Raw genomic sequence first — 144,179 nt, forward strand, 5'->3', positions numbered from 1 at the left:
GTCAATCTAAAGCTGTAGAACAATCGTATGACACAGAAGCAGCCATTTCAGCTCTCCATGTATCAGTGCAAGATTCGTGTGAATCGTTACCACAGACGTGCTTTGACGATAAAGTGGTTAGATTAAGTGCAGCTGTTCGTGTCTTACAAAAGCGTGTGAAGTGTCAGATTGTGCAGATCGAGCGAAACTATTACGAGACAAGGAAAGTGCCTACAGACACATTGTTTGAAAATTATTCAAATATTTGGTTTTTCGTGAAATGTAATGTAATCAGCTCATTATAATGTTTTCAGCATATTTCTGCAACTATTTGGCAGTTGCTTGACCCACTTAGAATAATATAAAGATTAAGGTCGTACTTGTGGCGACAATGACACACACAGTAGGCCTACAGAACGATAAACGAGCTGTCGATCGCTTTTGCATGTAGAGATACAGGTCTGTGCTTCTTACATGTGAATCTGTGTGTTTATATTCTTTTGACATCAACGTGGTAAGCTGCAACTCTGTCCAATGTCACAAGTGTTTCTTCACGAATGTGTTGTAGCTTGCCACTCTATTCATGGTTTTTGTCCATACTTGCGCTTATTTTAGAATCATTAATAGAAACATATATGCCTTCTGATGCTAAACAAACTCTTGGAGGCACGAAAATAACTCTAATAATTCGGTAATTACGTAGGAAATGGATGCAAACGAACATTATGCTTACTACGCGTCTGACGTTCACCTTACCTGCCGCTTGGAGCGCTAGTGTCGCTCCATCTGTCAAACGGCAACGACTTTTACAGCAGTAAGTGTCGCGACTGTTATATTAGACTGTGCTTATACAGGCACTAAAACAATGATCTATATCTTCTGTGTGAATCCTACATGTGCGAAGCCAGTTAATGATGTCACTGTATACAGCCTGAACATGTGGACGCCATCTACTTAGTCTCTCTATCGTACTAGTTACCACCATGTCTAGATTGAACAATTTATCAACAGTCGAGTGTTGCATGAAAATACTCTGACCGTCATCACTTTTAACTCTTAGTGTACCATCGTCATACATTGATAGAGTACTCACAGTTAGACTGCCGCAGTACATGTCCTGGTAGGAGTGGGATGGAGCATATTCGGTAATCATATGCTTCTTGATGTATGTTTGTACACGACGGAGCTCATCCCAATAATAGTCTGAAAACCGCACTTTAATATTTTTCGGCACATTTTCGAGCACTAACACATTTCACAGTCTACTGTCTTGTGAACTTCAAGTCCTACATGAAGACGTTTTGAACCACTAACTGTTAACACATAGCATGAGGCGAATAGTAAAGGTTGCGGTGCACTGGGGGTCAGTCTCTTCTCATTCACAACATTCACACCAGCGCAGTTAGCCACATGTTCTTGCACTGATGGTTGTAAGTCTCTTGTGTGATGATCAATGGACAGCACGTACGAAGGAGTCCAGTACTGTGAAGCCCCCTCAAGCGCAGTCTCTGGCACTGATATTAGTACCTCACTATCCTGCTCCAGCATGTTGAGAAGCTGCACTACAGGCTTCTGCATTGAAGAGTCTGAGGCCGCCGCGTGTGTGGACCCGGCAGGTTGGAGCCTGCTGATGTTGATGTCATGGGTGCAGGTCCTGACATGCTGGACCCCACTGCTGATGTCACGAGTGCAGCTACTAGACAAAGAAGAATATTCATAAGCATCATATGCTGCTGCTACAGAAATAGTAATAATAATATTGCGAAATAGATACTTACTTTCCTGCTGCTTCCTCCTCCTATTCTGCTGCTGCTGCTAAGGTGACTGACGCTTCATCTCGACTGACTGACTGGAACAGAGATCAAGCAGCTGCTGAGGCTTCCTTATATACCATCCACCTAAGTCATCATGATGCTGTGTTCCTATTGGCTGAATCACATGATCACGTTATCTATTGAAGTGCCCCCTAGCAGGGAGCCCATGAACTAGCTCAGTTCTTTGGTCTGCTGGATCGGAGGCAGTTGTCTCTTGTGGGCTGGGAGCTTATATGGCGGCTTTAGATAAGGCAGACGGATCCAAGAGTAGCAGATGTTTCCATGAGTTGGGTAATACAACTTTAAAGCATCTCGATGCAAAGCATTTATTTGCAGGACCACAAGGATGGGGGTAAGCAGCTGCTCTTCAACGGTATATATCGCGTATATGAATATGCTTACACGAAAGTGAATTGACATCAGCTGCACATCTCTTCCATTTTGGGAGAGTGAATGCTTCATGATGAATATCTTGGCAGTTTGTGCATGCACATGAGCATGTGCTGGTTACGAGATGCATCCTGGCTCTATCCCTCTGCTTTGTCACAATCTGCTGAACTGAATTTCGTGCTTATTCCTCCTACACTCCTCCATTACCATACTCTTCCATATCCCATGTAGCAAACTGTGGTTACAGTCCTCCTTCAAATGTGTAAATGTAATGCAGCTATTGAAAGCTGCTCTATCCTTAGCATTCATCTCGGTGATCGAACACATGACAATGGTTTCACAACGACAGCTCAGCAAAGACTGAATGTGCACCATCAATTCCAGTCATGTGAGTGGAGAAAAAAAAATTGCCGCTATGTTGAGTAACGGTACTTGCGTCATCAGCTGACATTATGGTAGCGCCCTCTTGTGGTGGTGCTGTGTACTAAGTCCAGACCTCGTGGTGAACACACTGTTTCCTGCCATCATAATGGATTACATCACAGATGAGAGCTCCCTCTGGAAGTGGTACTGTGTACTAAGTCAGTCGGAGTCCGGACCTCGTGATGAGCACACTGGATGGCTGTACTGCATGAAATTGTTTAAATAAAGACTTATGTCCAGCACTAGTTGAGTCCTTTTCCCACGAATCCTTAGGAGGAAGTGGTAGTCAGGTGTCTGAGGTTAGTGGAGGTGGCCCAAGTGACATATCTTTCGCGCCATTTTCTTAGGTTAGTAGAGATAGCCCAATTGACCTTTCTATACCACCAAAATTCAAACTTCCCGTCAGGGGGATATGGCAGGGGGTATGGCACTTGCGACATCAGCTGACGTCATGGCCACCATCTTGGATAACTGTACTTTGGGGCAGAACACACATAGCCCCAATACTCATGCTGCACTGTCAGTGACAGGCATATTTGTGTTCATTTGTGGTGGAGCGCATGGCAATTGCACTTGCTCTACAGGTACAGCTGCTGGCTAGTGTTACTCCATTCTGCAATCTTCGTCGCTATTTTCCTTCGATGGGGAATCCAATAATTGTGGGTAACCAGTGAAACTATCTAACTTCCCTAAAAGCGTGGGTTCGTTTTCTGTCAAATGTTGCTTTGGAATGTCATTAGTTTTAGCAATACTGCCTCGGAACTTTTCTTCTGTTTCCTTTAAACCTGAATCTATTTTAGCTAGAAATTGACTTTGTTTCTCTTTTAGAGCTTCATAAATTTTGATCTCTGACACTACCTTTTCACCAAGGGTGCTGCCCTTATCCAGCATCCCGTATCCAGCTTTTTAAGTTATTTCCTTTACATCTGCACATATCTTATCTCTCTGTTTTTGGAAAATTTTGACTTTAAACATAACTGGTCTACTCTTACACTTAACTTCTGTTCTTCTGTAGGTACGTTTTTGTACACTTTTTGCAGCTCGCTGACTGCATCCGTCACAATTTTTACCAACACATCGACCTGAGATTGTGTCTCCTGAATTTGAGAACATGTTTCAAGAATGGCTCTGAGCACTATGGGACTCAACTGCTGAGGTCATTAGTCCCCTAGAACTAAGAACTAGTTAAACCTAACTAACCTAAGGACATCACAAACACCGCGTCCGGCTATCCTGATTTAGGTTTTCCGTGATTTCCCTAAATCACTCCAGGTAAATGCCGGGATGGTTCCTCTGAAAGGGCACGGCCGACTTCCTTCCCCATCCTTCCCTAATCCGATGAGACCGATGACCTCGATGTCTGGTCTGCTTCCCCAAAAAACAACAACAACATCACAAACATCCATGCCCGAGGCAGGATTCGAACCTGCGACCGTAGCGGTCTTGCAGTTCCAGACTGCAGCGCCTTTAACCGCACGGCCACTTCGGCCGGCCTGAGAACATGTTTCACTAAGGTTTTGTAACTCACCTGCAAGTTGTTCCTGTTTTTCGTCTATAGAGGATACTTTTTCCGTTAATGTATTTATATTGCGGGATATGTCGGTAATTACTTGTTTTAGTTGTTTACCTAGCTCTGTCAACTTTCCAGATAGTTCATCAGTTAATTTAGTGCATATAGTTTTGCTCACCTCACTGAACTGTTAACTAATATTATTCTTGAAATCGTTAAATGCCTGATTTTGCTATGTAAACTGTTGTCAAATATTTTCCTGGTGTTTTGTGAACTACTGTGTCATACGCTTATGTTGTTGTGCTACACTTTCCTGACATTCCTGTTGTTTTGAAAACTGTTGTGTTATTTGTTGCATGAGTTGCATTAAATTGTGTGTCTCACACGTATTTACATTGTTTTTACGATATGTTTCCTGTTCTTGCGTTTGCGAGTCATGAGAGCAAGTAATCAAACGACTTTCCGCTGTCGCGCCCTTCAATTTCACTATTTGAAAAAATGTTTCCCAGTGAGAACTGAGAAACTGTCTCACTGAGCGTCATAAAAGTGACATCATGATTAGTTATATTACCAGTGTCATCATTTTTTGATAGTAGTTTTCGTTGCCATCGGCCAGTTTACAAGTTGGCGCGTTACCTTCAACTGTTGCCAAACTCGGATTTCCGACATCTTCGCATATTGCATTTTGTCATGAATTTTCAACAATGGCCAATTCGTTTGATTCCATTGTGAATAGTTTTTAACAAAATCATGAATAATATTTTTTCAAAAATGAAATTTTGTTTGTATCGTTACTTTTCAATTAAAGTAGACTTAGCTGCGTATTCACTAATGAACCTGCTTATTATCTGACACAGTCATAGAATTTGAATGACTTGTCTTGCACTTTAATGATAACTTTGTACAAATTTTTGTATTTTCTGTAGAAATGCACCTTCCGTAAAGGATATTAATTGGAAGGAAAAGGGATTATTTAGCCATGGAGACAGCGCCAAGCACAGCCATATAAGCTTATAGCGTAGCAACTTCCTACCTTTGCCACTCGTTTGTAGTCAGAATTTAATTTTAATTTGCTCCTTCAGTGTTTTCCTTATTTCCAATCTCACGGACATGTAACAAATACAACGCAAGTTTCATTAGTTTCTTGTAACAATAAAATGAAACATTTATGTCAAAAAAAATTTTTTTATCTGAACATCTGAAACGTCTGTGCATATTTCGGTCGGCGCCATCATTTAAAAGGTCGCTATTGAATAGTGGCATATATGGGCGGACAAATAATGGAAACTGATTAAAGAATAGTTGAAAGAAACGGGAAGGTAATTTATAAATTTGTTCAAATATCCTGGGTGAACATTTAAGAGCAATATTCATAATTTGAGTTAAGTACTGCTTACATCAATTCTATTGTGCGTAGTCGTGGTAATAACAATGCCGATGCAGGGTCGTTCCTATGCTGTTCGCACAACTTCCTCTTGTCCGAACCTCCTGATGCAGGATCTCGGCGGCGGACGAAATGGTGAACAGACAGGTGTGGTCGTCACGAATGTACGAATAAACTTTGCTTTCCTAATAACGTTTTGTAGTATCAGATAAGCTTGTGAAGGAAGAAAGACCTGTGCTCTGTTTAGATTATGTCTCAACTGAAATGACAAGAAACTTATAGGCATAGACCAGGGTGAATGTTTGAGTAATACAGGTCATTACCTGGTCAACTTTTATGTAGTAACATTAGGCTACATCAGCTAAGTAAAGATGCAAATAAAGCAATGCCAAAAGTAGAGTTTAAAACAGTCTTCTTCAAAATTCGGGGTATGGCAGGTAAAAATTTGATAGTTAAAGAATTTTCCAATGAAAACATGGATATTTTGTGCTTAAGTGAACGTTGGTGAAAAGAGGATGAGCTTGAGTACAAAGTATTGAATGATTACACATTACTTTAGTTGCTACAGTAGAGAACATCACTTACATGGACATGTAGCAATATATGCAAAAACAACTCTTGCACTGAACTGTGGTAGGGTAGATCTCAACACCATTTGTGCTGAACTGCATTTTGAAATATCAGGACTAGTATTTGAGGGTATTAAGCTAGTGGTAGTAGTAGTGTACAGGCAACCCAGTGGTGACCTGCATGTCTTCCTTGAGTAATTTAAGGACCTCTTAATGTACTTCAGTATGCCAAAATGGGAGAAATATAATACTGCCATTGGAGAGGATATCAATTCAAGCTTTGATGTTCTACAGGACAAATAAACTGTGACAAAGTTCATAAATTTGCTTTGACAATTTAAACTATACTGTGTTAACTGTAAACCTACGAGGGGCTCTGCCTGTCTAGACAATATATTTACAAATATGAAGAGAACTTGTATGTATACTGATGTAATAAGTTTCCCTTTCTCAGATCATGATGCAGTATTTATTATTATTAGTAATGTAACTTCAGACTGTACCAACCAAATAGCCAAATCTGTGACTGATAGACCAATGAGTAGAGAAAAGATGGGTAGGTTTAGACATGCCCTCACTTTTTTCTGTTGGGACTCCCTTTTTAGTAGGTTTTCAACATTGTTTCTCTTATATTGTTTTCACCGAGTTTTCTCAGTATTTTTAAATATGTTCAAAAACAACATCCCTCTGAAAAAATGTGCAGTTAATATTAGTAGCAATTACAAAAAAGGAAAAACAAGGAATGGTGCATTCCACAGTTGGGGCAACTGAAAAATACTATTACATTATATTCTGGCCTGCATGAAAATGGTGAATCAGAAGTGTGTAAAGGATTATATGCTAGAGATAAGCATATGTATAGGCAGACAATCAGTGAAGCAAAGAAACTACATAATATAGTAAACATTGGAAGATCCAAAAACAAATTCAAAAAAGCCTGGAGTGTAATTAATTCTATTGCTCACACTATACAAAAAGATGATAGTGCTATAACCCCAGAAGATTGTAATAAATTTTATATCCAATCCACTGAAGAAATTAGTAGTTCAATAAACAAACCTTTTGAAACTGCACTTAGTATCATGGAAAACTGTTTAGAAAACCCTTTCTCAAGCACTTTCACTTGCACAGATGTGTATTTTGAAAATAGTGAAACATTTAAGACCTTCAGCTAGTGTTGATTGCTATGATTTGTCATGTAATTCATTGAAAGTCGTTATTGAGTGTATAATATCCTTTAACTTATTGTGTTTGCTGAAAGTAAGTTCCTGATAAATTTAGATTTAGGAAAGGTAAATCCACAACTGACACAGTGGATTCCTTAGTAAAATTTGTCCTAGATGTGTTTCAGGCCAGGGACTGCACCCAGGCTACGTTTTGCGGCCTGAGCAGAGCTTTTGATGTATAGAGCATATTACTTTGTTGAATAAGCTACTCTATTATAGTTTTGATGGCAACAGTGTAAATATGTTCCAATCTTTCCTAGAGAACCGCCAACAATTTGTGTGCATTGGTAGAGAGAAATCAAATTTGATTTATGTTAGGTCTGGAGTGCCGCAAGGTGGGTTCTTGGACCTTTATATTGTTTCTGTTAATGATTAATGATTTGCCTTTGTTCATAAATTCCCACACAATATTGTATGCTGATGACACAACTTTTTAAATAAAAGCTCAGATGTAGCAACACTGAAAACATTGACCGAAAATACCCTTGCTCAGTCTTCATTATGGTTCAGAGCGAACGGTTTATTGCTAAATGAAAGTAAAACCCAGGGACTTTACTTCAGCTTGAAGGAGATCCATAACCGCCATGAATTAGAAACCATTGAACTTTTAGGTGTTACTATTGACAACAAATTGACCTCGGAACCACACATCAAAAATATATCGATTAGCCTTTCAAGAGTTATTTATGTAATTAGAAATTAAAAAAAGACATGTTCCATAATAACTGTGTAATACCATCATATTTTGCTTTCTTCCAAAGCATTATATCACATGGAATTTTATTGCGGGGTAGTAGTTGTCTCATAAATGACATTCTACTTTTACAGAAGAAAGTATTAAGACTAATTACCGATTCCAGTAAATCAGAAAACTGTAAACCTCTGTTCATTAAATTGCAATATAATGTTCTTAATTAGAAACAATGTTTCAAAATTTGTATTGAGAAGTGATATTTATTGCTATAATACTAGAAATAGAACATGTACTAGCACAGGTGAAGATACAGGAATTAATAAATTGAAAAGCATATTTCTTCTTCCTTTTTTTCATGCAGATGTATCAAAACATTATCCTTATCACAAAACAACTCAATAATTTGTCTTTGTTGAGGTCTATGTCATTCATTTTACATATAGTTTACATGTATAAAAAGAAAAGAATGAAAACAAAAAAGGAAGATTCAACATAATACCTCGATGCTACATAAAGCCTCAGTCCTGTTCATATAATGTAACACTTGTAACTGAACTCTACTAATCTGTGAGGGTGAGTGTTCACTCACTTCAGATATGTCGATCACCAAAGATAGTTCATCAATAGCAGCCTGAATCTTGAAGATGACTTCACTCACCTCTGCCAACCGCATGTGCAATGGTGTCACAGTTCAGTAGAGCACATCACAAAGATGCTGCACCATATCAGGTGCACTTCCACCAGTCTCTGCATCTCTGGTTTGCAATTCATACTGTCATTTGGCCTTGTGCAAACCCATCACTCTGGTCACCTCTGTTGCAGCCATTCTGAAACAGATCAGTAAACAAGCAATACTTGCCACAGCAAGGAATCCACACAAAAACACCAGCCATTTACCACTTGCAGCTCACCACACCTATACCCACACTCTGCTATCAAAATATGCCTCTAGAAGGAGTGGTAGGACTGGATTCAGCTGTGACTGGTCTTTGATCCTTGATAAAATAATTTTTATTTCATGTAAACAAACTTTAAACATTTATTTGCACAACATATAGTAAATTTAAGTAAATTTTGAGGAAGTTACACTTACCAGAAAGAGAACTAGTTCATCATTAAATAACAAGTCAATCTGTACCAGATTAATACAACTATCTACCAAAACAGCCAGATACCAGGGAAATAGTTTTAAACCTTTACAACAGGCAATACATGAAGTACCAATGGTGCTTAGCCATTAACATAAATTAAAATTAAGCACATGGTAAACAGTTATTCAGTAATTCATTTGAAGCTTGACAAAATAATTTCTAAAAGGCAGTACAAGAGCGACAACTGAATCTTTCTCTACAAGCAAAACACATGGACACAAATACTGGTAATATAATGTGCACTCATCAGGTTGAATTACACTCAGTACATGCAGCTGCTGACAACTGACTAATTACATCAGTAGACACTCGGCAAGTAGACTGCAGCCCCATCTTAAAACCCACTCACACAGGCAAATTCCTTGTCTCCAGGTTCTGTTTACGGAAAGGACCAGCTAGCCCTAAAGCAAACTGCGCCCAGCCTTGCCATATAGCAAGCACTCAGCCAACTTGTTCCTCCTTGTTGCAGCTGTCCCTGCACTGCAGCCATGACACGCATTCAACTCCAACGGCTGTTGTCTCCATTGGTGTCTCACTGCTGCTTGTTGCCTGTTTGCTCACCAGCATCAGCTTACTCATCCCTCTCAACTGTCCTTATGGTGGCATCTATGTTGCATCGCCTATGCCACAGTGCCGCCAAGGAGTTAAGTTAGTCATCACAGCCACTCCAGTAGCATGGATTTGAAATAACTGCAGCTATGTGACATCTTACAATGGCACAAACAGGTTGGATAGTTTTATGAGATGGCATTGACATGCCACTTTAGTTCCTGTAGGGCAAGAGATTCAGTATGAGAGATTGGATTCAAGAATTTGGGACTGCAGAGCTTTATAGATGGGCCTGATTTATATGGTTTTGTAGGACTAGGTTGCTGAGAGCTATGGACTAACAGAATTTGAAGAGATAAAGGTCATTATGGAAGGAGTTGCAACAGAGACGGGTAATTTGATGGTAAGGCCATTTGGAAGGATACCAGGAGCTAAGCAACAATGCAGGAACAGTATGTGGGATTGTATTATAGCTAGGGATAGGGAACTTTCCTGTATTGGAAGCAGTCTTTAGTGGAGGACAACAAACGCATAAAAATACGTGGAGAAAAATCGCAAAAAGATGAAATGAATTAAGTATGGGGGGCAAAAAGATGAAATTTGAGGGAGTAGGTCCAGTAGTGAAAGGCAAAATGAGTTAAAATCACATGAAAATACAATGAGATCAAAGAGAAAAATAATTAAACAGAGAATAATAGTGTGATGCATGTCAGCGGGTGGTATGTATGAAGAAAGGAAGCAACAGGTACAACTGATTTAGGTGATGTCAGTATGTTCAGGCTGGAACAGAAACAAGACAGAGGGTGAGGGGATGATGTAGGTGTGTGGTTGAACAAAGTACATGTGGCACAGGCACAGTTCACAGTAAGGCCCCAGCATTAAGAGACAGAGGCCATGTGTGTATGAGTTGTGCTTGTGTGAATGTGTGTGTTCTATTTTGGAAGAATGACTTTTTTGTTCGAAAGCTTAAATGTTTAGCAGTCTTTTTCATTGTGCCTGTCTGCATCTCTGTGTCTCATCTATGTGGTAAGTAGCACTTTACCTTTTTCATATTGTGTTTACTCCATCCTGGATTTTCCGCTGTTTGATTTTGCCTAATGGCTCTCCTTCTGCCCCGCAACCCACTGACATTTTCCTTTTTTTTTCCTAATTTGTAATGCCTGATTTACTGCCTTGTATCAAAGGTGACTACATGCAATGTTGGTGCAGCATTTCATGTCCCACATATTCCTGCACATATAATTAATCCAGACCTTCAAATTCTCTCTCTCTCTCTCTCTCTCTCTCTCTCTCTCTCCCTCCCCCCTCCCTCCCTTCCACTCCCCACCCCCACTCCCTCTTCCATCGACCTGCATCCCACTATCTTTTTATTTATTTTTCTCTTTAATATCATTGTGTTTTCATGTCGATTTTGGTTCATTTTTCACTGTTGGCCCTACACCCTCAGGTTTCACCTGTTTTGCCTCCTTACTTCATCCATTTTGTCCTTTCATGAATTTTTCGCATGAATTTATCCTCCATTATGGATCATTGCTTCTTACATCTCTGTCAATACAGAAAAGTCCCCCTGTCCCTAGTTAGAACACAGTCCCATATTCTGTTCACATGTTGTTGCCTGGCTCACGAAATCCCTGCAAATGGCCTGGCCATTAAATTACCCATCTCCAGCTGCAACCCGTCATTCCATAATGACATCTATCTGTTCAAATTCCGTTAGTCCATAGCACTCACCACCACAGTCTCGCAAAACCATGTAAATCAGACCCAAAGCTCTTTGCAGTACCTCCTCTCCATCTGAAAATTCCTCCTCCTCTGCAATCCCAAATTTCTTTGTCTCCATACTGAAACTCTTGCACTCCAGTAAATAGAGCAGCATGCACAGAGAATCATGCACAATGCCATCTCAAAAAACTTTCCAACCTGTTCACCTATCAATAACCACTAGTTCTACACAGGCCTCCATAAAACCTCCACCCCATCCCCTCACTGCTGAAAATCCTGTCTCACAGACCTGTTACATTCACCAAACCCTCAGAAACTCTCTCCCACCACCATACAGACTCCAGAATCTAAACAAATCTGAAATACAGTCGTGAACTTGTGCTCCAAAAGGCTCAAAAAAAAAAAAAAAAAAAAAAAAAAAGGCTCTGAGCACTATGGGACTCAACATCTTAGGTCATAAGTCCCCTAGAACTTAGAACTACTTAAACCTAACTAACCTAAGGACATCACACACACCCATGCCCGAGGCAGGATTCGAACCTGCGACCGTAGCAGTCCCGCGGTTCCGGACTGCAGCGCCAGAACCGCATGGCCACCGCGGCCGGACCCCCAAAAGGCACAGTCCCATACATGTATCAGTCCTTTCCACAGGCCTTACCTTTTGTCTCACTCCCAAAGTCAATCATGCTTGACTTTTTCAAGACCCTCTCTTCTTTTCTTGGTCCCTACAGTGGATCACTTTTTGCCAGCAAACCTAAAAACCAGACTCAATCCAAAACCAATATTCAGGCATTTCGCCCTCAGTTGACTCCTCCATTCAACTGTCACCCACCCTTACTGCCCCAAAATCACTCCATGTTAACTTTCCAGAATTTCCTAACCTCAAACCTTGCCTCACCATCATTCCCCCAAATCCGTCAGAATAGAAACCAACACTACATCCACAAAAGAACTGAACATGCCCACCTAGAAATTGATCCTGACCTTATATTCCTACCTGCTGGCCATAGTTGGGTGCAAGACTGTTAATCCATTAATCGTTAATTGATGAATTTAACTTTTTGAGTGATAGATTAGCTTTTCAGTTAATTTTAAAAAAAACTTTAATAGACACTTTAACTTCTGTTAGTTTTCTTTGAATCCATTAACTGTTAACTAGGTACCTACTATTTATGACGAAAATGATGCCATGCCACCCACAGAAATCATGTTCCGACAAGTTGGGTCATGTACGTGTGTCACTACAACAGGGTGCATGTGACTGATACAAACAAACAATTACAAGTGAGAATAAATAGGTATTTGCATACTATTGCTATTTACGGAGCTTGCATTAAGTACTACTTTTTGTTGCTGGACTTACTGTGGAAATTGAATCACGGAATCAGATTTTCTTTGGACAGAGACTTTTGTTCTTAAATGAGCCTGGCTCTCTGATGAACACTTAAATAACATGTTGGTGTACATGAAGGGAAATGCTCACCTTATTTCAGACACATTTTAATTCTCCTGTATTTTGGTTCTGATGTGATTTAACACTGTTAACTAACAAACTATAAAACTAAATGATAAAGTGATGTCCCCCCACAACCCACCTCCTGACACTGCACCTGACAGTCTCTAGTCCATGCATACCCTGCCAGACAGTGCTCTTCTCTCCTCCTACCTGTACCTTTCTGCCCCTCCGCCTTCCTTGCTTCACTCCAGAGTGCTATTCAAGTGTATGTGAGGTGCACTTGCCTGTGTGTATGTTTTCTTTACTGACGAAGGCTTTGGCCAATAGCTGCATGTGTAACAGACTTTACGTTATGCCTGTCTGTAACTCAATGGGTCATCTTTAGGTGTGAATATCAATCTATCCTATTCCTAATCTTGTTGTTATTTCAACCTCGAGTTTCCATTGTTTGATATTGCCTAACGGCTTTTCTTCCATCTCATAACTCTGTGTTAACTTCCTTTGTTACTATCTCTAAAGCATTATGCTTCTGTGTCCGTTCTTTCTCTTCCTTCGTGTGTGTTTTCATCACCTTCTGAGCCCCACTGTATCAACAATCTTGTCTGTGCGCAACACATGGCTACATGACCACACAGATTGTTGTTGCAAGCAAGTTATGCCCCGAGCTCTTCCCATCGTATTTCCTGCCTCATCCCTGCATGCTTTCGGCTTTTATTTTTCCAATTTATCGGTGCACACGAACTCTTATACCTCATCCATTCCTTTCTCCCCATGTTTTTGTGCTTTTTTCATGTATTTGTGCGTATCTTTAAATATTTTCACGTTATTTGTGCGCATTTTCACTTATCTATCTGTGGGCGTCTATGCGTACCTGTTTGTATTTTTATGTGTCTTTTTCTGTTATCCAGCTCCCTCCAACCGCCCATCACCCTCATTCACCCATTTCCTATGTCTTTCCCATTTCCCTAACGCTACCCCTGCCACAATGGACCCTTCTCTATCTTTCTGCACCAGTTAGGAAAAGTATCCCTTTTCTTGGCAAAAACCCAGTCCTGCATCCTGTTCCTTGAATGCTGCCTAAAGCATGGAATTGGCCCCAGTGATCTTACCATAAAAATTCCTTACTCTAGATCTTACCCCTCCTTTCACAATGATCTCCACCTTTTCAGATTCTGCCAGTCCGTATCCCTTACAAACCAGGTGCTACAAAAACACATTTCCATGGCACAGGCATCCAAGAAAAACCTCTGCTCCCTCCTCAAGATACTGCTACTGAGCAAACCTTTCTACAAACATCACATTCCTGAAACTGAATCCCTTTCTCTCCAGTACCTGTAAGAGCAATCTAGACACGCACCAGTATTCAACCTCTAACCTACCCACATTGCTCCTCTTCGTCAACCCTTCGAAGTGTCCAGATCCTGTCTAGCAGACCTTTTCAACCTGCCACATTCCCAGACCTCCCTATCAACACTCCAAACCCAGAGCCCAAACAATCCTGGAACACTGTTGCTAACCTTTCCAGCAAAATCCTCAGCCCCACAGAAGTTTCAGTGCTACCCAAAGGCTTCACTTTTACCCCTACACCCAAATTTAGCCATGTTGGACTTGTCAGAACTTGCTCTCCTTCTCCCAGCCCCTGCAATGGAAACACTTCTTTGCCACCAAACCATCCAGCCAAAGCCAATCTAGTTCCAACACTTAGCTTTGCCCCTCCCAGTTCATACACCATCCAGCTGTTATCCTCCCTCCTCCCAAATAACCACCCCCTGGTCACCTTCCAGGAATTCCTTACCTCCAACTTGACCTCACCATCCTTCCCCAGGTCCCTTCCTAAGAACGCCAACCTTTCAGCAGAGGAAACGACAGCCAAATGCAGTCTCAAAACAGGTCCTGACCTAATCATCCTTCCTGCTGACAAAGGCTCCACCACTGTACTGATGAGTCGCAGTGACTACTTGACAGAAGGCTACTACTAGTTTTCTGACTTGTCTATCTATAAACTCTGCCAGAGTGATCCCACCACAGAAATCCAACACAACCACCAATCCCTGCTTAAAGCCTTAGGCCCTTACTCGTCACCCCTCTGATACCCCCCACCAACCATCAGCATGTTCCCCAAAATTCACAAACCCAACAACACTGGACACCCCATTGCCGTTAGTTATAGTGTCCCTAAGGAAAGGAATTAAGTCGTCATTGACTAACACCTCCAACCTATTGCCCATAATCTAGCCTCCTGAATCAAAGATACCAACCACTTCCTTCACCAACTATCCACCATCTCCACCCTTTTACCTCCTGGTCCCCTATTGGTCACTAGTGACACCACCTCCTTATACACCAACATTCCTCAAGCTCATGATGTTGCTGCAATTGAACACTACCTCTCCCAACATCCTTCAGACTCCAAACCCAATATCTCACACACCTTACTAACTTTATCGTAACCCAAAACTACTTCTCCTTTGAAGAGAATATATAGGGTGGTCCATAGATAGTGACTGGGCCAAATATCTCACAAAATAAGCATCAAATGAAAAAACTACAAAGAACGGAACTCGTCTAGCTTTAAGGGGAAAACCAGATGGCACTATGGTTGGCCCGCTAGATGGCGCTGCCATAGCTCAAACGGATATAAACTGCATTTTTTAAATAGGAGCCCCCATTTTTTATTACATATTCGTGTAGTACGTAAAAAAATATGAATGTTTTAGATGAACCATTTTATTCACTTTGTGGTAGATTGGTGCTGTAATAGTCACAAACATATAAGTACGTGGTATCACATAACATTCTGCCAGTGCGGACGGTATTTGCTGCATTAAAATGGACCGTTTACCAATTGCAGAAAAGGTCAATAGTGTGTTAATGTATGGCTATTGTGATGAAAATGCCCAACGGGCATGTGCTATGTACGCTGCTCGGTATCCTGGATGACATTATCCAAGTGTCCGGACTGTTCACCGGATAGTTATGTTATTTAAGGAAACAGGAAGTAACCAGCCACATGTGAAACATCAGCCACGACCTGCAACAAATGATGATGCCCAAGTAGGTGTTTTAGCTGCTGTCGCGGCTAATCCACACATGAGTAGCAGACAAATTGTTCGAGAATTGGGATTCTCAAAAACGTCGGTGTTGAGAATGCTACATCAACATTGATTGCACCCGTACCATATTTCTGTGCTCCAGAAATTGCATGGCGATGACTTTGAACGTCGTGTACAGTTCTGCCACTGGGCACAAGAGAAATTACGGGACAATGACAGATTTTCTGCATGCATTCTATTTAGTGACGAAGCATCATTCACCACCAGCAGTAATGTAAACTGGCATAATATGCACTATTGGGCAATGGAAAATCCACGACGGCTGCGACAAGTGGAACATCAGTGACCTTGGCGGGTTAATGTATGGTGCAGCATTATGGGAGGAAGGATAATTGGCCCCCATTTTATCAATGGCAATTTAAATGGTGCAATGTATGCTGATTTCCTACGTAATGTTCTACCGATGTTACTACAAGATGTTTCACGTGCGGTTGAAGTGGTATTGAATAGCATATTTCATGACAGGTGGATTGGTCGTCGAAGCACCATACCATGGCCCACACATTCACTGTATCTGATGTCCCCGGATTTCTTTCGGTGGGGAAAGTTGAAGGATATTTGCTATCGTGATCCACCGACAACGCCTGACAACATGTGTCAGCGCATTATCAATGCATGTGCGAATATTGCGGAAGGCGAACTACTCGCTGTTGAGAGGAATGTCGTTAAATGTATGGCCAAATGCATTGGGGTTGATGGACATCATTTTGAGCATTTATTGCATTAATGTGGTATTTATAGGTAATCATGCTGTAACAGCATGCGTTCTCAGAAATGATAAGTTCACAAAGGTAGATGTATCACATTGGAACAACGAAAATAAAATGTTCAAACGTACCTACATTCCATATTTTAATTTGAAAAACCTACCTGTTACCAACCGTTTGTCTAAATTTGTGAGCCATATGTTTGTGACTATTACAGTGCCGTCTATCACAAAGTGAAAAAAGTGGTCCAACTAAAAAATTCATATTTCTATACATACTACATGAATATGTAATAAAAAATGGGGGTTCCTATTTAAAAAAACGCAGTTGATATCCGTTTGACCTATGGCAGCGCCATCTAGCGGGCCAACCATAGCGCCATCTGGTTTCCCCTGACAAGTTTCGTTCTTTGTAGTTTTTTTCATTTGATGCTTATTTCGTGAGATATTTGGCCCGGTCACAATCCATGGACCACCCTGTATACAACCAAATCTGCAGAACAGCCGTGGGCAACTACATGGCACCCACTTATGCCAATCTGTTTATGGGCCATCTGCAGGAAAGCCTCCCAAACCCCAGACATCTGGTCTGGTTCAGGCTTGTTGATGATATCTTCATGATCTGGACTCATGGCCAAGACACCCTGTCTTCATTCCTGCATAACCTCAATACCTCATCTCCCATCTACTTTACCTGGTCCTGACAGCCCAGTGTGGAGCTTCCTGAACATTGACCTCCTCTCTGATGGCTCCATCCACACCTCTGTCCACATTAAACCCACTAACGACCAACAGTACCTGCATTTTAACAGCTGTCATCCCTTTCACACTAAGAAACCCATGCCACACAGCCTTGCCAGCCACGGATTTACAGTGACAAGAACTGCCTTTCCCTGTATGCTGAAGGTCTCTCCAAGGTCTTCAAAGATGGGCACTACCCCTCGGACCTAAGCTACAAACAGATTTCCTGTGTGTTTCCCCACACACCCTCAAGCCTTCCATTACCCCCAAGAAACACCTACAAAAGAGTGCCCTGTTCATCACCCAGTACTGCCCTGGACTGGACAACTGAACCACATCCATCGTCAGGAATTTGATTATCTATTACCATCACCTGAAATGAGGGACGAGCTACGCAAGATCCTTTCCACCCCTCCTAAAGTGGTGTTCCATCACCCAACCTACCTCCACAGCATCCTACACCACTCCCAATACCAGCCCTTTGCCTCAGGGGCAGTCCCTATAAAAGTCCCAGGTGGAAGACCTATCCTATCCTCCCCTCCCCCCCCCCCCTCCCCCCAGTACTTCCTATTCTGGTCCTATCACAGGCTTATCTTACCCCTTCAAAGGCTGAGCCACCTGTGAAAGCAACCATATTGTCTACCACCTGTGCTGCTATCATTGCAGAGCTTTTTATATTGGTATGTCTGCCAACCAGCCGTTCATCAGGATGAATGCCCACTGCCAAATGTAAGCCAAAAGCAAAGTAGACCACCCTGTGGCATAATATTCTTGATTTCAATGACTGCTTCACAACCTGGTCCATCTGGATTCTCGCCTCCTTCACCACCAGCTTTTGTGAACTGCACAGATGGGGGTTATCCTTAGAACACATTCTCCGTTCCCGAAATTATCATGGTCTCAATGTTCGGTAACCTACCGCCCCCTATCTCCCACCCAACAGTTTCTGCCCCCTCATCCTATTGTCTCCTCCCCTCTCATATTCCCTCACCCTTTTGTGTTCCGTGCTCTGTCTATGCACCTGTCCATCCTTTTCCCTTCTCTGCCTCCTCCTTTTCCACTTCCCTCCTTTTCCGCTCCTCTCCCTTTCCACACCTCTCCTTTACCACTCTCCTCCTTTTTTTCCCTCTCCTTTTCCACTCTTTTCCTTTTTCAGTCCTTTTTATTCCCTCCCACCCCCACCCCACCTCCTGACACTGCACTTGGCAGTCTCTAGTCCTGCACGCCCTGCCAAACAGTGCTCTTCTCTGCCCCCAATAGTACCCAACTATCCCTCCCCCTTCCTCCTCCCACTCCCAATTGCTATTCACATGACAGTCACATTCTGGTCGAATCTGACGGTGATGGCGGCTAAGTGTGCATGACATGTGCTTTGCCCGCGTGAATGTGTATGTTTTCTTTGATGAGGAAGGCTTTGGCTGATAGCTACATGTGTAACAGCCTTTTTGTTGTGCCTGACTCTAACTCAGTGGGTCATCTTTATGGTGAGTAGGAATCTATCATGTTCCTAATACTGTTGTTATTCCAACCTGGAACTTCTATTGTTTTAAATGAGTAAGCTGTTTTTCATTTATCTTTAATGTCCTACCTAGACTTCCCCAACCTAAACGTTTTTATTTAAGCAACAATAAGTTTCATTCAGTTGCTCATTGCACTACATCCATAGCATAAAGTTTACAACTATGACTTAACAATTAAAGACTAACTTTAACTTCTCATAAATCTCCTATAAAGTAATGCTTTAACATTTCACAAAATTAACTGTTTAGTAATGGATTAATGTTGCCCATCTATGCTACTGACAAAGGCTCCACCACTGTAGTTATGAACACCAGGGAATACCACATGGAGGGCATCTGTAAGCTGTCAGATATGCCATCCTACAAATCTTGCCACAATGACCCCATTTCAGAGGTCCAGTAGGATGCACAGCCCTCCTCAAATCCTTAGGTCCATCCCAGAAACTTTCTCCTCACCCCCCCCCCCCCCCCTCCCAACCACCATTCTCTGCACTTCTCCCTCCTGCAAGCTTTCTAAATTCCTTATACCCAACCAACCAGGGTGCCCCACTGTGGTCCATTTCTGTGCCTCCGCTGAGAATATCTCTGTTCCCATGGACCAGTACCTTCAGACTATTATCCATAACCTACCCTTCTAAATAAAAGACATCAACAGTTCCCTCTAACGACTCTCCACAGTTCCTGTTCCTTAACCCCCAGCTCATCACTGTAAATGACAGCTCCCGTTAACACTGATATCCCCAGTGCCCGTCACCTTGCCACTATTGATCACTACATTTCTCAATTGATCACTACATTTCTCAATGTCCAACTGATGCCAAACCTTCCTGGTCACCATCATCAGTTACGTCCTTGCAAAATTTCCTCTCCTTTGAAGGCATCACCTACAAACAATTCCTTTGTACAACAATGGGCATCCATATGACACAATCCTATTCCAACCTATTCATGGGCCATCTAGAGGAATTCTTCCTGAACAACCAGAATTTCAAATCCTTCACCTGGTTCAGATTCATTGATGACACCTTTGTGATCTGAAGTGAGGGTGAGTACACACAATCCACATTCCTCCAGAACCTCAACACCTTTCCCCCTGTTCCCTTCACCTTGTCCTCCTCAACCCAACAAGCTGACTTCCTTGATGTTGACCTACATCTCGTGGATGGCTACATCAGTACATCTGTCCACATCAGACCTACCAACCATCAACGATACCTCCACTTCAACAACTGCCACACATTTCAAACAAAGAATTCACTTTCATACAGATTAGCCACATGTGGTCGTAGTATCTACAGTGGTGAGCAGTCCCTCTCCAAGTATGTCAAGAGTCTCACTGAGGCCTTCACAGACGGTCATTACCCACCAATTCTTGTCCAGAAATGGATCTCTTATGCCTTGGCCCTCTAGTCACCTGCCATCTCCCACAAACCACAGTCTGACTACAGAAAGAGCACTCCTTGTGATTCAGTACCACCCAGGACTGGAGCAACTGATTCACTTTCTCCATCTGGGTACCAACCACCTGTCACCATACTCTGAAATAAGGAGTTACCACTCTCACAGTGGTATCCTGCTGCCCATCAATCTATGCAATATCATTGTCTGTCACTACTCCATCTGTGTTCCCAACTCCTTGCCTTATTGCTCTATACAGGCTATAGACCTAGATGCAAGATCTGTCGTGTTGATCCTCCTACTATCACTTCCTCCAGTCCTGTTACAGACGTATACTACCCCATCAGAGGCAGGGTTACCTGTGAAAGCAGTCATGCGGTCTACAAATTAAGCTGCAACGACTGTGCTGCTTTCTATGAGAGCTTGACAACTAACAAGTTGTCTGACTACATGAATGGCCACCACCAAACCGTGGCCAAGAGACATATGGACCACCCAGTTCCTGAACATGCTGCTCAATACAATGTGCTTCACATCAATGACTGATTCACAGCCTGTGCCATCTGGTTCATTCCTGACAGCACCAACTTTTCAGAAATGCACAGGTGGGAACTCTCGCTACAACATATCCTATTTTCCCATGACTCAACTGGCCTCAACCTTTACTAGTTCCTGTCCTCCATCTAACTAGCCTCTCCCCAGCTCCCATTGCAGCACAATACATGCCTTCCATTCCACCAATGCACCTTCCCCTTCTCTACATTTCTCCTCTCCCTCCCACCGCAACCCCAGCACAACCACCCGATTCTTTACCTAACAGTCTATACTGTTGCCACCATATTGCTGAATGCTCCCACAGCCACAAGCTGCACAACATCTTTCTCCATCCCTAGCTTGCTATCCCTTCCTCTTCCCAACTCAAGCCTCATTCTTACCCACACCACCCACTTCAAATTGCTTCACAAATCAGATGTAGGTCAGTCTGCAGTCAGGTCCAGCAGCCTGAGACAGTAGCCGTGTGAGTGTGTGGGTGAGAGAGAGAGAGAGAGAGATTGTGGGTTTGTGTTCTAGTTTGAAAGAATAACTGTTTTGTCTGAAACCTTTAACATTTAGCAGTCTTCTGTTGGTGTGAGACCTGCAGCCTGTGAACACCCGTCATCCACTCCACCATTCCAGTACAGACATGGCAGCCAGTAAATCAACTATAGATCCTAGTTGTGACAGTTCGAGTGAATCTTCAGCACCATGGTCCTTGTGAGCAACCCCTTGCCACAAGGATCATATCCCTGTGGAAGACCCAGGTGCGAAACCTGCCCAATCCACCCACTAAGGACTTCGTAATCCAATCCTGTCACTGGTTTATCCTACACCATAAGGAGCTGGGCCACCTGTGAAGGCAGTCATGTCATTTATCAGCCCTGCTGCAATCATTGCACAGCTTTTTATATTGGTATGACTATCGGCCAAGATGAACAGCCACCGCCAGACTGTGACCAAGAGCAAAGTAGACCATCCTGTGTCACAACATGCAGCTGAACATAACACACTTGATTTCAATGACTGCTTCACTACCCAAGCCATCTGGATCCTTCCCTCCACCACCAGCTTTTCCGAATTCCGCAGATGTGAATTATCCTTACAACACACTCTCCACTCCTGCAGTTATTTCCGCCTCAATCTATGGTAATATACTGTCCCCACACGGCAGCTTCCACTCTCTCTGTCCTAACATCTCCTCCCCATTCTCCTCTCCCACATTGTTTGTTTGCAGCCCTCTGTCAACACACCTGCCCATCTTTCCTCACTCCTCTCCTGTTTTGCTCCTTTTTTTCCCTCGTCCCTGTCCCACAACCTCCTGACACTGCTCCTGTTGGCAATCTAGTGCCTGCAAACTCCACCAGACAGTGTTTGTCTCTCTCTCCACGTGCACACTACCATTCCTTTCCCTTCCCCACCTCCTCCATATTGTTACTTGCATCCATGTTAGTTGTGTTCTGGCCCAACACTGCCTCAACTTAACGTGTCTTTATTATGGTAAGTAGTATTGTTGACTATATGTTAAAAAGTATTAATGCATTGTGGACACTTGATGGTGTAATTCTTCATAGCATTTACACCTCTACAGCTGTTACTCGTAAGTTAATTGAACCTATCCTTTATTTTGTTTTGTGATTGTTCCTTTACCATTCTGTATAGGATAATAAATGACGACTTCTGTCATGAACATTAAAAATCTGCATTAAGTGTGTAAATTTTTCAGTAGCACAATAATTTTTCCCATGATTATTCTTCTGGAAATACCCTCAGACTTCAAGAAGAATATAATAATTCCAATCCCAAAGAAAGCAGGTGTTGACAGGTGTGAAAATTACCGAACTATCAGTTTAATAAGCCACGGCTGCAAAATACTAACACGAATTCTTTACAGACGAATAGAAAAACTGGTAGAAGCCGACCTCAGGGAAGATCATTTTGGATTCCATAGAAATGTTGGAACACGTGAGGCAATACTGACCCTACGACTTATCTTAGAAAATAGATTAAGGAAAGGCAAACCTACATTTCTAGCATTTGTAGACTTAGAGAAAGCTTTTGACAATGTTGACTGGAATACTCTCTTTCAAATTCTGAAGGTGGCAGGGGTAAAATACAGAGAGCGAAAGGCTATTTACAATTTGTACAGAAACCAGACGGCAGTTATGAGAGTCGAGGGACATGAAAGGGAAGCAGTGGTTGGGAAGGGAGTGAGAGAGGGTTGTAGCCTATCCCCTATATTATTCAATCTGTATATTGAGCAAGCAGTAAAGGAAACAAAAGGAAAATTTGGTGTAGGAATTAAAAGCCATGGAGAAGAAATAAAAACTTTGAGGTTCACCGATGACATTGTAATTCTGCCAGAGACAGCAAGGAACCTGGAAGAGCAGCTGAACAGAATGGACACTGTCTTGAAAGGAGGATATAAGATGAACATTAACAGAAGCAAAACGAGGATAATGGAATGTAGTCGAATTAAATCAGGTGATGCTGTGGGAATTAGATTAGGAAATGAGAGGCTTAAAGTAGTAAATGAGTTTTGCAATTTGGGGAGAAAAATAACTGATGATGGTTGAAGTAGAGAGGATATAAAATGTAGACTGGCAATGGCAAGGAAAGTGTTTCTGAAGAAGAGAAATTTGTTAACATTGAGAATAGATTTAAGTGTCAGGAAGTTGTTTCTGAAAGTATTTGTATGGAGTGTAGCCATGTATGGAAGTGAAACATGGATGATAAATAGTTTGGACAAGAAGAGAATAGAAGCTTTCGAAATGTGGTGCTGCAGAAGAATGCTGAAGATTAGATGGGTAGATCACATAACTTATGAGGAGGTATCGAATAGAATTGGAGAGAAGAGAAATTTGTGGCACAACTTGACTAGAAGAAGGGATCGGTTGGTAGGGCATATTCTGAGGCATCAAGGGATCACCAATTTAGTATTGGAGGGCAGCGTGGAGGATAAAAATCGTAGAGGGAGACCAAGAGATGAATACACTAAACAGATTCAGAAGGATGTAGGTTGCAGTAGGTACTGGGAGATGAAGAAGCTTGCACACGATAGAGTAGCATGGAGAGCTGCATCAAACCAGTCTCTGGACTGAAGACAACAATAACAATATTCTTCTGGTGCAAATTCTTCGCTGTAAAGGGGAGGATTGTAGTGGCATGTTCACTTGCTTCTGAAAACCACTGCCTTAAAAATCTTGTCAAGTTGTAACAGTCACCAGAATACTGCTTCAGCAGTCAGGACTCAGCACAATATTAACAACCACCACTTTGTGATTGACAGTCCCAACTAACAGTGCAGAACAGTCTGACACTGCTAGGCCTTTACTGGTCACTCATACAAGTTGCTGAGTACTTAACACTGGCTCCATTCGTGGCCTATTAAAATGGCTGTCAACCTGCCCATAAAAAGAAGCCACTAACACCTGCCTCATGTTGATTCAAAGTCTTGGTGTCACAAGTTCCAACACTGTTAGACTTGTTGTAGATTTGAATTCAATTCAATTTATTAGCGTCCTTGTAGTACATCATCAAAATGACATTACAATTTAAAATACATGTACATGAAAATTTATAATTGAATTTACTTGTCACTCAGACATTACAATTTTAATAGAACTATAAGAACATTAACAGTAGGATAACAACGTAAAAAAAAAGCTAGTGATTCTCACATCAAAGATTATTTCCATTCGTACATCAACACTGTTTCACACTTTCATAGAAACAGCAAGTATTTAAATGTGAGGAATTACACATATTTATTATGTCAGGGAAATATTAACTGTGCTTTTATTGTCAATGATTCATAAACTCTTCAATACCGTAAAAACTATTGCTCAATAACATGCTTTTTAATTCTCTTTTAAATATGTGCAGTTTTTGTATTATTTTTAGTTCTTTGGGGAGAGCACTGTAGAGGATTTTGGGTTGGTATAGTACACTTTTGTGATACATAGCTGTTTTATGAATCTCTCTGTGGAAATCATTCCTATTGCTTGTTTCGTAGTTGTGAAATTCTCTGTTTAATGTAGAAAATTCCTCGTGTTCTTTTAAGAAACACATGCTTTCATATATTTATAAGGATGGTAGTGTCATGGTTTTTAATTCTTTTAAAACATGCCTGTAAGAGTCTCTATATCCTATACCTTTTATTATTCTGACTGCCTTCTTTTGTAGTCTAAATGAATGTTTTGTTAGACTGTTGTTCCTCCAAAACTGTACACTGTATCTTAATAAACTGTGCATGAATGAGAAATAAACACATAACACTATTTTAATATTACATGAGCTTTTAAGCATTCTAAGTATATAACATATTTGACTTAATTTTTTGTTCAATGATATTACATGCTTTTCCCATCTTAAGTGTTCATTAAACCATACTCCCAAGAATTTAGTGTATGATGCTTGTTCAATCTTACACTTACCCAGTTCTGCTGTTGAGGTTAGTTTTTATTTTATTTGTAATATGTCTGAAGTTGATCCACGTTGTTTTTTTTTTGGCATTCACAATGAGTCTGTTTTCATTAAACCATCTGTCTGCTTCGTCTGTTGCTAATGTGACTTTTTCCTGTAAGTCAGCTTCACTCTTCACTATTTGCTTTAACAAACAAACTTGTATCGTCAGCAAACAGTACTGTCTCTGCTTCAGATAGTTGACTTGGTAGGTCATTGATAAATATTAAAAACAGTAATGGCCCTAATACAGATCCCTGGGGTACTCTGTACAAAACACTCTCGAATCTTGATGAATATGTCCTGTCTGCATGGCTTGTCTCCACTTTCTGATACCTGTCCGACAGATATGATTCAAGCCATTTGTGGGCAACTCCACGTATCCCATAGGCATATAACTTCCTAAGCAGTAACTTATGGCCGATGACATCAAAGGCCTTTGATAAGTCTAAAAACAATCCACAATTTAATTCCTTTCTATTTATGGAATTTAGAACAAGTTGCAAAAAAATTGAAGATAGCTGTTTCAGTTGATTTATTTTTATGGAATCCATTTTGCGCATTAACCAATATTCTATTCTTAATAAGAAATTTGTGTAGTCTATGATACATTATCCTTTCTATTATTTTTGAGAAACCTGACATTGATAAAGGCCTAAAGTTACTAACATCACATTTATCACCGTTCTTGTAAAGTGTATTTTGTTGGGAAGACTGTCACAATAAGTATATTGAAGTTATTTACTGGACTGAGTCCTCAAAGTTAGTACCCCAGTCAGCCGAGCTGCAGCTACAGATGACATCACTGCAGACACTGGACACTGTCATTGTTACCACTTTTCACAGCGTGCCATGTCTGCCTCTGTTCAGGAACCACCAATCTGCAGTCCCTGTAGCACCCATCTGATATGTTGTTGATCAGGCCATCCTGAAATTCTCTATTGTTTTACTCCAGCTTTGTTACAGTTATGTGGTACTGCTTACCTGGCTGTATGTAACTGTAGTTTCCATTATTTAATCTTATTGATAACTTGTTCTCTTCTAGAGGTATACTTATTATGTTGCAAGGTTCTCACACATTTTTGATATTGTAAATAATTTACCTTTACTGTACTGGGACAAAGATGACTGAGCACACTGTAGGAGTGGTGGATAAGATCCTTTACTCTGTGTTGAGTCTTACCTTTGGGTGACGTGTTAGTTAGTGCCGGCCGTTGTGGCCGAGCGGTTCTAGGCTCTTCAGTCTGGAACCGCGCGACCGCTACGGTCGCAGGTTCGAATCCTGCCTCGGGCATGGATGTGTGTGATGTCCTTAGGTTAATTAGATTTAAGTAGTTCTAAGTTCTAGGGGACTGATGACCTCAGATGTTAAGTCCCATAGTGCTCAGAGCCATTTGAACCATTGTTAGTTAGTTGTGCAGCGCTGAGTGTACTAGGATGCAGTTGATGTTTCGAAAGAATATCGGTTTCTTTGCGTATTTGGGAGAAGCTATCTAGAATACTTTATTATGCAGATAAAGAGACTGATGTATAATATTTTCTTCTTCTTATATTGATGAAGATTTTTGAGGAAATTTAAAGGTATGTTTGTGATTTTTGTTACGAGAGAATTTTGTAATTGTGTCTTCTTGTTTTGTGCTGCTTTTCCTCCATAATCAGAGTGTGGTTTCTCAAAAATGATTTTCTTTAAAGGAAAACCTACCTCCACAATTTTGAATTTTTATCATGTGTGCATTGCACCTTGCACCTCAAGAAGCATTTCTGAGAAGATTATTTATCTTTAGCTGCAGCATCTGCTGATTTGTATTTGCTTTCGATAGCGCCAGTACAAAAACAGCTTGCTGAGTAACAGGTAGGTCACTTTTACATCAGGACATATCTTACCTTGCATTCTTGTGCAAATGGTGTGTCATGTGTCATGCTAGCAAGTACATTAATTTTTAGTGGACAGTGTTGGTAATTTTAAACAGTTTTTTTCTTCTGTATAGACAATAATAATTTTTGTTGATATTCTGACATTGCACTTCACATTATGCATTGTTAATAATGTACTTTGATATTGAGTTTCAGTTATATTGTTTTCATTGTGCAGACGATTAGTTTCTTGGCATTTAATCGTAGTAGTTTTCTTTACTTCAAATTCTGCGCTTCATGAAATTTAAAGTTTTATTTCACAACACTCTTCACATGTTTGACACAAAGCCAACCAACAGTCAGTCTCGCTCAGCAACTGAATACGTTATCTAAAGTATACATTACATAAAGGAAAGTTTTTGAAATCGGTGTATTCAGTTTTCTCTTGTACAGACAATATTTCATAGAAAGTTTACAAAGTAACCTGTTACAAATAAATTTATATCAATGTTTCATAATAGCATATGTTCATGTGGTTCTGGTAGTGGTGTGGGGAACATTACATTTTATTATTTGTCCTGAATAATGTCTAAATAACTTACTTGTTCAAATGTATGTGAGGTCTTATGGGACTTAACTGCTAAGGTCACCAGTCCCTAAGCTTACCACTACTTAACCTAAATTATCCTAAGGACAAACACACACAGCCATGCCCAAGGGAGGACTCGAACCTCCGCCGGGACCAGCCACATAGGCCATGACTGCAGCGCCTTAGACCGCTTTGCTAATCCCAAGCGGCCAACTTACTATCTATACTAAGTTGATAATATGAAGAGCTAGAATTGCCTTTTTGAGCATGAACTGAGGGACTGATGAGCTGCTCACAACTATGGTCTAATTCATAAAAGGTGGCTGAACACTGTATGGCTTGTTCATTTGTTGTCATAACATCACCTATTAAGAAAAAAATTCTAGTCTTTGGTTTTCAAGGAATTTATCAGATTTCTATACGGACTATTCTGTTCTTCAGTAACTGTTCATGTTTTTGTTGTGTCTGTGTCCAATGTGTCCTTCAAACCAGCCAAGACAGAATTGTGTCACTTGCTAATTTTAATAACTTTTCTGGCATAGCCTGCATATTATTATATAAAATGAGGTGTGGTTCACCCACAGTGCCAAATAAAAATTTTACAGGTTCTCCTAAGTTACCTTGGGCCTTCAGTAATGTCTAGTAAGTTATGTGACCAAAATGGTCATGGTGTTACCTTTGTTTTGTACCTCTCAAATTGCTGTCAAGTATGTTAGTGTGTTGTGGCTGCATTTAAATTTTGTGATCATTGATGACACTACTGTGTGACCTAGTTTGTAATTATTTCTACCTTTGTAAGCTTATTCTTTAAATTCATTACATTGACACATACGGCAGTTAATCACATGCCCCTCATGATCTCTGCTTCCTGTCTGTTTCAATAATTTAGAAAATAATATCAATAATGTAGGAAAAGACAGATTGCTACTTACCGTAAAGAAAACATGTTAAGCTGCAGACAGGCGCAATTTAAAGACACTTACATAAACTTCCAGCCACAGCCTTCATCAGAGATGCACAGATGCACACCTTTCTTACACACAAGCAAGCACACCTCACGCATACATGACTGCCAACTCCAGCACCTCGGGCCTAGATACTGGAGGTGGCGGTCAAGTGTGCATGAAGTGTGGTTGCTTGTGTGTATCTCTCTTTTATTGATGAAGGCTGTGGCCGAAAGCTTTATGTAAGTGTCTTTTAATTGTGCCTGTCTGCAACTTACCATGTCTTCTTTACAGTAAGTAGCAATCTGTCTTTTCTTACATTGTCAGTAACAGACTGAAGAACCAAAGAAACTGGTACACCTGCCTAATATCATGTAGCACCTCCGCGAGCACGATAAGTGTCACAACATGACGTGTCGTGGGCTCAACTAATGTCCATAGTAGTGCTGGAGGGAACTGACACCATAAGTCCTGCAGGGCTGCCCATAAATCCATAACAGTATGAGGCAGTGGAGATGTGTTCTGAACAGCATGTTGCAAGGCATCCCCAATATGGTCAATAATGTTCATGTCTGGTAGCCAGTGGCAGTGTTTAAACTCAAAAGAGTGTTCCTGAAGCCAATCTGCAGCAATTCTGGATGTATGGCGTGTCACATTGTCCTGCTGGAATTACCCAAGTCCGTCAGAATGCACAATGGACATGAATGGATGCAGGTGATCAGACAGGATACTTAAATACGTCTCACCTGTCAGAGTTATATCTAGACACATCAGGTGTCCCATATCACTCCAACTGCACACGTCCCACACCACTACAGAGCATCCACCAGCTTGAACAATCCCCTGCTGACAGGCAGGGTCCACAGATTCATGATGTTGTCTCCATACTCCAAACCTGTACAAGTCCATCCGCTTGATACAATTTGAAACAAGTCTTGTCCGACCAGGCAACATGTTTCCAATCATGAGGAGTCCAGCAATGGTGCTGACAGGTCCAGGCGAGGCATAAAACTTTGTGTCGTGCAGTCATCAAGGGTACACGAGTGGGCCTTCGGCTCTGAAAGCCCATATCAATGATGTTTTGTTGAATGGTTCACACGCTGACACTTGTTGATGGCCCAGCACTGAAATGTGCAGCAATTTGCTGAAGGATTGCATTTCCGTTATGCTGAATAATTCTCTTCAGTCATCGTCTGTCCTGTTCTTGCAGGACCTTTTTCTGGTCACAGCAATGTCGAAGATCTGATGTTTTACCATATTCCTGATATACACAGTTAACTCATGAAATGGTCGTACAGGCAAATCTCCACTTCATTGCTACCTTGGAGATGCTGTGTCCCATCGCTCGTTTGCCAACTATAACAGCACGTTCAAACTCACTCACGTCTTGATAACTTGCCACTGCAGCAGCAGTAACTGATCTAACAACTGCAAGACACTTGTCTTTACAGCCATTGCCAACTGCAGCACTATATTGTGCCTGTTTACATCTCTGTATTTGAGATATACCAGTTTCTTTGGCACCTAAGTGTAATAAATCACAGACTCTGAATGAAAAAAACTCCTTAGTTTCAGTTTTTGTTGTTTTAAGGTTATTTTTTAAAATTTTTGTACACATACGATTACAAGACTTCAGAATAAATAACACTTTTAATTTTTAAGGGAAGCTGTGGGTGGTTTGAGAAGTTTGAGAGAAGAACCAGCATCTACAACGTTGTGAGGCATGGCAGAGCAGCAAGCTCTAACACAAAGTTAGCAGAGAACTTCATCAGCTACTTCAAGATGTTTGTAGATTCTGAGAGTTATCTGCTGCAGCAGGTTTTTAATTGTAACGAGACAGGTCTATTCTGGAAAAGAATGCCAAAGTGTACCTTTACAACAGCTGAGGAGAATTCATTGTCCAGTCACTAGCCAATGAAAAACCATCTCACACTGCTATTCTGTGCCAATGCAAGTAGTGATTCGAAAATTAAACTTCTACTTGTTTACTATTCAGAAACTCCATGAACCTTCAAGAAGTGTAAAGTCCAGAAGAGCAGGTGAAGAGCTTTGGAAAAATCATTTCAAACATCGTTGCCTACATCAAGATGATCGGTGTCGGAAGGGTTTACCAACAGAACTCTCACTTCTGCTTGGATGAAGCTTTGGTCAAAGTGCATTGTTGAATATGACTTTGAGGTAATTGAGTCAGTACCTGTGGAGCCGGAAATCAATGAAATTGTGTCTTTGGCCAAGAGCATAGGACTAGAAGTCTATACCAATGATATTAATGAGCTTGTGGAAGATCACAGCCAAGAAATGACCACTGAAGAGCCTATGGAGTTGCAGTGTGTTTCACAGCAGGAAGTTGTGGAGAGGAATTTCTTCTTCTTCTTCAGAGGAGGCGGAGGAGGAGGCAATGTTAAAGCAGTGATCTTGTGGTGCAATAAGATAAATGCTGTAAGCATGGGAATCGGTTGCATCATACATTGAAAATCATCACCCCAATAAAGCAGTGACTTTGAGTGCTACAAATTTATCTGAAGATAATGCTGTGTTGCATTTTCACCAAGTGTTGGAAACGTTGGCAAAAACAAATGACTATAGATAGCTTCCCAGTAAAAAAGAATTAGTTATGTATCATGAATAATAAAGTATATACCCTCTCCCTAAAAACCCACATCCTTTCGTCTTTCCTTCTCCTTCCCTCTTTCCTGATGAAGCAACCGTTGGTTGCGAAAGCTAGAATTTTGTGTGTATGTTTATGTTTGTTTGTGTGTCTATCGACCTGCCAGCACTTTCGTTTGGTAAGTCTCATTATCTTTGTTTTTAGATATAAAGTATATAATACTGTATGCATAATTTTCTTTGAATAAATGGCATGACTAAAACAAAACTTTTAGTACTTTTTCTGCATGGATCACATTATAATATTTTACAATAATTTATATAGGGTACATTGTTTCGCTTAATGACTGTTTTGCAGTACAAGTAAGATACTGCAAGGTTCCACTGTATTTTGGTTAGTGACATTTACATACAGAAAGCCAAAAACCAAGTTCTTGTCATGAACCTGTAACTGTATCAACTAAAACAAAAACTGGAGCTGTAAACTTGAACTGTCTGGAATACTGTCTTCATTGCAAGAACATTTTTCAGTGAGAAAACACAGTATTGCAGCCAGATTAGAATTTTAGCAGCAGAAAAAAGACCTCCATCAATAATATGTGGACTGGGCCAACAACTTACAAAAATTACATCAGATTTGTAGTTTTATTTGTTTGAGGTGGCAAAATTATGCAAACTCTCTAATTAGGGCATTGCGTGCATTTTACACAGACTTGGAAGTGAAAAACCATGCAATGACGAAATCAGATTCGTCTTTGATTGAAATAATGTCAACTGCTCAAGACTATGAAACTATCCATGAGGCCCAAAGTTTGTTTTTGATGGGAGAAGACGTCACAGAAGTCAGCTCTTCAGCACTGGTCACACAGTGTGTTGCACCATCTCCAGCAGGCCCCCCCACCTGCTCCACAGCTTAAACAACCTCGCAAACAATCGTATGGCAACGGGCCACATCAGCAACAGTGCCGTTGCGCCTCAGCAATAAACATTGTTTTCTTTGCAACACAGTGCATGCCACCATTGGTATGCAAAATGCCACAATTGTGGCAGAAAGGGGCACCTGAAAGAGGTATGTTGTAGCTGTTCTGACACATATGTCTCAACCTTTGGAAGTGTATCAAGTGAGTGATACATCTATGGAAGAGCAGACTTTGCAGGACACAGTCCAGCAAAGTGCACTTAAGATGCATTCATAGGCTAACACCCTGTGAAATTACTTCTGAACATTGGTGCTTCTGTGTCCTTGCTAAATCGGTTTACGTATGTAACTTGATGGTTGCACCCTTACAGGCAGCCGGCACAAATATTTGGGCCTATGGACATCATCAGTTCTCCTTGGTAGGGAATCTTTCAGTTTTATTCACTTACAGACACGTTACTTGCAAAGTAAATTTCCTAGTGGTATCTCACCCCCAAGTGGGTATGTTTTTGGGACAGATTCTTTCCACACTTTTGAATTTACAACTCGTGAAACAGTGCACCCTAGGCAGGGTGGTCCATTGATCGTGACCGGGCCAAATATCTCACGAAATAAGCATCAAATGAAAAAACTACAAAGAATGAAACTTGTCTAGCTTGAAGGGGGAAACCAGATGGCACTATGGTTGGCCCGCTAGAAGGCCAGACAGGTCAAACAGATATCAACTGCGTTTTTTAAATAGGAACCACAGCTTTTTATTACATACTCTTGTAATACGTAAAGAAATATGAATGTTTTAGTTGGACCACTTTTTTCGCTTTTTTATAGATGGCGCTGTAATAGTCACGAACATATGGCTCACAATTTTAGATGAACAGTTGCTAACAGGTAGGTTTCTAAAATTAAAATACAGAATGTAGCTACGTTTGGACATTTTATTTCGGTTGTTCCAATGTGATACATGTGCCTTTGTGAACTTATCATTTCTGAGAACGCATGCTGTTACTGCTGAGAACGCATGCTGTTACAGCGTGATTACCTGTAAATACCACATTAATGCAATAAATGCTTAAAATGATGTGCGTCAACCTCAATGCATTTGGCAATACGTATAAAAACATTCCTTTCAACAGCGAGTAGTTAGCCTTCCGTAATGTTCGCACATACATTGACAATGCATTGACACACATTGTCAGGCGTTGTTGGTGGATCACGATAGCAAATATCCTTCAACTTTCCCCACAGAAAGAAATCCAGGGGACATCAGATTCGGTGAACATGCGGGCCATGGTATGGTGCTTCGACGACCAATCCACCTGTCATGAAATATGCTATTCAATACCGCTTCAACAGCACGCGAGCTATTTGCTGGACATCCATCTTGTTGGAAGTACATCGCCATTCTGTCATGCAGTGAAACATCTTGTAGTAATTTTGGTAGAACATTACATACGAAATCAGCATACATTGCACCACTTAGATTGCCATCGATAAAATGGGGGCTAATTATCCTTCCTCCCATAATGCTGCACCATACATTAACACGCCTAGGTCGCTGATGTTCCACTTGTCACAGCCATCGTGGATTTTCCATTGCCCCATAGTGCATATTATGCCACTTTACATTACTGCTGCTGGTTAATGACGCTTCGTCACTAAATAGAATGCATGCAAAAAATCTGTCATTGTCCCGTAACTTCTCTTGTGCCCAGTGGCAGAACTGTACACGACGTTCAAAGTCGTCGCCATGCAAATCCTGGTGCATAGAAATATGGTACGGTTGCAATCGATGTTGATGTAGCATTCTCAACACTTGACGTTTTTGAGATTCCTGATTCTCGCGCAATTTGTCTGCTATTGATGTGCGGATTAGCCACGACAGCAGTTAAAACACCTACTTGGCCATCATCATTAGTTGTAGGTTGTGGTTGACATTTCACATGTGGCTGAATACTTCCTGTTTCCTTAAATAAAGTAACTATCTGGCGAACAGTCCGGACATTTGGATAGTCATCCAGGATACCGAGCAGCATACATAGCACTTGTCCGTTGGGCATTTTGATCACAATAGCCATACATCAACATGATATCGACCTTTTCCGCAATTGGTAAACGGTCCATTTTAACGTCGGTAACGTATCACGAAGCATATACCGTCCACACTGGCGTTATGTTACGTGATACCACGTACTTATATGTTTGTGACTATTACAGCGCCATCTATCACAAAGCGAAAAAAGTAGCCCATCTAAAACATCATATTTCTTTACGTACTACACGAATATGTAATAAAAAATGGGGGTTCCTATTTAAAAAACGCAGTTGATATCAGTTTGACCTATGGCGGCACCATCTAGCGGGCCAACCATAGCGCCATCTGGTTTCCTCTTTCAAGCTAGACGAGTTTCGTTCTTTGTAGTTTTTTCGTTTGATGCTTATTTCGTGGGATATTTGGCCCGGTCACTATCAATGGACCACCCTGTATATTCCAAAAGGCCTTGTGTCATCATAAAGACTCACTTTGTCAGATGTGCTCAAACTTCTCATCTAGATTAGGAAGACAACTGATTTTGAAGCTCACACCACTCTTCAAGCTATGTCTGTACCACAATTTTTTTTTTTTTTTTTTCTTTTCTTTCAAAGCTGATCTTCTGCCCTTGGCTCTAAAATTTGCTCTCCAAACTCAGCTTGACACTCATAAAGGCGTGTTCATGCCTATTCCCCATTGTCAACGCGTCGCTCTCCTGTAACAGCTTGAAAACTCAGTAGCACCCAGAGAATTTGAAGTGATTTCAAAGTAACAATCAACGTACAGGCAGAAATAGAAATTATCCCGTACCAACTCCACATGAACTCACTGGGAAATTAAACAATGACACTTCATTCAGTAAAATTTGCCTCCCACTGGTATATTTTCTAATCCCTCAGATGCAGCATCTCAGGTTTATTTCATGCTAAATGTGCCACAGGATCTTTACCATTATAATAAGTTACCTTTTGGAATTTCTTTAGTCCCTGCCACGTTTCAGCATGTTGTGGATCACTTCTTACAAGATATTCACAACAGTGCAGCAAATCGTGATGATATTTTCTTCCCAGGTGCTATTCCACCACAGAAAGACTATGTCACAGCCATCACCCATAGGGAAATGATGTCTAATCTCACTCCTAACATCCTCTGTGGTGTTATAATGAACTTAGTGCCATTCCAACTGAATGAAACAGCCCAGCAGAGCACTGTCTCGGCTGGCAATCACATGCTGCACCCACTGTCAGTGCATGTCGTTGCTAAGGCCACGCCCTTCCCCCATAGCATAGGACCAGAAATTCAGATATCACCAAATCTGGATCCGTAAGTGAACTTCGCCCATCATGAGTCCATTTTGTTTACAGTGGCATCCCCCCCTACTCACCAATGCTGCCAAAATCCACTTCGCTTTTGCCAGCCCGATCAGGAACAGCTGGTTTCTCCATCCCTGTGGAACTTGTTCAGCTTCTGTGGCACCTAGTCCTCCTCTGCACTTCCGCAGCAACACCTAAAGGTATCAATTTGTCGCCTTTCCTCTGGAGTGTGCACCACCTAAATTCTTCTCTGCCGTTTGTTGCTGCTGAGGGTAAGGGGATGTAGTGGCACCACCTGATGTCACTGTGGAAACCAAAAGATTATTAACGACCACGGTGGCCTCACTACCCAGAGGGCACTGGTTATCTGGAATACCCCTGAAGAGATCACACAATTTGGCTTGTAATATTAAAGAACAGAAAATTCTGTTCGAGAATTATGAATTATTTACAAATAGAGGAGATGACTCACAAAAAGGCAGACGCACTGCGTTGTCAATAGGCGCACAAACAAAAGGTACAGAGCTTTGCTAGCTTTTGGAATACACTTCCTTTTTCAAACTTGTAAGGAAAACACATACACACACAGGCCCTGATAGGTAATCAAAGCCCTAACGATGGACATGGTTGAGTCGTTCCAGTCCAGGGTGGTATTGGGTGACAAGAGAGACACTTCTTTGTGGTTTGTTCTTGGGATGGCTGTGAGGATCAGGTGTGTGTGAGAATATGCACGGGAAATCTGTTCGTGAATTAAGTCTGAAGGCTATTGCCTGTCTGCGAAGGCCTTTGTGAGGTCTCCAGCGTACTGGATGAGGGAGTTCTCATCACAGCCTGGCCACCTGTGGTAGGCACATCTGCATCTCACAGCCATCCCAAGAACCGACCACAAAGAAGCGACCCCCTTGTCACGAAATACCACCCCAGACTGGAACGACTCAACCACATCCTTCGTCAGGGCTTTGATTACCTATCATCATGTCTTAAATAAGTGACATCCTACCCCAAGATACTTCCAACCCCTCTTAAAGTGGTGTTCTGCCACTCACCCAACTACCCCAACATTTTATTCCATCCTTATGCCACTCTCACCCCCAATCCCCTGCCACAGGGATCATACCCTATAGAAAACCCAGATGCAAGATGTGCCAATCCACCCGCTCAGCACCACTTACTCCAGTCCTGTCACAGGCTTATGTTACCCTATCAGGACAGGGCCATCTGTGTAAGCAGCCATGTTACATACCAGCTCTGCTGCAACCACTGCACAGCATTTTACATTGGTATGACAACCAACAGTCAACTAGACTGAATGGCCACATCAAACTGTTGCCAAAAGCAAGGTGGACCACCCAGTGGCACAACATTCTGCAGAGCACATGAGAGTCTGCTGCATAGCCCGTGCCATCTGGATGCTCCACACCACTACCAGCATTTCTGAGCTGTGCAGATGGGAGCTATCCTTAAGCACATCCTTCACTATCATAACCTTACTGGCCTAATCCTAAGGTAACTCGGACCACCACCCAGTAGTGTGTGTGTGTGTGTGTGTGTGTGTGTGTGTGTGTGTGTGTGTGTACACTCGCAAGTTTGGGTGCGTGCACACCTTTCCCCTACAAGTTTGAAAAAGCAAGTACATTCTGAAAGCTCGCAAAGCTCTATGCCTTTTGTTTGTGTATCTATTGACGACCCAGTACTTCTGCCTTTCAGTGAGTTGTCACTTTTATTCCTAAATAATTTGGCATAAGTCAATTGTCATGCGATCTGTGGACTGAGCAACGAGCGTGCTGCTGGTTTGGTGTGTTGGAGCTAATACTTTGGACTCTCTCTCTCTCTCTCAATAACGAGTCACTGATTTCCGTACACAGTGATGGCACCCAATAACAAACCATGTGGGGGTTCCACAAGATTTACACCAGGCAAACTTGGTCACTGAGACATCAACGCGAGTGCACTATAATGCTCCTCAAACCACTGTAGAATGGTTCTGGCTCTGACACATACACACTTCTACTGCTGAAAGATGAAATCACCATCAGAGAAGACATCAAGCATGAAGTGATGTAGGTGAGTCGTGCTGTCAGTGTGTTTTTGATTACTACCACAGGTCCCAAGCAAGTGCAAGAGAATGTCTCCCATTGTATAATACTGCTCCCATCAGCCTGCACCTGTGGCGCTGAATGTTTTGAGCCGTCATTCACAACAGAGACTGTTTGTGGAGACGACCAATTACATCGAGGACAACCAATGACTTAGTGTAGCAAAAATGTGATTACCCGAAGAGTTGACACATTTCCACTGATCAACAATCGAACCCCCATGGTCTCATCTCCACTGCAACCCTAATTGACAATGTCGATGGGTCAACATGTGAACATGTAGGGGTGGTCTGCTGCGGAACTCCACGTTCAACATTTCCGAAACAATTGTGCATGTGCCAGCATTGTATTGTTTTGGTAGAGAGGCCATAGGTCACCATCTATCCTACTTCACAGAGCAGACAAGCCTCTGAACACCCCATTCTGTGAACAGTCGTGGATGTCCAACCATTTACCTCCTAGTGGTACTTTCATTGTCCTACCTCTTGCCATAGATGCTCACAGCAGCAGCACTTAAACATTCAATCAGCTTCACCGTTTTTTAGATACTCATCCATAGGCTCTGGCCCTTTGTCAAAGTCGCTTATCTCAATGGACTTCCCCGTCTGCAGTCACCCAGAACACCACCAGGTGGCACCCAACACTGTGCTGGCCAGTGGTCATAATGTTTTGGCATAAAGTACCTTGTTATACGTAAACCATGGTGAGTCTCTGTTAGCTCGTGTGCGACTTGCCTTCAGAACTTCTCAGTATATCATCTTTGGACTGAAACTTGAACAATGCTTATTAATGTACTACTTTTGACCTCTCTCTCTCTCATACCTTCTTCATTTTTATCTCCCTAGTACTCACAACGAGTGGGTACCTCCATCTAGTGCTGTGGGTGACCTCTCGTTTTTAACCTTCCTCATCATATCCATTCTCTCCATCCTATCAAACAAGATTTATTTTTTATCATCCCATCTTTCCTGTAATTTTTGTACATTTGTGTTCTCAGAATTATGTTTGACATTCTCCAACTTTAGTTATTTTTTTTTTAGCCAGAAGAGCCTCAGATCTGTCCTAGCTTCTGTTCAAATTTTCCTCCTGATGTTAAGCTTAAGATCAGACTTATCTGCACTTATACCTCCTCTTAAATAAAGTTGATCATCTTTCAGTAACCATATTTTTCTCTTCTGTCTACATCTGCATCTAAGTTCCCCACATCACCTTATGGTGTGTTATAGAAGATACTTTATGTACTACTGTCATTTCTCCCTTTCCAGTTCCAGTTGTCAATGGTTCACAGGAAGAACGAGTGTGACTTTTAATTTCTCTGATTTTACAGTCATGACCTTTTTGCAAGATATCTGTAGGAGGAAGCGCTATATTGGTTGACTCTTCTAAAAAATATATGCTCTCAGAATTTTAACAGTAAACCACACTGATGAACAATGCCTCCATTGCAACATCTGCCACTGAAGCTGGCTGAGCATTTACATGACATTTTTGTGATTACGAGATGAACAAAACGCATTGCTCTTCTTTGGATATTCTCTATTTCTTTTGTCAATCCTATCTGGTACAACATAATGATGTGCAATATTCAAGAATAAGATGAACAAAGGTTTTGTAAGATACCTCTTTTGTGGGTCAATTACACTTTATGACAATTCTTTCAGTGAATCTGTCTGGAATGTCTTACCTGCAATTAGGTTTATGTGGTTGTTCCACTTTAAATCACTCCATACATGTACTCTTAAGGTGGATTTACACCGAGTTCAAAACATGTTCTGCAACAGTGTTCGTGGCTCGTGGACTACCACAGTTCACAAACTGCAGAAACTGTCCGAGATGGGCTAAAGCTGAAGTAATTCCTTCACAGGAATTTCTTTTCTGAAATGTGTGTCTTTCTTTGAAACAACTGGCTCCATAATATTTATTGGAATTTCAAAATCCAAAGATACGAACACTAGAACTATCTTGCAATTCAGCTCACACAGCATGTCATTCCAACACGTCTTCTATAGTACCAGTAAATAACTTCCGATTACTTTACAAATACGTTGATGTGTTAAATACTTGACATAAAGCTTGTAAGTACAATTTTTTTTTTAAATTATGCTTATAGTTTCTTGGAAGTCACTACATGCTCTCTTCTACCAACACTAATTACATCTTTTTCTCACTATGAAATGCTAGATGAACATATGTTCATCTAGCATTTCATAGTGAGAAAAAGATGTAATTAGTGTTGGTAGAAGAGAGCATGTAGTGACTTCCAAGAAACTATAAGCATAATTTAAAAAAAAAATTGTACTTACAAGCTTTATGTCAAGTATTTAACACATCAACGTATTTGTAAAGTAATCGGAAGTTATTTACTGGTACTATAGAAGACGTGTTGGAATGACATGCTGTGTGAGCTGAATTGCAAGATAGTTCTAGTGTTCGTATCTTTGGATTTTGAAATTCCAATAAATATTATATATATATATATATATATATATATATATATATGTGTGTGTGTGTGTGTGTGTGTGTGTATATATATATATATATATATATATATATATATATATATATATATATATATATATATATATATATATATATATATGTCGTATCTCCTGCACTGTGTGTCACACACTGATAATTTTACTCACACATTCAATGTTATATGTAGATGCTATCAGCAAACCTGTGTTGTGAATCGGGTCTGTAGTAAAAAAGTGAGAAATTGTCATGTCTGATGCTGATGTTTTACTGCATGAACAGAAAAGATGTAGTAAGCCATAAACTTTCCTTTCTTCATTCTGTGGGGGGCGAGGGGTGTCAACAAGAAAAAGGTTTGGAATTACGTGCAGTGTGTTGGAAGCCACTAAATGCTTTCATCCACCAACAGCAACTATGTTTTATTTCCTTATTTCGTCAAGTATTATTAATGCATCACCACATATCTATCATTAGTTCTTCCTTTTTACTGTCATATGGTAGCTCTTGCTGTGACACCACAATGTGAAAGGTTCGCTGCCAGTTGAGCATAGCTGACTATGTGAATAGTTATGTAAAAAGGTTGGCACTAGTGTAGATGGAGACACGAACAATGAACCTTACTGCCAATATGTTGCTGATTTCAATGGAATAGTGTTGCAAACAACAATGTAAACCGAAATATGTTTTTAAATTTAGTGTACATGCAGCTACAGGTGCATCTGCTTCCAGTGACTGTTCTGCAAACATGTAACCCTACAATATTGGCTCTTTCTGCCTAATTGTGTGCAACACATTACATTCATTTATGTTGGGAGTCAACTGCCAATCCCTGCATCAAACAATTGTCTGCAGGTCTTCTTGCATTTTGCTACAATTTTCTAGCATTGTGACATGCTGTACACAACAGCATCATCTGCAGAAAGCTCATGGAACTTTCACCACTAGGTGACTTATACATGTTGTGAAAACACTCCCTTGGGGTACATCCGATGTCTAAGATTTCTCTTTGTTGAGAATAACATGTTGTGATCTGTAACAATATTGTGAAAATGAAAGTTGCTACTCTATAGCGGAGATGCTGAGTCGCAGACAGGCACAACAAAAAGACTGTCACAAATAATAGCTTTCAAAGCCTTCGTCAGAATTAGACAGCAAACACACACACACACACACACACACACGCACACACACACACACACACACACACACACACACATTCCATCAGAGGCCACACTCATTCCATCTTGGATTTTCCATTGACATGTTGTGATCTTTTAATAGACTCTCGTCATTCCAATCACACAGCTGGTCCAATATTCCATAGACTTTTATTTTGTTTATTAGGTGACAGTGTCTAACTGTATCTAGTAGCTTCCGGAAGTCAAGGACCACAGCATCAACCTAAGTGACGCTATCTACTGCTTTATGGGTCTCATTAACAAACAGAGTGAACTGGATTTCACCCATATTTATTCCTTTACAGGAGAACTTGTCTCCAGAGCCACTGTAATACACATGTTCCAAAATTTTAAAACAGACCAACATCAAATATAGAGGCCTATCATTTTGTGCACCTATTCAATGAACCTTTTAGAAAAAAATCGAAATGACCTGTGCTTTCTTCCAATCACTAGGAACATTTCCCTCCGTCAGAAAACTACATTACACAGCTGCTAGAAGAGGAGAGAGTTCGTTTGCATCATTATGTAGAATCATACAGGTATCCTGTAAGGATCAGTGGCCTTTCCTCTTTTGAGCAACATCAGTTGCTTTTCTATCCATGGCGACTTATTCCAACCACCCTCATTTTGACATATTTATAACGATTTAAAGGAGAAACCAGCATGGTCTTCCACAGTGAAACAGTTTTAGGAAAAGGTGCTTAGTATTGTGGCCTTCTCTGTATTAACCTCTATTTTGATGCCGTTGTGGTCACAAAGACTGGACAGATGGCTTCAATACATTTACTGATTTAACCTTAACATCAAAACTTCTTAGGATTTTCAGCTGAGTTGGTAGAATTTTACTTTTGAATCATTAATTTTGGTTTTCTTCAGTTTTTGTTTGCAAGGCTTTGGCTATGTTTAAATCTGCCCTCTTTGCTTTTGTAGCAACTTTCAAACATGGCTGTCGAACCATGGTTGGTCTTTCACACATCCCTCCACATTCCTTGGCACTTCGCTGACTAATGCATATTATACAACACACTCTTATTTGTCCATTGATGCAATGCATTGTCAGTGATGATGTTTGATGTTGACCATTCAGATAAACTGTTTTCTGTTGCTTTTGCTAAGCCAAAATATCTTCCTACCTTTCTTTATATTACTATTTACTGCCTTATTCTGGGATGCTATAATGGCCTTATGATCATAGTTTCCTGGCGATTGCTGAGTCGAAAAGTTCATGTCTGTCGATGACCAGGAAATTCAATATATCATTTTTTTTATAACTCAGTTCAACAGTTAACTGGTCAAGGCAATTTTTGGACAAGGCACTTAGAACAATATCACAGTATTCCCTGATCCTACTACCAGACCCGATTACTTGAGTCTCCCAGTCTGCAATTGGCGAGCTAAAATCCCCACCTAACACTGTAACATGACCAGAGAATTTATGTGACACTATCCTCAAACATTCACCTCAAATGTTTCACCACTACTGACCTTGAGGCTTGGGGTCTATAAAAGCATCCGATGACCATGTCTGATACAACTTTTACACATATCTTCACCCAAATTACTACACATTTGGAATCTATACTAAATTCATTACGTACATTTTGACTGCTATAAACATGGCTCCATCACTGGTGTTCAACCTATGTTTGTGATATAGTGTATTCTGATTGGAATTCAGACTTTAATTGCTATTAACATCTGCTATCAGACTTGTTTTGGGACCTTTCCATTGATGCTCCTGGACTTACTTACATAAACCAGTGAAATGTACTACACTATCCTTTTACCAACTTCCTGCGCGTAAAGCATGCCTGACCTATTAAGGGGAGGAGGGGGTCCTCCAATTCTCCAGCCGAATGTGGAGGTTGAGAAATCTATATCCAACATTGTTAAGGAATCATCTGGACCTTAGGTTTAAGTCTTTCACTCAACTCCAAACCAGGGGACTGCAATTGGTTCTGGGAACCATGCTGTGAAATGCTAGCTCTGCTTCCACCTCACAGGTAATGCTAGCTGTCTTCTTCACAGCGTCCACCTACCCTCTCAACCCAGGCATTCATACTGACAGGAGTCACAATTTACAGAGCCTCCTCCATATCTCAGATGTGACCCCTCTAACAAGCATACTGGACTCTGACCTTCCTACCCACCTAACCTTGGAGAGCACAATGACAAGCAATCCCACCATCACCCTTTCTGGAAGGAGAGGGTGGGGGGAGAGCGTGCTCCCCCCCCCCCCCCCCAACACACACACACACACACACACACACACACACACACACACACACACACACACAGAAAATTCAAACTCTACTGTAGTTTCTGATATTTGGTCTTGTGCACTCATTTCACATTATGTTGTTCAATATTCCAAATGTAATATCACTTTTAAGCAGTTGCTACTTGAAAATGACACACGACTGGATAGAATAATTTTTAAGGACTTCAGAAACATGCAGAAGAAAATAATGTGACAAAGGCATTTTAATAGCAATGAATATACATTTGTTTCCCAGTGTGATATCCTCACAGACAGCAGAAATCACTTGTCTTCTCAGTATCATATCAGTTGGCCAAGTCTCACGTGTTACACATATTTAGAAAAGGCAACCCTTACAAAATCAAAACAAAAACTTAAAAGTAACAGCATGAGAAATCAGGTCTAGCCCTGATCGCTATTTTTATCATCCCAGAGGAAACACTCAATGTATCGTTAAATAATGTAACAACTTCACACTAAAAAAATAGTTCAGGACAGACAGGTAGGGAAACAAAGAAATTTATTTAATCGATAAATATGATGCACCCCAAGCAGGTCTTCGTCGTGTTCACGCTTCACTGCTCTGTTCAGTTACTCCTGTTGAACAAGCTTCTTGTTCTGAAAGATTAAGTTCTATATTTTAACATATGCTGCATACTTGCATTAACTGCCAACTACAATCATCTGCCAAGGGTGATTCTACTGTCTATGCTCTGCATTATTAAAAATAGATATTGCTTTAAATTTTTAAGTTATAACAGTACTGTTGTGAAAGAGCTTTTAATGTTTGCATTCAACAGACACATTGCTAAAAATCGTGTACATTCACTCTTGTCAAGTGAAACACGAAATGCTACCAATAATAAAGGAGCAGTGGAGCTTTCTTTGGCAGGCAAAAAACAACAGCACTTCAAAAGTTCCACAGCAATATAAATGACAGTATTTTAACCAGAACATACAGGATGTGTCCCTGCTTCCTTTACATCTGCTTTTTGTAAGTATACACGTCAACAAAATCATGCATATTGTACAATGTGCCTACACACACTGTTTGCTAAGGTCAAAACACAACTTTAAACAAATTTGTCCATATGGTTTTATGCCATTAGACAGAACTGCCAGAAAATTAGGATTTGTTGAACAGGGCCTTGTGGATTGTTCCAATATCAGGAGCAACTGATGACTTCGTGCCTGTTGGCAATTTTATTGCTGCATCGGAAGTTGACCGTAAACCACTGAAACATAAAAATATACTGTTTTGTATCAATGGTGACTACATTTTATTTTAAGTATTTAAATGTGTTCAGAAAATTTTCAAATTATTGTACTACTACTACACAATGCAAGGTATGGGCAAACTCATTTTCACTTTATTTGAAAATAGCATACAAATGGTACCTAATACACAGTGCAGTTCATTAGCTTTAAGACTATGGCAATAAAAGAGACATTACATATTGACTGTTTGCTAAAAATATGATTTGAAATAACGTGTAGTTGCACAGGGTGTATATGCAGACAAGGAAAAACAAATTCCTCGATTTCCCGGCTAAAAATACACTTTTTCCCTGTTAAGTGACAGTATACTTTCTCTCGAAACTGTAAAACTTATCAATCCTTTGAAGTGTTAAGGTTTTATGCATCAGCTTAAAATTCCCAGTACATCAATAAACGACCGCAAGTGGAAAAAAAAGGAAATATATTTGATGTGCAGTAACAAGTACACTGCATATTTTCATATTACATGTTAGTTTCCAAAACTATGAACCCGAGATTGCGATGTGCTTTTTTAAGCCAATCATAGCTCACGTCACGTGATCTCACCAGCCAATAAAAGCAGATATTCAGAGCACAGAACTCTGTCATATAGTCAGTCAACAGCAACATCACGTAAGTAGCATGAATACGCAAGTAGGAAAATTTAAGGGTTTAAATTAATATAAAAGTGTGGCTACAAGAAAAGCTTCATTTTCACATATAATACCAGCCTCTAAGATCAATAAGCCACCAGAAAAGCTATGCTTTCATGGATAAATTTGTCTTTTTTTTTAAGTCTGTGTCACTTTAAGATACATCACACAAATGTGCCAGCAAAATTTTAAATAATGGCAAATGTCTGGTCTGTGTGTCTGCTCCTCAAAATGTTAAGTTTTAAATGAGAGTCAAACACACTGTGATTTAAGAAATTCATTGCAAGTTTTCATGCGCAACATAATTCATCTTGCGTAAAAGGAAATTTACGAGGTGAATTCAAGTTCTAAGGCCTCAGATTTTTTTTCTTATTAACTACTCACCCGAAATCGATGAAACTGGCGATACTTCTCGACGTAATCGCCCTGCAGACGTACACATTTTTCACAACGCTGACGCCATGATTCCATGGCAGCGGCAAAGGCTTCTTTAGGAGTCTGTTTTGACCACTGGAAAATCGCTGAGGCAATAGCAGCATGGCTGGTGAATGTGCAGCCACGGAGAGTGTCTTTCATTGTTGGAAAAAGCCAAAAGTCTCTAGGAGCCAGGTCAGGAGAGGAGGGAGCATGAGGAATCACTTCAAAGTTGTTATCACGAAGAAACTGTTGCGTAACGTTAGCTTGATGTGCGGGTGCATTGTCTTGGTGAAACAGCACACGCGCAGCCCTTCCCGGATGTTTTTGTTGCAGTGCAGGAAGGAATTTGTTCTTCAAAACATTTTCGTAGGATGCACCTGTTACCGTAGTGCCCTTTGGAACGCAATGGGTAAGGATTACGCCCTCGCTGTCCCAGGACATGGACACCATCATTTTTTCAGCACTGGCGGTTACCCGAAATTTTTTTGGTGGCGGTGAATCTGTGTGCTTCCATTGAGCTGACTGGCACTTTGTTTCTGGATTGAAAAATGGCATCCACGTCTCATCCACTGTCACAACCGACGAAAAGAAAGTCCCATTCATGCTGTCGTTGCGCATCAACATTGCTTGGCAACATGCCACACGGGCAGCCATGTGGTCGTCCGTCAGCATTCGTGGCACCCAACTGGATGACACTTTTCGCATTTTCAGGTCGGCGTGCAGGATTGTGTGCACAGAACCCACTGAAATGCCAACTCTGGAGGCGATCTGTTCAACAGTCATTCGGCAATCCCCAAAACAATTCTCTCCACTTTCTCGATCATGTCGTCAGACCGGCTTGTGCGAGCCCGAGGTTGTTTCGGTTTGTTGTCACACGATGTTCTGCCTTCATTAAACTGTCGCACCCACAAACACACTTTCGACACATCCATAACTCCATCACCACATGTCTCCAACTGACGATGAATTTCAATTGGTTTCACACCACGCAAATTCAAAAAACGAATGATTGCACGCTGTTCAAGTAAGGAAAACGTCGCCATTTTAAGTATTTAAAACAGTTCTCATTCTTGCCGCTGGCGGTAAAATTCCATCTGCCGTATGGTGCTGCCATCTCTGGGACGTATTGACAATGAACGCGGCCTCTTTTTTAAAACAATGCGCATGTTTCTATCTCTTTCCAGTCCGGAGAAAAAAAATCGGAGGCCTTAGAACTTGAATGCACCTCGTACATTGCAAGCGACGCTTTTCAAACTACGATTCGCAATATTTTCCCTTGAGCTATTAAAAACAGATTCATTTCAGCAGCTGCCATTGACCACCAGAAAACAGTCGTTACTGCGTGTACGGAGATACAATGACGTGGGCACCATGTATGTCCATACGTTTAAAGCATTAAGCGAGCTTACATTACGTCATAAAAGAAACAGGACACACATTCATAGTATCAGAATTTCGTAAACCATACTAACGTGCACTTGAAATGTAGGAAACAGTTTAAATTTGCAAATAGTCTAGAATGAAACACTTTGTTACAAACTGATGAAAATAACTTCATCATCCGCAAGATGATTAATGCTTGACTGTCAAAAATCTGGAAATTAAACAAAACAAGAAACTGAAACTAATAATTTGTTTTAGCCTTCTATAATTGTGAGGACGTATTTTAATTCAACTTATGGCTCCCGGCCCCAGAAATCCATTTTGTTTTCATTTGACGTGAGAGCTGCACACGAAGAGGAAACAGCAGAATCACTAAATGTAAACACTGCATGCCAGAAAAATTTTTGCAGGCAGCATTTGACTGCTTACTACAGTCAATACAACCAACAGCCACACTTGAAGCAGCCAGAAGTGGGAGAATGTACTGTTCACATGCGACTCAACTGCGCAAACGCATGAGCCCGCCGGCAACTGCTTTAACGGTGCTAATGTAAATATTTGTGACGTCACACTCATTGCAAACTGTTTGTTGTTATGAAGTGTTGCATGGTCTTTCGTCCTAATGTCTTTAACACATTTCGCTGTTGGCAGACACTTGCATGGGCAGAGTGTTTCACTGTACATGGCCCATTTCATTTGCAACTTATGTTCATTTTTTTCTCTTGTTTATGTTCTATTGCTGCACTATTGTTCTGCAGTAGTGGGATACAGTAATATTCTCTGTTAGACTATCAGTTCTTAGCAGACAAAAAATTACAAAAATTTAACTGAAAACTAAAACACTGAAAAATTCCTGAAATTCTAAAAAATTCCCATGTTTTTCCCAGTTTTCTCCCAGATGAAAAAATTCCCGGGGTTTTCCCAGATGTCCTGGGTCGTATACACCCTGTTGCTGTATCTTCACGGTCTCAAACAAGACGTCTTTCGGAATGTAAGTTTGTCAGCCACAGCTACAGAGATTTACATAGTGAAGTTGCATCTTCAACACTTCCCTCAAGTAATTTTTTTGTTTCTGGAAGCAGAACATGTCTGTAGGTGACAGAGGTGGTGGATAAGGTGAATGATGCAACAAAGAACTGCCCACTGTCTCTTGACATTGTCATACAAAGGGAGGGAGGTGGGGAAGTGGGGTTAACAGGTCTGGCTTTTTTCCTTTTGATATTCCCACAATCTACAGTTAATACTTTTATCACAAAGCTTTACTTACTGTTCTACTTAGAGGCATGAATGCTTAGTGAACTGTGCCACAGCCATCCAAGAAAGGGGATTTTTCCCAGAAGCACAAACCCTAACCACCTGGCCTTATCCCAAAAGTAGTTTAAAATATTGTTTCTAAGAACAACAACCACTTTCATGGAGAAAACTGCCCAACCAGTTCAACTGTCTGAGTCATCTGCCAATATTAGCGGCAAAGTATCCAAATGTCCATGCTTAGCATTGAGAGCTACGAGTGGGGCATTCCCTCAGGACATGAGCTACTGTCTGTAAGGCTTATTACATTAAATAAAACTAGGGGTTAATCTGGCATGACTAATGCAGAGATGACACCGGGTGGCAGATTCCTTCTGCGAAGAACTGAAGCTGCAGCACCATGCAAGCAGAGTTTATTAGAGGGGTCAGTAAGCCACAACATGCTCAATCTCTGATGAGAGATCTTATTTGCACCTGCAAATCTGCACCCGAGATCATCAAACCAAAAGCTGTGTGAGTAATAAAATAATTGCTTCTCTGACCGAACTGTCAAGAGTGTTGATTCCCTAACATACCCATATGGCTTGGGATCCACAGAAAAACACGTGCAGAGGCAATACAACTAAAGTCACAAATAGCAGGTATCACAGAGTGAGAAGATTATGACTGATCAAAGGCTTGGAGGTTGCTCAATGAGTCATTAAAAATTAAAATGTGGTTGAGGGGGGCCTGTTTAATAAAAGATAGGGCTCTGTTAATGGCTATCAGCTGCAAAAACACTACATGTTGTCCCTGGCAGGCAGGAGATGTAGATGACGAAGTACATTCCCTCCTATAAATGGTTTTAGAGCCATCAGTGAAAATGATTGCAGACCCTGATACTCCTGAAGAACATAGAGGAAAATGCCAAAAGTCATGGGGGGGGGGGGGGGGAGAGAGAGAGAGAGAGAGAGAGAGAGAGAGAGAGAGAGAGAGAGAGTAGCACCTGAGATGTGGTAGGATTTTCCGTCTTGAGATGGGACCGTTCAGTAAATTGCCACTTAAGAGTTCAATTGAATACTTTTCGATGTCACCTGCAAAGAACTTTGTTCTAACAGGGTAAAACGACTGTCCATCTGTTCAGGTGTTAACCAGGAACTAAGGGGAGTGTAAGTGTCTGCAAGTCATTTGATTTTGCTTTCGTTCCCTGGTGTGATGAAGGAGGGCTGTAAAGATTTGCACTGAATTGTCATCTGTCTGAAGACACTACCAATGTCTCATGGACAGTGACTGAAATTTGGTTTCATGAAGCCAAACATCTTGCCGCCCACTGCATACGAGGGCTCTCATCACGGGAGCCAACCAGCCAGACCAAAGGCCACCTGGTGCGGCGCCAGTGCCTTGGGTGGACAGGTTGACTCGTTACTGGTTATGTACTGTTATCCATCACCTGCCATGTGCAACTTTTAATTTTGTAGTATTCTATGAATCACTTATAGCTGTACAAATATTTTTTAAGGAAAGTTTAACCAAGGACAAAATTGATACTACAGCTCTGATATAAGAGTAGATGAAATCACCTTTGGCCTTGTGAACTGCAAACCAAAATAATATAGCAAGAATGGGACTAACATCTCAATGCAAGTTTATGAGCCACTCTCAAGGACAAATGATAAAAATAACACAAATTTTTGGAGAACAGCAATGTACAGATTTGGCAGAAATAAGTGCATCACAAACAGGTGAAAATTACTCACGTCGAAGAACTTCGACTGCCACTTTGTAAGACGGGAGGTCGTGAATTCACCAACATGCACTTCATTGGCTGCCCATCAAGTTGTCGATTATGATAAACGTCAACTGCACGTAATGCATCCTCAAGTCTAGCATACACAACTTCGGCAGTGCCTGGCCGCACCAAACGTGATACAACTAATGTTCCAATGTCTTCAAACAATTCCTGCAAAACAAGCAAGAGTTTTAAAAATCAAACTATTAAGTTTTGCTTAATTTAACTAAAAATAACTAACACCCACTCCAAACCAATACAGAAAGTTAGTAAAAATTTTACTTCATAGTAGCTATGAAGTAAATGTAGCTCATACAACAAGACACTGCAAAAGATCAAGAAAGGATGTTATGAGAAGTAAGTTTATTGTAGCAAAAGAACTCAAGAAGTCAACAATGAAGCGGAAAAACTATTGGTAGCTGCCAATTAAGGCAAGTTCACAATTTTAGGCAATAAATACCACATTTATCTGCAATTAAACATTTGACATTCGAGACCAAATTTAGAGAGCTGCAACATTTCTGTCAGGAAGAGTGAAGAGGCAAATGTTCCAATCGCAGCATATTTGACAATTAATAGTTTTCTTTCTTCCTTCTAAAATGTTTCACAATTCATTGATCTATCCTTTTACCCCTATCTGCAAACATCAGAGTCCATGATGCTATCCTTTAAGATCTGTAGATAATACAGTTCAGTTATTTTCATTTGTCCTTGCTATTCTAGAGGTGTAAGGATAAGGTGACATTGTTACTGGATATCAAGCAACTGGCTACTATTAAAAGGTGAAGGAAGACAGGTGTACGAATATCTCACATTTTCAAACTGCCGAATGGTCCAAGACTTTCTTGTGAGTCAATGTGCTAAGAGACCAACACACTAGCTACAACAAACTGAAGGTCTGAATGTGAACTATAAATTATAAAAAGCACGAGGAGTCTCCATTTACGAAAGAAAGGATACATCAGCTGAAAGGTTGCGGAAAGGCAATAGAGGTAGCAAGATGGAGACAGGATGATGAAAATGCAAGGAGAGATAAAGGTGCATGGCCGAGAGAACAACAATGGTAGAAAAAGAAAACGGTGGTAATTGGCTTCTAGTTTAATATTAGTATACTGGTAAGGTTGTTAAATTTATCATAAGTTTGGCTTGACATGAATGAGTGATTTCCAGGTAGGAAAAATACTAGCATTTTTATGTAGTAATTTACGGACATCACTGAACACTAAATTCACGAACCATGGGTCAACTTTTGATCCATGCTATGTCTGGGTACAAACCCACAGTTAACTACTGCACCTCCTCAATTTGTAGCAGCTGAATGGGTAAAAGAAGTAGCCAATGGGTTGTGAAATAGAGCGTGGAGAACAAAATGAAGGACATGAAACTGATTATCTTACAGGCCACAAATGGAAGAGGAAGACAGGTGGGAAGTTACATGCATTATGTAGAACAGACAATACGAGACATGTTTTTAACAGAACAGACATAATACGATGCATGATTTTAACTAAGTACAGTTTTGAGATCAGAATATAACAAGTAAATTTCTCTAAGCAATTTTATTTTTACATGAAAGTCTGTACTTTAATTTACTTTTCTACATAAGTCTCACTAATATTAAGACACTTATCATATTGTACAATCAACTTTGAATACCATCCTAGTAGGAATCTGCTGCCAGAGTATAGCTTTCAATAATTTAAACATTTTGTAACAACTGCATAAAGCACATTTTACATGAGGAAACACATCACATAACATTAAATCATGAAGTGTCTGTTCTCTCTCATCTTTTCATTAACTTTCTGCATCAAATTATCAGTAATGACTAAAGGTTGCCTACTTTGTTCTCCTTATGCACATTCGTAGTGCCATCTTTAAAAGCTCTCACCCATTTCTGTACCATCCCATAAATAATAAGTGTCAATAAGTGTGTTCTATGCAATTGTTACAGACCATTTAAATTATCTAAAGTTATGCTCAGGCAGCACATTTTTATGAGGATGGTATTCAAAGCTGGTTGTATGGTACTATAAGCGCCTTAAAATTGATTGGAATTATGCGAAAAGATGATTAAAGCCCAGGCTCTCATGTAAAAATAAAATTGCTAAAGAGGTTGACTGGTTTTATTTTTATTTCAAAATGGAACTTACTTAAAAAATAGGCCTCACACATAGGTGTTGACTGGCAGACAGGCACATTTAAAAATAATTGGGCCTCAGTGCCTAGAGGTGTTCCCGTCTGCTGATCAATGTCTCAACTGTGGTAATAATTTATCCTACTTTATATTGTTATTCCCTCCCAGATTTTTCACTCGGACATAACACACAAGTAAACACAGAAACAGCCAAAAATGAAAAACTGAAACTGAGCAATATGAAGACAACTGGGAAGACTATTAGAAATGACATAGCAAGTATTTCACAGAAGGGATGGACAGATGGACTAAATACTGTCCGAGTTTTGTTGTTACACAGTTTCAATCTGTACAGATGCACTTCAGTTTTACTCCACTGCAGCAGCGAAGTGTGCACAGGACAGCCCTGGACTCGTGACTACCAAAATAGTCAAGAAGATTAAAGGGTGTACCTCCCAACTCTTCACGCAGTCCATGTCAGACCCGCTCAACTGGACTAACATACGATGGTCACTCCAGAAGAAATGCACACTATTTTTTTAATCCATCTTTTATTCTATATGCTTGAAAGTTTTACAGTGTGTAGATAAATCCTTTAGGAACAATATTTTCATTTCTCCACCTAATTTCCATCCCTCTCAACTGCCTTACGCCACCTTGGAATCAGCGCCTGTATACCTGCACAGTAAAATTCTGAACCAACCTGTTGGAGCCACTGTTTGGCAACGTGCACAAGGGAGTCATCATCTTCAAACCTTGATCCACGAAGAGAGTCTTTCAGTTTCCCAAAGAGATGATAGTCACATGGAGCCAGGTCAGGACTGTACGGCGGGTTTTTCAGTGTTGTCCATCCAAGATTTGTGATCGCTTCCATGGTTTTTTTGACTGACATGTGGCCGTGCATTGTCGTGCAACAGCAAAACATCCTGATTTTGCCGATGTGGCCGAACACGACTCAGTCAAACTTGAAGTTTCTTCAGTGTCGTCACATATGCATCAGAATTTGTGGTGATTCCACTTGGCATGATGTCCACAAGCAAGAGTCATTCGGAATCGAAAAACACCATAGCCATAACTTTTCCAGTAGAAGGTGTGGTTTCGAATTTTTTTTTTTTCCTTTTTTTTTCTTGGTTGAATTTGCATGATGCCACTCCATTGATTGTCTCTTCATTTCTGGTGAAAAATGATGGAGCCATGTTTCATCACCTGTCAAGAAATTCATCTCCATTCTTGTACTGTTATAAAAGTTCGCTGTATACCGTTTTTCTTGTTTCTTTGTGAGCCACTGTCAACATCCTGGGAACCCACCTGGCACAAACCTTTTTTAACACCAACACTTTCAGAATTCTGCAAACACTTCCTTCCCCTATCCCAACGTAGCGTGACAATTCATTCACTGTGATGCGTCTGTCAGCAGTCACCAATTCGTTAACTCTCTGCACATTGTCTGGAGTGTATGCAGTACGAGGCCTGCCGCTGCGAGGACAATTCTCAATATTGTCATGCCCGCTTTCATCACGTAACCTGCTTGCCCACCGACTAACTGTACTGCGATCGACAGCAGCATTTCCATACACCTTTTTCAACCTCTTGTCGATGTTTCCCACTGTCTCGTTTTCACAGCACAGGGATTCTATGACAGCACGTTGCTTCTGACGAACGTCAAGTGTAGCAGCCATCTTGAAGACATGCTGTGATGGCGCCACTCACGGGAACAGGTTGAACTAAGTATAAAAACAAGTGGGAAGGATGTATCCACACTGTAGAACTTTCACACATGCAGAATGGAAACTGTATTTTTACAAAAACATTGTGCATTTCTTTTGGAGTGACCTCATGCAAACTATTATCACACTACTGGGTAACACGCCACACCAAGCCTGTAAAGCAAACATCAACACAATCTCTCAGATACTGTTTTGGAATGCCAACGGTGTTGTAAACAAAGGGAACTGAAATGGTTGCGTTCATGGAGCAAAAGGGTAACCGAATCGCTCGTGAATGAAACGCTGCCTACGCCTCACAAACAATTAAACATTCCAGGTTACTGCATCTATCATACCAACCAAGCGGACGGCAGGAATGGGTGTGACACAGCCATCATCATGTACAAAGACACAGAACACACAAACATTGGGCTCCCTGTACTTGAGAGACTAGAGCCTGTGGCCGTCAGGGTCAAGTACAACGGAACTAAACCCCACTCTGGTACCACTATACAACCCACCTAAAAACATAGGAACACATGATACCAGTACAGTTCTCAACAAGCACTGTGGGTAATCACTGCTGGAGATCTAAATGCAAAACACCTTGAGTGGAATTCACAAATATGTACCTCCAATGACAAGAAACTATATAAACATGCCCACACAGGCCAGACGTGTTAAACACAGACTTTATCAAGGGCATCACATGCACACGCAGTCTTACAGTTGGAAACTGATCTGGACTCAGACCACATGTCTATAATACTTCGCGTGACACAGAACCACACAGGATACTAAACTGCAAGAGCGCAAAGTGGACTCTGTTCACGGAAACACTTGATAGTCATATCCCAGACACTCCTGAAATTAACAACACACAACAAACTGATGAGACGATGGAGTTTCATACTGCCAGTGTCCAAGATGCAACGTCTGATGTAGTTCCACATACAACGCTCCAAGAACACTTGTCAGCCTTGTCCAGGTAATCCTGGGTCTTATCTTTATGAGGAACTGCCTTACGAGATACTGGCAGCGTACCAGGTACTAATAGGGAGAAAATACAAACATTTAGAAACGATCAATAGGGGCAGAAACCCTCAGGGCTAGATGCCATATGTCTTGGCATGTGGAAGTTCGCCAGACACTTCACCAGGGATAAACATTACATTCCTACTCTACAAGGCCCAGACTGCCCTGCATACTTTGCGAAGGAGAAGGCAAAGCTGATGGCAACAACACCTGCAGTGTCTTTCATGCCAAATCTGGCTCCTTCAGACCCAGTATTCACACTTTAAACAGACCAGGAGGTTACATGACTTCTAGCCCAGCCCACGTGTAACGAGATCTGACGTACTAGCATGAACGAAATCACTAGAGCTATCAAGTATTTCAATGCTAGGAAATCCCCTGGTCCTGAAGGCATTCAAAACCATGTCCTCCAGTAGCTCACAGACAGAGCTGCAGAATACCTTACATACTTAACGAATGCCACCTTGCAACGCCAATATGTCACTGACTTTTGGAAGGCAGCCAAGGTCCTGATGTTCAGAAAGCCAGGGAAAGACCACTCCCTCCCACAAAACTATCGACTCATCAGTCTGCTGTGGTCACTCAGCAAGATTGTTGAGAAGGTAATACTAAAACACACCACTAGGCACTGCATCGTCAGTGACGCCTTAAGATCTGAGCAATTTGGCTTTAGAAATTGCCACTCAACAGCACAACTCCTCTGCATATTTGAACCTATAACACATGGCTACAACACGAACAAAGACATGGGGATTGTGTTCCTTTCAATCGTCTCTGGCACAACTACCTCATATGCAACCTAAGTGATGTTGGTTTCCCCGATGGGCTTTTATGTCTCGTATATCTCACAAACAGATGTTTCAACATTGATGTGCAGGGCAAACAATTGACAACATGGTATTCAGGCTGGAGTACCTCGGGGAAGCATAATGGGGGTCATCTTGTCCAACCTCTACATTAATGATCTCCCAGCAACACAAAACACAATGTTGGCTGTCTATGCGGACAACGCAGCCATCCTTGCACAGACTGAAAACCGTCAAACATTAAATCATGATTACAGACAGCAGTCAGAACTTCCGAGCCTTTGTTGAACGGAACGTCAAAAACTGTGAAGAAGTTCTGTTCATACGCAGACCAAAACTACTGCGCAAACACCAACACTGTAGGCATGTAATAATACATGCATGCCCAACGTGTTTCCGAGAGAAAATCAGATACCTCAGTGTCTGGCTGGACTGGAAACTTGTGTGGCGGAACCACATGGAATACGTTCCCAACAGAGCGCATGTGAGGCTCAAACAAAATGTTGAACAGGGAGAGCATACTAAACAGGAAGGTATCACAATCCATGTACATGACAGTGACCAGACCTCTGATGTACACAGCTTGTGTCTGGGGATATGCAGCTCCTACACGCCTGCAATTCATATAGAACAAAGTGCTATGCATCATTAGCAACACTTCACACTGCATTCACACTGTGGACCTTCACAATGAATACTACCTTGAAACCCTCAAGAAAGTACTCAAAAAGTTCATCACACCACTACACAGAAACTCTTAGAGACACTAACGATCCTTTTATCCTTACACAGCTGACCAACAGGCAACAGCAGAGAAGCCGACAAACTTGCATACTAATGCACAAACAAACCACCAATACTACCCTACACTGTGAATCCAGTGTGTGACCTATTGGACACTAACCTATGAACCCAACTGTTACAGGTATGCTGATGTTGGTCGAGAAGTCAACATCGGTACCCAGCTGCGACAGCCCAGTAACAACGCCTCAAAGTAACAGGCACCCACCTGCATGATACCCACCACTAACTTACCTAACTCTTGCATGATCTGTCACAGATAGCAAGCAAACCACTACTGCTCTCACTACCCGACACAACTACGAGAGATGTTTTTTTTCCCCACTTAGTGCTTCTTATTCTCCTCTGCCCTTCAAACTGCTATGCTTCATTCAACACTCAACCTAATATATCTCCAGAGGAGCTTAATAGTGATTTATCATAACCAGACAAATGCAAACATCAAAGTATGTATATCCTGTGAAGAACTCACTTAGTGAAAACTAACCACTATGCAGATGGCAGTAGACCTACTGTGTTGGCCACCATGCCAGTGCGGGCATAGAGGGGCACTTTTTTTGACAGATTGAAGTTAGCAACCTAACTGGAGAGTACAGTTAGCATCTGTAAATCCAAGCATACAAATTCAATTTGCAGTCTAAATATATTATGTTACATGCAAGTCTGCCTATCAGTTTCCAAATTCTGAATCAGCACACGTCAGAGGGCTTCTATTAGTAGTTAATGTTGGCTGCAGCCAACATTATCTAGCTGATAGTAGGGATGGGAAAAACCCACTGGTTAAACCAATACCGGTATTTTAATTCTGAATAATGCATTTTTCAGTATTTATTTGATCCTGGTTATAGCAGGTGTATTTCATATTTTACTAATATCCAAAGTTGAGTAGTTTAGCCTATTCACAAATTTTCCATTGCTTTGAAACACTATATGAATAACAACATTCAGAAACTGATCAACACTATCTTAATAACAATGCCTACAAACATTTGGCATTTGCCGCAGTAGTAACACCAGCTCGTCATATCACAGAAGTTAAGCACTGTCAGGCTGGGCTAGCAGCTGGATGGTTGACCATCCGGTCTGCCGAGCATTGTTGGCAAGTGGGGTGCACTCAGCCCTTGGCAAGTGGGGTGCACTCAGCCCTTGGCAAGTGGGGTGCACTCAGCCCTTGTGAGGCAAACTGAGGAGCTACTTGATTGTGAAGCAGTGACTCTGGTCTTGTAAACTGACATTCGGCCAGGAGAGAGGTGTGCTGACCACACGCCCCTCCATATACGCTTCCAGTGACACCTGTGGGCTGCGGACAACACAGTGGCCTGTCGGTACTGTTGGGACTTCCAGGGCCTGTTCAGACGGAGTACAAACACATGGCATAAGAATCAGTAGACACACAATAATTTAATTGTTGCTGTGTGGCACGGCATACCGGACGCTATGTGTGTACGTGCACTGTGTAATACTTGGCCCCAACTGACCTACATCTGCGTAAATATCCGTAGGGACCAGAAAAATTTTCATTTTGTGATAAATGTGAAAAAGATGCAAATTACTTAATAGGCACTGTTTCATAACAAATTGTATCTAGATGAGCTACTTAGCAGAGATGTTTGAAATAGCTTTATTTTCTGCATACAATATCGAAAATTCAAGCAGTTACTGGCATTATATATCATCTGGTGAAGCCCAATTTGGCAAGAATGTGCTAAGAACGCAGCTGCAAAGTAAATTGTATGAAGGCGAAGATGTACTGATGCGCTCAATGACACGCTGCATGCCAACTGTGATGACTGACTGGTCTATTTAAGATACACATCGTACAATGCAATATAGTACTCAGCCATGGGACCTAGTATTTTACAAGGAAAAAATGTGTAGTTTGTTAGCTGAAGTTCAAGAGATAGTATAATACAGACAGATTTAACTTGGCAAATTACATGGCAGATGTTTTGAACTGTTGTCGCATCGACTATCCCCTAGAGGTCAGGCTGGAACTACATTGTTAACAATACTGTCAACTTCAATGAGCAACTGTGAAGTAGCCGACCCCCCAATGCTTTGTGTTGAGCGTTGCTCATTGTTTACTTTTTTTTATTTTGAAATAAGTAAAGTGACTAATCCCGGTCCACCACAGGTTTCTATTATGACCCTTATAACAAAGAAGAGATCGGTGACCCCTGTGGCAAAGTGTCAGTTCTGCTGTAGGCTGCTGCTCAGTGAAATAAGAGTCGAGGTTTGTTTCCCTGCAACGCTCCTTCCCTGTGGCGGTCAAAATTTTAGTCTGTTTATGCTCACGGCTATCTGCGACTATAGCCTATGGCACCCGCCCTCTGCGATATAGCGACTGGAAATGAAAATCTGTAATATTTTTCAATGGCATCGAAATTCTTCCCCTGATGCTAAAATCAAGTTGCCATACGTTTGGTTCTACTTCTACGGTAAGTGCCTTGTCGGTTTATCTGTAGTGTTGTCAAGCATGGGTGATAGGGCTATGAATGCCCATGAAAGGTTTAAATTAGTAGTGTGCAGATTTTTTAATCTTCAAATTGGTCGGGAAAAAAATAATGTTCAGAAACACCTAATATCAGAGACACACTCACTTAACTGGCAGGAAAATGCTGCTGCTTTCCAACAGAGCAATCATTTTTGAAAGCTTAAGTACAGCCAAACAAAGGTCATTTCGGAAGAAAAAGATGTTGAAGTTTTCACTCAAGTAAACATTTCAGTCAGAAAGTTCCCAGTCAGCACTTTTTTGTCAATTTCGAAGAACTAATAACATGTTTGTCATCACTCATGTAGCGTAACAATCTTAAATTTCTGCATCTCATTTACAAACTAAAACATAGTTGGGAAAAAAAGGAGGGGGGGGGGGGGGGGGAGAGAGAGAGAGAGAGAGAGAGAGAGAGAGAGAGAGAGAGAGAGAGAGAGAGAGATGTATTTTGCCGAAAAGTAGATGCTACATTTTCCGGTCCCTAAATATTCCGTAATTCACCATATAGTATGACGTACCACTACTAATTACTTCCATTTCTGTTCCACTTGCAAACAGAATGAGGAAAACTAACTGCCTATACATCTCCATACTAAAAATAATTTCTTTATCTTTGGTGCCCTTGCGTTGGTTGTAGTAGAATTATTCTGCAGTCGGCATAATTTGCCAGTTTTCTAAATTTTCTCAATCATGTTCCACAGAAAGAACATCGTCTTCCGTGCAGGGATTCCAATCTGGGCACACAAAGCAGCTGTGTAATACTTGTGTTTTGATCGATCATACCAGTTGCAAATCTAACAGCCTGTCTCTAAATTGCTTTAATGTCTGCCTTTAACCCGACATGGTGCAGGTCCCAATACTCTAGCAGTACTCAACAATGTACCGTTCACATTAAACTGGAGATGAAAAGAACAAATGTATCTGAGAACTAGTTGACTCAGCAATAACTGCTATCCCTAGTAGACAGTAATTTCTGAGGTAGCCACTGTTGTCTGCTGTATTGTACTTCAGTAATTCACAGTTTCTCTTCCTTGTAGTAAGTGTATGCAATCACCGCAGCTACAAATTTTATCACAGGGTAATACACAAGGCCAGTGTTGAGCTTGGTGGGTGTGCAAAACTTCACACGTGCACGAAGTGCCACCCAGGGCTCGGCCAGTCTCAACAATACTCTGTACAGCTAGGTTTTTTCTCAGCTGTCCTCTAAATTGCTCTGTGCAGCAAAATATTTCACCTAGCAGGTTGATGCAACACTTTCTTTGAGCATCTGTTGCAGCATTTTTCTGCCGGAGCGACACTCTGCAGTTCAGCGAGTCCTAATATCAGTGGTGTTTATTCTTTGCTAGTCGCTTGTGGTATAAAGGTAGTTCGCAGGTCCCATGGCTATTCACATAAAAAAAGAGGCAATCTCGTGATCTATTATTACAACCTTTAAAAATGAATAGGAATCACAATTCTTTTTCGAAGAGACGTAATATAATCAAAGAAAATTGCAAATTTAATACTGAATGCCATTACACCATCATGCACAAATAATTAAAACAATTTTATATACATATTTTTTCTATCCATCTTGGGAATCTAGGATCTCAACGATTTATGCCCATATTCTGAGTAGATACTGTAAGGGTATTGGTCCCGGGAATTCCAAGATCTTATCAAAATCTCTACGGTAGTTCCTTAGACTAGCCCAGACATACGAACAGAAGCGAGCAGAGGAGTTCAGTTTTTATACAGGTTGATAATTATTGAACAACATGAAAAAAAAAGGTAAATTAGTTACAAACTACATCGCACACACACTTTATTCAACATGTAAACGTCACTACAGATATTCTGATTTAGGTTTGGACACTGCACACCACACAGTCACTCATTGAGGGTTAAGAGACTTCTCAATTGTGAAATGCTGATTCTCAGTCCTCCAAACAAGCCAATTTTGCTTACTGATGAACCCATCCAAATGAAAGTGGGCTTCATTGCTAAACCAAACCATATTCCCATTAGTCATACTCGCCAATTCTGTGAACAACAGTGTTGGTAAAACATAACCGCTGTTCCATGGCCCTGGAGCTTAATGGCCAATGTATTCCAATTTTGTATGGGAAGACATGCAGGTCTTCAGCAACATTTTGTTGCAGTGTCTCCTGGCTGATTTCCACCTTTTGTGCAGGCAGATTATTTGATAGCTTTCCGGGGGATGATTTGAAAAACAGCATGTGTCTTCTCTATGTTTTCATGCATTTTCACCTTTTTTGGATGACCGACGCTGCCAACACTGTCATCACAAACACTGACCGTTCTCTCAAAGTTTGCAAATCAAATTCTTGATTGTTAGCACAACTGGACTCGCTGACTTAAGCTTGAACTCGGTCGCAAACTTCCTCTGAGCCCCACGTGGGCTATAGACACAAGCATGCTGTACCATGACCTCTTCACGTACAAATGGCCGAAAACAACATGACGCGTGTGCATATGCATACTAATTCCCATCATGTCCCACAGTCAACCACACAGTTTGAATGTCCTAACTCAAACCATTCAGAAGTTATGATGATTTTGTTTCATATACCGGGTGATCAAAAAGTCAGTATAAATCTGAAAACTTAATAAACCACGGAATAATGTGGATAGAGAGGTAAAAATTGACACACATGGTTGGAATGACATTGCATTTTATAAGAACCAAAAACAAAAACATCCCATATTGCTAGACGCGTGAAAGATCTCTTGCACGCGTCATTTGGTGATGATCATGTGCTCAGCCGCCACTTTCGTCATGGTTGGCCTCCCTGGTCCCCAGATCTCAGTTCGTGCGATTATTGGCTTTGGGGTTACCTGAAGTCGCAAGTGTATCTTGATCAACCGACATCTCTAGGGATGCTGAAAGACAACATCCGACACCAATACCTCACCATAACTCTGGACATGCTTTACAGTGCTGTTCACAACATTATTCCTTGACTACAGCTATTGTTGAGGAATCATGGTGGACATATTGAGCATTTCCTGTAAAGATCATCATCTTTGCTTTGCCTTACTTTGTTATGCTAATTATTGCTATTCTGATCAGATGAAGCGCCATCTGTCGGACATTTTTTGAACGTTTGTATTTTTTGGTTCTAATAAAACCCCACGTCATTCCAAGCATATGTATCAATTTGTACCTCTCTATCTACATTATTCCGTGATTTATTTAGTTTTCAAATTTATACTGACTTTTTGATTACCCAGTACTTCAATAATTGTCACCCTGTATGTAGACATAGAAGGTTTAATAAAATATTTTTTACTTACTTACGAAAACATGACTACAACTTGTATTTCAAGTTTACATGCAGTAATGTTTGTCTATGTTGAATGCAATGTATGTTCTAATGGCAAAAACATTTTTTTTCATGATGTAATTACGATTTGCAGTTTTCAGATGTTTTTACTTTACTTGTACAATGAAACTTTGCTTCTTGCCAAATTTCACAATTCTCCATCAATGGGAAATACCCTGTATTTCTTGATTTGTTTTCAAGTATCAAAATATAGATGGCCATATCTTTTGACTCAATTGACTTACAAGCTAAAATTTTTTATGCTGGCTAGAGGCTATAGACCTTAATATGAGACAGACGTAACTTAGAATGATATATCTCCTTGGCTCCTGAGAAAAAGAGTTTTTAACAGTTGGACAGTCTGAAAACAAAACTATTCTATAAGAGTCCCATAATAACACACTGAGGCACAGAGCAGTAATTACACAATCAATAGAGGATTTGTACGAGATTTACTGTTCTGCATACTTCAGGCTAAATTTGCATCTAATGAAATTGGTGGTACGAATAATAACTGTTCTCACATTGCAACAGTAAGTTTCAACAGTTTTTGATGGAACTGAAAGAAGACTATGGGGAGATTATATATTAGTGCAAAGTACGACTTAAGGGGACATTTGAATTTCTGAAGGAAAAAGGAAAGCCGGAACCAAACGTATAAGATATGGGATGAGTTTTAGATACCAGATTTTAAGCAGACTAGAGTGTGTACCGCCCTCAGTAAGATGTTTTGCAAGGAGAGAATCAACTGATCACCGACTTGATGGTGGAAGTGAATGCATTTAAAAAGAAACTCAATTTGTGGAGCAGACAACATCTGACAAAGAACACTGTCCACTTCCCTAAGCTCACTGGCATCAGAGAAAACATGAATTTTGAAGAATTCATTGCGGCATTGAAAGAATTACAGGAATGGTTTCTAATTTTTTCAAGACACTGTCAGTCTCACATCTGTTTTTAAGCTGTTTTCAAGATCATTTCAGTTAAAGTCTCTCTGAATGTACAGATGGAACTGATCCATCTGCAATCAAATTCCTGCTTAAAATTGTCTACGAGTTCTATGAAGACTTCCTCGTAGAGTTTCACACCTCAATAATGAGGTTGCAAAAGTGATATCCATCTTCTGACAAAAAAAGCATTAAAACGTATTTTCAATTAAATGGTAACCGGAGTGATGAAAATCTGCAAGATGTCCAAATTTATCAGTATGCCAATAGTTCGTACAAAACAAATTATATTGTGTCTTTGGTGAGCCAAAAATAATTAGTTAATACTGAAAATTTCTTTTCATGATCTCTGTTGTTGAGAAATATGAAACTAATTTGCAGAAAACACTATTGTTCCATGTTTGTGTAACAACCGCATTTCCCTTTAATGCGGCACTTTTCCCACTCACAAGGGAATGATCCAATAAGACATGTTGAAACCTACCCTGAATTTTCTTTTACACAGGAAAAACACAATGGAAGAAAAACACTGTGAAAATTTTAGCTGCTAAGGGGCACTGCAAGTATTAAGGTCGGCGGTCCATTTGTAAACAGGAAACATGACAATCTGATCTTGACTTGTAAAGAACGTTTCAGTTACTGTTCATTGATAGTTTCTCTGACACTACAGTACACGGTCATTATTCTCTTGAATTAGCCACTCAAGTAACATCTATTACGAATCATCAGCTGGGTTTCGCAGTATTGGTAAGTATTGACAATACAGGTAAAGCTGAATTAATATTTATTGTGCTTTCGTAAGGCACACCTGCTAATAGTACCTTGTTTGTTCTTCCAGTTTCACAATAATGTGGAATCCAATTAACATTCTCAATTTAGCAATGATGATATATGAAGAATGTGGTTTCTAGCCGAAATAACTTACTCCTCTTCAGAACGTACATATGTGTAATTTGTTAGCCGATTTCCTTGACATCAATTTGAATGATGACATTTCATTTGAAATTGTGGATATGTTAGAAAAACTAGGAAATAACTCTACTGATTCCATGAATTGTGGTTTGGACGACATCAGTTTGTGCCAGTAACAGTTCCGAAGCAAAATACCTTCCAAGCCTAAAAAATACGTACTGCAACAGCTTTCAGTGACAAAGAAAATGCAGTTAAATATTGGATAAACAAAGGAGGGAAGAAATACTTGAAGTTACACAGTCTGCAAAGGCGTTTTCGTTACGTAAAATCGGACCGTGAACTGAACAAATGGAAGAATGAATTACACGAAATAAGAAATATGCACCAAACGGAAACTTTAAACCATCTGAATGAAAAACTCTTTAAAAGTTTTACAATTGCTCATGAGAGGCTATGCACCGTTACTGATGGATATCTATGACACTGTGCCCTCCAAATTACATCTGACAAATACATTTCTAATTTCCAGGCTTCATCGACCCGGCTACACAGGTTCAAGAAATCTTACAGAATAGGAAGTCACAAAATTACCAAGTTTACGCAAGTGTGCAGAGCAGCTGCCAGTGATAGACAACGCTATAGAGGAATTCATGGCTAACAAAGACGAAATTTGCAGTTATCCTCACAACTACTGTTTATAATGCTGAGCAGTCAGGTTTTGTGCAAGAACTGCGTGCACACTGCACTTTACCATTTCGGGGTGATACAAAGATGTAGTCTGTTGCCCAATCAATTAATGCAATGACACACACATATATGATAATCCCAATGATGAGTGGTTTACTATTTCTTCAGGTATATATCTGTCTTCAAGAACAGCAAGAAATTAGGACCAAAAATGAAAAATGGCCTGTTTAGTTGCAAATATCTTGTTATTAACACGTCAAAATCTGAAAAAATGGGAAAGAATAATTTTCAACATTTCGTTCAAAACGTATTCCTACCAGCTGCAGAAACTAATTCACTGTTGCTCGAACAGTCCACGGGTGTACTGCCGGTCTATAGTGTCCAACGGGCACAATATTTCGGCGACCAGTAATGTCACCATCGTCAGGTGCGCTGACGAACTAAGCTCTGGAGGGCGGGCAGCCATCCTAAATCCCATTCCCCCACAAGAATAATTCACTGTTATTGCTTGATTCATGGTCTGGACATAACGACGCCTCTGTTCTTGTGGAGTACGACGAAAAATCTGTAGATATAATGTGGAAATTGTTTCACTGATAGACAAATGTACAACATTCAAACATTATTATTCTAAGGAATGGCCTACAGGAATTGTTATAAAATGTAGTGCTGCAAAACATTTCATTTCAACAAATAACAAGTCCTCAATGATGGAAGTCGTCTGCGACGTCAAATACTGCCATGGTTTTATTTTCTCTGCTAGAAACTTATCAGAATTACACGTGCCGAAGCAAACAAACTCACAAGCAAGAGCAAAATAGAATTCTGTCTGGTGCACACAGTAGGCCTCTTGCAGGTCTTTCAACTAGACGCCACAGCACCTACTTACATGTCCCTAACCTCCTCCAGTTACCTACTTGGAAAATGGAGACCTACAGTTTAACATGATATCCGAACCACACGTCTTTCGTGGCTACTCCAACATCTGTCAGAAGTGACTGCTCGGTTAAAAATCTTAGTGAAGAAGTTGTGGTCTGAATGGGATTTGACCCCGCGCTCTTTGGATCACAAAGCGTGCGCTTTGCTACTAGACCATTTTTTTTTTATGACCATTAGACCTTGCAGGCATAGCAGAAACACTAGCTGTTTCACCTCTTGAGATGATGCTTGACATTAGTAATTAGTGTTCTGTTTATAAATTTCCCCTCAATGGTAATGACAAGCCAGGGGAAAATGGACGCCGACATACAAGGAAAATTTTGGACCAGTGCTAAGTAGAGAGAGAGAGAGAGAGAGAGAGAGAGAGAGAGAGAGAGAGAGAGAGAGAGAGAGAGAGAGAGGCAGGCAATTCCGCGTAAAGTGCACGATCTCCACGCAGGTCTTCCATACAAACTGCGACACTTAAATTCTTCCTTAAAAATAACTGTCACGGAGTAGCAAAGTTTCGCACTGTGGCTCAAACAAGATAGAGTTTTATCCTGAATGCTGAATATTAGCTCCAAAAACTGAAAATAACGACACAGCGTTCATAGGCAATGTTCGCTACCTCGTGTTCTCTTTCGATCCTTCTAGTACCAACGATTCTACCCATATACAAGCGAATGGTAGTAAATTTCTGCAAATGCTCATTCGCACGTATTCGCTTCCATTCATTTCCTTGTAAACCAGGCTTTAGATGCTTAAAATTGGTGTCTGTGAACTCCAGGTAATTCCACTATGCGGCACTGCGTGAATGATTCACTGAGTCCTCTATAAGAAAGGTAACAGACGGTGTATATGCGGATAAGGAAAAAAAAATTCACAGATTTTTCCAAGATATCTTGATTTAAAAAAAACTTTTTTGCGGGAGAAAATACACTTTTTCCGTGCTAAGTGACAGTGGGTTTTCCGTAGATTTCCCTCAGAAGTGTAAATTTTATCAATCTTTTGAATAATTTAAGTTTTATACACTGGCGTACAACTTCCCCGCACCGGCACTTCACTTCAGGGAAAAAAGAGAGACGTTTTGGAAAAACCTTTGATGAACAGCAACTTATACGCTGCATATTTTCGTATTACGAATGTACAAATTCAAATTCCACCAAACACAGAACGTCAGTTTCTGGGGTGTTGAAATCGTGATTGCAATGCCCTTTTGTCAGCCTATCGTATCTCATGCCTTGTGATCTCTCCAGCTGATGACAGCAGATGTTCAGAGCATAGGACACATGTTGTAGTCAGCCAATAGCAAGATTACTGTTAAGTGGCATGAAAACACACAGCAAAAGTTAATAGTTTATATTAATAAACTTAGTGTAGCTACAAGAAAAGATAAGCTTTCACATATAATATTGGTCTCTAAGATTAATAAGCTACATGAGAAGCTAAGCTTCCACATGTAATATTCGTCTTCATTTTGCGCGTGTTATACTTTAAGATACATCACACAAATGTGCCTGTAAATTTAAAATAATGACATAAATGTCTGGTCTTCTGAGCTCAAAATTCTTCTAGTGGCTGGTCCGCAATGTGTTAAGTTTAAAAGGGAGTCAAACGCTCTGTGATTTAAGGAAGTCATCCCACATAACATAACTCATCTTGCGTAAAAGGAAATTTACCCTGAAAGTAACGCTTTTCAAACCACCATTGGCAATAGTTTTCCGAGGCTGTTAGAAACAGGTCATTTTAGATGTTGCCAGAAAACAAGCATTATTATGCGTACGCAGCTGCGGTAATGTAGGAAGCCCTGATATTCATATGTATAAATCAAAGAGGTCTTACATTACACCATAAAAGAAACAGGACATAAGAGGATACTCTAAGAGCATTGGAATTTCTTAAACCATACTAAAATGTATAATTTGGCTTGAAGCACACATTGGTTTGTCCTGATTCACAATAAAGTAGGCCCCACCTGATATTAAGCTCTTTAGTGCTGTTTTCAGGATATAAATTTTCTTAGAGTACCAGTACTGTACAATTGGTTCTTTATTGTATGGCATTATGGCATATGTGGGAGAAGATAAAAACATGCACCTGAAATTCAGTGAAGAAGTGAAATTAGCCAATACTGTGGAATGAAACACTTTGTTTCAAATAAACTGAGGGTCTCAGCGGAAAAGATTAATGAAGCCAAATTTCTTTAGCAAACGAACAAAAATAACTTCATTGTTCTACAAGGTGATTAAAGCTTGACTGCCAAAAACGGGGATATAAAATAAACTGAAATTAATAATATATTTTTGCCTTCCGTAATTATGTGAATGTATTATAATTCACCTGAACTTCCAGCCACATAAATCTGTTTTGTTTCCATTTGACATGGGAGCTGTCAATGAAGTGGAAACAAGGAATCACTTAATGTAAACACAGGTTGTGTGGTCACTACCCCCATCCCCACTACAACTCTGCACGTGTGTGAATCTGGCAGCTACAGTGTGCAAGAAAAAATTCTCGTAGCATGTGCCGCTTGCTGTTACTGCTCATACGGAGTTAACTGCGCATGCACATGAGCCCGCTGGCAACTGCTCAAACGAACCTAATGCAAACAGTTGCGATGTCACGTTCATAGAAAGCAGTTTATTGTTATGAAGTATTGCACAGTCTTTGCCCTAAGGCCTTTGACACATTTTTTTGCAGACCCTTATGCGTGCATGGCGTTTCGTTGTTGTAAATGGTGCATTTCCTAAAGTTTTATTTTGTTTTTTCTCATTTATGTTTTATTGCTGCAGTGTTATTCTCAAGTAACAGGATACAGTAACATTCTTTGCTAGATTATCAGTTCTTACCAGTCAAAACAACAAAAATTTAACTGAAAACTAAAACTATGAAAAATTCCTGGAATTCCGAAAAATTCCTGGAATTCCGAAAAATTCCTGGAATTCCGAAAAATTCCTGGAATTCCGAAAAATTCCTGGAATTCCGAAAAATTCCTGGAATTCCGAAAAATTCCTGGAATTCCGAAAAATTCCTGGAATTCCGAAAAATTCCTGGGTGTTTCCCAGTTTTCCCGGGTGATATACACCCTGTAATAGAGAGATGTTAGTAACTAATAACCCTTTTCTTCACTACTAACATTATTCTCCAAAATTTTTGAGTATGTCATGTATTCTAGAATAGTATCCCGCCTGAGCAACAACATCTTAACAGTTTGTATTTCAGGAGAGTTGCTTAATGGAAAATACCATTTACACATTCACTTACCAGATTTTACAAGCATTAAAAAACAAAATTGCACCAGTTGCTATTTTCCATGACCTATTTGAGGTATTTGACTTTATGAACCACAATGCTCTCATGGATAAGATGAGGTTTTATGTAACTGACGATACAGTCAATCAATGTGGAATGTCATACGTAACCAAAAGATTGCAGAAAATCGTACTTAAAAATTAAACCAATAGAGTCCAGGGATGTAATTCTGATTGGGGTTCCTGAAGGCTTTATCTTAGGGCCAGTATTGTTCCTCATATATGTAAATGATCTTCTGTGTAATATACAACATGCACAATTAGTTATTTTTGCTGCTGACAGTATTAGTGTAATCAATCCAAGCATAAATACAGAAACAGAAGAAATGGTAAACAAAGATCTTCAAAGAATCAACTTTCTTCCATTCTCAATTTTAAAAAGACAACATGTCCAGTCTTGTACATCCTGAGGTACTACACCAATATTAACTGTAATATATGGTAGGAAAATAATGGATACAGTGGAAACAAATTCTTTGCTGTCCATACTGATGAGAATTACTACTACTAAATTACTGCAAAAAACAGTACTTTTGGAACTCCTAAACCAACTTATTTCAGCCGCATTTGCACTTAAAGAGTCAATACAAATCTTGGGGAGAGAGAACTCACTAAGTAGACACATTTTGCGTATTTTCATTCAATAATGTCATATGGAATAATGTTCTGGGCTAGCTGATCTTTAGGAATGGAAGTCTCTTTTGCTCAAAAACATGTTGGAAGAATAATACACTGCGTTCGTCCAAAATCACCTTTAAGACATCTATCTAAGGATTTTGACTACTGGTTCCCAGTATCCTTATTCTCTCGAACTTTGTTGTAAATAATCTTCTACAGCTCGAAAGGAGGGAAGATGTACATAATTACAACAACAGACGAAAAAATGACATTCCTTACTCCACACTAGAGTTGTCATTAGCACACAAAGCGGTGGACAAAGCTGAAAGCAACATTTTGAATCCCTTATCAAATGATATAGAATGTCTGACAGGAAAGTAAAATTTGGAAACAAACTGAAAAAGTTTCTCCTTAACAACTTCTATTCCAAAGACGAATTTCTATTATTGTAATAAGTAAAATGTGAGTTAGTAATTCCTACTCATCACATCTGCATATTTATAAAATAAACAAACAATAATGTGCCCTTGTAAATAGTCAGCATGTAACCATATTTACAAATTAATTTATTATTTGAATGTAAAATGACTTGTTCCACATTATTGTGATTTATCATGCAAGTTATCCACAGAAGATGGAATTCACTAATGTACATATTTGTTATCTCTCAGGTTTTCTCTGTATGACTGATTAATAATGAGCTTCTGAGTGTCCCGTCAAGTTGTCCCATTTTTTGCACAATATTCTGACGACCGACCCAGGTGTCTTCTTCAGGTGCTCTATTACGCATACTCACTGCATTAGAGGTGGGCCAAACGATTGTTCTGGAGTAACCGTTATCACAGTTCCAGTTATTCTTTGATAACCGTTATCGTTAACGGTTATTAATAACTGCAAAGTTATTTTTCGCTAGCGAATACCGATAACTCCGACAGTTAAATAACGACATAGTTGGAATCCATCAGTTTAGTTATCAGTATAACTGCGAGTAGTGTGAAATAGCAGGAGTGTCGTATGAATTGTGTCATAACCTTAGCTTATTAACTCCGGGTACATTTTAGTTGATGTTAGAACGATTATTAGTGTTTCATATTATATGTTTGTAGGTTATCGGTAGCTATTAGAAATATTATCTTCGCAGCTGCGACAGAAAGTACGCGGAACTTCGTCAAAGCACTGTTTAAGTAAAATGTTAACAACGTGCGTTTTTAAGTATGAAGTAATATGTAAACTGAGTACTGTAGGTTAAATTTGAAGCTTAATTTCTTGTGCTGCTCACATAATAGAATAAAGTGTACAGCCTTGTAATACAACAAAAAATATACGTAATGTGACAGATTCGTTTACTCCTGTGCTGTAAAAGCTAGTCCTATTGGGAAAAGTGTGAGTACGCTAATCCAAGTTTTATGTCAGATTTGCAAACTGCTCGATTTCTCCAGCGACAGCATGTTTATAACATATGAAGACATGCAGATCGAAAAGGTTGACAGTGTTACATTTCTGGGACTACAACTCGATAATAAATTCAGTTGGGAAGGGCACAACACATTTTTTATTCTATTATTTCATAAGGGAGCATATTCTGTGGTAACTTATCAAACGTAGCAAAAGTTTTTCGCATGTAAAAGCGTGTAATAAAAATCGTTTGTGGTATCAATTCAAGAACATCATGTAGGAACCTGTTCAAGGAACTTTGTATTCTAACCACTGCTTCCTAGTATATTTATTCCTTTATGAAATTTGTTTCAAGTATTTCCAACCAATAGCTTAATACATAATATCAGTACTAGAAATGGGAACAGCAATCTACATAAAGACCTAAAATTAGTTACCTTGGTCCTAAAGGGGTCCAATATTCAGGAACATGCATTTTCAATAAACTGCCAGCAAGACAGCAACCATTAAAAACTTGGTTTCAGATAAGGCACGGTTTACAGTGTGTGTGAAAGACTATTTGATACAGAAGTGTCTGATTCCACCCGTCATCAATATGCCGGAAATGGCTATTTTAAGTGTGTCTATGACGTCACTACATACACATGGCAACAAACACGAAGATACATATAAATAATACAATAACATTTCCCACCAAAAATACAATCAAACCAATGGGACAACTGCGGGAAGTTGGGGGTTTTAGGGTGAGGACAAGCTAGTAAAAAAAAAACACACCATGATCCCAAAACACAAAATGAAGAACAAAAAGAAAAAAAAATACAGCATTCTGCTACACCAACAAAAATCTGCAGGAATCAGACACTTCCCTTGAACAATATAGGTCAACTATAGGTGACCATACCAAAACACCAATACCCACAACTAAAAGTACGAAAATTGGAATCAGACATTTCCCTTGACCTACATAGGTCAACCTCAGATGACGATACTAAAACATCAACACACACAACTATGAAAGTGGGAAACGGTCATTTCCGGTGACCTATATAGGTCCACCACAGCTACTGATGCCAAAAAACCAACACCTACAACTGCGAAAAATAAAACCACAATCCCAAAAGTCCACAAATCAATCATCCCTACATAAATTAAATCACATTCAATACTTCATAAATACACAAAACATCACAGCTAGAAAATATATATATATATTACCACTAGCAAATTCCCCCCCCCCCCCACACACACACACGGACACACAAAAACCAACTCAAACACCGTGCCGTAATGACATTCACACACCACAACACCTTTACGTCGAAGCAGACGGGTGGAATCAGACGCTTCCATTGACCCCTCCTTCTACTCTGTAGATGAATATCGTAACAGAGACTGGTAGACCAGCTTTGGTAAAAATTCTGCTATATTTCAGTTTTGACAGCACTTGGTTGCAACGGTCAAGATCGGGTATTCTGTGTACGATAAATTTATTAAAAGTACTTAACTGTGGTTTATTCTGTCAGTGTACCAATTCTGTAAATATTAGCAGTTACTGTGATATATTCACATATTTTGACAATCTACCGACAAATGATGAGGATAATAATTATTATATTCCACTGTATTATGTTATACTTTCTGACATGTTATTTGTCATTCGCGATGGCCAGCGGCTATTTCCGTAGCAGTACGAAAATATTTGTTCGCTCCAGTTACTATCCTCTCTGGAAATATCACCTGGAACTACGACCTTTAACTGGAGTCACCGAGTCAGGAACGTCTACACACACAGTTATTCCGTTACCAGCTTCCAGGTTATCTGTGGTGGTAGCCCGATAACTACCAGAGAACTAGAACTACGAGCCAATAACGATAACTGCCCGAGGAGAATACCGGTCTCTGACAGTTATTTCCATAGTCGCTCGAATTCCTAAGTAACTTTCCTTGTACTACCCGTCCAAGCTAAATTAACACGTAAGGCGGTGGCTTAAGGGAACGACCGTACTTGTTAATGCCTGTACTGCAGCTCCTATCAGCCACGGCTTGGACATTAACTTTATTTAATTGTTTATGCTAAAAGTAACGAAGGCCCACGAAATAGTACACAGTTCTTATCAACAGATGGCGCGCAGTCTCACAGTTATTCCCATGGTCTATAGAACGCCTTCCAAATGCGCAGTACGATCTTCGGTCAACAGATGGCGCGAGGCACTGTTGACACTAAACAGTTATTGAAATAACTGCCAGAATCAGAGGAACGGTTATCGCAGTAACCGTTACTTCTCAGTAACCGGTTATTTCTATCAGTTACGTTATTTTTTACCACCTCTACACTGCATGGACTCCAACCACACTATAAAGCTATTGATGGTCTCAGGCTTCTATTTATTACCCAGTTCAATTTCTGACGTTCACAGCACCCTTTGATATGCTTCTTTGTTTTACAGAGCTTGCACAGATACTTTGTGAAAAACAATCACACCAGGCACACCAACATCTTTCTCCCCCCCCCCCCCACACACACACACACACACACACACACACACACACAGACAGACAGACAGACAGACAGACAGAGAGAGAGAGAGAGAGAGAGAGAGAGAGAGAGGGGGGGGGGGGGGGCCAAGGACACACGCACTACAAAAGGTGTGTACTGTGTACAATTAGTGATTCACAAAATAAAATCATATTTTAACTACATACCCTTATATCTTCCTGGGTCACACTTGGCTGCAAATTGGAAACTACAATTCTATGTCCTTGAGAAGAGGATGGTGTGTGGTGAACACTGCTGGGTGTATCAAGTCGTGCTTTCAGTTCTGAACTCATTCTGTGCGCCCATGGACCCTCCTCTTCTGAATCATCAAGTCCTGATCTGCAATGGCAATATGCATAAAACACCAGGAACAACACTAGTTCTAAACTAAATTTTAGTACAGTGTACAGAAATAATGAAGATAGCAAAATTATTAGAGGTACAGACCGCAATCTTAGGCTACTTGGTCTCAGTAAGGTGTTGTCCCGTTTCCATTCCTCTCGTTCAGAAAGCAGTAACGATCCATGATTCTGTAATTTAGTAATAACATAAGGCATTTCACGGAACACTTAAAATTATTAAAACGTTAAAGAGTAATGTGAAGTGAGTACCTTGTGTGATCGAGCTGCACTACTCCTTACTATCGCTTCGAGACTCGAAGAGTCAGGTGTAGATGTATGACGACTGGGAAGTAATGGACGACGTTCACTCAGAAGAGAACTTGGCGACGGTGGGCAATCTCGACCCCAAGAAAAGGTGCTGTCATGAATTCCATGACCACGAAATGAAGTTTCATTGTTTACTGTGCGTCTAATAACTGGTGGCAGCAGATCTATGTAATTAAGAAAAGACCACTGTTCCATGGATATACTAATTACAATTACTATTTACAAGTAATATATCTTATATTTTTCAGTATGACTGATAAGGCAATATTTACTCCACTGTCCAGCCAGAGTGATAATTCCCCATATACAGAACAATTCGTACCAAAAGTAGAGTGAAAAATGGTTCAAGAAAGCATTTCTAGTGGTTGAACAAGACCACACCACATTCAGATTTCAAAGAGCAAGAGTAACTTTAAGTTTGATTACATTTCCCCATCTAGTCAACTCCTTTACCAATTCACTCAAAGATAATTTGCTATAGTAAGAAAACCAGCAGAAAAACTTGCCCCAGCTAAAGGGCTGTCATTCCACAAGCACAGACGAGATAAAAAAACAGGTATCTCAGAGAGATGCAAACTATGTCAAAGAGTTCCGTAATTGCTTTAGGGATTAGAGAACACACGGGTTTAAGTGTGTAATATTTAATGGCGACTATTCTTAAGGTGTAACAGTGATTTAGAAGAACAAATAAAATTCTTTACAAAATAAAAATTAAATTTTTTAACACACCACGTACAGCCTGCACAGACAATGTATTAACTCTTATTTATGAGGTGTGTTCAAAAAGTAAGGTGACTATACTTTTATGAAAAAATATTTATTTATTCATCAATATTCATGTTGTCTCCTTCAAAGTAATGCCCCTCAGATACAATACACTTGTGCCAACACTTTTTCCAATACTTGAAGCACTTCTCATAAGCACCTTTTGGTACAGCTTTGAGTACTTCCAGCGATGCAGTTTTTATTTCTTCAATCGTTGAAAATCTTCATCCTCTCATAGGTTTCTTCAGATTTGGAAACACAAAAAAGTCGCAGGGGGCCAAATACAGTGAATATGGTGGCTGAGGCATTATTGTCATGTTGTTTTTGACTGAAAAATCTCTCACAAGTAACGATGAATGAGCAGGTGCATCGTTGTGATGCAAAAGCCTCGATTTGCTTTTCCACAATCCCAGACTTTTTTGCGTATTGCTTCTCGTATACGGCGCATAACGTGAAGTTAATACTCCTTATTGGCTGTACGATCTTAAGGCAAAAATTCATGATGCCACAGTAAATGGAAAAAACTGAGCAAGACTGACATTTGATCGACCTTGACAGGCTTGCTTCAGTCTTGGCTCTTTCCAGGATGCTTCCATTGGGATTACTGCGCTTTGGTTTTGATGTCATAACTGTAAACCCATGTTTCGTCACCAGTAATGACCCTTTTGAGCAAATCAGGGCCATCATTGACATCATTCAAGAGCTCCTGAGTGATGCTCATGTGACAGTTGTTCTGATCAAAATTGAGAAGTTTCTGAACGAACTTCAATGACACATCTCTTGCCCACAACATCAGAAAAAATTGCATGACGCAAGCTGACCGGTATGCCAACATCCTCAGCAACTTCTTTTATGGTAATCTGACTATTTTTCATAAACAATTTTCTTCACACCTTCGACACTATAATCTGTTGGTGATGTGCTGGGGCATCTGGAGCAGGTTTGCCATTGGCATCTTCTCTGCCATCTTAGAAGACCTTTTACCACTTGTAAACTCACTCACTCTCTCTCTGTTTCCTCCTTAGAGCAGCTCACCATATGCCACTTTCAACTTTTCAAGTGTTTTAGAGCACTCGATTCCATCTTTCACACAAAATTTGATGCAAATTTTTTGCTCCATTTTTATAATAATCTAAAATCACCGAGCACACTGAAACAGGTGTAACCTTTCTATCTGTCAAAAACAAATGAAGTATGCTGTACATTTTAAACTGTAAACATAAGTTCGGGACATGTGCACAAATATATATACATTTCCCAGGCCATTTGAAAAGTCACTTTACTTTCTGAACAGCCCTCGTATACATAACAGTTACTGTACGTAGCAAGAATTCCATAACCTGTCGACCAAGAAAAATGATCTGAGACAGTTTAATATAAAGTGTATAACCAGAATTTTACTTTAACTAAAAATGAAATGTTGAAACTCTAGCAGCCTAAAGCAAAAACAATTAGTATGAAATATACTCAAAATTGTATTTTCAGAGAATACAATGTGAGGCCTTTGCAACAGAAATGAGTGGTAACTGTCTAAGTCAGAAGTATTTTTAACAACAAAAGTGATTTTATCATTCTACATGTCTCATCCTCCGCATCAAGATGCAAATACAAACCTGCAAAATTAATAAAGAACCCAAATCAATACAATATATTTTTAAGTTTGCTACAAAAGACATGATTTGTTGAGTTTCCACACCTGCCTATAAAGTTTGATGTGCTTAATGTCATGGAGTTTTCAGATACTGATTAATCTAAGTTAATATGAAAAAAAGATATAAGAGAAGTAGTACAGAGGAAACAATGCACTTTGCCTAACAGACATGCCTACCTTCTTTAGAACAGTGACATTTATACTGCATCCACAGTACAAAGAACCACTGAACGCTGTCTGCATTTATACACGTTCCTGCAATTCTTATGTTTTACATACTTTACTCTGAAAATTTTTAGATGCTGATACTGTATTTTCTCACAGCACAATAAATTATATGTATCAATTAATAGAAAAGATACATGTTTTGTTTCTGTACAAAACCATTATACATCAGAAACCATTTTCCATGACTGAAATCAATGAATCTCTATCTTTGTGTTTCAATATGCCTTTGAAAAATAAAGTGTCTAGACAATTCCAAGAATTCCTTGTAAGGGCAAAATTTGAGTGGAATTATAGACAGAAAAATAATAAGAATGGAAGAAAGTATTTAATGTTTAGTGAATTTTTAGCTCTTAACCATCTTAGAAATTAACACATTCACATTCATGAACTGTAGTTTACAACCAAAACTGTCAACCGACTTTCTTCGAATGTGTACCTAAAATGAGGGTGACATGTGAAGCTGTGCAGCTTCAGAGTGACTGTATTAGTATGAGTGCTCTAATGATGAAGTGCAAATTAGAATTTCCATTGTCACAACTGTAAAACTTGTGTGCATATAGGCTTTCTATTTTGAGCCACTTTCCAGCAAATTACTGTATGTGCGTTACTTTGTTTTTAATGAGAGACTGCTGGAAAGTATTAAAATGTAGTTTTGTCACCATACTGGTTTTTTCCTCTTTCCACTGAGCAAAGTAGCCACCGAAACACAAAATTTTCATGTACACCCTTCCTTACATCTCCTACTACAGGCTGTAGAGCAGCCCACAATTACATTCAACAAAAACAACTCCACCAATGGGACAAAGGTGCAACAGATTTGGCACAAGTGCAGATACGCATATAGCATCACATCAAATTACTGTAAATTATTTGTCACTCATGAGAAATGTTAAACAATGGGAAATACAAGATGGAATATGACAATATTATGAAAAGAACAATTGCTGAGTCACAGACAAGTACAACAAAAAGACTGTCAGAAAGTAAGCTTTCAACCAAAGGGGCCTTGATTGGAAATAAACAACACACACACGACCACAGTCTCTGGCTCTGAGTACAGTCTGGCCTTGTTGGCTGAAAGCTTACTTTGTGACAAGTGTTTTCATTGTGCCTATCTATGACACAGCATCTCCACTATATGATGTGTGTTGCTTTATAAAATGTCAACTAGTTCCAGTGGTCGTTCCACTACTTTCTACAGAGCCACAGAATTATTAAAAGTAGCTAAAAGTCTGACTAACCAAGAAAATTTGGCTAAAATCCCCTCAGAGTGCAATGTTATGTTGAAAAGATACTTATGCTCACCATGTTCATCATTGAAATCTATATCCATATCCATAAGAGCTGGTGCAGAACTTCTAAAACCTCTGGAATTTGGAAGTATGTTGTCTTTATTTCTTGGCCAGCTTTCTCTATTTTTGTTTGTGCTCAACGTTACCTGCCCATTGCGATTTGTTCTTCTTGTAATGTTGGCATTAACTTGGGAGCCTGGTCTGCCCTACGGGGAGAAAGAGCTCACATACAAAAATCAGACACAAAATTATGATCAATATACTATTTAAATATTTTTACTGCTACAGTAAACACTATCACATTAACACAATACACCAAGAGCCCAATAATCCATGTTAACGTGGACCTGAGTGTATGGATCAACCAAATTATAAGATTTTGGTGGAAACGACAGTTCGACTAATTTACAATGCCCACTGCATTACTTACACTTGACTCACTGCAAACTGACAACTTATTTCCAAAATTACACTTAAAACAGAAAGAATCACTTTCACAAAATAATGATCCTGGTATCTCTGTTTCTGAATTCACATTCACTTTTTTCCTGGAAACATACGAACAGGTAACTGGCAGTGGACATGTTGCATGGGTAGAGTACCAGCATTTACCTGAAGGTTGAATGTGAAACTCCTGAAAAATACTTCAGGGATGGTCAACAGTAGGATTTGTGCCTGCATCGTCTTGCAGTAGAAAAACACAGGTTACATGGGTAGTAATATACCAGAAACAGAAATGTTCCTTTAATTACAACAGAATATTTCAGACCCCCCCCATGAACCATGGACCTTGCCGTTGGTGGGGAGGCTTGCGTGCCTCAGCAATACAGATGGCCGTACCGTAGGTGCAACCACAACGGAGGGGTATCTGTTGAGAGGCCAGACAAACGTGTGGTTCCTGAAGAGGGGCAGCAGCCTTTTCAGTAGTTGCAGGGGCAACAGTCTGGATGATTGACTGATCTGGCCTTGTAACATTAACCAAAACGGCCTTGCTGTGCTGGTACTGCGAACGGCTGAAAGCAAGGGGAAACTACAGCCGTAATTTTTCCCGAGGACATGCAGCTTTACTGTATGATTAAATGAGGATGGCGTCCTCTTGGGTAAAATATTCCGGAGGTAAAATAGTCCCCCATTCGGATCTCAGGGCGGGGACTACTCAAGAGGATGTCATTATCAGGAGAAAGAAAACTGGCATTCTACGGATCGGAGCGTGGAATGTCAGATCCCTTAATCGGGCAGGTAGGTTAGAAAATTTAAAAAGGGAAATGGATAGGTTAAAGTTAGATATAGTGGGAATTAGTGAAGTTCGGTGGCAGGAGGAACAAGACTTTTGGTCAGGTGACTACAGGATTATAAACACAAAATCAAATAGGAGTAATGCAGGAGTAGGTTTAATAATGAATAACAAAATAGGAGTGCGGGTTAGCTACTACAAACAGCACAGTGAACGCATTATTGTGGCCAAGATAGACACAAAGCCCATGCCTACTACAGTAGTACAAGTTTATATGCCAACTAGCTCAAGATAAAAGAAATTATTCAGGTAGTGAAGGGAGACGAAAATTTAATAGTCATGGGTGACTGGAATTCGTCAGAAAAGGGAGAGGAGGAGACATAGTAGGTGAATATGGATTGGGGGGAAGGAATGAGAGAGGAAGCCGCCTTGTAGAATTTTGCACAGAGCGTAACTTAATCATAGCTAACACTTGATTCAAGAATCATAAAAGAAGGTAGTATACCTGGAAGAATCCTGGAGATACTAAAAGGTATCAGATTATATAATGGTAAGACAGAGATTTGGGAACCAGGTTTTAAATTGTAAGACATTTCATGGGGCAGATGTGGATTCTGACCACAATCTATTGGTTATGAACTGCAGATTGAAACTGAAGAAACTGCAAAAAGGTGGGAATTTAAGGAAATGGGACCTGGATAAACTGAAAGAACCAGAGGTTATACCGAGTTTCAGGGAGAGCATAAGGAAACAATTGACAGGAATGGGGGAAAGAAATACAGTAGAAGAAGAATGGGTAGCTCTGAGGGATGAAGTAGTGAAGGCAGCAGACGATCAAGTAGGTAAAATGACGAGGGCTAATAGAAATCCTTGGGTAACAGAAGAAATATTGAATTTAATTGATGAAAGGAGAAAATATAAAAATGCAGTAAACGAAGCAGGCAAAAAGGAATACAAACGTCTCAAAAATGAGATCGACAGGAAGTGCAAAATGGCTAAGGAGGGATGGCTAGAGGACAAATGTAAGGATGTAGAGGCTTGTCTCACTAGGGGTAAGATAGATACTGCCTACAGGAAAATTAAAGAGACCTTTGGAGAAAAGAGAACCACTTGTATGAACATCAAGAGCTCAGATGATTCTGCGTGAAGAGTTTGACAGTGCACTGAAAGACCTGAGTCGAAACAAGGCCCCGGGAGTAGACAACATTCCATTAGAACTACTGATGGCCTCGGGAGAGCCAGTCATGACAAAACTCTACCATCTGGTGAGCACGATGTATGAGACAGGCGAAATATCCTCAGACTTCAAGAAGAATATAATAATTCCAATCCCAAAGAAAGCAGGTGTTGACAGATGTGAAAATTACCGAACTATCAGTTTAATAAGTCACAGCTGCAAAATACTAACGCGAATTCTTTACAGACGAATGGAAAAACTGGTAGAAGCCGACCTCGGGGAAGATCAGTTTGGATTCCGCACAAATGTTGGAACACGTGAGGCAATACTGACCTAACGACTTATCTCAGAAGAAAGATTAAGGAAAGGCAAACCTACGTTTCTAGCATTTGTAGACTTAGAGAAAGCTTTTGACAATGTTAACTGGAATACTCTCTTTCAAATTCTGAAGGTGGCAGGGGTAAAATACAGGGAGCGAAAGGCTATTTACAATTTGTACAGAAACCAGATGGCAGTTACAAGAGTCGAGGGGCATGAAAGGGAAGCAGTGGTTGGGAAAGGAGTGAGACAGGGTTGTAGCCTTTCCCCGATGTTATTCAATCTGTATATTGAGCAAGCAGTAAAGGAAACAAAAGAAAAATTCGGAGTAGGTATTAAAATTCATGGAGAAGAAGTAAAAACTTTGAGGTTCGCTGATGACATTGTAATTCTGTCAGAGACAGCAAAGGACTTGGAAGAGCAGTTGAATGGAATGGACAGTGTCTTTAAAGGAGGATATAAGATGAACATCAACAAAAGCAAAACTAGGATAATGGAATGTAGTCAAATTAAGTCGGGTGATGCTGAGGGAATTAGATTAGGAAATGAGACTCTTAAAGTAGTAAAGGAGTTTTGCTATTTAGGGAGTAAAATAACCGATGATGGTCGAAGTAGAGAGGATATAAAATGTAGACTGGCAATGGCAAGGAAAGCGTTTCTCAAGAAGAGAAATTTGTTAACATTGAGTATAGATTTAAGTGTCAGGAAGTCATTTCTGAAAGTATTTGTATGGAGTGTAGCCATGTATGGAAGTTAAACATGGACGATAACTAGTTTGGACAAGAAGAGAATAGAAGCTTTCGAAATGTGGCGCTACAGAAGAATGCTGAAGATAAGGTGGGTAGATCACGTAACTAATGAGGAGGTATTGAATAGTATGGGGGAGAAGAGAAGTTTGTGGCACAACTTGACTAGAAGAAGGGATCGGTTGGTAGGACATGTTTTGAGGCATCGAGGGATCACAAATTTAGCATTGGAGGGCACCGTGGAGGGTAAAAATCGTAGAGGGAGACCAAGAGATGAATACACAAAGCAGATTCAGAAGGATGTGGTTGCAGTAGGTACTGGGAGATGAAGAAGCTTGCACAGGATAGAGTAGCATGGAGAGCTGCATCAAACCAGTCTCAGGACTGAAGACCACCACAACAACAACATTTCAGACCCAGTTCCTCATTTTTTTTTCTTCAAAAATCACTGAACTACAATGGCGTAATAAAGTATAATCCAAACCAAAACTTGCCCTACCGGCAAATATTCGACACTCTTTGTTAGCTTCAGTTTATCACACTGTTTCTCTTTTACTTTTCTGGAAGTATAAAATGCTTGTGAAATGAAATAACACAGTAAATGTAACTCAACCACATTAACAGCAAAAACATTATGAGCTATACGCATTAATACTGTAAAGACAAATGTTTCTTGCTTGGAATATTGGCATGATCTACTAAAACATGCTGTCCACTGAAAGAATAAGACTGTGCCTCCTATACACACCAGTGTTTACTTTTAAAACACTTCCCCTAAAAATCTCATTTGATAGTTATAACAAGGAAACATAACACAACACCCAAATCTGTCAATGTTCAAAGAATTTAGAGTTGGTGAAACATAATGCACATAGTAATTTTACCAAAAGCAAACAAAAGACCACCCTCATCTTGAATATAATTTGTGTTTCTGCCTTGAAAGTACTGTACATATATCACTCTGAAATAACAACAGATCACTATTACTAATAACAACAGATCACTATTACTATTCCATATATCTGCTGCACACAGATGACCCGAAGCAGCTTAATGAAAAATCTTAAGTTGAAACACAGTCATAATCTTCAGCAATGACACCAACAAGGAATTTGGCTTAGACAAGTGCACCACACTGGCACAACAGAGGGGTAAAATATCAAATTGCTGGCATCAAAATGCCAAATGAAGAAGCCATGAAGGGTTAACATGCGGGGAGCAATGCCAAAAGATCTTAATGGCCACTTCAAGACCATTTCATTGATATAATATCCACCTGCCACTACAAAAAGCGAATTGGCTACATGACTTATCCACCGATACATTACGTAGTCTTATAGACTTGGGAAGTATGTGAATAATGATAAAATTTGAAAGACAGCACAATGATCTCATTTGCTGTGTTTATTGCTATTCCAACAATAACAGTAATATGTATTCCACTCCGTCAAACTTCTTCAGCTAGCACAAACTACAGTAACGGTTCGTTGGTTTAAAAGGTGTGTGTGTGTGTGTGTGTGTGTGTGGGGGGGGGGGGGGGGGGGGGGGGGGGACAAACTGCGAGTCATCGGTCTCTTGTTCCAGTGAAACAATTACCCAAGGGAGAGAAGAAAAAGACGTATGGCACAATGACAGGAGGACAACAAACACTACAATGGACAAAACACGACAAGAAAACCACAGAGATACACAAGAAACAGAGAGAAGAGATTAAAAACAAAACAAGAAAGACTACCATGGCTGGCTGACCTTGAGAATAAAAGGAGAAGCCTCCCACCCTGCAACACATTAAGACCTCCACCCTAAGAGCCCTAGGGTGGAGGACAGAGAGGGACAAAGGACATGCGCTAAAACTCAGATCAAATGATAAAACCCATGAATAAAATGTAAAACTAAAGCAGCTGTAGAGGCATTGTCACCTAACATCGAAGGTAGGGTGCTGGAAAAGTTAAAAGTCCGCCGCAGAGCGCCTAAAAGTGGGCAGTCCAGCAAGAGGTGGACAACTGTCACTTGGGAGCCACAGCGACACCGAGGTGGGTCCTCACAACTGAGGAGGTAACCATGTTTGAGCCACGTATGGCTAATTCAGAGCCGACAAAGTGAGAAGCCCACACGGAAGACTTCCACACATTCGCAGTCTCCTTAATGACACGCAGTTTGCTGTCTCCCAAAGCTGAAAAACCTTGCGGTGTAAGACAAGAGTGCAGGTAAGTTTCAGAGATGCCTATCTCCAGGAGTGGTTTCCGCGCAGCCTGTTTGGCCAGCCTGTCAGCATGTTTGTTGGCTGGGATTCCAACTTGTCCTGGGGTCCACACAAACACCACTGAACGACTGGACCGTTCCAGGGCAGATAAGGACTCCTGGATGTTTGCTACCACAGGATGGCGAGGTTAGCACTGGTCTATAGCTTGTAAGCTGTTCAGGGAGTCTGAACAGAGAAGAAATGACACACCATAACAGGAACAGATGTACTGAAGTGCACGAGGTATGGCCACAGGCTCTGTAGTGAATATACTGCAACCAGCAGGCAAGGAATGCTGTTCAATATGGCCTCTGTGGGACATAGGCGAAGCCAACGTTACTATCAGCCATCGAGCTGTCGGTGTAAACAACTTCAGAGCACCAGAACATGTCAAGAACCGAGAGGAAGTGACAGCGGAGAACGGCAGGGTTAACGCAGTCCTTAGGGCCATGCAAAAGGTCCAGGGTGAAGCTTCAGCCGAGGTGTACACCATGGAGGTGTACATGAATGAACCTCAAGTAGAGGTGGTAAAGGGAAGGACTCCAGTTCAGAGAGAAGGGATTGCACGCAAACCGCAATCTTGAGCCCTGACCTGGGCCGCCGATGCGGGAGATGAACTGACGCATGTGGGAAAAGGAGACGGTAATTTGGATGCTCAGGAGAATTACAAATGTGTGCAACATACCTAGCAAGCAGTTGCACATGTCGGATCCGCAATGGAGGGACTCCAGCCTCCACCAGAGCACTGGTCACCAGACTAGTTCTAAAATCTCCTGTCACTAGGCGAACAACCCAGTGGTGCACTGGATAGAGTAAACGCAACACTGAGGGCGCAACCGAACCGTAAACCAGACTCCCATAGTGAAGGCGGGATTGAACAAGGGGTCTGTAGAGCTGCAGCAGCATAAAGCGATCTGCACCCCAGTTGGTGTTACTCAGGCAGCGGAGAGCACTGAGGTGCTGCCAGCACTCCCGCTTAAGCTGACGAAAGTGAGGTGGCAAAGTCAATTGGGCATCTAAAACCAGTCCTAAGACTCAATACATCTCCACTACAGTGAGTGAATCGTCATTAAGATATAGTTCAGGTTCCGGATGAACGGTGGTACAATGCTGAGAGAAGTGCATGACACACGACTTTGCGGCTGAAAACTGGAAGCCGTGGGCTAGAGCCCATGACTGCGCCTTGCAAATGGCTCCCTGTAGGTGCTGCTCAGCAACTCCGTACTGGAGGAGCAATACAAAATGCAGAAGTCATTCATATACAGAGAAGGGGAGACCAACGGCCCTACAGCTGCTGCTAGGCCGTTGATGGTCACCAAAAATAGAGATACATTCAATATAGAACCCTGCTTAATGCCATTCTCCTGAAAACGGGGGAGAACTATGGGAGGCACCAACTTGGACATGGAAAGTATGGAACGACAGGAAGTTCTGGATAAAAATCAGGAGCAGGCCCTGGAGACGCCACTCGTACAATGTGGCAAGGATATGACGTCACCAGGTCATGTCATATGCTTTTCATAAATCAAAAAAGACGGAAACCAGGTGTAGGCGTCTAGAAAAGGCTGTTCAGATGGCAGACTCAAGGGACGCAAGATTGCATGTGTAGAGCGACCCTAGCGGAAGTCACCACCTGACTCCAGGACCCAACCCAACCACTGACACATCATACGTTTCAGCTTACAGAGAACGTTGGTGAGGCTGATGGGCCTATAGCTGTCCACATGAAGTAAATTTTTACCAGGTTTTAGCATCAGAATGATGGTGCTCTCCCGCCATTGCGATGGAAAAGGACACCTTCGCACCAGATCCAGTTGAAGATGATGAGGAAATACCGCTTGTAGTCAGACGAGAGATGTTTAATCATCTGACCGTGGACCTGATCCGGCCCAGGAGCTGTGCCGGGGGCAATGTGCAAGGACGCTGATTCTCCGAAGCAGAGGCTGGAGCTTAGTGCTCAGCAATCGCGTTTGCGTCTGTAGACAGCACACCACTGATGTTAATGCCGGGGACATCTGTTGGGGGTCCAGTACCCAAAAAGATGTCTGACCTTCATCCAGACTTGGGAAAGTGATGTATGGCACCTAATGGTCAACATGTACCTCTCCCAACACTTATTTTCTTCATTTTATAAGCTGGTGAACGCAGGCACGGAGCCGCTTAAAGGGTATTAGGTGCTCTAGGGAAGGGTGCCACTTATGTCGCTGAATAGCTCGCTGACATTCTTTAATTGCCTCAGTGACTTCCAGCAACCACCAAGGGATTGTCTTTCCCTGGGAGCACCCTGAAAAATGAGGGATTGCATTTTCCCCACAGAAATTATCGTTGTAGTGACCTGCTCAATCACAACATTGATGGCACCATGTGGAGGAGATTCAACTGTGACAACAGAAGTGAAGGCTATCCAGTCTGCCTTGTTTAAAGCCCATGTGGGTAGGCATCCGTGGAAGTGACACCGGGGGAGTGACAGGTAGATGGGTAAGTGGTCACTACCACACAGGTTGTCATGTGCTCTCCAGTGGACAGATGGGAGAAGTCCTGGGCTGCAAATTGATAAAGCAATGGCCAAGCAACTACCAAGAGCCACACTGAAATGTGTGGGCAGCCCCAGTATTTACGAAGCAGAGGTCGAGGTCGAGTTGGGACAGTAAATTTTCGACATCTCTGCCATGCCCAGTAAGCATGGTGCTACCCCACAAGGGGCTATGGGTGTTAAAATCTCCCAGAAGTAGGAAAGGTTTAGGGAGTTGATCAATCAGTGCAGCCAATATGTTCAGGGGAACCGCACTATCTGGGGGGAGATACACATTGCAGACAGTTATTTCCTGTGTCATCTGTATCCTGACAGCCACAGCTTCAAGAGGAGTTTGAAGGAGCATAGGTTCACTACATACAGAGTTCAGGTCATAAACGCAAACTTCACCTGACACACTATTATATTCACTATGATTCTTGTAATATCCCCTGTAGCTGCGAAGGGCAGGGGTCCGCATTGCCGGGAACCAGGTTTCCTGGAGGGCAATGGAGAAAGCAAGTGTAAAGCTTAACAGTTGCAGGAGCTCCGCCAGGTGGTGGAAAAAACTGCCACAATTCCACTGGAGGATGACGTGATCGTGAGACTGTGAAGGCATGAAACACTCAATGAGGCAGTCTACAGCTTAGGATCACCTGCTGCCACCAACTTATTTCCTGAACAGGCTATAACCATTGTGTCCAAGTGTCTGGCGAGATCTAGGTCCTCAGCGGATGCCAAAAAGCTTCACCTCGTCCTCTTCGACACAGAGCTTGTACGCAGCAGTGGCGTGGGTGCCACCACAATTCCCTTGGTCTTGGGGGCCTTCTTTCTGGATTTCTCTTGCTGATCCTTGGGTTTCTCTGGCTGGGAGGGCTTCACTGATTCAGTCTCTGGGACTGAGGATGATCGTGAAGCCCTAAGACCAGCTACTTTTGGGCACATCAGCCATTAGTGGGAGTCATCTTTCCCACTATGAGAAACCTAGGGACCCCTCCCTAGCCAGAGAAACTGAACGAGACTTACGATTCTCTGGCTGAGAAGTGAGGACTGATGTCCCTGATGGTTGGGGGACAGTGCTCCTGAAGTAGGTGGTGTGGGAGCAATGAGGGAGATGGGGGGGGGGGGGGGGGAGGAGGAGGGGGAAAGTGCCTCCACCATCATGGCGGCAGGTGTAGCCTTCTGGCTCTGAGAGCTGACTGGAACTCGCGGAACTGATGGGGCTACAACTGTTCTCATAGCGGCAGCATAAGAGAGGGTCAGTCACAGGATGTAGGCACTCAAATTTCCTCTTGGCCTGAGAGTAGGTAAGTCGGTCCAGGGTCTTGTATTCCATGATTTTCCTTTCTCGCTGTAAAATCCTGCAGCCTGGTGAGTAAGGGGGCACATGGAGTACTGGGATGGGATGGACGTCCACAATCTGGTTTCTGTAAATAGTCTTTCACTCCCTGGATTTTACCCCCTGTCACCTTCAGAATTTGGGAGAGTATGCCAGTCAACATCACCAATAGCTTTCTCTAGTCTAGAAACACTAGGAACCTAGGTTTGCCTTTCCTTAACCTATCTTCCAAGGCAAGTCGTAGCCAGTAATGCCTTTCATGTTACAAAATTTCTGTGGAATCAAAACTGATCTTCACGGAGGTTGACTTCTACCAGTTTCTCCATTCGTCTATAAAGAATTCGTGTAAGTATTTTGCAACTGTGACTTATTAAGCTGATAGTCTGGTTATTTTCACATCTATCAGCACCTGCTTTCTTCAGAATTATTATATTCTTTTTGAAATCTGAGTGTTTTTCACCTGTCTTCTACATTTTGCTCACCCGATGGAAGAGTTTTGTCATGGCTGGCTCTCCTAAGGTTGTCACTAGTTCTAATGGAGCCTTGTCTACTCCCGGGGCCTTGTTTCGGTGTAGGTCTTTCAGTGCTCTGCAAAATTCTTCATACAGTATCGTATTTCCCATTTCATCTTCATCTACATCCTCTTCCATTTCCATAATATTGTCCTGAAGTACATCGCCCTTGTATAGACCCTATGTATACTCTTCCACCTTTCTGCTTTCCCTTCTTTGCTTTGGCCTCGTTTTCCACTGGAGCTCTTGATATTCATACAGGTGGTTCTCTTTTCTCCAAATGCCTCCTTAATTTTCCTGTAGGCTGAATCCCATCTTTACCCTTGTAATATATGCTTCTACATCCTTACATTTGTTCTGCAACCATCCTTGCTTAGCCATTTTGCACTTCCTGTTGATACCATTCTTGAGACGTTTGTATTTTTTGCCTACTCCATTCACTGCATTTTATATTTTCTTCTTTCATCAATCAAAGTCAATCTCTCTCTTGTTACCCATGGATTTCTACTAGCCCTCATCTTACTACTGCTGCCTTCACTATTTGATCTCTACCCATTCTTCTTTTACTATATTTCTTTCACCCATTCTTGTCAATGGGTCCCTAATGCTCTCTCTGAAACTCTCTACAACCTCTGGTTCTTTCCGTTTATCCAGGTCCCATCTCCTTAGATTCCCCCCCCCCCCCCCCCCCCCCCTCTCCTCTCTCTCTCTCTCTCTCTTTTGCAGTTTCTTCAGTTTTACTCTACAGATCATCACCAATAAATTGTGGTCTGACTCCATATCTGGCCCTGAAAATTTCTTACAATTTGAAACATGGTTCCTAAATCTCTGTGTTACCATTATACAATCTATATGAAACCTTCCAGTGTCTCCTGGCATCTTCCACATATAAAACCACCTTCATGTTCTTAAACAAAGTGTTAGCTATGATAAAGTTATGTTCTGTGCAAAATTCCACCAGGCAGCTTCCTCTTTCATTCCTTACCCTCAGTCCATATTCACCTACTACTTTTCCTTCTATTCCTTTTCCTATATCGAGTTCCAGTTCCCCACAACTTAAATTTTCGTCTTCCTAAATTATTTGAATGATTTCTTTTATCATACATGTCTTCAATCTCTTAATCTGTGGAGCTAGCTGGTATATAAACTTGTACTGCTGTGGTAGGTGTGGGTTTCGTGTCTACCTTGGCTGCAATAATGCATTCACAATGCAGTTCATCATAAGTTATCTGCATTCCTTTTTTTTTTTTTAAATTCATTATTAAACCTACTACTGCATTATCCTCATTGATTTTGTATTTATAACCCTGTATTCACCTGAGCAGAATTCCTGTGCCTCCTGCACAAACTTCACTAATTTCCACTATATCTGATTTCAATCTATCCATTTCCCTTTTTAATTTTTCGAACCTACCTGCCCCATTAAGGAATCTGACATTCCATCCACACACTGATCTGCAGAATGTCCTGATAATGACATCCTCCTGAGTAGTCCCCATCCGGAGATCCAAATGGGGGGCTATTTTACCTCCGAAACATTTCCCCGTAAGGACGTCATAATCATTTAACCATACAGTAAAGCTGGATGCCCTTGGGAAAAATTACGGCTGTAGCTTGTCCTCACTTTAAGCCATTCGCAGCATCAGCACAGCGATTCTGTTCTGGTTGATGTTACAGAGGCCAGTTCCATCAATCACCCAGACAACTGCCCCTGCAACAACTGAAAAGGCTGCTGCCCCCCTTCAGAAACCACACATTTGTCTGGCCTCTCAACTTATACCCCTCGTTATGATTGCACCTACGGTACGGCTATCGGTATCACTGAAGCACGCAAGTGTCCCCCACAATGGCAAGGTTCATGGTTTGTGGGAGATAAGTTTAATGAAATGCATTATGTTGAGAACAGGTTATACTATGAACAGCAACACAAAAATATACATCATGGGTAGTAATCAAATTAAATGAGATGCTGTGGGAATTAGTATCAAGATATATTCATTAACAGTAGCCAGGTAGGTTTTGTTATTTGGACAGGGAACTACCTGATGTTGGCCAAAGCAGAGATTATGTAAAATGTAGACCAGTAATCCAAACACATTTCTGGAGAGGAAAAAAATAAATAAAAAAATTATAAAAATGAATGTATTAAATGTCACCAATTTAAATGTTAGGAAGTCTTTTCTGAAGCTATTTGTCTTGTATGGAAGCAAAATGTTGACACTGAACTATTCAGTCAAGAAGATTATAGAATCTTTTTGATCTATAGAAGAATGCTAAGTATTGATTGCAGTAGGTGTACTCCAATTAATAAACATATCTGTTAGAAAAACACTGTAAGTTCAAGAAAAATTGTCTCCCAAAGTAATTACTGCAAAAGATTCGTTTTTGGAAATTTTTTCTCTATTAGAGTCTTTGTGGATGATGTTAAATTTAGTTCTCAGAACTGGATCGTTCTCAAGAGTGGACAAATATTGTGCCTGAAGGTTTTCCTCAATATTTAGGCAATTTTAAACTCTTATCCCAAAAAGGCTGTTCACTGAAGGCCTAGTACAAACAGCATGTTTTTCCTCCAGTAGACACTGTGATTTCATTCTGGCATGTTTAAAGCAAGCCCAAAATGATTGAAGATATTCCTAAAAGAAACTATTGCTTTCTGAATTCAGCAAATTGCTATTTCATAATTGTAAAACATAGTTTAATTGAAAAGAAATCCTATTACATAGAGTATCTTAAAACAATGATCAGATCTTTTGAGCGAACATGTTAAATTCAGCCAAAACCATTTTAAGAGTGTCTGATGCTGATCCCAGAACACTCTACACAGGTCAAAAGTGGCTTTTAGCACTGCCACACTCACTCTGAAGGAAATGATATTCCCTTTACCATGAAAGCGTAGCCAGGCAATGCAGTTTCTGTTTCTATTTATGTTTTTGTGGTGTTTAAAACAGATGTCCAACTATCAAAGCAGGTGGCTAAAGTAACAATCCCAAATTGCAAATTGGTTACCAAATGAATCATATGCTAGCATTCTGTGAAAAAAATTATTTGTCAATGTTGCTACAATTTAAATTGGGCATAAAATTATCAAAAAAGCACAATCAAGAAATTTTACTGTTGATCCAAAAACATGATTCAGAGAACAGGCTGCTTATAGAGAACAGGCTGATTGTGAATAGTGAGTGTACCTCCTAAATGGCCTGTGGAAAAAGCATTATTATTAAAAAAAGGTTAATCAGAGCATCACATGATATTTCAAAAATGTTACCAACCCATGACCTTTTACTGTAAATGCACAGATTGACCAGTGAATACCACTTTACTGTTTATACAGTCAATATTTTGCACCATAATGAATGTTTGTCATGTTTTGGTGGCAAATGAGCACAAATCAGTGTTAGAATTCTGTTTCCTTTTGGGTGTTTGCATCCCTTGACTTGACAGGTCCTCTAGCACCATCACATGCAAATTTAAAATTTAACTATATACCAAAATCTCAATAATGTTGCCACAATTTACGAGTGTTCTTGAAATTTTTGTGATCACCTAGTTACACAATTTTCTGCAATTCAATTGTCCTCTATTTCACAGCAGTTCTGTCACAAAACCATCAACAGCTTCTGTGTTGAACCACAGACTTGTCACCATGCATATGTTCATGCCTGATATTTGTTGAAAATCAACATAACAAATCACTATGGTGCTATTTCATTGCAAATCATGTATGTCCAGAGTGAATATGTCATCACTATTTCAAAGTTTGCTGGAAAAAAAATCCCTAATGATACCTCTCCAAAACTACAATATTTTGCTTTTCTGGTGATTTGTTGAAACTCTACAGACCTCTCCTAAATGAATAATTACTTTACAACACTATAAGTGAGCTGGAAAACAATTCATAATTTTGTTTGAAAGCATTTTATAACAATAAGGAGATATAGAATATATACAACCATTTTTGTTTTCATGATAATTATTAACATATTATTATTTTCTTCTGTCATGATTTTACTTCATGACTTTCCATTAATTAAAGCTGCTTACAATGTAACAACACTGCACTCTTGAAAACAGTTCGTTTGGTTTTTTCATCTGCTTCTCATTGAACTTTTATAGCAAGCTGAATTTGCACATATACAAGGATGATCCAACAAGAGTAGTATCTGAAAAATGGGAACTGCACACTGACCTTTTGATGATGGTCATTTGAAATCATTAACAAGACCATGAGGTGTCAAAGGAGATGGTTGTATCTTGCAGCTCAAGACACACACTTATTATCTGTCCCACTCACCACTTATTGTTTTACACACCAGAAATGAAGTGGCTTACTAGAAAGTCTTTGATTGCAAACTGTAGTCTCTGCATTTCATTTCATGCACAGTAACAGGCTGCATTTTGCAGAGAAGCATTCTCACAATGTATGTACCACTCTGGGATCAACTTATTTGTGACTTGACTGAATTCCTACCCCAAGTTTCAGAGCAGACCACTCCTCTTTTTTAAACAAAATCCTTTAATGTACTTTCATTTAGAATTAAGAGTTTCATGTTTGTTATTAATGTTAATATGGTGTGTACAAATCCAGTAGCATCTCCTATAGCACCAACAACTTCATGCTGGAGATTAAATTTTGTTGCAAGCTGTTTACAGAGACCTCCTCCACCATCAGATGCACTTTTACCATGGCCTGTTGCTGAAAGTATAACTTTATTTTTTTTTTTGTCTTAATTCCTGTACTACTGTGTTGACCAACTTCATAAAGCTGAAAGCGGTTTTTAAAATGAGATGCTGCACCATCAGCCACATACAAATGTTTAGGAAATGCATGGCCTTCGGATGCTATGTCATCAATTATCATGCTGACCGTCATGAATGAGATCATCACTGACAATAGCAAAACAGCGTGATGTTCCTCCAAGAAAGTGAGCCACATTTGTGAATATTGATATCTGTCATGTGTGCCAGTGGTAAATTAATCTCATTCTGCAAAGCAACAGACCAGTTCTCAGGAAAGTCAAAATGAGGAACAAATGTGTCAGTATTCTAGGATGTGGCTGATTTTGCTTCTGCTATGGCCTGTCTCTGAATCCTCCAGATATGATGGTGAGCTATTCCTTTCATGACCCAATGCCTAACCTCTGTAACAAACTTCTCTGGCTCTAGTCTTCTTTACCAGCTCTCCTCCTTTCCACAATGCATAGGTTACGTCACTGTCAGCAACCTGATGATGTAATGCTTCAGCAGTCATCACTTCAGCACCAGGACACATAGCACACTCCTGCAAGCAACATTTAGCTTGCTGCTCTTGACATATACACAAAAGAATCAGGTCCATACCTGTGTACTTCTTTCCTGTGACACTGCTTATGGCAAAACAAAGTTTCAAATTAGAGCAGTGAATACATGTGCATACTTTCTTCACTGGCTAGCGTTTTATCCATTTTGATCATAAGGAGTAGAACTTTGTGAGACTAATTTTTAAATTTGGGTTCTCCTTTTTCATTAGGAGATATGCTTCTCTTATTGATCTTGTCATATATCTTCTTACCGTTTTAATTTTTTCAGCATTTTCACTAACAGAGATAACAGCAGCCTGGTTAGGACTTCCGACGGTTGCATTCTTTGTCATCACTTGGGTAGCATTCCAGCAACAGTAAGCGTATCATCTTACGACAGATACCGAAGTACCTTTCTCATTCTTTATTTTACAAGCTTTTGAAAACAAAGAATATTGGGAAGTGGGTGTGTGTTTCTGTATCTGCTGCTTAAAGTGGCTACTTGGTATCAATGTCAGTAAATGTACCTTCTCAGTATAGGGTGCTGCTGAGATAGCAGTATTTAGGTTTTGAAACAACACATCATATTTCGTGGACATATCACAATCTTCAGGTTCTGCGTCAAGTGCATCTACACTGCTGGCCATTAAAATTGCTGCACCACGAAGATGACGTGCTACAGACGCAAAATTTAACCAATAGGAAGAAGATGCTGTGATGCGCAAATCATTAGCTTTTCAGAGCATTCTAACAAGGTTGGCGCCGGTGGCGACACCTACAACGTCCTGACATGAGGAAAGTTTCCACCCGATTTCTCATACACAAACAGCAGTTGACCGGCGTTGCCTGGTGAAACGTTGTAGTGATGCCTCGTGTAAGGAGGAGAAACGCGTACTATCACGTTTCCGACTTTGATAAAGGTCGGATTGTAGCCTATCATGATTGCGGTTTATCGTATCGCAACATTGCTGCTTGTGTTGGTCGAGATCCAAAGACTGTTAGCGGAATATGGAATCGGTGGGTTCAGGAGGGTAATACGAAACACAGTGCTGGATCCCAATGGCCTCGTGTCACTAACATTCGAGATGACAGGCATCTTATCTGCATGGCTGTAACGGATCGTGCAGCCACGTCTCGATCCCCGAGTCAACAGATGGGGACGTTAGCGAGACAACAACCATCTGCACGAACAGTTCGACGACGTTTGCAGCAGCATGGACTATCAGCTCGGAGACCATGGCTGTGGTTACCCTTGACGCTGCATCACAGACAGGAGCACCTGCGATGGTGTACTCAACAACGAACCTGGGTGCACGAATGGCAAAACATCGTTTTTTTTTTTTTTTTTTTTGGATGAATCCAGATTCTGTTTACAGCATCATGATGGTCGCATCCATGTTTGGCGACATCGCGGTGAACGCAGTTTGAAGTGTGTATTCGTCTTTGCCGTACTGGCGTATCGCCTGGGGATATGGTATGGGGTGCCATTGGTTACACATCTCGGCCACCTTTTGTTCACATTGATGGTACTTTGAACAGTGGACGTTACATTTCAGATGTGTTACGACCCGTGGCTCTACCCTTCATTCGATCCCTGTGAAACCCTACATTTCAGCAGTATAATGCACGAACACATGTTGCAGGTCCTGTACGGGCCTTCCTGGATACAGAAAATGTTCGACTGCTGCCCTGGCCACCACATTCTCCAGATCTCTCACCAATTGAAAACATCTGGTCAATGGTAGCTGAGCAACTGGCTTGATGAACTGAGGTATCGTGTTGAAGCTGCAGGGGCAGCTGTACCTGTACACGCCATCCAAGCTCTGTTTGACTCAATGCCAGGCATATCAAGGCCGTTATTACGGCCAGAGGTGGTTGTTCTGGGTACTGATTTCTAAGGTTCTATGCACCCAAATTGCGCGAAAATGTAATCACATGTCAGTTCTAGTATAATATATTTGTTCAATGAATACCCGTTTATCATCTGCATTTCTTCTTGGTGTAGCAATTTTAATGGCCAACAGTGTATATTACACACTTCACAAAGTTTTGAAGATGATGCTTGTGTAAAAGTTGTTTCAATTTTTACCACTTTTCTTTTTGCAAACTGTTCTCTTCTTGTGCTTCTTACTTTTCCTGGACATTTATGGGGAGATATAGTAGGGGCTACAGCAGAAATGCAAACTTTCAACGCATCACTCCCAGAAATATAAACACCTGCACTGTCTTCTTCAGTTTCACATTCGGGTGCTGGTGGTAGTTCGCATGGGTTGTCACTAAATTTTTTCTTGTAGTGAGTGTAGTAATCCCTGCACAATGGATGTGACGCCAATACCATTACTGGAGGACCATAATATCACTGCAATTCCTCTGACAAACTTCCAACAACTATGAAGTATTTTTCACTTTTCTGAAATACCACCTTCTTGTTGTTTTTTCACAGTTCACATATTTCACTCTTTCACTACTGTATTTCCTCGCACTCTTTCACTACTGTATTTCCTCGCTGACATCTTTTCTTACAAAAAGTTCAAGCCGACTACAAAACTCAATGCAGAATGTTTTATGAGCAAGTTCTCATTCTTCTGTTATAAACAGATCACTGGGAAGTGTTGTCAACATGCATATTTTACACAAGAAATTCAGTGATGCAAAACATGCAGAATGTTGAAAATTTTTTAACACTTTACACAGAAAAATATTGTTCACTGTTTCTGCACTGACTACGAACATATTAACCTAACGTTTTTTGTTTAATTCTCGTAAGTACTCAGATGGGGCTTTTTGAGTAAATAATTTGTAAAAACTCATAAACATGGAACTTATAACATTTTTTAGTAATAAATATTTCCGTAATACAAACTGCTGGAGCAGAGAATATATTGTTTATATTCTTTATAATTATATCAGTAGAAACTGGTAATATGACAGAAAACATAGCGTTCTGTGACTTTCCAAATTAGGGAAAAAAAATAACTTGAATTCAGTGTTTTAATCTTAAATTGTAAATTAAAGAAAGCCCGTAAGTGTGCAGGTGTCAACTAAATTTCAACACATTGCAAGGGAGCTTTAATGCGAAACATCTGCCAGGTCTCCAGTACTCTTAGTTTATTAGTTACAGTTTTTGCCTTCTACTGTTTTAAGAGTTATTTACAAAATATACATTTGTCAAATAGCCATACCATTTACAAAAATTAAAATAAAACAAAAATACTTTATTTCTTACCACTTTGATATAAATGTCTAATACACATTTTTTCCAGAGAAGTTCATAACCATGAGTTGACATGACCTGTATAATTTGCGATATTACCCGAGGTACGTACAGTTTCCTTAATGTTTTTTCAAAGAAAATCTTGCGCAGATCCAGAACAAAGAAAATTTTAAAATTTATGATGTTTTGAAGTAACAGGGTCCCTGTCTATTTGTGTGTTTAAGAGGCATAGTCTCACATTTAGTAACTAGTGTAGAGTTTTGATGCCTGTATCGCTGCTATCATTTGTTTGGCTCGAAAAGCCAACAATCACTGTGGAAAGCTCTGTCAGGTTCCATCCCCTATTCGAGAACCAAAGGAAGAGTATATTGGTTGTTTGTGTCTGAAAGCATGGAGTGAAATGGTGTCAGTGACAGACTCAGTGTTTTTGTACCACCTTTCTTGTGTGTTCTTATCAAGTGTGGTAATGCAAATCCCTGTGCAACAGACAAGGTTAGTTTTCGTCATTTTTATTTACCTATTGGTTTCATGCTAATTTTAATAATAGGACGGACAGGGACTGTGCATTCCACGTGCAGACTTAAGAGTTGGTCACAGTTCAGGAACAGCCAAGGATGTTGTTATCTGCAATTAGCTTTCTGCAGACTGCTACCTCAGGGTGTTGTGGCAGCAGGGAAACTGACACACTCGATGGGACAACTCGTGTGTCATTTATTTTTTCCACGCAATGTACTGCCTAGACACCTTCCACCATACCCAACTTGGAGCAGCCACACTCACCACAGAGGAAACCAGCAAGTTATCAGGCATTTGCGTTGCTCAAAATGGAGAGTCAATATGGAGATTGGTCATTTGTCCTCACTCATTCACCCTGTGAGCGGACACATGGCTGCTCCTTCAGCAAGGTCCAAGAAGGCACATTGGGGAAGGGATCTGCTACTTATCAGGAGCTCTAGTGTTAGGCAGATCTTGGAACCCTTTAGGGAAATAGTATTCAAGGTTTGAACGGAGTTCAATGTATGCTCAGCATATCTACAGGGAGGGAAAGGAGGGGGGGGGGGGGGGAGCAAGGGGAGGGGGGGAGGGGGGAAGGAGGAGGAGGAGGAGGAGGGAAGCCATGTCTGAAAGGAGGTAGAGGCATTAAGGAGGCATTCATCAGAGATGTGCAGCAGCCTGCGGCTATGAACATTGAAGAGTGTAGTCATCTTCAAGTTGAGCCTGATGTCAGCATCAATGACACCTATCGTGTCGGCACCAATAACACCTATCGCTTGGAATCTGAGACCATCCTCAGTTCATACAGGCAGCCACTAAAAGTGTTAAAATACTGTTGGCCTCACTCGTGAGGTACAAACAGAGCTCAGAATTTGTAGTATCAAATCCAGAATTGACGGAGGTACTTGGGTTTTCAACCTGAGTGGAGAGTGTCAACCAAAGCCTCTGTCAATTCTGTGACTGTCTTGGCTACAGACTTCTGGAACTCCGTTATGGGGTGGAGAATAGGCGTAGCAATGCAAGGGGTACCCAAATTTGTTATAAAACTCAGTAAATCACTCAAAGGACGGTATTTTTCAGTACAGGTATTTCGTTCATTCCAAGCAAGTGTCCATTCGTGACATTGTCCAGACACGAGTTGACTAATCTGAATGCATTTTAGCTAACTAATAGTTTATCTCAGGTGATAAAATTTATCGTTATGAAACACAAGATCTTTAAGTTTATTCAGAAACCGGAAATATTTAATTAGTAATTGCATGTCATAATTTATCTGTTTAATATAAAGGTGTTTTGATTTTGTATGCAAAACAAAGTGTGAATTTGTGTGTGGCTTTTACTCCGAGACGAGTTATCACTTAGAGTGCAAAAGTGTGCGTGTACAGTTCGTTGACCTGTGCGGTGAATTTTATTTTTTATGATTTTGACTCAGATGGACACAAATCCAGTTCCAGTTAGACTTTACGTGAGACCAAGTTATTACAGAAAAGTCGTTTGGCCCATTAGGGAAAATAAACTTGCGGGCTCGATTTAAAATATGTTACACGCCAGTGCGTAATCTAACTGTCCTACACATACAACAGTTACAAATGCGCTTGGACTTAATGCACTAAGTTGAAAGTTAATTTTGAGACAAGAGACAAGTATCGATTTTGACAAAAATGACCGAAAGTTTATTTAAAATATCGAGGTCCAGTTTTAATTGAGACACACATTACCATGTTGATTATGTTGCCTAGCAATACTTTAATGCAGCTTAATTAATTTATCTGAACTATTCGCAACGCAGCAAGTCCAATTACACACACAATGTTACACATGACTGCATGAGGGTTTTTCTTTCCATAAATGCTAATAAGCTTGCAGTTTCTAAAAGTTAAATCACCAACTGTTGCGTAACTTCATTGTATCACTACGGAACTTATTATATTGTCTCTCTTCATCAAGAGATCTCAGGAATCCAGGACAAACAAGAAGATGACTAAAAGAAGAAGCATCAGTAAAAATATATGGCGCCACAGCATGGGGCCCGAAAAGGATATACTAACTTCAGGCGCAAGGCACGAGCTTCGGCCTATTGGAAAGGATAAGGAATGATGACAGATTTGGGTTGAGGGGGCGCTCGACATCATGATCATCAGCGCCCTGACGAAAAGTCAACATGAAATCTCATGGGTGGGGACGAAGGCTGTCGCCACATGCAGAGCAGTTTATAACATACTAAAGTCTGCCGCCCTTCCCTACTACTTTAGGGATGAGGCCTGACAGTTCACAAATTTTCACCACTCTGTTAACACTGGTATTGGTATCTGCAAGGATGGTGGGCAGATCTCCAGCAAGACCGAAGGCTGCCCTAATATCAGTATACAGGACACACACAGCCACAATACGCTGAACTGAAAGTGGCACGCCACAAACTTCACAGATTGGTGGATCCTCCCACCGGAGTAGGAAGCCATGTGTGAAAGGACCGATGCGCAGTCGGGTAAGCAAAACCTCCTGCCAGTGGTGAGGCTGACATGAAGCCGCCAAGTCTTTGTGGTCGATTTGAGCGACCACAGTTTGTTGTCTGACACCTGCAACCATTCAGTCTCCCACTGACGCATGATGCATCTGTCAGAAAATGAGATAATGGCGTGCAATGGGATGGGACACTGATGGCGAGCACCATCCCAACATGCTTCCTCGGCAGCTTTGTCAGCCATGTCATTACCCTATATCCCAACGTGGCCAGGGACCCAGCAAAAGATCACCTCCTTGCCAGGGCATTGGAGCTGCTGTAAGTAGTCATGGATGGGCTAAATCAGCGGGTCTACTGGATACATTTGGTGAAGTGCTTGCAGTGCACTAAGAGTATGAACAGACAAGAGAACTAGTACGGTGATGTCTGGTAACCTTCTCCAGTGCCATCAGAATGACATATAATTCCGCATCATAATGTGTACATTGTTCTAGAAGACGCACTTTAAAAACCATATCAGGGAGAACCACAAAACAACCAAGAGCATGCTCCTGCTGGGACCCATCTGTATAAATGATGATAAAACTATGGTACATACTTAAAATAAACGAAAACAAAGTTGTAAAAACTACATCTGGAGTACAACTTTTTGTGTACTGTGTTAAGCTTAAAATCACTTTGGACAGTGCGTTCCATCCCTGGGCGTGTATTTTCATGCCGGAGAGATCCAGATCCCTGAGCCAGTCTGTAGTACATGTACCAAATGGCTGGGTCACTTGGGGCCGATTCCTGAATAGTCGTTCGAAAATGAGTTGCATCACTGAACTAAATGCCAATGACTGAGGTGACACTGCGATTTTCAGCGCCTGTCGAGCCAAAAGGATAAATCACCGAATCCAGAGGGGTACCTCACCAGCTCCTGCAATGAACCATTACACCAACAACCCGACAACAGCTTTCGCATCCCGTAACTACCCTCCCGACCTGGTACAGCAGCAAATAACCAGAGCCACTTCCTCATCCCCTCAAACCCAGAATCCCCCACAGAAGAACCACAAAAGTGCCCCACTTGTGACAGGATACTTTCCGGGACTGGACCAGACTCTGAATGTGGCTCTCCAGCAGGGATACGACTTCCTCAAATCCTGCCCTGAAATGAGATCCATCCTTCATGAAATCCTCCCCACTCCACCAAGAGTGTCTTTCCGCCGTCCACCTAACCTTCGTAACCTGTTAGTTCATCCCTATGAAATCCCCAAACCACCTTCCCTACCCTCTGGCTCCTATCCTTGTATCTGTCCCCGGTGTAAAACCTGTCCCATGCACCCTCCCACCACCACCTACTCCAGTCCTGTAACCTGGAAGGTGTACACGATCAAAAGCAGAGCCACGTGTGAAAGCACCCAAGTGATTTACCAACTGACTTGCCTACACTGCGATGCATTCTATGTGGGAATGACCAGCAACAAACTGTCCATTCGCATGAATGGACACAGGCAGACAGTGTTTGTTGGTAATGAGGATCACCCTGTGGCTAAACATGCCTTGGTGCACGGCCAGCACATCTTGAAACAGTATTACACCGTCCAGGTTATCTGGATACTTCCCACCAACACCAACCTATCCGAATTCCGGAGATGGGAACTTGCTCTTCAATATATCCTCTCTTCCCGTTACCCACCAGGTCTCAATCTCCACTAATTTCAAGTTGCCGCCACTCATATTCAAGTTGCCGCCACTCATACCTCACCTGTCATTCCACAACATCTTTGCCTCTGCACTTCCACCTCGACAGACATCTCTGCCCAAACTCTTTGCCTTTGCAAATGTCTGCTTGTGTGCGTGCGCGCGTGTGTATACCCGTCCTCCCCCCCCCCCCTCCCCAAGGTAAATCTTTCCGCTCCCAGAATTGGAATGACTCCTTACCCTCTCCCTTAAAACCCCCATCCTTTCGTCTTTCCCTCTTTCCTGATGAGGCAACAGTTTGTTGCGAAAGCTTGAATTTTGTGTGTATGTTTGTGTGTCTATCGACCTGCCAGCGCTTTCGTTCGGTAAGTCGCATCATACATATCACCAAAACAAATACTGGCAAACAATACTCACAGTATTTATGACGAATAGGCAAATCTGCACAATAAGGGAAAAATGGACAATCAATTCTGTAGTGCGCTTTTATAACAATAAATCAGCACCTGACGGTTGACAAGTGAAACCTTTTGAACACAGTAGTACATCACGATGCACACATCGACTAGAATATTGCCAACCTGCAATAAGTAACTTCAGCCGTGAAACCGACAAATGTTGTAACCCAAATTACAGAGAAATAATCTTTATTAAACAAATTACGAAACACATTCGTCGAAGAACTGGAAGAATTGTGCATTCACTTCATTTTTCTGTTGACAAAACAATATCAGACGAAGACACAACACTTGCTCCAGACAGAATCGCAAGATGCACAGTGGAGAAGCAGCGATGAGGTTACCAGCTGATATGTCACTCAACCCGACACTGTACGCAGCTCGTTTGAAAAGCAAAAAAGAAGAAAATGACCGAGCAGACTATAGCTACGTATATGACTCTGTGGAGGTCACAGTTCTATCAGTTTTCTATCGGAACTGGCTGCAATCCCTGCCTTGTGCAGCCAGTTGAAAGGGCTTCTCACCAAATAGTGAAGTGTTTTGTGTGTGTGTGTGTGTGTGTGTGTGTGTGTGTGTGTGTGTGTGTGTGTGTGTAGTGCAGCGCGCCAGGAAGTGAAATTCAAACAAATTCATTGACTTTTGGAGATTCATTTAAACAGGCAATTTATGTTAGGCCCCCATTTACAATTACTCATGTAAAATTTGAAGTGAAGTGTACGCTACAACTTGTGTTATCAATCTTGGAATGGCTGGAATAAGGTATAACAGCACAGCACACAATCCTACCACGCTCCAGTGAATGCTGTAACGTCTTCGGTCTTATTGCGACATTACAGATTGGGGGGCAGCGTAGCGATGCAAGGGGTAACCAAATTTGATCAGTAAATCACTCAAAGGACAGTATTTTTCAGTACAAGTATTTCATTCATTCCAAGCAAGTGTCCATTCGTTACATTGTCCAGACACGAGTTGACTGTAATCTGAATCCATTTTAGCAAACTAATAGTTTCTCCTCTCAGGTGATAAAATTTATCCATTACGAAACACAAGATCTTTTAAGTTTATTCAGAAACCGGAAATTTTTAATTAATAATTGCATGTCATAATTTATCTGTTTAATATAAAGGTGTTTTGATTTTGTACGCAAAACAAAGTGTGAATTTGTGTGTGGCTTTTACTCCAAGACAAGTTATCACTCGGAGTGCAAAAGTGTGCGTGTACAGTTCGTTGACCTGTGCGGTGAATTTTATTTTTTATGATTTTGACTCAGATGGACACAAATCCAGTTCCAGTTAGACTTTACGTGAGATAACGTTATTACAAAAGAGTTGTTTAGCCCATTAGGGAAAACAAACTTGCGAGCTCGATTTAAAATACATTACACACCAGTGCATAAGCGAGCTGCCATGTAAATCACGTACAATAGTTACAAATGCGCTTGGACTTAATGCATTAAGTTGGAAGTTAATTTTGAGACAAGTACCGATTTTGACAAAATGAACCGAAAGTTTATTTAAAATATCGAGGTCCAGTTTTAATTGAGACACATATCACAACGTTGATTACGTTGCCTAGCAATACTTTAATGCAGCTTAATTTATCTGAACGATTTGTGATGCAGTAAGTCCCATTACACACCCATCATGTTACACATGACTGCATAAGAATCTTTTTCTTTCTATAAATGCCAATAAAGTTGCAGTTTTTAAAAGTTAAACCACTAACCGTTACGTAACTTCATTGTATCACTACGGAGCGTATTATATCGTATCTCTTCACCAGGAGATCTCAAGAAGCCGGGACAAACAAAACTATAACTAAAAGAAGAGGTATTGGTAAACAGGTATGTCACAGGTGCACTAAACAGAGGAAGCAGCTACTCGTGTAGCTGAGTACTTGGGGAGTACACACAAGGGTTTCTTAGGCTAGACGATAGTTTGACCAACAGTCAGAATTTTAGCAGTAAACTGCCGAAGCATACACTGTGAAGTTCTTGACTTAATCCTTCTGGAATGCTGTTGCACTCAAATTATACTTGGAACGAAGATGCTGATGAAGCTGAAGTAGAAAGGTCTGGATTATTTAGTAATGGATGGAAAGTATATTGAAAAAACAGGTTAGCTGACACAAAAAGGGAATGAGGGTGTTCATCGCATTATGCAAAAAATATTGTGTCTTTAGAGGTCTAAAGTGAGCCTGACCGTGAAATTACCCAGACAACCAGGCTAAGGGAACTACATTCATTGGATGATTCGACTTAGCAGTAGTTCAATCATTGAAGGCAAGTACTGCACAAGTAACCCTATCAAGCTATATTATTTGGAGGCAACTTTAATGTGCCAAGTACAGACTGGGACATCAACGGATTCACAGCAGATGGCAGGGACACATTTTCTACAAACTTATCTCAAGCAAATAATTAGACAACCCATATGCTATGTAACTATTTTAGACATTTTAGTTACAAACACCTCCCCCCATGAACCATGGACCTTGCCATTGGTGGGGAGGCTTGTGTGCCTCAGCGATACAGATAGCTGTACCGTAGGTACAACCACAACAGAGGGGTATCTGCTGAGAGGCCAGACAAACGTGTGGTTCCTGAAGAGGGGCAGCAGCCTTTTCAGTAGTTGCAAGGGCAACAGTCTGGATGATTGACTGATCTGGCCTTATAACAATAACCAAAACGGCCTTGCTGTGCTGGTACTGTGAACGGCTGAAAGCAAGGGGAAACTACGGCCGTAATTTTTCCCGAGGGCATGCAGCTTTTACTGTATGATTAAATGATGATGGCGTCCTCTTGGGTAAAATATTCCGGAGGTAAAATAGTCCCCCATTCGGATCTCCGGGCGGGGACTACTCAAGAGGATGTCGTTATCAGGAGAAAGAAAACTGGCGTTCTACGGATCGGAGCGTGGAATGTCAGATCCCTTAATCGGGCAGGTAGGTTAGAAAATTTAAAAAGGGAAATGGATAGGTTAAAGTTAGATATAGTGGGAATTAGTGAAGTTCGGTGGCAGGAGGAACAAGACTTTTGGTCAGGTGACTACAAGGTTATAAACACAAAGTCAAATAGGGGTAATGCAGGAGTAGGATTAATAATGAATAGGAAAATAGGAATGCGGGTAAGCTACTACAAACAGCATAGTGAACGCATTATTGTGGCCAAGATAGACACGAAGCCCATGCCTACTACAGTAGTACAAAAATATATGCCAACTAGCTCTGCAGATGAAGAAATTGAAGAAATGTATGATGAAATAAAAGAAATTATTCAGATAGTGAAGGGAGACGAAAATTTAATAGTCATGGGTGACTGGAATTCGAGTGTAGGAAAAGGGAGAGAAGGAAACGTAGTAGGTGAATATGGATTGGGGCTAAGAAATGAAAGAGGAAGCCACCTGGTAGAATTTTGACAGAGCACAACTTAATCATAGCTAACACTTGGTTTAAGAATCATGATAGAAGGTTGTATACATGGAAGAACCCTGGAGATACTAAAAGATATCAGATAGATTATATAATGGTAAGACAGAGATTTAGGAACCAGGTTTTAAATTGTAAGACATTTCCAGGGGCAGATGTGGACTCTGACCACAATCTATTGGTTATGACCTGTAGATTAAAACTGAAGAAACTGCAAAAAGGTGGGAATTTAAAGGAGATGGGACCTGGATAAACTGAAAAAACCAGAGGTTGTACAGAGTTTCAGGGAGAGCATAAGGGAACAATTGACAGGAATGGGGGAAAGAAATACAGTAGAAGAAGAATGGGTAGCTTTGAGGGATGAAGTAGAGAAGGCAGCAGAGGATCAAGTAGGTAAAAAGACGAGGGCTAGTAGAAATCCTTGGGTAACAGAAGAAATATTGAATTTAATTGATGAAAGGAGAAAATATAAAAATGCAGTAAATGAAGCAGGCAAAAAGGAGTACAAACGTCTCAAAAATGAGATCAACAGGAAGTGCAAAACGGCTAAGCAGGGATGGCTAGAGGACAAATGTAAGGATGTAGAGGCTTATCTCACTAGGGGTAAGATAGATACTGCCTACAGGAAAATTAAAGAGACCTTTGGAGAAAAGAGAACCTCTTGTATGAACATCAAGAGGAGGAGGAGGAGATTAGTGTTTAACGTCCCGTCGACAACGAGGTCATTAGAGACGGAGCGCAAGCTCGGGTGAGGGAAGGACGGGGAAGGAAATCGGCCGTGCCCTTTCAAAGGAACCATCCCAGCATTTGCCTGAAGCGATTTAGGGAAATCACGGAAAACCTAAATCAGGATGGCCGGAGACGGGATTGAACCGTCGTCCTCCCGAATGCGAGTCCAGTGTGCTAACCACTGGAACATCAAGAGCTCAGATGGAAACCCAGTTCTAAGCAAAGAAGGGAAAGCAGAAAGGTGGAAGGAGTATATAGAGGGTCTATACAAGGGTGATGCACTTGAGGACAATATTATGGAAATTCACCTTGGTTTAGTAACAGAATTTGGAAAATGCTGAGGAAGCCAAGTGTCGCACTCTTGTTCAAAAAAGAATGCGGAAATGTTGCCAGGAAAAAGTTAGTAGACATTCATATACGTGAAGTACGCAACATTCACACTCACATCTCAACAAAAGATCTTGCCGAGAACCCAAGAAAATTATTCTCCTACATACAAATCAGTAAGGGGATCGAACACTTCTATCTCATCACTTGTCAACTGGACTGATATTGCAACAGAAGGCAGCAAAAGAAAAGCTGAAGTTTTAAGGTTCACATTTAAAAGAATCGATGACACAGGACAATTTGGGTCAATGGAAGCATCTGATTCCACCCCATCTGCTTTAACCCATGACATAAGGGTGTTGTGTGTGACTTTATTATGGTGCAGAGTTTACAAGTTGGTTGTGTTTGTATGTGTCGTCTTCTTGTGTTTGATGGCGGTAAGTAATTTTTTTTGTGTGTGTGTTTTTCTCGAGTTGTAACGTTTCGTGTACTGAATGTGTTTTAATTAACGTAGAGATGTTTGACTTTTTAATTTTTGAGGTGTTGACGTTTTGGTTGTTTTTCGTATAGTTGTAGGTGGTGGGTTTTTCATATCAATAGTTATGGTTTAACTATAAAGGTCAAGGTAAATGACCTATTTCAATTATTGTCGTTTTTGCTGTAGGCATTGGTGTTTAGGTATTGTCAGCTGCGGTTGACCTATGTAGGTCAAAGGAAGTGTCCGATTTCTGTAGATCTTCATAACTTTCTTTTCGTCATTTTGCGTGGATCGTGGTGTCTTTTTTTTTTTACTGTTATATTCAACTTGTCCCCTCCCTAAAACCCCCAATTTCCCACGGCTGCCCCGTTAGTTTGATTGTATTTTTTGAGGGAGATGTTATTATCTTATTTATATGTATTTTCGTTTTTGTTGCCGTGTGTATGTAGTGACATCATAGGTGCCATATTGGAGATGCTTAGAATAGCCATTTCCACCATACTGATGGTGTCATGAATCAAAGCAGACGGGTGGAATCTGTCACTTTCATAATCACTAATGTATCATCATTTCACTGTAGCAAGGATTCCATAAGTTAGGCATTGAAATAGAAATTCTGGCAGTCAGAAGCATGTGAAGGAGTTGAAAACAAGTCAGTCATTAGTTCCAGATGGAACCCCAGTTCGGATTTACAATAAGTCCTCTCTAACCCTGGCTCCCCACTTGGCTTGCCTTCTTCACAAATCTCTCCCCAGTTCAAAGTCCCAACTGACTAGAAAGATGGCTGATAACTGCTGTATATGAAGAGTAAAAGAACATACCTGCAAAATTAGACAAAAATCCTTAACACTGGGTTGCTAAATAAATTTGTATGTTTGGGTTATGTGACAAGTAACACTCACTTTCATCTGTGAACAGAGAATCTGAAAATGATATTTTTGGGGCCCAACACAATAGGCAACTAGCATATCATACAAAATACTTAGTAGAAGTTTCTTAAGCTTCTGACTGTTAACTTCCATTCTGGAGGAGAGAATAATAAAATATGGGTTGACCAAAGCGTCCGATCCCACCCGTCGGCTTTGTGGTGTGACGTCACGACGGTGCAGAATTTAGTTTGTGAGAGTGGCGTGTTTGTAGGTGTCGTTTTGATGTGATCGGTGGTGCTCTCTGGTGGTGTGTTTATGGGTAGCGTGTTATGTGGTGTATGGGGTTCATTTACGTGATAGCATTGCACGTGTGTGGTATTGGGACTGTGCTTTCAGTGGAATATTTTTCAGTGAGTTGATGATTTGTTCTGTTATTTCGATGTTATTGTAGATTTTTTTTCTGTTTGTCATGTGTGAATTTTGGTAAATTGCTTCTTTTTATGTCTTACATAGGTATGGATACAACTGACAAGATCAACAGTTTTTGGTCGTCGGCGATGATGGGGGACAGTGCGCTGTCTCTAATAAAATTTCTTCAACTGTTCGGATTTTTGGGTGAAGTCATTAAGTGTTCAGTATGTCGTGAAGATATGAGGCTTATTGAAGTTCTGGATTTTATGATTTGGTATAGGTAGTTTCTGTTGACCTATGCAGGTCAAGGGAAGTGTTTGATTCCAATTTGTGGGATCGGGAGCTGCTGTTGAGCTATATAGGTCAAGGGAACTGGCCGATTCCAGAGGATACTATGTTTAGTGGAATTTGGGGAGTTTCGTGTTGTTTTTTTTTTGTATGGTGGTGTGTGCCTAAATTTGTTTATATTTACTTTGTCCCCATGCAAAAAACCCCAATTTCCCACACTTGTCCCATTAGTTTCATTAGGTTTCTTGTGGAACGTGTGTGTGTGTGTGTGTGTGTGTGTGTGTGTGTGTGTGTGTGTGTGTGTGTGTGGGTTTTTCAATGTATTTTCATGTTTGTGGTCATGTTTACGTAAGGACGTCATAGGCGCCATATTGGAGTCATAGTGTATGGTCGTTTCCGCCATATTTGTGATGCTATGTGTCAAAGAAGACGGGTGGAATCTGACGCTTCTGTATTTCCTAAATACATTACAGAATCAGATAGAAACACACTTTTTTTATGTCTAGCTGGCACAGCCAGAACTCAAACCTTATTTTGCAATTTTTGTTTTCCACATCTCAAACTCCAAAATCTGCAACTGTCTTTCTGAAGTACCAACTGTTGGATGCCAAGGTTTTTTTTTTTTTTTTTTTTTTTTTTTTTTTTTTTAATGTGACTGGAATTTTGTAATAAACCTCATTATTCATTTGGCCTGTTCCGATGACCAGGCAGGCCACTCACATTCTCCGAATAGCAAATAGGGACCCCTACAGTTCTTAATATGAAAGACTTCTTCAGTCTTCAAATGTATTTCAGGGTGCTCTTACAAAGCAAAAACAATAGAACTTACACTTTGATTAAAATAACTGTCATTGATGTTGTGGTTGGAGTCAGCCAGTAGAAAATCTAAGGACATTCTCAAGTGCCACATGTGTTGTCTGTTTTATAAATTAACAGAGTATTGTCTCCACACCAGGGACAAGCCCTTCCCCATCTGCCATTACAATCCTGAGGTTTAATTTCAGTGAAATACAAAAAAGAAATTGGAATAAGCACTTAGTGTGCCAATTAGTACAATTTGAAATTGAAATTTGATTTCACACACTTCTGTTAAAAGAACTTATGACATACCAGAACATAATGTCAGACTTATCTGTTGCTGAAATGAAGTAAAACCTAGCAGTAGTACAGATCAGCATACAGTTAAGAAACAGGTCTTTGATACTTTTGGAATGCCTGTAAACATACTAAAACAAAATTAAGATGTCAAGAGAAAAATAGCTTACATAAAAACAAACAAAGTCAAATACACATCTCCAGTGTACATCTAAGGAGAAACTAACACTTCAAAAACAGACAGTACATGGCAGCAACAATATTACATAGCGCCAGATGATGGCAATATGCCAAAATGGGCTCACTGTGAATGATATATAAAATAAAAACCATTTAAAGAGCAGTGCAACTGGCTTATATTCATAATAATAATAATAATGTCATTAGAAGACATATTTTGCACTGCGGGCCCCAGATAACAAAAGCTATATGTGGTAGCATTTCTGATGTATACCAGCGCAAGAGTTGCCTAAATATCAAGAAAACTTTTTGGGTCAAATTTCACCTCCAAGTATCTCAATAAACCATCCACTTTAGTAAGCTAAATTTGTAACTCACAAAAAAGTTAGTACAGAAAAAGCCTCAAATTTTTTGTCAATACAATAAAATTTCTTTATCACTCATGCAGTGAACTCTATCAAACTATAATGGCACTCTTTCACCTATCTGAACTATCCAATTAGTTTACCAATTCTCAGGACTACAGCTTACCTATTTAATGAAAGATGTAACCTCTTAGTTTACCTAAACTTCTGATCCTCATCACAAAATATCTAAAACTTTGACTTTTGAGCACAGCAAGTGAACTGACAATGTTATGTTATACCTATGGGCATGCCCAGTTAATTCGTGGTACAGTTACTAAAGATTCTTACTAATAATGTATAAGCATGTGCATATTAAAAGTGCAAACATATGTGAGCAGGTAGTATCTATGCTGCTTCATTTTAGCGTTGAATTTCTAGATTTGTTCCATGTTGTTCTCTGCAATATGATCTGACTGAGAAAGAAAGGAGGAAGACATTATTTTGAAGCAAGAGACAAATTATACATCAACAATGTAAAGTAAAAAATAATTACTGAATGAAGCAAAATTAACACCTAGGAAAATTAGAAAAAGATATAGGTCAACCCAACTGAAAGGGAGTGAAGGGTTAAAGTACAACAGTAAATCGCAACATACTACAGTAGTCAACTCTAAAATAGTAAAAAACGAAGTGAAACATTGTACATGGTTTTCACCAAGAAGACCTGACATTCAGCTAAAGTGAAACCAACAAAAACCTGGATCACAACTCCCAAACATAACATTAGGAGAATACTGTAGAATGGGATACAACACACAGGCTTTGGAAAATGACGTTACAAGTTACCACACACAATACATTGCAAAGACAGACTAATGTTAAGGAATGTAGTAGATAAAAAACATTGTTGACAAACAATTTATATGCCTATATTTCGAATCAAATTTTACATATACTGGCAAAGACAGAAAAGCAACAAATGTAAAATTTATGCCCTTACGTCCGCTGACCTATACAGGTCATAAGTCAACTGACGAATAGGAGACCTTTGTAGTTCAACTGGGATACAAGATGCCAGTGTTGTGTGTGTCACTGTTTTTGCTTTCGCTGTCACTAGTATCTCATTCGTAAGTTGACCTACATAATACAGAATATGAATCAACTGCAGAGGAAACAGCAACTGAAACAACTCATTATGAGAAAAAGTTATAATTCAACATGTGTACACAAGTGATTTGAGGTTACCACAAGCAACAAAAAGCAAACAACATCTACCTTTTCGTAAAACATTTATTTTTATTTACAATTATGATGCTTTGCCACAGAAGATAACCGATTTGTTATCTACACCTCAAGAATAAACTAATACCTATGATTAAAATAAGAAATCACTGGTCAATGCCTAAGAGTTGTATCCTGTTCTTCAATTGGCCCAACTTAAGGTTTGCCTGTGCATAAATGTAGTACCCTGTTAGGTATAGTGATGAGAAGACTAACTTGGGGAACATACTGAATTATTAAAGCAGCAGGGTTGCAATAATACAAGTGTATCAATATATTGTTCTTAACAGCTTACTTCTTCCTAGGCCTACATAAATCTATTACTCTCCCTTACGCTATTATTTATACCCCATTCACAAATATTGCAACTGTTGGCAAATAGCCCATGATGAATTACATACCTACGTAACTGGTTTATTATCCACTGCCGCTACAAATTATTTGACTAGTCAAAGCCGAGACACGGAACGACAACAAGCAAACACGGGATTACTGGATAAGAATTTGTCTAAAGAGACGAAATGTGTTCTCGTGAAAAAGAGCACACCAATTTCTGCATTTACAAGCTAAAAAATTCTATTTAATAAACACGTAATTGGTATAATTTCATAGGTAGATAAGCTGTCACTAAAATTATTTTCAGTCCTGGGAGTGAACAAAGCAACTGAATCACGTAATAATTTCAAAATGACATCGAAACCATGGGACTCACAGAAGCCGACAACAGTTACTCAAAAATGTTTATGAACACATCTTTAATTCAACGGATTACTGACGGTCTGTTAGACGTAACTGAAGCAAAACTTGGTTTCAAATGTCACAACAAATCTATGACTATATTTTGAAACTACCAATATTACACTCACTTTCATCCGTTTTAGTCGAAGTTTCTCCAGTTTCTCTCTAGCATCACTCTTCTTCGCAATTTCCGCCAACTTATCTCGGGCATCTGTCAACTTCTGTCGTTTATTTTGTATTATTTTCAACCGAGCATCGCTGATTTTTGTTATGCCCCCTCTCTTACGAGGCGCATTATTTCTTTTAACATTTCGCGAAGATTCATTTTTCTGCTGGTTTCTTTTCAGCCTATAAAATAAAAACCTCATAAACACTTCACCTTATAACCACTACTTACAATGCACTGAAGAGTTTTAGTATAATATGAAACATTAAAAATCGAACTTTTTTAATGAACTTCATTAAATTAAATACACGTCACATACAGTTTCGCTGAAAACACTTGCCTTGCGCGCCCATAAGGGGTTTTCACTATTTTCTTTTGAATAATATCGTCAAGACTCATATCTACACTCGCCATGCTTTAACAATGTTTGGCTGTATCCAGAGACACATTTGAATTTTATTCCCACAACACCTTAGGCAAAGAGACAGTTAAAAAGGGCGACATTTCAAGAGCCACGTAATACGCCTTTCTTCGTAATTACATTTGTCATTAGTTTTACTTGCAGTTTGTTATAAAATATTTAAATTATCTGATATATCTGTAAATGCAGATGACAACAAACAGCAACATTAATAACAAACCAGATACTGTAAACTTTGTTAAACGTGTTTTGCAGACCTACTATGTAAATCGCAGAAAAACTTTCAGAGAACTCGCTTTTGCTCTTTGTAGGAACATGAGATTGATTGGGTGATAGGGTAACAGCTATATACTGATTCTAAATTGAAAAGCATACACAGATACTTAGGTAACAGAAAATAAAATTTCAATATTAAAAGCATAGCTTTTACAAACTTTAAAATCCCTGTCTTTGTTGATTTAATTGCGACACGGTCATGGTGTATAGCACATACTTCTCCTGTGTCATTAATCTGATTTACATTATCTTGGTATTTTGGATGCTTTCTACGTCCATCCTCATTATACTAAAAGGGAAACTGTGAAATAAAGGTTAAGCCTAGTTTACACGACGACATTGGGTTGTGCCACTCGTTGCGTGGAATGAGTTGCACGAAAGTGGTTTCATATATGACTGCAGACACGGCAAAACCAGTATACACTTCAGTCTCGTCGTTTTGGGAGCCCATGAGTCGTGTCTGAAATGAAAATTTTGGCAGTTGCACGTCGCACGAGTTGTGATAGAGTTAAAGCTTGTACGTGGAATCGCTGCATAAGGAAAAAAATAAGAAACGTGTTTCGATTCGCAACTGGATAAAGAAAAGACGTCAGCTCGATTGCTCATCATCCTTCCTGAAATTTATAACGGAAGACCCAAGAAGTTCTTCTAATTATCTTATAATTTTACCAGAACTGTTCATGTTTCTTCTAAATAGAGTTAATTATGCGATAAGGAGTAAAGGTACTGCAACGCATGAACCACTGTCGCCAGAACTGAAATTACATATCATATTGTGTGCATTACAATCGAGAACACTCGGCATGCTACAAGATGCGGTTTTAGGTGGTGATGATTTCTCATTAATACCAATAATTATTATTAACATTAACAGCAATAATTATTCGAAGCAGGCTGCACTAAGAAGAGAATGGTTTGCACACTACTCTATTGATGATAGATCTGAACACTGGCATTATTTCAAAATTCCAACATATGTGAATGGAAAGCACTGCAACAACATTTTAAATAGATGAATATTGAATAAAGACTGCAGCTTCTGGAATTTGTATAGCCTTCCCTCCTGTCAACAATATTCCTTAACAAAGAGTTGGCCAACTCGAACGATGGGATTTTAGTCTTGTAGACGAGAGCATTGCCACAGCTAGACTTACACTTGTTTGTATTTTTCTTAATTCAATTATATACATGCTCCTAACTCAATAAATTTCGCCCTGCAGCTTGGAAATTGTCAAACCATCTATAAAAATAATCACACATGAAGGTTTCAGCAGCAGCAATACATTGCTTATTTTTGTAATCAGCATCAATGAAATCCTACAAACACCTATGCAAAGCATATATATCCATAAAGCGAACATTATTCTCCGTTCCCCACTGCATATTTCAGTTTGTATACACTCTACAAATACACGTCACCTCAAAACTCATGCAACTAGTATTTAGTTTCACCAATGAGTTGCGCAAACGCGAGGTGCGCATGTGCAATAGCCGCTAGCGCAGCTGCAAGCAACCTAGTGTCGTCGTGTAAACTAGGCTTTAGAGTTTAATGTACTATCGACACTAACGGACGGGCAAACATCAGGAATGAAATCATACGTGCACTTGATAATTGAAGCAATCCAAAATTTATCGCGAGTGATTTAGGTAAGTAACGTAAATACTAAATAAGGTTTTCTGGGGATCTTACCCCCAACTACCCTTTTTTTGTGTACAGCAACAAGGTAGTGCAATTGCTCAGATTCATTGACAGATTTCTTTAATCAGTTGTATTGAGAAAACTCTAACAGAATACAAATAACCCTTCATTGAACTTGACTGATTCTGAGTACATCTTGTGTCCCTGTTTTCGCAAAGTTTTGGTTTCACCTCATTAAGGATCAGTTCTCACAGGATGTCAACAAGTGCAATGGGTGACAATAACACACTTAGATTAGCCCAGTGCCAAACACTGAAAGAGAGGTTGTGAGATGCCATCCAGGATATAAAAATTCGGAATTCATTATCAGAATTAAGAAACTTGCTACGATAAAGTTTATGAGCGGCCAAACCAAATTCATTGAGGATGTTTTCCAAAATGACTGTTAGCTCAGATTAAAAAACTTATGATATTAAGTATTAAAGATCCAAACATTAATATCAGTAACATCAATCAAATAAATTGCAATAATAACAATCAACTGCAATAGGAGTTTCTGAACATCTTTAATTCACTGGTATAGGAATGCTCAGTATCGACAAATACAACTTAGTTGTAGCATGTCAGGTGTGGAGAAAGGTGGAGTTTGTTATGTAGTATGAGTTGTTCTGTTGACAGTCTTATGCTGTCTGCTATCTGGCTACATTAATTCCCAAAATTCACGAATTTGATCGTCAAGATATTCATATGCCCTTACAAATGGCATTGTGTGCAGAGAAAATTGAGATGTGGGTTGCCTTAAAGCGACTTTGAATTATGTGGCCTATCTTTTTCGATACTATCTTCACTTCTGATGTCTACTTTTCCTAGATAATTTATCCATTTATCGCCCTGTTGAATGAAAATGAGACCAGCCATTCATTTTTCCAACAAAACAATGCTACTGCTCATATAGCATGTCAATCCCTATGACTTTTAGGTGAAATCTTTGGAGACAGAGTAATTTCAAAAGGCCTTTAGCCACCACATTCCCTAGATTTGGCTCCAGCTAAGTATTTCCCCTAGGGTGCGGCTAAAACATTTGTGTATCTAAATAACCCAAAGACAATAGATGAACTAAAGACAGTGATAATTATCTACATTTGATTACATGTAAAACACTGGTAAAAGTGTTCACAAATAAATGTTAAAGTGTTAAACTGCACCTTCAATTAACAGGAAAACATGTCCACTACCTACTGTGTTATTGGTGAGTACAGTTTAATTAATTATAATTCATCATCATCATCATAATTTAAGACTGATCATGCCTCTCAGCGTTCAGTCTGGAGCATAGCCCCTTATAAAATTCCTCCATGATCCCCTATTTAGTGCTAACATTGGTGCCTCTTCTGATGTTAAGCCTATTACTTCAAAATCATTCTTAACCGAATCCAGGTACCTTCTCCTTGGTCTGCCCCGACTCCTCCTACCCTCTACCGCTGAACCCATGAGTCTCTTGGGTAACCTTGCTTCTCCCATGCATGTAACATGACCCCACCATCTAAGCCTGTTTGCCCTGACTGCTACATCTATAGAGTTCATTCCCAGTTTTTCTTTGATTTCGACATTGTTCCCATCTACTAGTACCTTCAATCATCCTAGCTACTTTCATATCTGTAACCTCAACCTTGTTGATAAGATAACCTGAATCCACCCAGCTTTCGCTCCCATACAACAAAGTTGGTCGAAAGATTGAACGGTGCACAGATAACTTAGTCTTGGTACTGACTTCCTTCTTGCAGAAGAGAGTAGATCGTAGCTGAGCGCTCACTGCATTAGCTTTGCTACACCTCGCTTCCAGTTCTTTCACTATGTTGCCATCCTGTGAGAATATGCATCCTACGTACTTGAAACTGTCCACCTGTTCTAACTTTGTTCCTCCTATTTGGCACTCAATCCGTTTATATTTCTTTCCCACTGACATTACTTTCGTTTTGGAGATGCTAATCTTCGTACCATAGTCCTTACATTTCTGAACCAGCTCTGAAATATTACTTTGCAAACTTTCAATCGAATCTGCCATCACAACTAGGTTATCCGCATATGCAAGACTGCTTATTTTGTGTTCACATATCTCACCCAGCCAGTCTATTGTTTTCAACATATGATCCATAAATAATATGAACAACAGTGGAGACAGGTTGCAGCCTTGTCTTGCCCCTGAAACTACTCTGAACCATGAGCTCAATTTACCGTCAACTCTAACTTCTGCCTGACTATCCATGTAAAGACCTTTAATTGCTTGCAAAAGTTTGCCTCCTATTCCGTAATCTCGTAGAACAGACAATAACTTCCTCCAAGGGACCAGGTCATATGTCTTTTCTAGATCTATAAGACATAGATACAATTCCCTGTTCCACTCATAACACTTCTCCATTATTTGCCGTAAGCTAAAGATCTGGTCCTGACAACCTCTAAGAGGCCTTAAACCCACACTGATTTTCATCCAATTGGTCCTCAACTAATACTCACACTTTCCTTTCAACAATACCCAAGAAGATTTTACCCACAACGCTGATTAAAGAGATACCTCTGTAGTTGTTACAATCTTTTCTGTTTCCATGTTTAAAGATTGGTGTGATTACTGCTTTTATCCAGTCTGATGTAACCTGTCCCGACTCCCAGGCCATTTCAGTTATCCTGTGTAGCCATTTAAGACCTGACATTCCACTGTATTTGATGAGTTCCGACTTAATTTCATCCACCTCAGCTGCTTTATTGCACTGCAATCTACTGATCATTTTCTTCACTTCCTCAAATGTGATCCTATTTCCATCATCATTCCTGTCCCATTCTACCTCGAAATCTGAAACATTATTGATCGTATTTTCACCTACATTGAGCAACTCTTCAAAATATTCTCTCCATTTGCCCAAGGCATCCACAGGATTCACCAGCAGTTTTCCTGACCTGTCCAAAATACTTGTCATTTTCTTCTTACCTCCCTTTCGAAGACTGCTAATTACACTCCAGAATGGTTTTCCAGCAGCTTGACCCATAGTCTCCAACCTGTTTCCAAAGTCTTCCAAGATTTCTTCTTGGATGCTGCAATTATCTGTTTGGCTTTGTTTCTTTCATCAACATAACTTTCTCTGTCTATAATTATTATAATTAATTAATTTCATTGTTTTAGTTGTACTAATATCGAATCCCATCTCCCAACATAACTGCAGCCACTAACAGTGAATCCCACCCCTTAGCTTATACAGCGACATGAATGTGCTGCAACATTACATGTCCCGCAAGGTAAAATGCGTGGAGGTCGCCACCGCCACTGCAGAGAGATTTTGTGGACGTACTGTACCTGTGGCTTAGTGAATCCACCTCCATATCGTCAGTCAAATTTAAATACAAACCAGATGTTAATATAATGAGGTATAAAGAGAAGTGCTTTGTAAACACTACAACATGCCGCCTACAATATCTTCAAGAATATATCTCACTGCCTCATAAACAGTGAGGAGCTCTCGGTCAAAGACTGACCATTTGAACTGAAAGGATGTGAGTTTCTGTGAGAATAATTGAAGAGGTTGTGCCTCCACAGTCGCTAGCTTTTGCGGTGCAGCGCCAGTTGTGGCGTTGCTTGCATCATTGCTGACTGTGAGTTGTGTGTCTGGAAAGGGGTGGGACAAACTAATTATGTGTGCAAACCAATCTTAAGTGATTTCGAATGTCTCCTTCGTTATTGCTATCTACTCAATCTTCCACATCCCTTGCTCGTTAGCAAACAATGTGTCAGTGAGGGGTGCTCATAAAGCCATTGCTTGCAGCAGGTGATGCTGATAAAAGTTCGAATTTCCTAAGAATCGATGGAGCTCATGATAATTCTGAGAAAGGGGAAACTGTCTTACGGTGTCAGTTCGGTCCAGGATTGGTCTGATTCCTGCAGTGTCCAAGGAAGACAACTTCTGCGTCCTGTAACTGAGATTTGTTGACGTTCATCACCAGACCCCCATCTCTCAGAGCAGTGAGAAATTGTTTCAGGGATCGATTGTGGTCTTTGGGGATAGTCAGAAAAATGAGAAGTCATCCAAACAGACAAAGCAGAAATGAAACTTGTCAAGTACTTCTTCAATGAAACACTACCACATTTGTGCCGCATTCTTCAACCTGTATGGTGTAAATTGATATTCACAGAGACAAAACAGTGTGTTAATTGTGGTTTTTGTGATATCATCTTTCTGCATCAGGATTTTTAGGAAAAATTTTTGCACTCAGTGACAATGAATATAGCTGCACCTACTAGCAGGTGGATGAAATATTGTTTATTGGGTACTGGGTTCCTGTCATAGGGTTTTGACCAATCTGTAGTCGCCTTAAGAGTCTCAAGGTTCCGTCTTTTTTTCGGTACTAATTTGATCAGCGAAGCCCACAGCCTGTCGGATGGGCGTAATATCGGTGCCCATAACACTTCGTCAAACGCCAATTTCGCATCACGGAAGTTATCCGGAACCTTGTGTCATACTGGCGACCCGGCATCATGCCATTATTTGTCATACAAGCTCCTCCCATCATGTGAGGGTGAGTGGTCTATGTCCAAGGTGCTGTGCGTCGAGGCAGAGTGCGCTATACTAACCTTCATGGTGTGCCATGCCATCAGATCACTAGCCGTACAGGTGCTGGGTCCATGGAGGTCCACGCTTGGTTGGTGAGGGTGAGGCCGTGCTTTCTTCCTCAGACTCATTAGAGTGATGGATGCATGAGAAGACTTAGAGGTGCACATGTGCTAGCAGGAGTGCAGCAGATTTGTCCTTGATTCATTGTAGGAAAGACTCTTGGGGCAGAGTGTGTTAGAACTGGGTCATAGTCTTTGTAACACAGTTGTGGCAACAGCAGTTTTTCTGCCATCATGACACTCTCCCTGAATGTATTGACGTTTGTTGCCCAGATGGACAGCATATTACGTCATGTAGGAATGGGGTTCTCAGGGCGAATTGCCCTAGGATGCAGCAGCCCATATTCTGCTCCAGGAGTATAGCATGTTGTATGTCTGGAGAGGGATAGAAGTGATGTAGGAAGCCAATTCCCACTGCCACTTCTGTGAAGCCCATGAAGTAAAAGGTCCATGTGTGTTGGTGATGAAACAACAGTTGTAGGTACTGTGCAACATGATTTTTGATTTATTAGCCAAGTGAAGTGTAGTGATGATGTTTTGTTCAATGTCAATGTGCTCTCCAGCAGTATTTAGCTAATGTTGGATCCAGTGTCTACCAAAATGCCCTGTCTTGAAGTTAGGTTGAAGATGTACAGTCAGACTCCCAGGTGTGCCATTGAGGGGACATGTGCTTGAATCACTTGTAGTGACCTTTGGAGACTTTACACTATGATGCAAACCTATGTGTCTGTTATCACCCATGTCTGGATTGTGGAGGAACACACACGGTGTGAAGTAGTTATGTCCAATGGTGCAGGACTAACAATGGTACCAGCGTAACTGCGACCATGATGGTGGCCTTGTATCTAGGTACCAATGAAATGGTGTGGTGGCTGCTTGTTGTTCCATTTGGATGATGGGTGATGACGTCCTCTTTGTGAGTAATCTTTGAGGATCATGTCGGGTCAGTGGGTTGGGTGCACAGCGATGGTCATGTGCTATGTGGTGTGAATTTATACTTGTTGCTGATTTTCTCGTGGTGCACTAGTACAGTAAATATTCTGTCCGCCAGAGCTAACCGTTTTTCTTCGGTTTCAGCTTTGTGTGCTATCACTGGCAGTTGTAGTTTTGGCAGAAGTTTAAGAATCCAGAGCATATGAAGGCCAGCATCCAGCAGGAAGTTAATGTCAAGTGTGGCTCAGAGTTGTCACCAAAGCTGAGATGGCATTCTATCAGCCAATTTATTGTCATAGATACCTTGTTTTAACTGTTGCTTGGATATCCATAAAAGTCGTTGTAACAGAGCAGATTTGGCAGCATAATACTTTTTGTGGGTAGGCGGCGCTAATATGTCGTTACTGATGTTTTCTGCCAGATGATAAATCAGGACGACAAATTGGGTGTTGTCATCTGAAATGCCTAGTTAACTAAATAAACATTACATGATGGCAATTCATATAGCAAGTTGTTATGGTCGAATCTGTGTGTTTAGACTCAAAGCTTATTCTGTGAGGTTGGTAATGGCTGTGTTACGGTCGGCCAAGCTGGTGTTGGCGACAGCAGAATTTGATGAGGTGATGGTACAGTATGAAACATGGCTCCTAAGATGTCAGCACAACCAACTGACTGTGTAGGTATGTGCAAAGCAGGTGAATGTCTGGTCGCGTTATGTGCTGCAGGCATCCCAGTTGGCTCATGAAGTTCATTACTTCCTGATTTTGTGTACATTCTAAGTCCAATAAAAATTTGTTTGTTGGCTGTCATTGTAGAGTAGTAGGAATTGTTTTGATCAGTAATCTTCTACTCATAGCCACGTTAAATTCGTGTTTTATCACAGGTTGATGATCGACACAATGATTGCAATGTCAGTATACTACACGCGCATTAAACCCAGGAGCGATGTTCCAAAGAGCAGGGTGATATGTTTTTACAACGAAACAGGACTGCTTTGATAATACACATCAAAATATTCATAGAAAACTTTCCATGACGTGTTTTGCAGTTGACAAAGGGTTATCACTATGGAAGTATGACAGGAAACAGGAGTCGAGACTAGTGATGACGAATATAACATGTCTACATCGTATCACCACTCTGCTGTCTTTCACTCGCCCACAGATATTCCTCTGCTGTCTGGTTAGCGATGTGTGTCGCTACCAATGTCCCAACAGACTAAATGTCTAGACATACAATATCATTTCACTAATGAAAAAATGAATGATGGTTCTGTTCTTGGATCCTGTGACAGATCAGAAATCAGTTGGTGTGCATGTTAATTAAAGCACTTGTCAAAGAAAAATTCCACTCTATACTCCATTCACCGAAACAAGAGACGTACTGTAAACACGGCAAGGCGCGTGACCATAGCGCTGCCGTCGAGGGGTGTACAAGGCAGGTGCGTCAGAAATTAAAAAAATGAAAGTTGTGTTTTTTATAGTTTGGCACCTGAACATGATAAAGTGATCCGAGAACTACCTTCCGACACCCTTTTTTACGTTACATCAAAATTTATTGTCAATGAAAAAGAGAACTATTTAAGCTTTCAGTAAAAGTTGTTTTTTTGCGTTACTCTATATTTATCACGCCATATCTCCTAAACTGTGTGTCGCACAGCAAAATAATTTTATAATTGCCTTCAGTACTATATGTTGATGACTTCTGCAAATTTTCTGCCCTATAGAGTCAGTAATAGTGAAGTAATAAATTAAAATCTCACGTCTGATGCAGAACGTTTACCAAATCATCATCGGAAATATAGTAAGCGACAAACTTTTCCCCTTTAAATTTTTTTTGTAGGGGTATAAGCGAGAAGAGTTTCAGAAAGGTTTGAATTTAATTTTGTAGTTTGTTCGAATGCGATGGGTGCAACCGTTTGTTCTTTATGAGCGATGCATTGTGCGGTTCACAGGCGCGGTGCTCAGTCAGTGTGGCCATCTCAGTTGCAGGTGTGAGCTCGTTAGTGGGTGTTGTACATAGACGATTTCAGGATATCTTAAGTTCATCTGTAAAGACCTTGAAAGACTAGTTGTTGATTATTAGAGTAAGTAAATGTGTTTTTAGTCACGCTGAGCATTCACAGTTTATGTGCGCATCCAATAGCGTCACATTGTATCTTATTTTATATATTCACTTATTTCATTAGAATCTCATACGGCTGTCCTCATTATGTCATCCACGGATTCAGCGAGCGAGGTCGACGTGTCAGTTCTGAGTCCACCAAAGAAGCGAGCAAAGAATAAATCATTAAGTTCTTCTCAGAAGCACATGGTGCTTAATGTGTATCAAACGGAACTGTTACATCCAGAGTAGTCGATGAGTGACATTGTTTCGAAAACAGCTGCAGCTACAGGTGTTCGACGTTCTTCAGCGTATCGTGTGATAAGTGAGTACAAGGCCACACACTCTTTGAAGTCTCCCAAGAAAGGAAAATTACGACAGAAACTTCCTGAAAGTGTTGATGACTTCGATAGAAATGCGATACGAAGGAAAGTACACGATTTTTTTTTCGTAACGAATTACCAACAACTAACAAAGTGCTTACAGTCGTGAACGAAGATGCAGATCTGAGAAAATTTTGGAGAGCTACATTTTATAAGTTATTGAGAGAAATGAATTTCAAATATGTCCAGCGTGGGCGCGATAGCTTGCTAATAGACAGGGATGACATCATTTTATGGAGACGGCGTAATCTTCGAGCCATTAAACGGTTGAGAGATGAAGGCAGACCCATTTATTATTTGGAAGAGACGTGGGTGAACGCACGACATACCCGAAGTTACGTCTGGGTAGATGACACTATAAATTCCTCAAAACAAGCGTTTCTGTCTGGATTATCCACCGGAAGCAAGGAACCATCAGGTAAAGGGAAACGTCTGATTATCGCATACATTGGCAGCAAACCAGGGTTCGCTGAAGGATGTTAGTGGACTTTCTAATTAAAGAAAAGTGGAGATTATGATGAGGAGATGTGCTCCGAAACCTTCGGGAAGTGGTTTCAAGCTGTTCTCCCTCGGCTTCAGGAAAATGCAGTTATCGTTCTTGATAACGCGCCGTACCATTCTCGCAGAAAAGAAAAAGTTCCCAATGCGAATTCCAATAAGCACGAAATATCAGAGTCAATAAAATCTAAAAACATCGATTTCGAAGACGGTATGTTGAAGAAAGAACTTTTAGATATAGTTAAAAATCACAGAACTGCGCACAACGAATACGCAATAGATGAAATGGCGAAGAATGCAGGGAAATCTGTTCTCAGAATTCCTCCATACCACTGTGAATTAAATGCCATCGAGTTAGTGTGGGCCAGAATCAAAGGCTATGTTGCAGCGAAAAACAAAACATACAAAATGCCGGAAGTTAAAGTACTGCTAGAAGAAGCAGTAAGAACAGTGACTGCAGAGGACCGGAACAAGTGCGTCCTCCGTGTCGTAGAAAACGTGAAAACTCAAATGTTGAAATTAGACTGCATTATAGAGGAGAGAGAGGAGCGATTTCTTATAAACTTCAATGAAAACAGTTCAAGTTCGACAGAGTGAACCTTGTTTCGTCCTTCATCATTATTATTACTGGTATTGTTATTAAAATTAACAATTAATTGTGTTTGAATGGAGCGTTTTGTTAGCAACCCGAATGAAAATAAATCTGCTTCGACAGAATGAACTCAGTATAACATTACTTTAACATTATTGTTAAATTTATTTCGTACATTGTTGCCCAGGTTTCTCACGGTCCGCTGTGACAGCTCGGCAGCCATCCGAACGCCGCCAGCTGCAAAGCGTGCGCCAAGGATTTTCCACACCCATACGTATCACGTGAACACCGAATGCTTTCTCTGGAAACGAGCGTAGTCGTTCACATGACACTGTTTTTGTTTCGTCCCAGCTCTCAGTGAATAGACTTTAGTTGTAGATAATTATCAATTGCCTCTTTAAAATCAGCAAACAAGAGTTGGAATAATATATAGCATAGCTTGTTGTGCTAAGAATATTGTAATGTTTGTGTGCAGATGAGCAATAACTCAATGGAACATATGATGTTTTTATACATTTTCTGCTTCCAATTGACACACTATTTTTCATTCCTTTGCATACTTTTTGTCTTGTTATCACCATTAATGAATTCTACTCTGTCTCTAGTGTTTAAAGTGCCTTCCTCTTTACTCAAGCAGTAACACTCATTTACCCCAAACTGTAATAACTTAATTACAATCAGTCCAACAAGCTGTCACTTACGTGAAAAAAGGATACAAATACAAAGACATGATGACTGTACATTTCGCAATTACGTGCATGTTGGATGCTTGTGCTGCAGAATTAAGTTTGGGTAGACAGTTAATGATAAGTCACAATATTCAGGGTTCCATGTGGTAATTTTCAATCATTTATGAAACGGTTTGGTGCTATTTCAATATTCTTGATTGCCAAGCAGAATGAGGCAATATTGACAGAAGACTTAAACTGAAATTTCTAGTGTGTACACAAGACATTCAGTTCAGTACTTCTTATAGAACTCCAAAAACAATAAAATAGTTTTATCAAGCAAAGAAACAAAAGACATAGAGAGTGTTAAGCTTCTGGGACTACAAACTAATAGGAAAACGCCATGTTGTGCCGTAGTTCAACTACTTTTGCAGTAGAAATGATTGCTGCTGTAGGTGATTTAAAAAATGAAGAAGCTTGTCTATTCTGGATGTTTCCATTCCTTAATGTGTTATGGAATCATCTTGTGGGGGATGGAACTTACAGGGACAGTATTTTCAGAAAATAGAATGACAGTTATATCTGATGTTAATTCTAGAACTTCTACAGAGACCTCTTCAAAAATCTGCTATATTGACAACTAGTTCACAATACATATATATTCATTTAAGTCCACTGTCATTACAATTATTTCTCTTTTCTCCAAACACAATACAAAGCATGAATGTAGAATTACAACCAGTAGCAGCTTCCATAAAGACAGAAGGGAGTAAGATGCATGGGTATATGTTTATGTCAGCTACAAACTACCATACCAAATTATATGTGAAATAGACAATGTAATGCAGTTTAAGACTGAATTAAGGAACTTTCTGTTGGGCACCTCCTTTTACTCTATTGTAGAGTATAAATCCTGAAATTTAATGTTTTAGCTTATTTTATAATTAGAATTAGTACAGTAGTACAAAAAGTTTTACTAATGTTACGTGTGGCAGACATTTCTGTATCCTTGTCAATTATAAATGAGCAAGCATGTACACAGTTTGTTTGGTTTTCATACTTGAATTGAAAGGGACCAAAATGGTTCCAAAGGATGTTATTTGATATAGACTTATCCTCTATATTTTCAATTACTTGTTTTGTATTTTTCAATTTGTTTGAGGTGTTCTCTGGGCAGTGTTAGGCAAATGAAGTTCATCTTCAGACCCTCTATGGCTCAGCAGGTGCTGAACGAGGCTACCATCGCCATACAGTGTGTCTAGGAGGACCTCACAGTACTTCATGTTATGAACATCGAAGATAAAGTCAGAGAGTATGTAAAGTATGTGATTATGCAAAAGATAAGGTTAGAATTTGAGCCTGTCTCTGTTCAAGTCAGACATATGTATATCTGAAACAAAGATTAACAGTTATTTAAACTAAGAGGCACCCACATGCTTTGCTCATACTGTGGCATCAAGCAGTCAGGCCTGCAAGATGAGTGGTCTGCCAAGCGAGTGGATTCATTCTTATTTATCTAGTAATATGAACTCTCGTACTCTCAATTAAGTTACAAATTATCCTCCTGTATGAATAATACGCAACGGAAACGCACATCTGACTATCAGTAATTTACAGAACCCTGACTGTTCACTACGCACTGGCAATACCACATTTTCTTTTTTGTCTATTATTTAACGGCTTTTATCAACACGTGGCCACCGCACTGAATATGAATGGCGCACACATTATAAATTCGGGACATCATGACAACATACAATTCGAAGGAAAAGTCCACCAATCTTTTTCTTTTCACTATCTTATTTATTCCGATAAATTCTATAACCTAAACACACAAATTCTATAACCTACAACAATAACACATGAGAAATTCCACCCAGTGGGCATGGCTTTACATTGGTGATTCTCTACCTTATGGTCTCGTAATTATTTAACGCTACAGTACACTTTCTGGATAGGATGGCGGATCTTTTATTATATCTCACACTTCGACTCTCACAATCATCATCACGAAACTTTCCTCCAGATCGAGCGGTACAGAAGGAACAAGCATAACCCACTAATCTTTTGAAACTACCTTGCTACTCTCCCATGCAAACCACACATACTTAAATTACATGACATACACCACACTACAACATGAAATACAACACAGGCAATAGTCACAACATTATCACTTTCAGCTTTCCCACTTCAATTAATATTTATCCCAGTTTCACACGACACTGCCCCACTTCGTAAGTCTACTTTCCTACTATGAACTCTGGAGATATATGCACGTCTTCCTGTGCAATGCAAGCCAAGTGGCGTTGCTGGATAGACGGCTGACTCACCTTGTTTCTCTCTCAGAGTGTTGTAGTTTGAATCAAGCGTCACACGGAAACATATCTCGCAAAGTAATATTAAGAACATATTCATCACACGCACGAGTCTGCAACTGATACCATGGATGAGTACTTCTCTTTATCCTTTGTCTCATACACAGATTGAGACTCACACAGTACTCACCATGTGGAAGTACTCGCCTCTAATTTCAAGTCCTGCACACGCTATTTCTTAAATATTTCAACTTATAGTACACACGCTAGTAATTCAGCTTAACTTAAGCACACGGAAGTATTTCAACTTATTGCTACACGTGGTTTCATTGTGACCGTTGGTCACTTCCGAAGATTACTACGATCCCATTAATATTACCTGCCTGACATTTAATTCTCCCCCACAAAAGTTCCTGAAATAGAGAAATTATTATTTCAAACTACTCTTAAATATTCCACATGCATACCATGTCTCCACTCTTTTGTCTTCACGGAGCACAACTAAGACAGGTCTTAACAGCACAAGATCCAGCGGCAGAGTACCGAAACATAGCCGTTCTTCAGGTCCTCTCGCACCGCTGCTGAAGTGGGGGAGAACCTTGCTACCGTATTGGTCAGCCACATTTCAGGTGCTCAGAGCTCAGGTAAATTTCATCTCTTTGGTCCCACCAAAGGTGGCCAAAGGATCGTCTCAAAGATGATCATATATTCACATTCACTATCTGCGGTTAGCAGACGACCATACATTCATTCATTTCACAGATCTCACCAAACTGGATGTAGGGATTTATTTTGTGGGAGTGCACATGTGATCAATTAAATAAATAAATTGTATTCTTTCCCACACTGGTATCCGGCTTCGCTGTATTAATTGAAATTATTTTTCAAAAAAAATGTGTTGTTCTGACAAAAATAATGAAGTATGTTGTACCTATTTTCAATGCTGGGCTGTACTGTACCCTTTCAAAACGAATGACAGTTATTTCAAAGAGAAGAATACTAGTATATTATTAATTAATTCTATTTAAAGCAGAAAGATATACCCAAAACAGGAGTTGTATTTCATATGGCGACCACATTGAGAAACGAATCTGCAGCAACCAGAGGAATGTAGTAAATAAAGATGAAGAATTGGTTACTATTACATAGTTTTTCAATATTCAGAAAGATGAAAAGACTTATTGAAATCACTTTAATTACGACTCTGTTCCTTGCTATTCAAAATTTTCGCAACTTTCATGTGGCAATCATGTTGGGCAGTGCATCTGTGAGAATTTAATAGATTCATTCTCTGTGGAGACACTACAATACAGTGATCAAAACTCAATGATTGTAAAACATCGTAAGAAGTGAAGAAGTATGATTACTTTGACTTTAATATAAAACTGAAAATGGGACTAAAAGACTGTTTTCTAAATTGAGATGATGAATTATTTAAAAGTGATATTGACATACTGTACTTCAGTGGGACATGAGCTACATGCATAATTTTATAATGATAATGAATCAACATTGATAAGAAGTCACACTAATGCTTAACTAAGGCAGGAGGGTGTTAAACGCTTTATTAAACGGATGTTAAATAATTTTGAAATTATTAATTTTACTTTCACGAAATATATATGAGAGTATTCTTGATAATAACAGTAATAAAACAAGACATCATCAATAAATCCGACGTTAGAGCAAACAGCAATAACAATTGTTTGAACTGACTGAGTGGAATTTTTCTTTGATAAGTGCTTTTGTAAACATGCATGCCAACTGATTTCTGACTTGTCACAGGATCCAAGAATAGGACCATCATTCATTTTTCCTCGAATGTAATGAAACTGTTTGTCTAGGCATTTAGTCTGTTGGGACATCGACAGCAACACACATCGCTAATCAGAGAGCAGAGGAATATCTGTGGGTGAGTCCAAGATAGCAGTCATGATACAATGTAGATATGTCATATTCGCCATCAACAGTCTCGATTCCTGTTTCATGTCATACTGCCATAGTGGTGACAATGTGTCATCTGCAAAATGCCCCATGGAAGTATTTGTACAAATATTCTGATGCACATTATTAATGCGGTCACGTTTTGTTGTAAATACAAATCAGTCCGTTCCTTGGAACTTCGCTTTCTGACGTTAATTTGAATGAAGTGTACTGACAGTGCAATCATTGTGTCAGCTGCTTGGTGCGTATCAAGCAATACCAAGACAGTCATAATCTCTAAGAGTCTATATGTAAGTGTGACACATGTCAAAGGCAGATGATAGGCATCTCAGTTACTGGACTCCAGGAAACGCAAAAGAGTTACAGGTACATAGAGATACAATTATTTAATATGTTACCACCTACAGCACACATTGTATCGCTGAATGTCTTCAGAAATATTCCGAAAAGGTAGCTTCTATATGATAGAAAAGTTTCAAACACGTAATAAAAATGATCAAACCTACTAAAGCTCCTGATACGACCACTATATTACTTGAGCTATTCCGAAAAGTTATTGTATCATACTGTTCCGTTTTATTTTCATAGTGCATTTATACTTAATGCATCTATCAAACATATCTCATTTATATTTGGTAAAATGTTTTTCTCAGCATATGCAGTGTGTTACACATACTGTTTCTCCTTGTGCCATTCTTCATGACACATATATATTTAATGGTGGTGCATGTGTACAATGTAAACCATGTATATTCCTTGACCGTGTTAGAAATGTAGACTTATTATGTAGCTATTTAAAATGTATGTAGCTACATAAAATATATGTAAAATGACCAAACCAATTGCATTTCAATCAAATCAAATCATTATCATAGTTCTATTGTGGCCACAAATGTGTTAAGTAATAGAACAGTAAGTGATGTAGGTAAAAAGACAAAGGCTGGAAGAGGTTCTTGAGTAACAGAAGATATATTGAATTTAATTGATGAAAGGAGAAAATATAAAAAATATAGTAAATGAAGCAGGCAAAAAGGAATACAAACCTCTAAAAAATGAGATCGACAGAAAGTGCAAAATGGCTATGCAGGGATGGCTAGAGGACAAATGTAAGGATGTAGAGACTTATCTCACTAGGGGTAAGATAGATACTGCCTACAGGAAAATTAAAGAGACCTTTGGAGAAAAGAGAACCACTTGCATGAATATCAAGAGCTCAGATGGAAACCCAGTTCTAAGCAAAGAAGGGAAAGCAGAAAGGTGGAAGAAGAATATAGAGGCTCTATACAAGGGCAATGTACTTGAGGACAATATTATGGAAATGGAAGAGGATGTAGATGAAGATGAAATGGGAGATACGATACTGTGTGAAGAGTTTGACAGAGCGCTGAAAGACCTGAGTCGAAACAAGGCCCCGGGAGTAGACAACATTCCATCAGTACTACTGACGACCTTGGGATAGCCATTCCTGACAAAACTCTACCATCTGGTGAGCAAGATGTATGAGACAGGCGAAATTCCCTCAGACTTCAAGAAGAATATAATAATTCCAATCCCAAAGAAAGCAGGTGTTGACAGACGTGAAAATTACCGGACTATCAGCTTCATAAGTCACAGCTGCAAAATACTAACACAAATTCTTTACAGATGCATGGAAAAACTGGTAGAAGCCGACCTCGGGGCAGATCAGTGTGGATTCCATAGAAATATTGGAACACGTGAAGCAATACTAACCCTACAACTTATCTTAGAAGATAGATTAAGGAAAGGCAAACCTACGTTTCTAGCATTTGTAGACTTAGAGAAAGCTTTTGACAATGTTGACAGAACTACACACTGATGCCAGTGGGTATGGGATCGGTGCTGTTCTGGAGCAGATTTCGGATGGAAAAGAGAAGGTTATAGCCTATGCTTCTAGGACACTTACAAAAGCCGAGAGAATCTACTCAACTATAGAAATAGAATGTCTTGCTGTGATCTGCGCCATGTGCAAATTTCGACAGTATCTCTATGGAAGGCCATTCACAGTTCTTACAGACCGTCATTCACTTTGTTGGTTGAGAGGTGGGCACTACGTCTTCAAGAGTATGACATTACCTTGGTGTACAAAAGTGGAAGAAAACACCAAGTTGCCAACTATCTCTCAAGAAACCCTGTGCAAGACCATCAAGACTTTGATGAAGATAGTGACTGTCTCGCTGCACTCCAGGATCTCTCTGCTGAGCAGAAGAAGGACGCCAAGATATATCAAATTATGCTTACCTTAAATCGGTCAGAGGATGCGAAAGAACAATTTAAGATGGACTACTCTGCAAGAAAAACTTTGATCCGTTTGGAAAGAGGTACCTACCAGTGATTCCTAAAGACATGCACTTAGTTGTTCTACAGAAATTCCATGACCCACCTGGGGCCGAACATTTAGGATTTATTAAGACATACGATAGGATCCGCAAGAGATTTTTCTGGCCAGGTTTAATTAGGAGTGTCCGTCACTATGTGTCACACTGTCAAGAATGCCAGAGGAGAAAGGCAGTTCCTCAGAAACCACCTGGCCGACTCATACCAATTCCACCAGCCAAAACACCTTTACAGCGTGTTGGAATTGACCTCCTCGGATGATTTCCAACGTCTGCTAGTGGCAATAGATGGAGTATTGTTTGCACTGATTATCTGACGCGCTATGCCATTACAAAAGCCGTTAAAACAGCCGAAGCATTTGAGGTAGCCAAATTCATCGTAGAAGACATTGTATTAAAACACGGTGCCCCAAGGTCGTTAATTACGGATCGAGGGAAAGTTTTTCAATCAAATCTTGTGACAGAGGTAAACCATCGGTGCAACATTATTCATCACATGATGACTGCCTACCATCTGCAAGCTATCGGGCTTACTGAATGCCTTAATAAGACCTTGGCCGACATGCTATCGATGTTCGTTAACGTTGAGCAGAGTAACTGGGATGAGGTGCTACCTTTCGTGACGTTTGCCTACAACACCACCAGACAAGACACCACAGGATTTACGACATTTTTCTTGGTGCATGAGCGTGAGGCGACGACGACGACGATGGACACTGTGTTTCCGTTACATCCTGATGACGTGGACAACGACTACATCAGGTACCAGAGCTGAGGAAGCTCGGCACTTAGCTCGACTCCGCACGCTGCAGGCGCCGAAGGTATGACGCGAGCCACTGCCCTGTTGTCTACCAGCCTGGTGATCTCGTCTGAATATTCACTCCTGTTCATACCGTTAGTCTGAGAAGATCCTCAGGCGCTAATTTGGACCTTATCAGGTTGAAGGACAGTTGTCTGATGTTACATATGAAGTTGAAGATTTCGACCCCGACACAAGATGACGAAAGATCAGAGATATGGTACACGTCCTTCGAATGAAGCCCTATAAGGATCCTGCAACCCAGGGTAAATTCGAAGCTCCAGTGACAGGCAACAAGCGGAAAGGTGACGAAGAACATAGTGGTAAGGGGCCCTCCATCATGGGGAGTCAGAGTATGGAGGACCGATAGCTCGTTCCCGGACTAGGACGACGTAACATCAAGATGCTGTTCTCTAAACAAGGGAGCAACGTCACAGAAGAAGCTGAGTAGCACAGTCGCTGTAGTGTAGTGGTTTTGAAACTAGACTGTTGCATGGCGGGTCATGAGTTCAAAACTCAGTCCAGCTGAAAAATTTTAATTTCTTTATTCGGTCTGAGAACATTCTAGAAGTATCCACAAATGGCAAGACTCATTGTACTGGAATGTTCTGTAGCTGTATAGTAGTAGTAGTAGTAGTAGCTTTATTCATCCATAGATCTCTTTTTACAAGGATATAGGACACATCAAAGTATTTACAAATTTGTATCAATTTATAATATGCTAATTCGTATACACACATATTTACAAACGTCTAGTTAGGGACAATCATTAGATTTACTCCTCATATTCAATACTTTTTTTACAAGGAACTTATTTAAAAATGTAATGGCACACTGGTCACTCATATCTCACTATCAGTCACTGCACACACTATACACACATTGTTTCATAACACTCACTACACACACACACACACACACACACACACACACACACTGGGGATCTCTGGGCCATTTTCTGTTCTGCAACTTCCCATTTGCTGTCCTGAAAAACTGAGTCAGCATCCCTCCATAATGAGTGTGATGCTGAGTTCAGAAAGAGGAGGAGGTGTTAGTATTGTGCTATGCATAGCTTGCTGGTATGTATTTCTAGAAAGGAAAAAGAAGGAAAAAAAAACAAAGTGAAGGTGTTATGTGGAATGTTGGATATTTTATAATCATTATTATTATTTATTTGTATAACATTTTTTATCAAACCCCTACTTTGTTTTAGCTAAGTAATCCTTCAATGTATAAAATGTATTGCATAACAGGTACTTTTTAGCTACCTTTTTAAATAAGTGTATTTTTGAAATTTCTTTAATCTCTTTTGGTAATTTATTGTACAGTTTTACTCCTTGGTAGAAAATGCTGTTTTGAGTTTTATGTTTATTTTTTCTTGGTAAATGTATGTTGAGTCTATCTCTTGTTGGATGGTCATGGACAGAGCTGTTTGCGTAGTAATTACCAATATTATTTTTGATGTGTACAATGTGTAAATGTATTCACATGTGTTTTGAACAGATCGTTACAATGAGCTCGACTAGTATTTTTGGTTAGTATTCTTATGACTCATTTCTGGATTTTGAAAATTGTGTTCACATTTTGTATGTTTGTTCCCCAAAAAAGAATGCCATAGCTATGAACTGAGTGCACATATGAATAATATGTAACTAAAAGACAGTGCATGTTACACACTGATGATAGGATTCTAAGGGCATAACATGCTGATGACATTCTCTTTGCAAGTACCTTTGTGTGTTCACACCACTTCAGCTGACAATGAATATTCATTCTTAGAAATTTTGCATTTGTTACACAGTCTATAGAGGTGCCATCTACATTTAATTTAACATTGTCATTTTTCCTCTAAGTTCAAGGCATTAGTTTTCTTTGTGTTACATGTCACTTTATTGCTTATTTACCAGTCATAAACTTCCTTTTGAGTTTCATTTGCTCTCTTGGCAAGGAGTTCTGTTGCTTTCTCAGTGACTAAAATATTGCTGTCATCATCAAAGAGAAGTTTTTCACCATGAGTAACACTACAGGGAAAGTCATTGACGTATATCAGGAACAGTATTGGTCCTAATATGCTGCCTTGTGGAACCCCTATACTAATGTATTTTGATTCTGATAAGTGTTTTACTAAATGTTTAGATCTATGTGTTGTCTCTACTCTTTGTACCCTATCTGTTATGTATGATCGGAACCAGTTATTAGCTACCGCTCTTATTCCTAACGCTTCTAATTTATTTAATAGAATCTTGTGGTCAACTGTATCAAACGCCTTAGAAGATCCAAAAATATGCCTGTGACACACTCATCTTTATCAAGAGCATCAAGTACAACTTTTGAGAATTCTACTATGGCTGACTCCGTATTTTTGCCACCTCGGAAACCAAACTGTGATTCACTTAAAAGATTGTATTTAATCAGGTAATTCATTAATCTGTCTTTCATAGCTGCTTCTATTAATTTTGAGAATAGTGACAGCAGGGAAATGGGCTGGTAATTTTCTAAGTCTTCTGCATTACCTGTCTTAAGCATAGGTATAACTCTTGTCCGTTTTAACTGCTCTGGAAATGTCCCTGATGTGAAGGATTCATTTATTATATTTGTTAAGGGGCCTTGTATAATCCCTATGTATTGTTTCAGTACACACATTGGTACTTCATCTAAGCCTACCGACTTTTTATTTTTTAGTTTTTGAACAGTTTTATAGACTTCATTCTCTGTGGTTGGAAGTAACATCATTGTATTTAGTGCAACATTATTTACAGGTGTTATATTTGTTTGGGGGAATTTTTGCTGTAACTTTTCTGCAATACTTGAAAAATGGTCGTTTACATAGTTTGCTAAGTGTTGTGGATCATTTATTATCTTATGCCCCTCGGTTAGCAGTATGTTACTCTGTGCTTGTTTGCCTCTCCCCGTTTCCTTTTTTATAACGTCTCAGACTGCTTTGCTTTTTTGTGTGCATTATATATTATTTTGTCATTAAATGACTTTTTTGCAGCAATCAGCACCTTCCTATAGATCTTTTTGTATCTATGATAGAAATTGAAGAATTCTGGATCATTGCATATCCTTTTCATGGAATTGAGTTGTTTAAGTGTTTGGGAGGACTTCTTAATACCTGCTGTTATCCATCTGTTTTTGTGAGTTGCTGATACAGACATGCTTACTTTTGGAAATGCCTTTTCAAAGTTCAATTTAAACAATGTGGAGAATTTAGAGAATTTCATATTCACATTGGTTCCCTTATACACTTCATCCCAGCTTTGTTTTTCTAAATATTTTGAAAAATCTTTTATTTTCATTTCTGATAGGTGTCGTTTGTAGGCTAGTAGTTTATGGAATGATTCGATGCCTGATTTTACTGTTGTTATTTGACAGAGATGGTCTGATAGTCCGAAATCTCTTACAGCTACCTCACTTTTTTCCCTGTCCATATTTGTGTTTAGGTGTAGGCCATGCCTAGTGAAAACCCATCTGTTGATAGTCCCAAAGGGCACCAGAGAAACATGAGCAAAGTTGGCTGTCCTCAGAGCCATCCGTAACTCCACATTGATTCGCCTCTCAGCTCCATCAAGATGTAGTCGATCATGACGCTGGAACAGCTCAACAAAGTGCACGTTGGTGCCATGAGTCAGGGAAGTTATCTTGTCCAGATCACTACCTACGTCATATGCCCCATCCCTGTCCAAACTGTTTCCCACCCCACCCACTATCGCTACATGATCCTCTTTTGTAAAGTCCTTACATAAAGACCATAGGTCCTCTATCACGTGACTTAGCCCAGCATTTGGTTTGCAGATACTGGTGGCCTGGTATGTTCCCTCTAAACTTTCCTGTACCTGAGGGCCCACACCTCACCCACGGCTACTACCTAGCAGCAGCACTTTCTTCCTCCTAACACTTTGTACATTCCTAGGCTTCTTGGCCTCAGTTGAAGTGTGCTGCACATTTCCTGCGCCTTGTTATACCTGGGGCTCTTCTCCACTTAATTCTGGCAGCGGTAAATATCTGTTTTTGGTGTTGATGATAAAACTGTCAGATCGCATTCTCTTTCTTCCTATCCTGCTACCAGCTGCCAGTTCCCAACCACCCTCCTCCCCCCTATCTCCCTTGATTCTTATGAGTTCCTCCTTTGCTTCCTCCAATATATATACCATATGTGTTCTGGCAGGAGACAGTTCGCTTCACACTCTTGTATGTGCAAGTGCTGAATAAACCTTCATTAAGTGAAGTTAGTGTTCGTTTTTCATCTACTTACCCCTTCTTCTATGAGACAATATTAAGTTTTGCTCGCTACACTTGAAATAAAACCAGTTCATGAATGCAGACAATAATAAACTCATGTGGAATGCAGTACTCACTGTTGGACTTCCCAAATAAGCCACCTTAACTGACGATGAAGATGAAACTGCCACAAAGGTTCGACAATCCATACAAAACTGTAAAACAGTCCTATGACACAGAAGCAGCCAGTTCAACTCTCCATGTAGCAGTGGCAGATCCATGTGAATCATCATCACAGACCTGCTTTTACAAGGAAGTGGTTAGATTAAGTGCAGTTGTTCGTATCTCAAAAAAGCGAAAAGTGTGTGAAGTGTCAGAATGTGCAGATCACAAGAAAAGTGCCTATCATTTTAAGTACAGACAGGAACAGAAACTATGTCAGAAGGATCAAGTAAACAAGTACAAATGAATTTTGAAGACTGGAGGATCCCGATATTTAAAAAAAGATGCCCTTGACTTGTTGTTAAGCCAGATTAGTATGCGATTGAAAGAGAAACATGCAGCAGGATGGAAAAATGAAAATAAGCTGTTGACACTAAATTTATTATATTACAGCACACAGGCATATAGATTTTTGTCAGAATGTTTATGCTTCCATCTGTCTGTACATTACCGAGGTATGTGGAAGGCATACAGATAAAAGTTGGGATAAGTGATAATATATTTCACCTTTTAAAGCAGATTTTTGAGGGATTGTGAAGATCAAATGGTTTCAGTTTTTGATGAACATTATCACAAGAAAAACTGTGGCCTTGTTGATGGCTATCCCAAGTTTTCCTCCAGGTTTCTGTGAAGAAACTAAGCTGCTGTTGATCAACATATTAGTTAAAATGAGACACTTTTACCAGCTCAAATATTGGAATCAAGACTTAGTTTCTAACAGCAAGAAAGCAAATAAGAGACCAAAGAAGTTAGTTCACTTGGGCTGCCGATTTCTTTGGTATATATTTCATTCACTTCTCTTGTTAGTCACTTAATTTTCCTTGGTTCCTTCATATATTATTTTGTTACCACCTTGTTCACTGAAAGATTGAGAATTATTGAAATATTTGATTTTGTGTGAAATGTAATGTAATCAGCTCATTATAACGTCTTCAACATATTTCTCCCACTGTTTGATATTATAAACCAATATTTTTGCTCAGTAAGAGTAAAGTGTAAAAATGCTGTTAACTAGTTTTTACCATGTTAACTACCACGAGACCACTGCCGGCTACAGCAGAGCTATCTGCTGTGGCCACCAGCACCTTCTTCCTAGCAAACCGGTTAATACAAAAAAGAGGGCAGGGCAAGACTTGGTCCTAATTCTCTTTGACTGAAGCAGCTAAAATTTCTGAGGTTTGCTGGAATCATTTTATCATTATATTCCCCTGCATGATTTAAAATGTTTACATTGAAATAACAGTGACAGTGCGTAATATTTTTTGCAACTGAGAATAGACGCTTAAAAGTGATGAGGGAATATATTTCGTGAAACTCTCCAGTATCAAACCTGGCAGTTGTATTGACACAAGTAAACTCATCTGAATGGTACACTAGGTTACATAAGCATTAGCTCTAGGTACAGAATAGGTAATTCACTCAGAAAATTTTCCATACAAATTTTACTGTAAAGCATACTACAGTTAAGGGAAATATGCAGTGTACAGATCAGATAAACTTGGGCAGGCGAGAACTGGTTTCACTCAGATATATGGAAAATGAACTGTAGTATTACACTGACATATTTGGTGCCGTTTCCTATGATCCAAACATGTCTGAGACGCAAATTTCTGGGAGAGGAGAGATTAAATTGACAATATTATGAGTAGGAAAGCGGAGGTGCTGAGTCGCAGATAGGCACAACAAAAATACTATCACAAATAAAGCTTTTGGCCAGTAAGGCCTTCATAAAAAATACAAAAATACACACACACACACACACACACACACACACACACACACACACACACACACAAACGTAACTCACACTCACATGACTGCAGTTTCAGGCAACTGAAGCCACACTGTGAGCAGCAGCACCAGTGCATGATGAGAGTGGCAAGACTTGGTGGGGGTAATGAGGAGGCTGGGGTGGATAGGGGTAACAGACAGTGAAGTGCTGCCTGGGGAGCACGCAGGGAGAGAGGGTAGGGCAGCTATGTGCAGTCAGGTATTAGACGGTGGGCAGGCGAGAAGTGGGGAGTGGGAAGGGGAGGGGGGAAGTGAAACAGGTTGTTGTTGTTGTGGTCTTCATTCCTGAGACTGGTTTGATGCAGCTCTCCATGCTACTATATCCTGTGCAAGCTTCTTCATCTCCCAGTACCTACTGCAGCCTACATCCTTCTGAATCTGCTTAGTGTATTCATCTCTTGGTCTCCGTCAACGATTTTTACCCTCCACGCTGCCCTCCAGTACTAAATTGGTGATTCATTGATGCCTCATAACATGTCCTACCAACCCATCCCTTCTTCTAGTCAAGTTGTGCCACAAACTCCTCTTCTCCCCAATTCTATTCAATACCTCCTCATTAGTTATGTGATCTACCCATCTAATCTTCAGCATTCTTCTGTAGCACCACATTTCGAAAGCTTCTATTCTCTTCTTGTCTAAACTACTTATCGTCCATGTTTCACTTCCATACATGGCTACACTCCATACAAATACTTTCAGAAACGACTTCCTGACACTTAAATCAGTACTCGACGTTAACAAATTTCTCTTCTTCGGAAACGCTTTCCTTGCCATTGCCAGTCTACATTTTATATCCTCTCTACTTCGACCATCATCAGTTATTTTGCTCCCCAAATAGCAAAACTCCTTCACTACTTTAAGTGTCTCATTTCCTAATCTAATTCCCTCAGCATCACCCGACTTAAATCGACTACATTCCATTATCCTTGTTTTGCTTGTGTAGATGTTCATCTTATACCCTTCTTTCAAGACACTGTCCATTCCGTTCAACTGCTCTTCCAAGTCCTTCGCTGTCTCCGATAGAATTACAATGTCATCGGCGAGCCTCAAAGTTTTTACTTCTTCTCCATGGATTTTAATACCTACTCCGAATTTTTCTTTTGTTTCCTTTACTGCTTGCTCAATATACAGATTGAATAACATTGGGGAGAGGCTACAACCCTGTCTCACTCCCTTCCCAACCACTGCTTCCCTTTCGTGTCCCTCGACTCTTATAACTGCCATCTGGTTTCTGTACAAATTGTAAATAGCCTTTCACTCCCTGTGTTTTACCCCTGCCACCTTCAGAATTTGAAAGAGAATATTCCAGTCAACATTGTCAGAAGCTTTCTCTAAGTCTACAAATGCTAGAAACATAGGTTTGCCTTTCCTTAATCTTTCTTCTAAGATAAGTCCTAGGATAAGTAATGCCTCACGTGTTCCAACATTATTACGGAATCCAAACTGATCTTCCCCGAGGTTGGCTTCTACCAGTTTTTCCATTCGTCTGTAAAGAATTCGCGTTAGTATTTTGCAGCTGTGACTTATTAAACTGATAGTTTGGCAATTTTCACATCTGTCTACACCTGCTTTCTTTGGGATTGGAATTATTACATTCTTCTTGAAGTCTGAGGGAATTTCGCCTGTCTCATACATCTTGCTCACCAGATGGTAGAGTTTTGTCAGGAATGGCACTCCCAAGGCTGTCATTAGTTCTGATGGAATGTTGTCTATTCCCGGGGCCTTGTTTCGACTCAGGTCTTTCAGTGCTCTGTCAAACTCTTCACGCAGTATCATATCTCCCATTTCATCTTCATCTACATCCTGTTCCATTTCCTTTATATTGTCCTCAAGTGCATCGCCCTTGTGTACACCCTCTATATACTCTTTCCACCTTTCTGCTTTCCCCTCTTTGCTTAGAACTGGGTTTCCATCTGAGCTCTTGATATTCATGCAAGTGGTTCTCTTTTCTCCAAAGGTCTCTTTAATTTTCCTGTAGGCAGTATCTATCTTACCCCTCGTGAGATAAGCCTCTACCTCCTTACATTTGTCCTCTAGCCATCCCTGCTTAGCCATTTTGCACTTCCTGTCGATCTCATTTTAGAGACGTTTGTATTCCTTTTTGCCTGCATCATTTACTGCATTTTTGTATTTTCTCCTTTCATCAATTAAATTCAGTATCTCTTCTGTTACCCAAGGATTTCTACTAGCCCTTGATCGTCTGCTGCATTCACTATTTCATCCCTCAAAGCTACCCATTCTTCTTCTACAGTATTTCTTTCCCCCAATCCTGTCAATTGTTCCCTTACGCTCTCCCTAAAACTCTCTACAACCTCTGGTTCTCTCAGTTTATCCAGGTCCCATCTCCTTAAATTCCCACCTTTTTGCAGTTTCTTCAGTTTTAATCTGCAGTTCATAACCAATAGATTGAGGTCAGAGTCCACATATGCCCCTGGTAATGTATTACAATTTAATACCTGGTTCCTAAATCGCTGTCTTACCATTATATAATCTATCTGAAACCTTTTAGCATCTCCAGGGTTCTCCCATGTATACAATCTTCTTTCATGATTCTTGAACCAAATGTTAGCTATGATTAAGTTATGCTCTGTGCAAAATTCTACCAGACGGCTTCGTCTTTCGTTTCTTAGCCCCAATCCATATTCACCTACTACGTTTCCTTCTCTTCCTTTTCCTACTGTTGAATTCCAGTCACCCATGACTACTAAATTTTCGTCTCCCTTCACTACCTGAATAATTTCTTTTATATCATCATACATTTCATCAATTTCTTGATCATCTGCAGAGCTAGTTGGCATATAAACTTGTACTACTGTAGTAGGCGTGGGCTTCGTGTCTATCTCGACCACAATAATGTGTTCACTATGCTGTTTGTAGTAGCTTACCTGCACTCATATTTTTTATTCATTATTAAACCTACTCCTGCATTACCCCTATTTGATTTTGTATTTATAACCCTGTATTCACCTGACCAAAAGTCTTGTTCCTTAAACAGGAGAGAAGTAAAAAGACTGGGTGTGATGGTGGAATGAAGGCTGTGTAGTGCTGGAATGGGAACAGGGAAGGAGGTTGATGGGTGAGGACAGTGACTAACGAAGATTGAGGGCAGGAAGGTTACGGGAATATAGGATGTATTACAAGGAAAGTTCTCACTTGCGCTATTCAGAAAAGCTGGTGTTGGCAGGGTGACTGGACTGGAGTAGGTGGTGGTGGGAGGACGTATGGAACAGGTCATGCATTTAGCTCTATTACAGGGAAATGAGTCATGAGGTACCAGGTTTTGGGCAGGGGTTGCGTACGATTGGTGGCCAGTGGAATCCCACTATGGGAGGGGTGGGAAGGCTAGTGGGCAGGAGATTTCTCATTTCTGGGCATGACGAGAGGTAACTGAAACCCTGGAGAATGTAATTCAATTCAGTTCAGTTTATTACCGTCCTTGTAGTCATCATCAGTTATCTGCTATATTAGCAGGTCCTTTGCCTCTCCATTTTCTGCGATCCATTGCTTCCTTCTTAAGGCTTCTGTATGATGTACCGTCCATCATGTCATCCAGTATCTGGAATATCTTCCTTCCTCGATTCCTTTTCCCTTCTACATAACCTTCTAAAACTGTTTTTATCAGTCCGTCATTCTTTCTTAATATATGCCCAATCCAGTTTCTTTTTCTTCTCTTTATTACATCTAGTAACTGTCTTTTCTCTCCCACTCTTCTCAGTACCTCTTCATTTTTTACTCTGTCCATCCAACTTATTCTTTCCATCTTCTGCCATGTCCAGATCTCAAAAGCCTCCAGCCTTTCTCTGTCTTTCTTCCTCATAGTCCATGTGTCAGCACCATATAGAAGAACACTCCATACAAGACATTTTATGAGTCTCTTTCTGAGTTCACTGTCCAGACCTCTGCAGAAGATTCTCCTTTTCTTATAAAACGCCTCTTTTGCCATTGCTATCCTTGTTTTAATTTCTGTGGTGGACTTCCAGTCGACGTCTATCCTGCTTCCAAGATATTTAAAATTTTCACCTGTTCTAATGTTTCTCCATTCAGCACAATTTTTATTTCCTTATTTCCTCCTATTGCCAATACTTTTGTTTTATTTGTGTTAATTTTCATTCCATATTTTTTTCCGTTAGTTGCAATGGTGTCCACCAAATCCTGTAATTCTTTTTCCCCTGTGGCTAGAAGGACCATGTCATCAGCAAATCTCAAGCACCCTGCTCTTCTTCCTCCAATTTCTACTACTTTGTCATCTAATGAGCATTGGTCAATCATATTTTCCAAGTACAGGTTGAAAAGAGTAGGTGATAAACAGCATCCTTGTCTTACCCCTTTCCCTAGTCTGATCCAGTTTGTACTTTCTCCTCTCACTTTAACTGAAACTTTTTGATTAAGGTATAATGAGTTTATAAGTCTTCTGGTTTTCCAGTCCACTCTCTTTTCCCTCATAATAGTCGCCAGCTTGTCCCAAACCACATTGTCAAATGCGTTTTCTAAATCGATGAAGCACATGTATAGGTCTCTTCCTTTTTCAATAAACCTTTATCCCAAGATTCGTAGGAGCCCTATTGCATCTCTGGTGCCCGTATTCCGTCTAAAGCGAAACTGCTCCTCGCCGAGATCCTCCTCTATTACTTTTCAAGTCTTTTATTAATTATTCTTAACATCACTTTGGCTGCATGTGAAATGAGGCTGATTGTCCTGTGCTTGCTGCATTTCTTGGTTCCTTGTTTTTTCGGTAATGGAATCATTACTGTTGTCAAAAAGTCCCCAGGCCATTCACCACTGTCATATATTTTATTACATAACCTCAATATTTCTCTTATTCCATTGTGGTTCAAGCATTTTAGTATTTCTCCCGGTATTGTATCTGTACCTACTGCTTTGCCATTTTTCATTGCAGCAATGGCAGACTTTACTTCTTCCATTATGATGGTCGGTCCTTTCTCTTCATCACTTCCACTGTCGTGTGATTGAAGTTTCAGAGTTTCTGGTTTGCTATTTGTGTCATATAGCTCTTTTATATATTCTTCCCATCTCTGGAGGACATCGTCACGATCTTTGTGCACTACCTCTTCGTCTTTACTCAAAATTTCCATAGTAGCACTTCCTGCTCTGTTTTGTTCCCATGTCATAGAGCTCTTTTATATATTCTTCCCATCTCTGGAGGACATCGTCACGATCTTTGTGCACTACCTCTTCGTCTTTACTCAAAATTTCCATAGTGGCACTTCCTGCTCTGTTTTGTTCCCATGTCATAGTCTTTACTCTGTTGTATAGTAAGTCGTATCTTCCCTTCCTGTCCAGTTCTTCAATTTCATCACATTCCTCTTTTAGCCATTTTTTCCTAGCCTGCTCTGTTTCTCTTCGCAGTTCGTTATTTAACCTTCGGTATATCTTTCTTGCATCTTCAGTGTTCTTGTTTTTCAATTTTCTTCTCTTCTCCATCTTGGAAATCATTTCTTGTGTGACCCATGGTTTTTTTGACCTTTTCCCTTTCACATATCCTATATTTTGCTGTCCTGCTTTAATGATTCCTTCTTTCAGCATATTCCAGTGCTCGTTGGCATTATCAGGTGCTTCTTTGTCTCGTAATGTGTTTAGAAAGTCCCGAGACAGCATTTCTGTAATTTGTTCTTTGTTGGACCTTATCTTCTCTAAATCCCACTTCTTCACCATTGTCGCCTTTTTCAGTTTTTTCATTCTTATTTCTATTTCTGCCATAAGTAAGTTGTGGTCACTATTAATATCTGCACCTGGTAATGTGTGCACCTTTTTGATTCCATTCC

General features: G+C 40.2%; 1 protein-coding gene across 1 annotated transcript; it reads right to left on the reverse strand.

Annotated features, from left to right (window-relative positions):
• Positions 1-43,816: 43,816 nt before the first annotated feature.
• On the reverse strand, positions 43,817-113,263 carry LOC124613087. The gene is made up of 8 exons (XM_047141678.1): positions 112,918-113,263; positions 112,540-112,759; positions 78,586-78,778; positions 74,580-74,800; positions 74,416-74,498; positions 74,136-74,307; positions 50,308-50,510; positions 43,817-44,845 (listed from the first exon to the last, which is right to left on the reverse strand). The coding sequence occupies exons 1-8, from the start codon at positions 112,989-112,991 to the stop codon at positions 44,737-44,739; spliced, it is 1,275 nt and encodes a 424-aa protein (XP_046997634.1). The 5' UTR covers positions 112,992-113,263; the 3' UTR covers positions 43,817-44,736.
• Between the last annotated feature and the right edge of the window lie 30,916 nt (positions 113,264-144,179).

Source organism: Schistocerca americana, chromosome 1, assembly GCF_021461395.2.
Source record: "Schistocerca americana isolate TAMUIC-IGC-003095 chromosome 1, iqSchAmer2.1, whole genome shotgun sequence".
NCBI lineage: Eukaryota > Metazoa > Arthropoda > Insecta > Orthoptera > Acrididae > Schistocerca > Schistocerca americana.

Coding starts and splice junctions, on each gene's coding strand:
- LOC124613087 (XM_047141678.1), bottom strand. CDS start 112,991: ATGGCGAGTGTAGATATGAGTCTTGACGATATTATTCAAAAGAAAATA. Junction 74,499..74,579: donor GTGCAGCTCGATCACACAAG/GTACTCACTTCA, acceptor ACTAAATTACAG/AATCATGGATCGTTACTGCT. Junction 44,846..50,307: donor GGCAGTCGAAGTTCTTCGAC/GTGAGTAATTTT, acceptor TTTATGTTTCAG/TGGTTTACGGTCAACTTCCG.